This window comes from Teleopsis dalmanni, chromosome 2 (genome assembly GCF_002237135.1).
Source record: "Teleopsis dalmanni isolate 2A chromosome 2, ASM223713v2, whole genome shotgun sequence".
Taxonomy (NCBI): Eukaryota; Metazoa; Arthropoda; class Insecta; order Diptera; family Diopsidae; genus Teleopsis; species Teleopsis dalmanni.
The window spans coordinates 207,332,170-207,476,348 of record NC_051847.1 but is presented as its reverse complement, the minus strand read 5'-3'; the positions used below and the strand labels follow the sequence as shown (position 1 = coordinate 207,476,348).

General features: G+C 29.4%; 4 protein-coding genes across 4 annotated transcripts; 1 reads left to right on the top strand and 3 right to left on the bottom strand.

The window, feature by feature from the left end:
- Positions 1-15,015: 15,015 nt before the first annotated feature.
- On the top strand, positions 15,016-16,015 carry LOC119682542 (rRNA-processing protein UTP23 homolog). The gene is made up of 3 exons (XM_038096004.1): positions 15,016-15,225; positions 15,281-15,481; positions 15,542-16,015. Exons 1-3 carry the CDS (start codon positions 15,106-15,108, stop codon positions 15,992-15,994), a joined length of 774 nt encoding a protein of 257 aa, XP_037951932.1. The 5' UTR covers positions 15,016-15,105; the 3' UTR covers positions 15,995-16,015.
- Positions 16,016-22,806: 6,791 nt separating this feature from the next.
- LOC119676638 lies at positions 22,807-58,250 on the bottom strand. Its single transcript, XM_038087888.1, has 6 exons — positions 57,662-58,250; positions 56,165-57,562; positions 50,753-50,887; positions 25,461-25,619; positions 24,929-25,194; positions 22,807-23,698 (listed from the first exon to the last, which is right to left on the bottom strand). The coding sequence occupies exons 1-6, from the start codon at positions 58,248-58,250 to the stop codon at positions 22,991-22,993; spliced, it is 3,255 nt and encodes a 1,084-aa protein (XP_037943816.1). The 3' UTR covers positions 22,807-22,990.
- Positions 58,250-138,774, bottom strand: LOC119676637 (synaptogenesis protein syg-2-like). The gene is made up of 14 exons (XM_038087887.1): positions 138,639-138,774; positions 126,193-126,325; positions 98,989-99,127; positions 98,495-98,564; positions 98,078-98,188; positions 82,674-82,880; positions 81,591-81,736; positions 81,345-81,495; positions 72,453-72,583; positions 70,965-71,124; positions 61,850-62,092; positions 59,372-59,497; positions 58,327-58,699; positions 58,250-58,280 (listed from the first exon to the last, which is right to left on the bottom strand). The coding sequence occupies exons 1-14, from the start codon at positions 138,772-138,774 to the stop codon at positions 58,250-58,252; spliced, it is 2,157 nt and encodes a 718-aa protein (XP_037943815.1).
- A 551-nt stretch (positions 138,775-139,325) lies between these two features.
- On the bottom strand, positions 139,326-140,076 carry LOC119676635. Its single transcript, XM_038087884.1, has 4 exons — positions 140,011-140,076; positions 139,775-139,930; positions 139,545-139,709; positions 139,326-139,481 (listed from the first exon to the last, which is right to left on the bottom strand). The coding sequence occupies exons 1-4, from the start codon at positions 140,074-140,076 to the stop codon at positions 139,326-139,328; spliced, it is 543 nt and encodes a 180-aa protein (XP_037943812.1).
- Between the last annotated feature and the right edge of the window lie 4,103 nt (positions 140,077-144,179).

Genomic DNA, 144,179 nt, shown 5'->3' with positions numbered 1-144,179 from the left:
AAAATATTAATGTACGTATATAAAATTATTTGAAAAGAGGACCCATTCTTACCTATGAATATAAATTCGTAACACAAATAAATGTTGACATCGAGATTTTGCTCATATATGAATCATGATCATAAGAATATATTTATTACTATATAGAGGCTGATTTCGAATATAGAAATAGAAAATAATTGAGATCCTGTTTTAGACAGATAGTGAGAAGTGTTATCAATAGAGGAGCGAAACAAGCTTATACCAAAGGGAAGAAGAATTCGGCATCAAAACAAGATGATACTTTATTACTTACTTAGTTAGTTAACCATTATAGACATTCGCGACTGTGTTAAGTAACCTCTGCCAGCCAGCCCGATCAGTGGCTTGCTATCTCCAATTGGTAGTATTAAGTGCCTTCGTACCCTTGTTTACATAATCCTTTCCCTGAAAATGTAAATATCCTCTACCTCGTTTTTCGCCAGTTGGTACCTAATCAAACACCTTTATAGTTGTAGGATTTTCATCCATACGTAGGCCTTGGTCACTCCAGGAAAGTCGCAGAATTTTTATGCGCATATGTTCACTTACGTGTTGGAAACGAGTATCGAAATTGATGGAACGTTGACTATACTGCATCATTGTTGCAAAATTTAAAAAAAAATTAAGATTCCTCATCTGACGCGACTACACATTCTTGAGAAAACATAGACCAATGCATAGACCTGGGCTGTCACACAAAGACAAAGAGAAGGAGGTTTAGAAAAGATGTATTGTTAAATTCTGGTACAAAATTGGAAACTTGAAGGCTATAAAAATGATATAAAGACAATTATTGATTGAAGATATATCATGTTTAAGAAATCCAGAAGAATAAGTGTGTCAGTTTTCGTAACTAATTTCAGGGATCTATCCTTTATGTGTTTTTTGATGGGATTAATCGTGAGGTCTCTGAGGATGTCATTCGTCCTACTGTACCATGTTACTTGGGAAAGTCTTCTCAGAGCCTATATATTTATATATATATATATATATATATATACGTTAACTGTGGACATGACCAATGACTTGGAATCAATTTTGTGCTAAATATATCGTTATTAATACGAAGAATGGTCCTGGTATTTATAGGCGTAATATAAATGCACTAAATAATGATATATTAAATCGGTACAAATTGTTAAAAAGAAGGTAAATAAATAATTAAAGTACTTAAATTATTAAATTTCTCCCAATGTATCTAAAAACTAGAAAAATTGTAGCTTTTGTTTTTATAATTCCTTTTCAGCACAATTCCCAACAACATAAAAGAGTTTTTATGTTTTTCGCATTTTTTGCTTATTTTATTAACGTAATTTGCTGACTTGATTAACATTTTTTTTATTATTGCAGCCTTGCATATATAAAAATTATCTACCCAACTGTCGGACTGCGTTTGTGGGTTGTTGCTGCTAATGAATGTTTTGTTGTCCACAAGCAAATAAACTTGAGATTGGCCACAAATGGCCACTTGGCAACCCTTAACTTCCCTGTTTGCATAACTTATCGCATTTCAATGTTTCTTCTCGGATTGTTTTTAATACAAAAGAAATTCCTTAATGCAAGGATACTCGCACATACACCACCGAGCAAGCATAAATGTGAAAAAATTTGCCGAAAATGAATCTGATGTCCTTTCACCGAATGAGTGAGTATCCTGCGCACACAACACCCCGCATTCAAGTACCTTTTGTACCGCTTGTAAGATATACGCATTTCAATGTGTTGATAATGATGACTGGGCAAAACCTTAAGTAAACATATCACAAATACCATATGTGATCTTTGGTTATCTTTCCGAGTATCTCGAGGGTCAAATGATTTGTCTTCTTTTTCTGTGTGCCTTCGGAATTCTTACACGATTTTCCTAAATATGAAATGTAGTGTAAGCCACTTAAACATTTCCCAGCTTAGTCAGTGAGTTGATGAAAAATTACCATCATTGTGCATGCATTAAATATATGCGGTAGTATAGACTCTGGAGTATGGAGTATGGAGCGCAGGGTGTATGGCGTATGGTATATGGTGCATGGAATGTCGGGTATGTAGTGTGCAATAAATAAATACAGCACAGAAAAGTGTAACTTTTATTTAAAAGAAACCACAAGAATTTGACAAATTATCTTGTTTTTGGTTGGTTTAATGTGGAAGAAGAGAAGATGAGACGATGAGACGATGAGAACAATGCTAGAATTGAATACAGTTAAAGTTGACACTTGATTAAATGTCAGAAAAGGGCAAATAAATTTTATTACTAGATTATGCTTTTGGTGCGATATCTACAGAAAGACAACTTAATAAACTTTTTCGTTTTTAAAATTCTGTTCGGAAAGATACAAGCACATTTACGAGCTGATTTATTATTTTAAATGAAGTCATTTTAACTAGAAAAGAATATTAATGAAAAAGTAACATACATATATAATGGGTGCTTTTTTTAACGCCTTGATTAGCAATACTCTTTCTAGTCGCAATAATTTAGATAAATGTTAGTGGATCTATACTCATTGATTTTTGTCGTTATAAGGTGGGAAAATACTTTGATTGTAGGCTGGGCTATATTCAATGACTCATATGTTTTTAGAAATACTGCCGTTGCGGTGTATATAGGTCAATAGATTATCATTCACGGATCTATAATAAATTTTTCATTACGTAAATAAATGACGTCAGTATGCAACTGCTTTGATTTCAACTAAACTGCGCTATATGGCACTCTGTAACCCACACAATAAATTAATGAGAGTCAATCATGGATCTATACCATAATTAATGATTTTTCCGCAATTAAATGACATCAGTACACAATTGCTTTGGGTTCTATATGGCGGGGCAATATGCCATACAGCTATCAATCCAATGAAATTATTTCAGAAAACATTTAATACATCATGGTCTTCATGATCGTGTAATTACCCTTCTCTGAATTGGTTTGTATAGGGATATGTGCAGTCCTTAATCTATTCAGTAAAACCAGAGATCGTCTTTATTACTTTCTATCCAGATATGTGAAGTTGCTAGTCTACTCACTTGAACTTGAAACATCATAACACTCTGAAACCAATACTTCCAGAGTTTTTACCAATGCACGGCGTTAGGTTTTTGTAAATTAGATTTCTCAACCGCATATAATTCAAGCGTATTCCTTAAATCGCATTAACTCAAGAATAGCAACCAATTATCTTTTCAAAAAGTTCATTCCTATAAATTCGCGGTCCTTACTATAATTTTCGAAAGCAAGCGACAATTGTTGATAACAATTGAAAACGTCGTAGTAGTCAAAAGCTCTAGACATAAATGACACAAGTAAAAGACTGGTTTTTGATCCAGAAAACAGTGGCTCTGAGAGTATGCTCTGCATATCGGATGACTTCGGTAGTGTCAGTGTTGATGTTCAACAGCTTAAAACCCATAAACCTTTTGTTAATGGAATGCAAACATGTGTGGCATAGACATCAAATCAATGATGACAGTGACAGTGGAAACGCCAGAGTGTATATTATGCAACAGTAGCAGGATCGATAGAACAGTGAGAGCAGTAGAACATGCTAACACAGACAATTGGAGTTTAATCTGTGATTTGTGGGAGAGATATTCTTTACCTTCTCATTAATGTTGGCAGACCTTCAACTCAGTTAATGCACATTTGCAGCTGAAATGATAAGTACTCTGACTAATCTTGTCTCTTCCTTTAACATAACTAGTTAGTATATTTCTTAATAGAGTAACTTAAGCAATCACTTATAATATTCCTAAAAGTTTAATAGCTTCAATTTTAAATAAATTTTAAAATTATAAGGGGTGCGATCTCTAAACTTTTAACACATTATAAAAATCTTACAAAATTCATCTGTTTTTCGGGTTTCATTTTAAAATAAAATTTGTACTCGTGAATTCATCTGAAATAATTTTAAAATTTTACATTGTTATCTTCATTTTAAAGTAGGAAACATTTAATTAGAAATTCCTTAAAATTGTTCCCTGTAATTATTTCAAAATCACGATTTGATCCTAATTAAAAATTAAAACGAAGAAAAAATAAGGAAAACGAGTGAGTGTAGTCCTTGACACGCTGCATAGAAAACTGCACGTACCATCAAGTATAAATTATTACAGCAACAAAGAACCTCGTCAATCAGCCAAATGCCAAGAGCAACCAAAACAGCAAGATGCATTTGGTGCTGTGCTCCATGGGACGAGGTATGTGCACTTGAGATTGTTGACATGCCAACCAAGAGAGCGCAAGGTTGCAATAATCAGAAAACTAACAACAGAAAAATTACAAAGGAAAGCACACTCTTCCTTGCTGTTTAATAAGCTTTAAGTAAACTGCAGCATTGCAAAGTTGTTAAGGTCCTGCAAGAAATTTTACACTTTCACACTTTGAAGGTAAAATGAACTTTATAATTTTGAATAAATTTTTCTTGTTCAACAAAATTCTTGAGAAAATTCTGTATATAATTTTTTTTTAATATAAGACAGGGTAAAATATATTTTAAAATACACGGGAACTTATAGCACAAAACTTCTTTTACATTTTGAAGGGAGTTAAAATTTGAAGGTCGAATTCTTTGTCTTAAATAATTATTTTATCATTCACTAGAAGTTATTGTTCAGCAAATACTCATTAGGATATAATATACTGAATATATTATTATGTTGAAGCTGTTTGAGCCAATACACTTGAGCACTTTTACTCTTTCTTAACTCGAAGTATCTTCAAAACCCCTCTTTACGCATTGACTGGATTATTGTTTATCACTTCATCAGACTAAGCAATAATTGAGGTCAGATCTGCATTCCTCCCCGAGGAACCTGCAACCATTCTGAGATTTGATAACGCGGTGTTGGTGAGTCTGTCAGTTTTCGTAAATAATTTCAGGACTCTATTCTTTATGTATTTTTTGATGGGATCAATTTTGAGGTCCCTGAGGAGGATATTCATCCTAATGTACCATGGTACTTTGAAAAATCTTTTCAATGTCTATAATGTCAAACGAATAGTAGTGTTTGAAGTTTTGTTAAACGCTACACATTCATATAGAAGTGACGGACGAATTATTTGCTTATATATCAATTTCCTGTTCTTAGCATTTAGATTTTCATTTCTAACATATATAGCGGTTGGAGGTGATGAAGAATTTCCATCCTGAGTTTTTCCATCCTGAGTTTTTCCATCCTGGAATAAATGACTCAATACTGCAAGATTTCCACAACAATCTGTCAGCGATGTTCCCAGATCTTTTAAATGTTTCAATTGAGTACCTAAGACACTCCATAGGAGAAGCTAATCTGCTTTGCAATTGTCAACTATATTCCTATGACCAGGATATGAATAAATATTAAAAAACAAAAACGAATTTTAATTTTATTTTTAATATAGTCGGCTGGTTCCGTTTTTGGTTTCGTACTTCTCTGCTGATGCAAAATAGATGACTCGGTATTTGTGGGTACGCATCTCACTGTATTCTGCAATAATATGGTCTGTTGGTAGTCGATTTCTATGCGCCCAATGAACACTTCTCGTAAATGGTCTCGGCTCACTTTATCCTATTTTGCGCAAAGCTCTACGAAGTCATCAGCCTGTAGGGTTAATTCCTTTAAGCTCGTGAAGTCTCGACGTTTGATGAACATATAATACTCCATGCCCATGTTTCGGTATATTCGCTCCAATTTTTAATCTTGGTTCATGCCTGTGTGTCGCATTCAATTATTACTAACAATTATGCAAATAGAAGTGGTGCTGTGTTACTGAGTTTATGTCAATCAGCCACTTCCTGTGTCTCTGTCCAAGATCTCAGATAAGGCGACTTCAATGTCTTGGGGATCGCTTTTTCACTGGCTTGGAAGAGATACCGATTGTAAACTTATCGGATCTTCTCAATTTCATCTGGAAAACCAAATGGTTTAACAAGGATTACAAATGTTAGCAACTCGGCTCTCCCGGCAAAATTTTTGAGGGCATCACAATGGGCAATATGTGACTTAGTGTAGAAGTGTTGACAACTGTTAGCACGCGTCTTCCCAACCTAACCTAACCCATTGAGTTTATGTATATTGGAAATTGGCAAAAATTTTCATCCTTACATTTAGTACTTCTAACGCAAAAGCGAAAGTACAAGTTCGCTAAGATATATGGGATCTGACAATATCACACATCATTGAGTTCGCAAACAAAAGCAAACGTATGAAGTGAGTTTCTAGCATACTCACCTGTGATGTTGCCAGATCCCACATATTTACACAAACTTATACTTCCATTCTTGTGAAAGTCTTATAAATATTGAAAGTTGAAGTTATTATTATTACTATTATGACTTTATTAGTATTCAGAGCTCTTCGTTTAAACTGGAGTATATATTCAAATTCAGTCGTCTTCAATAAGAAAACTTCTTCGTCGATGCTTTTATGAAAGAAATTTAATGTGTTTTTGAATAAATGACATTCACTGCAAAATTATAGAAATCAATCACTCTCCTTTAGTGATTAAGGAGCTTCCTCTGCGAACTTAAGGTAGCGTCTCTCTATTTTAACTGCCTAACACATAGAACCCTTTTGTATATATATATCCTTAAGTTTGCTTGAACTCTACTTATCTTTCATCATATTCTACTCTTAATATCTTTTACCTGTGAATTAATTCCTTTTATCACTCAAACATACACAAACTCATCTACTATTTTTATTTCCTTTAGTGTTCATAATCATAGTATCTACTAACCCATTTCAAGTCTCAAATGTCAAAGCTGTAATTTAAGAGTTCCTTTCAAAGGACAACCACTCTAAAAACAAAATACTTCAAATCAAGGACTACGTTTAAATGTAACAATTATTCTTTGCCATATATGCACACCAGCAAAAAACCAACAGTTAAGTTAATATATCAAACAAATTTGCAAGAATTGAAAATGTTGTTGACTTATGAAAAATGAGAGTCCTTTACAAGGATGATTGGTTGTGGCGTATGACCGGTGTGTCAAGGGTACCTAAATTCCGTGCCACAAGCAAGCACACCAAAGACAGCCGAAACATAATTAATGTTTGCACTCAAATTTAAATTTGACAAATTTCGCAATGGCCAAATACACAAAATTCATCCGCCTCCGTCCGTAAAATCGTAGGCGACTTAAATTTCACCGCAAAATTTAGGTTTTAATCATTAAAACATTAAATTAAGTTTTATGGCATTTTTGTTGATTTGCCGTTCACCGTGGTGGAGCCATGCCCATTGTTGCTCCCTGGCATCAGAGCAAATCATAGCTAAAAAGTGAAATAATCTCAAATGCTCTGAACCCGGACGCTTGATAATATTTCCTATTTCCTGTGCATAGCAACATTATCAATGACAAATTTATCAAACACTTTGACTCAAATCTATTCATATCCTTGCGAAATGTAATAGATAATAAACCAAGAAGAAGAAGCATAGCACCAAAAAAGAAAAACAAAGAAACTAAATTTAATGTATCCTGATACAGTTGTACTGAGTGGGACAAAACAGAGTAGAGCAGGGCAGAACAGAGCAGAACAGAGCAGTGTAGAGTGGAATAGAGTGAAATATAGTGGAGTGGAGTTGAGTGCCATAAGTGCCAAAGGATATATCACAATTTGACTTTGATTTATGAGCAAAAACCTTAAAATAATGAAGTCAAAGTGTCAGTAGTGCATATTTCATAATGAAATTGAGTGTTGCAAATACAACAAAGCAACGTGATTTCATTCACAAAAAACCAAAAGCAAAAATCGTACAAATTTCTGATGTGTAATTCAGAAGTTCGAAGTCGAAGTATCTCATAATGAGAAAATGAACTCTGCTGTGCGCACATAAAGGCTTAAAAATGTGTTTATTTTGACATTTTAACATTTATGTTTTATGTAACTGTCAAGAAAATTGTAACATGTAAATTATTTAAAATAAAGGCACTAGGATATGTTGCAAATATCATAAGGATACATAGTGTTTCATGTTATCACGTTGAAGTGCAACGATTTGGGTAATTGTGAAACAAAAGAAGAATAAATTTGCTCACGAGTTTTGTTATGGGCATTATGATATTATGATATTATGAATAAGAGCATTATTTTAATTCTTCATCATTTAAATAAGTAATTTTTCTTAGTACTCATGGATCGTTCACTCACAAATCCTACAAAACTAGGACCTTACATAGTGACTTTATCATAAGAAAACAGCATTTCAAGATTGAGAAACACAACTTGAATATGTGCAATATTAAGAGAGGAAAAATATTATCCTCGCTTGACAACATAATCTATGTATAAGACATTGCAAAAGGATTATCATAATGCCTGGTGTAACCCACTCTTTGCCACAATCCTAGCTATACCATTGTTTGGTCCTATTTACTATAACTTGTGTGTTCAGTAGTAGTAGTTATTATCTCATAAGATGGAAACTATAATTCTCTTAAACATTAAATATTTTAAGCCATTTACGAGTTAGTGCATCTGGGCAGTTTTACTCTATGATTGCTAAGGGAATTCTGCAGATTCCCACCCATCACACTGACTAATTTGAGTATTCCTGATAATTTTCGTGATTATTCAATGATTGATCATTGATAGATTACTCTGAGATTAGATAGTACTAAGTAGGGCAGCCTGTCGGATTTCGCATATGGCTTCAGAGCTCTGTCCGCTATGTATTTTTTGACCGAATCTATTCTAAGATCTCTTAGCATATCATTAATAATATCTTTATTCTCAAAAAATAAGTATTATTATCGTTATTATATGGCAATTTCTTCATAGAAGTTCCTATGAATGTTTATTCGCACTTATTGGAGATATGGATTTACTCTTAATAGTCTTCTTATAAAAGAAATGATGGGCGGCTCTTCTTTCTAGACTTACTACTTTGGTTAGCTATCGAAACTGGATAACATATAACTGTTAGATATTTTCAATAAAAACAATTTCTTTGCCAAAACAATTCCGACAACAATTTAAACAATCTATGGTAATCAGTAATGTTTTATGCCGGGACTCCAGAGCAAAAACACTGCCAGAATATTTTTGTTAATATTAATATTAAATAAATATTAAATCTTCCCCTTAGCACAGACTAGTGTAATTAATTTATGCTAATTTAGACAAAACTGTGTTTATTTTTAATTTAAGTCGTCTTTTACAGCAACAGCAACAGCAATCCACTTTCTTTATGGTCAACATATTATCCCAATGTGTATATATTATCTTTAATATTATACTACAAGATAAGCTTGTTATCAATTGTTTAGTTATCACTATTGCTGTTGAATTGAAGCATTTTACTTTGCAATGTAGAGACCTATTGTGCCACCTTAACGGATTCAAAATACTTCTTCAAGTTTAATTTACTTGATATACTATAGAATTGACCCCACTTTACCAAGCCCCATTTTTTGATCCGATATAAGTTACCCTAAGTTACCTAAGTACTACTCTCGCATAATATCATATATTATTATTTATAATATCATAAAGAGATAGATATCGTTTTTATAAAGATTAAGAAATAGATTTTTGAATATATATGTAAGCTTTAAGTTGTAACCTTAATTGTTGAATCATATGTTCCCACTGCCTTCATTAAAGTGGCTTATTTGATTAAGGACGCTGATGAAATTTAGCAACTAAACATACAGCAACTCTTTTACATGCATAAATCAACTTATACCAATGGAAACGACCAAATCTTAATTTCGTCTTATTCTGTCATCTTCATCTCCCAGTGGAGCATAGGACTTCAAAAAATACAACTACTACAAGACGTAATCGCAACACTGCAAGAAATCGTCCTACTTTAACCGCTGGCACTAGGATTTTGGAGGAGCCAAATCCAAGCAAGAATGTCGCAATGAATGAGACCAAATCTTAATTTGATCAACTTGAATTGATTTAACTACAGTGAGAACATAGTAAAAGTCAATAGAAATTAAAACTTCATGATGCTATTATCATAAACCCTATGTTCATAAGATAATATTTATAGAAAAAATTGACTTTAAAATTACAAAAGAGAGTCATCAATATTACTTCGTATCAATGCCGCGTAAAATCACAATAATTATTTTAAGATCTCATTCGAGTACAGTTAAACAAAAATAAATTTATTTTGCAAACATTTGCTTGACAAATTGTGTATTGTGTATACTTTGCTTATTAAGATATTTGTTGAAATAAAACGTTCAATAAAAAATTAACTAGTAATCAACGTTCAGCTGTGAATTTTATATCCCTGATCAAATGTTTGCCTCATCATTGACTTCCTTGCTACTATGCACTTCCATTCCATTGACAACATAATACACCCATAACTTAGTTCAATCGATTTCAACTGCGCTTAACTGTAGTCAAGATAAAGTAAATCGACTTCTTATTAAGTCTGTTTAAACGTGCAGTTAAACAAAACTTGAAGTATTACTTCCTTCATATCAACTAGCATCTTCATCAGCTATCAGCCATAAACCATAAACCATCAGACAACGACTCATAAGGCTCATAATGCATACTCGTTTGAACAGAAGCGAACAGGAATGTATGCGAGTCCTGCCAAATGATCCTTTCGTTTGGTTACTTTGAGTGGCACGGCGTGGCATGGCGTTTATTTGATGAATTGATTGTGCTGGGAATTGTATTAATTACTTTAATCTTAATGGCTTCACCAGCGCATGTTTGCATTGCGAGATGAAAAGTAAACTATATCAGCGCCAGCGCCGATGTTACTGATGATAGCACGCAAAAATATAAAATACATTTTATAACATATTTAAGTATACATCAATAGAAGCTATGTGGAAGATATGAGGCTATATGGGAAGATGTAAGGATATGTAGGGATATGTGAGGATATATGAGAATATGTGAGTATATGTGAGGATATATGCTTTTTTAAACAATCAAGTCTCCTTGCTTTTTTTAACAAAATTTTTCTCTGTCTGTTGGCAAACAGAAATTACTCATCATCTGCAGGGCCTCAGTGAAATGTAATGGCTTGTGTAATGAGAAAATATTTCAGCTTATTAATAATATTGACACTAGTAGAAAGTAATTATGCCAAACAAACGATAACACAAGCCTCTGAATCCATATGCAGGCACATATGTTCGTTCGGAACAGCCTCAATGTACGCCCACATGTGAAATTATGAATTCATTACGTACGAAATCCTAACATAATGAGGATTTTATGTTAATTCGCACAAATAAATTATGGACCTCTTGGATTTGCTAAGTGACTGTGAGAAGAAAATATTTTTTAATACGAAGAACAGAGTACGGACATTACAAGGGTGGTGTAATTTGTTAATTTCTGGTCTGCTTTACAAAAAATGTGAAAGTAAACTTAATTTGATGAAGAGCAGCTGTAAGGAATAAATTAATTAAAATAAATAAAACTTTAATTTGCTTTTAATACTTCAATCTCTTTACCATTTATAATTAATATTATATACTTGCAGTAAAAAAAACTAATTAAAGGACAATTCAGCATATCCTTTAACATGGTGCGGCTACTTATCCCGAAAGTATTAATAGCTGCTTGTATGTTAAATCATATCTTAAAGCTTCTCAAGGAATATTAAGAAGTTCTTCTTCTTCTTTATTTTGTAGAAATATAATATCAAAAATCCCAAACAGTTGATCCCAATATAATCCAAATAATCTCAAGATGTTCCAATCCCAATAAATGTACCATAAAAAATATTTTTGGGGGTAACAGATAAGGACGATACGATACGAATTATTACACAATGGATTCTACAAAGTACGTTCACAGTGAAATTAATTATGGAATGCTAAATGTAAGGGTATGGAGACAAAAGAGAGTTAGTTTTATGTAACAGATATTTGCTGATGTAATTTTGTTCCTGTCTGAAGTCAAACTCTTTGTCATGTCAACACATAGATCAAACGTGATGGATCTTAATATTCCACAGTTTCTTAGCTAAACGATCTAAATCATTTTTCATCATTAACATTATGAAATTATCTATCGAATAAAATAAGTTTTGATATATTTGTTTAAACCTGAGTCTACAGTCTATGCTCTTTAAAGAATTGAAGAAACTGAGTACGATAATGATACCAAATTTTTCATAAAAAATCTCTCTATTATCAAAGAAAAAGTTTTTCTATTTACTATTACTATTTATTTCCATAACAAATATTTCTTAATTATAAGATTTCATATTTAAAATAATTACATTTACTTTACTTAAACAAAAGTTCTTTCGTTTCAAGAGCTCTAAGTGCTTCTCTGTAATTTTCTTGCACAAAAACTGCACACCACAGACCAGAAGTGTTCCTTAGTTCGCCCTAAAAATATGCTACGAAAAGAAGTAAAAATTCCAAACTGTTACGTTTTTGATTAGGATACCAGAACTGTCTGGCAGTGAAAATTTTGAATATTTACACAAAATATCTAACCAAAAACACAACACAAAACTTTAATTCCAGAAGAAGGGAAAAACCAGTGAATGAACGAACACTTGGTCTATAAATTTTTTGGCGTGAAGCATAAAATTTCGTCTCACGTGGCAAAAATTAACTTTTTCAACTAAAAGTGCCGCAAGTGCACAAGTAAACTCTGTTTTGTATAAAGAAAATAAAATACTACACACATTTTGGGTTCTCAACAAAATTCCGACATTTACACAAAGCGCATTTTTAGTTCACAGGAAATCATAATGTTCAGTAGGTTGAAGTGAAGCCTTTTTTCATCGATGAGGGGTTGCTGTTGATTTAAAAAGGCATTGCCATGAACACGGTAAAGCGCAATGTAGTCGTGATGACGTAGATACATGCCACCATGGTCTGTTTATTTTGAAAAATACTTATTCTATTCACATTTACTTGCTAAAATATTTATAATTGTTATTATATTAAATTAATTTTATATATTTGAATAAATTCTTAAAATGAACATTCTTAAGAAGTGAAATTTAGCTCAATAGTTGGTATGAATGACTTGGTTTCCGTTAAATACTTTTTAGTCATATTTTAAATTTTCAAATTTTACAAATAAGTTCACTGCAAATAATTTCCAATTTACATCGAAGTATTTGCATTAAAAAATATTTGATTACCTGAAGTTGCATACCAGCCTAAATAAACGCTGACGAGTATATAAAGACTTGTAGATAATCCCGAGCAAATCTATTGTAGCGTTTGGCAGCGAGAGGTAACACTAGGAATAGTCTGAAATACACTCAGGTTCAGATATATACTCAGTCAAGGTTCTAGTTTGCACTATTCATGCAGTAAATAAACAACTCTAGTGGTTGATAGCTCAAATAATTTAATATGACGAAGCAATTGCGTTATTGTGAATAAATATTTCAATACGTCAACTATTTCGCGTACAGATGGGGCTACACGAAATTGGTTGTGAAACAAACTATGTGGAATAAAGTCTATCATACTCATTCAAATACTTCTGCCATAGACAAATAATCTGTATAATTTCTATAAGCAGTACAATAATTTGTCTGCGTTAATACAAAAGAATTAATTAAGAATATTCGTATTACTTCTATTAAAATTCAATGCACGATACTAAAAATACCTTCAATCCTTCGCCACATGGTTCAAAACTTTGCTCATATATCAAATAAAGCAACCAGAACATTCGTGGCATTCACAATAACTAAATTAAGCACATTCTCCACCAAACACCAGTCATTGGTAATAAAGTGGGGAGTTTGTTAATGCCTCTTTATTTATACAATATTCTGTAATGGAATATACATTATATCTATACAAAAGTTATTACGATATTTGCTTTAATTATATTTTTACGATCCTTAAAAAATATTTTGGTTAATAACTTTCTTTTTATACAACAGTTTTTAATAAAACGTGGTGTAAAATGAAAGAGTAAACTTTGAGGAGTATTTTGAAAAAATTTATTAAAATTTCTGCTCTCGTTATTTTTTTACGATCTTTTAAAAATATTTTTCTATTGAAATAGTTCTGAAATAGTTTATATATAAATATTTTATAAAATTAAAAAATAATAATTTCTGAAATATATTTCTATCATAAATTATAAGTCAATAAGCCAATGTGAAATTTCTTTTACGGTTTAATGGTAATCTGTTAAATAATATAATATATCAAGAAAAAACCTTTTTGTATGGAATTCACACAGTAGTTAAAGTAAATCTTTTAGTTCATATATATGCAGGTTCTCGTAAACTAAAAATATTACATATTATATACAGTCATTTGATATACAAGTAATATTAAGGGGCATTATGTATTTCTTTATTTCATGAAAATATTTCTGTATGTCTATATGTTAAATTATAGGAAATTATTTTAGATTTGATTGTAAAGCAAGTAGTGTATAATAATCTACTGTGAATGCGCGAAACAGCTGGTCGCAAAGTGCTGCTATATAACAAAACACAATTTAATGTTTTTTTAGTTGAATTGTTTTTATATGTAATCCGAGTAATTTTAAAATAATTACTACGTTTGAATGACAATGATATAATTTTACAATATTTTGATATAAATTTGTATTATAGAAAGTCGTATAAGTATTAATAGATGCAATATTCTGTCCACCTTCCTTGCAAGTTAAATTAATTAAATTTTTATTATTTATTATTTATTGTTTAGAATATTAATACATGTTTATACAATGATATCATAACTGAAGAATTATGGTAATATTATTTTCAAATGCACACTACACTAAGATCGATATTATATATATACATAATATTAATATTGATTTAATGATTATTAATGATAGTAATGATTTTGTCAATGTTAATTTAGCATACTCTGTTTAGTAATTTGATAAATAACTAATAAAATATGAAATTTTATATGCATTTTATTAAATTTCCCTCTCAATGTATTATTAATATTCTCTGCATTAAAATATGAAACTGTGGTGAATTATCAAAAACTAAGAAATACTTTAAGTATTCCTTAAAACCTATTGTGACTTATATGATGAAACCTATTGTGAATTTACAAAACAGCTGTTTGCAATGCTCTGCTGAATGTTTAAAACATGATTTGACAACTTGAATAAAAACGTTTTACAAATCATTTAAAAAAGTATTTTAAAATGAAAATATCACGTTTGAAGAAAAGTCATAAAATCTTGCAATATTTTGCCACCAACTTTAATTATAGAGAACCATATCAAGTGTTAATAGACGCGACATTCTGTCAAGCTGCCTTACAGGTAAAATAAATACATTTATTTTCTTATATTTCTAAAAGATAATATATGTTTGCAGAATAAAATTATAATAGAAGAACAATTAAAGAAGTACTTTCAAACACAAATAAAGCTATTGACAACGCAATGCATTATATTGGAGGCTGAATCGCTTGGTGCGCCGCTGACAGGCGCTACCAAAATTGTTAAAAAATTTCATGTGCACAAATGCGGCCACGAAGGTAAGCCAGTTACCGCAGCCGAGTGCATAAAATCCATGGTAAGTCATTGAAGCGTAAATAGAGTATAATTATTATAACATTTAAATTAAAATCACTAGACCAAAGACAGTCGTTACATTGTAGCAACTCAAGATCGAACGCTACAGGATAGATTACGCAAAGTACCTGGACGTTGCTTACTTTACTTACATAAAGCCACGCCTGTGCTAGAGGAGCCATCAAATGCATCAAAAAAGTATGTTTCTAAGAAATCGAAAGACTTACTGCCAGCCAAAATTGGAGAAAAAATTGATCATATGAAACAAACGCAGGGCTTAAAGAGTTCCACTGGTAAAGAGGAGACTAGTAAAAAGAAGCATAAGGGTCCGAAAAATCCAAATCCTTTATCTTGTAAGAAAAGTAAAAAGCAAAAAGTACAGACAACGCAGTCTGTACATAAAAATGATAAAAATACAAAATTGAATTTAAGTGCTAAAAGCAAAACGCTTATGAAACCAAAACGTAAAAGAATTAAAATTCCAAATCATGTGAAGGAAATTGTAAAAAAATAACAAAGTGTCATGAAGAGAAACAAAGCAAAACATAGTAAATAAAATAAATATTTTTGTAATAAAATTTTGATGTCATCTGTTAAATTCTTGAGAGAACTTGTCTAAACACAACAGAGATTATATTGAAATGTTTGAAGTAATCTACAAGATAAAAGGGCAATTATAATATCTGGATCAATTATAAAATTACAAGGAATCGAAATTATAAGAACCTCACACAGTCTAATATCGTCGATTATATTTTCCAGCAAAGTTTCTATTTAATTTCGTAACTGAAGATTGTTCGTCAATGCTGACTCTTCAGTTTGGTAGAATAGTCAAAAGCGTAAGGAACTATTTCATTGCCAGAAAATAAATTCCATTATGGTACTTTCATAATTTCAAATCTCCGTAAATGCTTTACTCTTCCATACCTTGATTTATATACGGATTTTTACTGCAGTCAATTAGATTCTATCATCGATATATATGTGTAAATATAGTTAATCGATTCAAATTAGAGTAGACTTGAGCGTCTCATAGTAAGTGGCCACAGGAGCAGCAATTGGTCTATATATGAAGTTGCTGTCTTATTTGCAAAATGAATATTAAACTTTTGGTCACATAGGATAGAAATAGGTAAATATGTATTTAAAGTAATAATTTAATTTTCATATCTTTAAAGATGTTTTTTATATATATGTTATCGCACGTTGTCACTTTAGATCTTAAGGGAAAATTATCTTGTTAGAGTTTGAGCTTTAATTGTAAAATAGAATAAGAATATTCTCCATATAAAAGCAAGCGTACAAGCCTGATGAGATTAGAACGGAACAATATAATAGAACTGATTTAATTAGAGTTAATTTGACTTTATTTAATTTTTTAAAAAAATATTTCTAAGTGTAAGTGAAATTAATTTGTATCTATATAAGATATTTTCTATAATTGTCTATGTTTTGAACTTAGTCCTAAAAATTTCTAGTACCAGTACAGTTTTTTTTCAATATGGATACTCTTTTGGAATTTTTATTATAAGTATAAAAATTAATGTTACTGTAATAGATGTTGATCGTTGAACTAGAGTCCATATATCTGTCATGTGATATAGATATTCAACTGACTGTAATTGTAAATGCAACGAAGAATCATTTCTGACAACAGATGTTACTAGGGGCTAAGTAAGCAATTGTGAAATTAAGGCCTCTCTCGACAAATAAGAATCACAGTCTATAAGTCTCTTATCATACCCGTACTGCTGTATGGTGCAGAAGCTTGAACAATTAGTGATGAGAAGGCTTTAGTTGTATTCGAGAGAAAAATTCTTTGGAAGATCTAAGGTCCCTTACGCATTGGCAACAAGTATTTAATTAGATGGAACGATGAGCTGTATGAGCTATACCGCAACATTGTCATAGTTAAGCGCATAAAAATTCAGTGGCTTCGCTGGTTCCACCTAAAAAGGTGTTTGAAACTTTGTGAACTGTAGAATTTCAATGGGTGTTGTTAGCAACACGACTGCGTTTGATGCGTGATTCAGGGACATACACTCGACCGTTTCCATTGTAATTGTATGACAATGTAATTCTATTGCCGTTTTAAATGCAATTTATCTATCTTGAGGAAGAAAGTAATATCCATTAGTTTCATTGATTGCAAATTATAATAAGTTTTTATGGAATTGTTAATTAAAAAGCGATTCAAATAGACATAATTAAATATTTAATTATAGTAATCATTTTTATTATCTCATATTTTCATTGTATTGTGTTTCACAATTATATATATTTATATATATATATATATTTAATTTACATATTATAATTTATTAAATATTAATTTTTAATAATCTTCGCTTTCTTATCACAAATAAAATTAAGCTTTTTACAGAGAAATACTTTTTTACATAACCAATTAATTACATTTTAAATACTTAATTTACAATACTTAAGTTTCTAAACATTTAAACTGTAGTTAAATACTTTATGTCACTATGTAATATATATATATATATTATATATATATATTATTTTATAATTATATATTATAGGATATTTATGAACTCTGTATTTTCATTTTTACACATGTTTTTTGATATATTAGTTTTCAAACAAATTTTATTCTATCTTAACTTTTTGGTTATTTTATTAATTGTATTTAATTTAAGAATACTTTTTTTATTTTAATTACAAATAGCAATTATAGTTTTTTATTATACTAAGTTCCAGTAGAAAAGTTAGGAAATATTTTATATGAAATCTTGGTAAAGGTAAATGTAGTTGGTGAATTTAATAAAATCTATACCAATTACTAAGGAATCTGGGAAAGGATTACAAAATTAATATTTTTATCCTTAATAATGAAGAACAAACAAATTTTTTGTTTATGAACTTTTTGAGGAATATCAAGAGAACTTGATCCTCTACGGCCAACATTATGGCCTTCATTCGGTAGGCGGAATGTCTTCTGTTCGGTTAGGGTCTGTTGCAGCACAAAAGATCAATCTGGTCGCAGTTCCCCGCACCGTTGGGAACTAGTACCCCATTCATTTTTATTCTATTATATTCTATCAATGGAAGTTACATGAGGTTCTAAAGTTTGTAATTGTTTTCTTTTTCTTTCATCTTAACAACAGAAGTGACCTTATTTCGAGATAAATCAGTTCGCCATTGTAAGGTTATAATTTGCCTGCCTTTAAAGCAAATTAATTTGCCAAGGAATATTGAAGTCAATTAAAATATAGCAGACAAATTATATAACAGCAAACCAGTTCACCATTGGATGGTTGAACGGAACTAAAACTATAGTAGTTTATTATATATTAAATGCAGCACTTATTGCAAGATTTTATATTATTATACATATGATTTCCGAAAGGTTAAGGTCCGAAAGGTTCTGAAAGGTTAAATTGGTTGGGAAGAAGAAACTACTATATTGAGATAACCGAAATTGATAACCTAAGTCAAGTGGAAATGCAAGAAAGAAATATATATTTCTTCATCCAAACCCAAGTATAATTTTATAATCTTCACTAGACTTCTATGATGATTTATATAAAATATAAAATAACAATATTATGCAGTAATTATTCGATTAACTATAGCTATATCATATAGTACTGGGCTTAGTTGGTCATTTCATAAAATTTTATTTTCATGTGTAAATATAACAAGTGATATTGCCTGAAAGTGTCATGGAATACAGAACAGAACATGGAATACAGGTGTTTGTGACTCTATTGAAATAAAGCTTTGGCGACATGATAGTACCTATTAAGGTTATGAAATGAAAGAGTACCAAGATAAAACTTATTTTCCAATAAAGAATTATCTCATTACATGATGGACCGGTCATGATAGACCAAGTGTGCTTGTTATAACTTTCTTTCGATGGGAATATTTCAGTTGATCCAGATGAATTGATTGACATTTCATTGAGAAAAACGCCATGGTAAGGTATTTTTAAAAGAACTTTTTTTTGCTACGTACCTAACTCCAATATCCAAATTCCAAACTCCAAACACAAATGAAAGATGTAATATTAAAGTATGATATGCACAAGGATCCACTCAAAGGCTGGGAGTAAAGGTTCTGTAGACAAATAGTGCCAATTATCAATTTATTTAAAAATGATTTCTATTGCGAATAACAATAATCTATAATAGTCGGAACTTTTTAAAGAGAGTGAGGAAGTATTCCGTTCATTAACTTTTCTATTAATATTTCATTTTCCTACAATAGGAGTTTTTTCTTTTTTATTATAGGCAATATTTTCTACATATTTTCATTATTCTAAACAGTTTTGTTTTGTTTTTTTTTTCTTAATATATTACAAATTGTTTTGTTTCATTTAGAAAATTTTTTCTATTGTTTGCTACAATAATTGCCAGTGAATAAGATTTTACTATATATTTCACAATGTACACAGACGACAGATACAAATACAAAAATGTACATTAAAACCCGCATTTATCCGTACCAATTCATGTTAATCTACACACGTAAATACATACAATTTTATTTAAATGTTTAATAAGTTTTACATTTCATATTAACACGTCGTGTTTACTAAATGCATCTATAATATATAAACTAACACTAAAACTAAATACAACATTAAGTTATTACAAATAAATTATTTATGCTTTGTATTTATTGTATCCTTGCTTAAATATTTCTCTCCTTTAATTACTACAACAACGGCATTTAATATTAAAATTAAATTTTTAGTGAAATTTTTATCTATAGTTTTTAATAATAGAGTTTTTCCAAAAATACAGGAGTGGAAATGTTGAAAAAAAATAATGAGTTTTTATACAAAAAGGATATGTTTCATATTGTGTAAGGATATGTGTAGGTTGAAACTATTGCTATTCGAAGTATTTTGTTTTTAATTAATAAATTTTCAAGGAAGGATATATTTACTTATTCATATATATATATGAATACTCTACTCTAAAAATAAGTTAACAAAATTAAACTGAAAATAACATGTCCTTGTTAACCAAAAAAAAAAAAAATCGAAATTGTTAAATATAAAAACTTTAAACACACACCACAAATCGCTTTAAATCGTGTAAAAAAATGAGCTGTGTAAATCATTTTACACGCTCAATAAAAACTTTTTCATTTATTGTCGTAACTTTGTTATTTTGTCGCCCCCCTATGGGCTTCCTTGTTCAGATTTTTCAAACGCCACTGCAGAGGTTGCCAATTGCCTACGCTCCATGCCTCCACTAATTCTATGCTGCGGCGTTCTTTATTTTTATTGTAATTGTACTTTTGTAAAGTTTTCCATTTTTATTGTTCACTTGTTGGTTTTTGTGGAAAATATTGTTAACAATATTAACTGTTATTCTCTTATTTTTAGGACTATCTAGGGTCATAGTAAAAAACAAACGACACCTACTGACCGCACCCACGAAATTGTTGCTTCAAATTTCACTTGAAATGAGAAAACGCATAAAAGAATTTTAGAATTTAGTCAAAAGGACTAAAAAGTAAAAGTTTGCTCGTTGTCAATTTTTATTAGGCACCTCGGGACATATTGATCCGAGGTAGATAGCCCAACAAACATAAACAAAATATTAGTGAGTACTAAAATATATTGTTAGAAATTTTAACTTTAATAAAAAGTTAAAATTATATAAAAGTGTTTTCTTTAAATTAGACAAGCTTCACTTGGTATAAAGTCAATCTGTGTTGGTTTAGTAGGAAGGACTACTGTTGGTAGTAATAATGATGGGTTTGCAAAATTATGTTAAGTGAAATTAATTAAAGTTACTCCCAGCGCTTTGAACCAGAATTTTTTCGTTCCGGTTTTCGTTCTGGTTCAAAACAAAAAAAAAAATATATTTGTTTGGTTCTGGTTTTTGCTCCGACAAAAATTTCGGCTTTTCTCTGTTTTTGGTTCGGTTCCGGGTTGAAGTCCTAGTTTTTCCGCTGATGAATAACAATCTGATTTACTCTACTTGTTATGTATCAAGCCATTGACTATGCTTAAGTCAATGCTTAAGTCGCGAATGAGTTGGCTATGCTTAAGTATTACCCAAGTATACCTCAATTTGGGGGATATAGCTACACAGAACGCTGTCATGATTCTTAAGTTTGCAGAATATGCTAAAATATTCTGTCATTTGGTAAGAACTAAATGTCCGAATGTTGGGGTTATGGAAACTCATAAAAACCTAGCGATCTTTCCTGGAGAGCGCGCATGCAAATACATGCGTGGTGGTTACTTCACTCTAGCTGCTGTTCTAAAAAGATTGAATAACAGCGAATGTGACTCTCTTATTTAGTAAAAGCATATGAACTGCACACTCAGTATATATGTCGATTAGTATTCAATGGAATTCAACAAAGCTATATCTTTAACTGATCTCACTAGGAACCCGAAGGTTTATATAAGGCAATTTCGTTGCTAACCAGTTCAACCTATCTATCTATAAGGATTAAATTTTGAATAAAATGTTTCAAAGCACAATATTTCTTTAAAAAGATAAGGTAATCAATGTTTAATTAAAATTAAATTAATTATTTAAAAATATGATTAGTAAGGTTCATATATTATTATTTCTGTTACCTTATAACAACTTCATAAATAAAATTTAAGGACATAGAACGAAATATAATACAAATTTAAATAAAATATAAATAACTGCAGTATGAATATTAACCACAACTCCTTCAGGACATAAATAAAAGTACATTAAATTACATTAATATTATAAATTTGGTGTAAAAGTCAAAGGATATGTTTCAGTTGAAAGGATATGTAGGCTATACATAAAATATTCACACATTTACACTAACTGTAATATATTACTCGTAAACTAATATTTATCTTAAATTATGGAAAACTGACATTTACTTTTGATATTTAATATTCATGCTAGGTACCGCCTCCTTTTCCTGTACAAATAATATCGAAACATGCAACAACGACAATTCAATTTCGGATTCAAGGATTCATATCCTTGTTCCGTTCTCAAACTGTGTGCCACTCTAGCTCAGTTACAATTGTTAAATGTAAAATTATTATAATTATTAATTATTGCCTACTCGCAGATACAAATAAGCATTTACAATATAATTTACAATTCCAATTACAATTACAATTACAATTACAAATACAAATACAATTTCAATTACGTTTCTAGTTTAGTTTAGTGTTTAGTTTACTTAATTTATTTGTAGCTACTAACACACACAATCATGACTAATAAATTTCATCTAAAAATTATTAGTTAAACATAAATACTCACTAACAGTTAATTAATTTAAAAATCTTCAAGCCTGCATTTGCTTTACTATTCTTAAAATATATCTCCACCATTAAACACCCTTAAATATATGTATCTCATTATGCCATAATGCATAAATAGTTATTAACCTAAATTTACTTAGCTTTAATATTAGTTTTTTTCTTCTATATAAACAAGTATTTAATTTGTGCACCAGTCTTTAGTCAACATGCAGCCACGCCCCCACTTATAGTTTCAAAGCAAGAGCTTGGGATTTAGACACAACTCTCGGGACCCGGTAACGTATCTGTTATTATGTGATTGCGACTAGCGTTCGTTTTCTGTGTAATCGTTGCTGCTGAGCCTGAGCTCAAGTTGGTTGCATGTTGTTGACCCGCGCTTGTGCCAAGCGTGCCACCAATGTTATTGGCGTTATTGCTGTTAATGCCTAATATGGAACCCATACCTAAGGATTTAGGCAGTGTCATACCACCACCGATACAGTTGCCAGGCAACATGCCCGTCGTCGACTTACTCAGATTGTAGTCTATTAAGCTGCTTGCTGCTAAATAGTCGGCTATGCTTAGCTGTTCATTAGCTGCTGTTGATGGTGGTAAGTGCTGTAGTGTAGCATGTGCATGCTGCAGGGTTGTCGCTGGATGTGGTAGTGTATGATGATTTGTGTAATGACCGTTGACGAGACTATTTTGTAGTAATGAGGAAGCGGCATGATTTGTTAAGGAAGCATTACCAGCGCTACCACCCGAACTTAATGTGCTATTGCTGCCGGCATAGTTCATGTTTGAGTTGAGTGGATCATGGCGATTCATTGGCAGGGCATCGTAAAGTAAAGGCAGGTTTTGGAAATTCTTACGTGAATCATTGGTCAGCTTAAGTGTACTCGATTGCGATGGCGGACTGTTGAGTTGTTGTTGTAGTGGATCATTGGAAGGAGATACATTGTAATTGATTGTCGAGGAGTCCTAAGAGTATAAATATGAATTTATTCATTTTATGACAAAAGGAAATAGTTTTTTCATTTGATTATCTTGCATTTAATTTTTATTTATAATGTTTGTTTGTATAAATGCTTAAAAAAAATATATGTTTTGGCACCACCTAAAACTGTTTGAAGTATAAAATGTGAGTGTGACACTACGGTTATGACTCACAGTTTCGGTTGTTCTAAAGAATAGAGGTTGGCCGCTTTAATTGGAGTAACTTGGTGGTATCTTGGATTGACAATTATTCGGGAAAAATGATTACATTCATTTACTTTAATTCGATGGGGAGTTGTATTTTTCAACCAGGTGCTGTGACCCAAAGAGCAGCAAAGGTTTTTAGCCGGGCCTCTCTCTCTCTCTTTCTCTCTCTCAAAGAGGAAACTACATTCAAATGTATATATTATTGGTTTGGTTTATTATTAATTTATATTGTTTTGATGGCAAAAATAATTACAATTGACCAATATTTTTTTTATAAATATGTACACAATACACAAAGTATCCGGAATTAATAAAAGCAACACACAAGAAATGATCAATCAATGAGTATTTATTTTATCGTTTTTCAAGTACATAGTTCCAATCCATCGACCTAATCCGTCACATATTTTTCATATGATGTTTAAGGTATAACTCTCAACTTTCCTTTTTAAATTTTCTTTTGTGGTCGCAATTGGGTTAAAAAACTACTTTAAAATAGCCGTTTTAGCTTTGGGAACAGATATACGGAATTATTATACGGAATTACGATTGCTGAGTATTTGCATTGGTAGGTTTTTTTTTGGGAAAAGTTCTTAATAAAAGTTCGGATACTTTTTACATAGTATGTGTGTTCCATTTTAATATATCTACTTTCTTTTCGTACTTAATCAAAAGAAAACTTATCTGATTCTCAATGATGGTTTATCTAAGAGGCTTATCTAATAGTTAATTAAATCGATTTCTATAATATATATAAAATATTTCCCGCGTTTTGCATAAAATAGTAACATGTGCATGATAAATACTATATAATCACTGGCGGGTTGAAGGGAAAGAGCTTTTGAAAATGAATGATTTTGTAAAAAAATAAAATATAGTTTAAAATAATATTTCTTCCGCACACGTGTGCATTAAAAAATCTACAGTTGACTTAACATTAATGTTATCCAAAATAAAAATAAAAAAATAAACAAAAGAGAAAAAAAGAAATCAATACATTTAACTCACATAATCTGATGTTGATGCTCCAGAAAAGTTTAATTTATTGCCACCAATTCCAATATTATTGCCTACAGCAGGCGCACTGCTTGCAGCACAGTAAAGACCACTTGGCCGGCTGCCCATCGGAGATGATGTGGCGCTGCCGGTTGCACTCTTCTGTGCGCTCAATATATCCGGTTGTTTTTCAATGCCTTGCTTAAGTGTGTAGGCGACAACCAAACGCTGATGCCCAGCACCGGTTTCTAATGGAGCTGTAACAGTGACGTCCATGCCTAAATGTAAATGAAAAGGATATTTAAAAAAAGCAGAAAAGAGGAAACTTTTCGGCACACAAACTGAGGAGTTAAGACTTGCAACGCACACTTGCCACACAAATCAAACACATCAGAGATGCCTTTTTCAAAATTTCTTTTTTTTTTGTTTTTTTGCAGTTATTTTGCAATATTACAGCAAATTCATCACTTAAACTGTTCCCTGCACCATGTTGCAACAACAAACAAACGATTTTTCTTTCATTTTTGTTTGAATTTTTATTTACCCAAATGTTTATCCTTGTCATCACACATGCTGCGTCCACCTTGACAGCGTCGTTTGCGCACGGCTACAACAACAACGAAGAGCACAGCGATGCCAACCGTAAAAAGTGTGCCAGTTAACAGTGCTGCCAGTGGTAATATGGAAAGACCAATGCGTCCATCTGTAAAGCATATACAATAAAAAAGGATTGTTTTTTATTAAATGAAATTTGTATTCCTTGAAAAAGGATTTTAAAAAGGATTTTTGTGCACATATTTTTATTTTTCTCTTTTTTTATTTATAATTTTTTTATTATTTTTTTATTGTTTTTTATTTTTTTTGCCTCTTACAAAGAAGTTAAATTGAAGACATTTATTTATTGACCGAAAAATTGGAAAAATTTATTTAAATTTTAAAAAGTCATGCACAAGATCGGAAGAGTCATGATGATATGAAATAAAACAAATCGGCAAAGGGCAAAAAATATATTTAAAACACATTTTGAGCTCATAATAAATTTGTTAAGATTTTTATTGTAAAAGGTTAACAAGCATTTTCATTTATTTTGGAAGTCATTTCTGGTGGATAAAGGATATATTAACAACATCAGAAAAAAAGTACAAATTTTATTTCGAACAGATGTAATGTAAATGGATGGAAATTACTCGAATGGACTTTATATTTTTAGGTCAAGGAAGTATTTTTGTGCATTATGTTAAGAAGAACTTAAAAATGAATTTAACTATTTGTATTACAAGTATTCGAAGTTATTGGAAAAAATTTTTATATTAACAATGAAGTAATATTGTTAAATTAAATTTCTATTATTACTGGAATCATTTTAACATAATTAAGTATTTATCATTAAAACAAATTGTGGAACTGGACAAGATAACGACTTGGATCCATATTTACTATCAAAATACATAATATTCTTAAAGTCAACAGATAACCTGTTGTGAACAGTAATACATTATGGTAAGAACACTATGATGATATAGAACATAATGGTAAGAACACCATTATGTTTTTAACACACGTAACAGTATAATGCTTCAATAAACATCACCATTCAATTTCTAAGGAATAGCACCGATACCAACTGAAGCTATACCTTGGATATAATTTCGTACTTGGGAGTGAACGAGGTCTATTTAACACAGCTGCTGTTCTTCAGGTCACAGCATCCATTTCAAAATTTCTGCTCCACAGCGAATGAAAGCTTAATTAATAAATAATGCAGTTATTCATCTTGCTTAGCATTGGACTTTAACCAAACCCACCACTGCAGAAGCTTTGAGGAACTGTTATCTATTGGTGAGGATAGCTGACGCTATGAACACTGATGCCCATGGAACCAGATTTATATCTCCGATCAGGTTCCGTCAGGAAAACTCACTCACTACTATTTTTACATCAAACAGTATTGAGCAGTGCCTACTGGACTTTAGTCGTCTCCAACGACTTATATCAGAAGTATTCTAAACCCTTTTTCGCAGAGATTACCAATAAGACAGTATGTCATACTAACGACAGATAGTATGAAATTGTATTTGATGTTAGGGATTTATGAGCTACTTCTGGTTAGTTCATCGGCTGTACAGTTACCAGAAATGATTTATCTGATAACAATTGTGCATAGATGGCGGAAATCAAACACTTTTCTCCAAACGTACTAATATACATCTTGCTCCTTCGGTAGTCAAGCATAGACTAAACATTACAGCTGTCTGATAGTTCGCGCGTAAGTTAACAGTAGTACAACCAATACTGAAATGAGGATGGAACTCAATACATAGAAGACGGGTTTAACATTAAACTCTCGTTATTTTCTGATCAAACCTTATGTGAATTGTCATAGGTAGAAGGACAAATTCAAGAACAATGATAAATAATTTGTTCATTCCAATACTTCTTGCCGAATGTTTATTATATCTCATCAAATAATGAAAATTTATTACTATTTTTAATAAAAATATATTCAGGGAAAAAAAACATATTTATTTAATTAATTTATTGCATTTTTCTATTAAATTTTGATTGCTTCAAGCGTAACTATTTCAAGAACATAAATATTTATATTTTCATCTTTTCATAAATAAAACAATTTCATAAATTAAACAATTTCAATAGTTAACTTATATTTATAAATGAATAAAAATTATTCAATTCTCCTATGAAATTCATTAAAAAAAATATCTGATTCAACAAATTATTGAAATTCAAGCTAAAATTTATTAAATAAAATTTGTTCAATGAAATGTGAAAATGTAGCATTTTTAATTTTTGAAGAGGATTCGTTTTATGCTGAATTTATTCTAGTAGCTCTCAGATAGTAACCGAATTGAAATTTATTTCCTCACTTGTCAAATATTCATAATTCCAGTATTTCAGTATTAGGAGAACAAAAAAGTATATCAGCCCAGCCGTAGGCAAAACCAATAAATCATAACAAACTCAACTGAAACGGAATAAAATTTAACATTTATTAGCAGCAAATCAAATATAGGTAAATGCCCCCGGTTAGGCAATAAAGCAGCAGAAAAGCACAGGATCTAAAAATTGCCAATTTACAAATTTTGTAATTTGTAATCTGTAATTGTTACAGATACTGTAATGATGAAATTGAATATTCAAATGATGCGATATGAAATTTTTGAAAATATTTAATAATGCTCAAAGCAATATTTGCTACATTATTACGACTGAATTAGGCAAATATTTGGTGAGGATAGTTTGTTTCTATATTTTGGCTTTAAGATATGATTTTCTATAAAATAATTTGTTTCCCAAAAATTGTATTTTATTGAGTTTTATTAATTTAATTAATTTTAATTATGGAAATGTAATATTTTTCACACAAATGATTATTAGTCAATGAATATGACTGAGTTCAACATTTCTTTAACATAGATTCCCAGTCATAGAGATATTTTTATGCAATTGCAAGTCAAATGAACTGGACAAATGGAGTGCTATAGGTAATCATTCCGAATATCTTAAGGATTTGAGAATAACGCTGGCATCATGCAAACAGTTGTTGAAATTTTTCTGTGTTGTGTTGTGATGGGAAGCCTCAACTATATGCAGACTGTCTGTATGCATATTTGTACGCAAGTTGACTCAATTTTATTTAGAAAAACTCTAACAATCTTAAAGAATACTTCTGTCGTAGTTCTGGAGTGAACGAAGAAAGTGCCTCGCATTTGTTTTGTTACTGTCTAAAGCTTATGTGATAGTCGACGTCAACTAATTTTTTTAAAAGCCTACAAACGTTAAAGATCTGATTTCCTTCAAAGGAATATGTAAACTACTCATAATAAGCTCACAGTTTATATGCTTGAAGTTATACATTTCCAATTCTTACTCAACAAAATTTACTAATTAAATTGCTGACATAATTTATTTATTGGCAGGATTCAAGATCTGAATCTTGAATATTCCATGGAAAAGTTATTGGATGGAACTTACAGCATATAAGAATAACGATATAAGGATATGAAGAATGGAAAATATTACAAAAAAAAGTAATAATATTATAAGTGGTATGTCATAGCGAAAGAAAAGATTTCGTAAAGTCACTTAAAAATTCATACCAAAGATGTGGAAAGTTTTTATTATAATTTTCCATTTTAATTTTGCTTTGCCTTAACAGAAATAACAGAAATAAGAGGAAAAAAATTGAAATTTTCCCTACAATGAAATTTTAATAAATCGCCGTACATAATAAATGACAAGGCAATGAAAGAGTGCGGAGAAAATGCTTTTGTTTATTTTGTACGTTAATGTAAAAGCATTCATACGCAACGTGGCCCCACACTTGCTTCCTTTTCAATCAGAAACGTAAGTACATCCAACTCTTTGCACAGAAAGTACACAAAAAAGACACAATAACACACTTTTCGTTTATTTTGTTGTGCTTTTTGCGTTGTTATTCTTGTATCTTCAATTTTTGATAACAGAAGTGAAATGCACTTTTGCATTTATGCACCATGCCAGCCTGCAATATCCAATCAAATTTGGGAAACGGATGCAGTAGCAAAAAATGCATTCTTGAGTTATTAATTTTTAATTATTTGCGTGAAGATGAAGTGCATTGATAAATAAATTGAAATTGATTGAAAATAATGCGGTAAATAATTTATAACAACGAAATTTCTTCATTGAGACGTTGTGACAACTACAATTTGCATTTAAAGAATTTTCCAAGAAAAAGGAGAACATTTTAATTATGGCATAAATAATGTAAATAACAATTATACAAAAATACTACCATAAAGTTGGTATATCTGGTCAGTTTCTGAGATATATATGCAAACAATTTTAAACAAAAAACCAATTTATTTAAAATTAAAATTTAATTCGGTAGCTTAATAAGCTCATCCTCATCCTTTGGAGAGATAATGCTAAACATACCTTCATGCTTTATGTAAAAGCATTTTCAGTTATAATTATTTGCTTGAAGTAAAATATTTAAATATACATATATCTTCTCTTATTTATAAACATTTAACAGTCTTGTTGCTTTTACTTCTCCAATCATTGTTACCTTCACTTACATTGCATAGACAAAAAGCGCCTAAAATCCTGTTAAATGCTAAAGTTAAAACAGAGGCCCCTGCAGCTGTTTAAAACATTTTGCGCAAGAAAGTAACACAATTTCACTTTTCAAGGGAAAAACTTTAAGAACTTTGGCGTTTCTGCAGTGTGGGAAACTCGTTAGAAGAAATTTTTCATATCCTGCACGCTGGGTTGACAGCAGCATCGTCGCTGCTGACAAACATAAGGACATAAGTTAATAGAGACATTTACGTACGCTAATTTTGTTGAAGTATCTATCCTTGCACAAATCAAACTTACATTGCCTTGTGTATGTTGCCTTGTGTATGTTGCCTTGTGTGGGAACAGACAATAATTAAAAGCGTAATTATGCTAAATACGAGTATGCAAAGGCAAACACAAATGCATGTAAGTATATTTATTCGACTATTTAAATCTTTGCATGTGTTAACATTTATGCGAATATGTTAGATGTCTCCCTCTCTATACATGTATGTACATGTATGTAGATAGATGTTAAAGATGAGATATGAAAAAGCTTTGGAGCAATCAGCAACCGTCATGCTGATGTGTAAAATTAATTAATCATGATTAAATTCAACGTGTAATTAATCACTGAGATACATGCATTGCAAATACTTCTAAACATATTTGTTTTAATGTATTTGGTATTTGTACAATATGTTTTGTATATTCTTATAACATATGGAAATATAAACATATTTGTGATTATATTTATTCTGCTAAATATAGCGAAACGAAATGAATTATAATAATTAACTTTATATTATGCATTAGAAATATATTAAAACAAACAGAAGATTATTCCCACGGACAAGTATATTTTACATATAAAATGTGTGGAAATATGTTGTCTTACTCTTATTGTTACAGTAGTCATATAGATAATTATATACACTAAAAATGCTTACAGAATTTATTATTGTAAGTCTACTTACTTAATATACATAAGTAAAAATTTGAGAATTAAAATCAAGAATTTGATTTGAATAAAGGAAATAAAAATAAAGACTATCACATGTTTCGATACCACAAAAAATATAACTACAATATTTTCGTAATTTTCGTAATATAAGGAATCCATATATGTCAACAATAATAACATAGATAAAAATAATACCGGTATTTAACCTTATAGTCCACGTAGGTAACATTTTTCTATACATATTCTAATTTATATTAATTTGATGTAATTTCTTTTAATTTAATTCAACTTTATTTTATTTTATTTTATTTTTTTTTATTTCATATTATTTTATTTATTTTATTTTATTTTATTTTGTTTTACTTAATTTTTTATTATTATTTTATTTTATTTTTTTTTATTTTATTTTATTTTATTTTATTTTATTTTATTTCATTTTAATTAACTTTATATTAGTTTCTTTTATTTTCATTAATTTTATTTTAATATCCATCGGAAACACGGTTTGCCTTCACTACCGCTACCGACACGTTTTCATTTGACCATCGTCATATATTCTCACAATATGAGCAATTCAGCGACACCACCAGATGTTAATTCCCTGAATTATATCAATGTCGTGATAAAGCTCATACAGCTCGCAGTTCATTCTGATGTGATAATCGTCGCCAACTAAGAGTAGGACCTTAAACCCTGCTATTCTCTCGATAACTTTAAGTGCTGACTGATTAATCTGTGATAGCGTACATGCTCCTGTGATACAAACAAGCACGACCTATAAATCGTACGTTTTGTCTGTCAAGAGAGAGCTGTAGATCACAATTGTCTTCTGAGTCAATAGTAGCACCTGTCTAATATCCTTAATGCGATTCCTTATGAGGTAATCGAAAGGTGTTTTCTAATCGACAAAAAAAAATTATCGACGTTGAGTTCATAACTTTTTTAAAAATTTATCACAGTGGATATATCTAATTAATGGTGCCGAAAACAACACTAATAAGGCTCAATCAGTAAGTTGACATGTGGCTTAAATTTTTCACATACTACAGTTGAATAGACCTTATATGCGACAGGTATAAGGCTTATACCGCAATAGTTGGGACAAATCGTCGGTTCGCTTATTTTTCAAGACAGTACAGTGGGTTATGAGATTTCAATCGTTGTATATATTTTCGTACAATTCGGAACATTATTGAATATTTTTTAATATATTTTTTGAACTCTCCAATAATTGTGGAGTTATACTAACATTTTCTATTGAATGGCAATATATTGTCTTGGTTTAAAGCTATCAATACAAGTTCGTTTGGCTTTTAAGTTCTCAACCATTGGTAAAATGAATTCAAACATAGCTTAAACAGATTTAAAGCTATCACCCCAATTCGTCTGCTTTCAAGTTCTTAGTCGTTGGTGAAGGAGAGGTATTAATAGTTTGACTGTAGAAAGTTTTCACTCACCTATTTATCACTTTTCACTAGAGTTAATTATTATATAAAAATTTATCAAATTCATAATTTCAGTGGTATAAAGATCTGAGGTCAATTATTGCTTAGTCTGTTGAAGTGATACACAATAATCCAGTCAAAGTGTAAAGAGGGGTTTTAAAAACAATTCGAGTGAAGTAAGAGTAAAAGTGCTCATGTGCACTGGTTCAAATAGAAATAAATAAATAAATAGTGGTTCAATCTAATATACCCAGTGAACTTTCAAATGGTTTACTTATTGTTTTTCAAGTAAACAAAATAATTTACCGAATTTAGATAGCACATTATTATTCCAAACCTATCTATTCATATATTCACTTATATATCATGCATTGAAAATGTGCTTCTATGCTTTTGTGTTTTATTACAAATTTCTAAATCCTTTTTTTTTTTATATAGATAGTATTTTAAATAAATGTTTTTATATTTAAAACAAATTGAATTTTGCTTTGGCTATTTAGCTTCCTATTCTACACTGAATTATTATGTGAAATATTTTTGAGTTATTAAAAAACACAAAAATTTGGCTGATATCAGCACCAAAAATATATGTCAAATGCATATCCACATATACCATATACCATCCGCATGCAGTATTTGCAAAAACTGTACATTTCAGCAGGATATAGTGTAGTATGTCGGCTATGGAAAACATAAACCGCAAAATGAAGGAAGAAGTGGCAAAAAATGTGTACACCATGTCGTATGCGTGTGCATTTTATAGTGACACTTGTCAGAATAAATTTTTCACTTATTCAATTTTCCCTCACTTGACATACAATCACACAAGCCACAATCATACAATCTTACAATCATACAATATAATACATACCATATACAATATGATATATACAGATATGGGTATATGTGGGGCTAAAGGATATAAAGCGGGAGAAACAATTTAGCTGAGTGGCCAAAAATATTTTATGTTAAATTAGTGCAACATATGCGAACACAAGGATACAAACGAACGAGTGAATTTATGGTCATTGTATGAGTTTTATTGATTTGCGATAAGTTTATTAACTTCAATAAAAAGGAAGTCAAAAATGAAAGTGGGAACAAAGTGACACGAAAAAAAAAATATTGTATGAGAAAAGCTGGGAACAATTTTGCTGAGGATGACAATTGAAAAAGACTGATAACTTACGGGCGGTATATACAATGGCACGGCTAGCTATAGATACTTGTCTTGAGCAGTACGCGCATTTGTAATGCAGTACTGATAAAATTTAATGGACTTTTTTTCCGTATATTGATGGAAAGTGCCATAAGTGAGAGTAGTAATAAAATAAGGAAAAATTATCTTAGTCTATTACAATATCACAAAGTACGCAATGACTTTGCTGAATGTGTGCTGTTAACTGAAGTAATGTGTTAGTACGCCATTTGAAAGGGAATCTTTTATTAACGTCAAAATTAAGTGTCTGTCTGTTGGATAATTTGGTCATAACTTATAAAGATTTTCTATTAATGCCATTCACTGAAATTCACTGAATTGAAAGCAACGTTTTCCATTCTTTTGTCTCATAAATCGTTTACATTTTTTTTTATTTTTATTTTTAAATGAACTTAACAAAAAAAATGTATCTCTTGAGTTATGTGAGGATAGAATTTTTTGGCCTTGGCTTGCCATGGCATTGTTCTCGTAAAATGGAAATTCTTCTGTTGCAAATAAAATAAAAAAAATATTTGCAATCAAAAAATAGATCTATTTTAGTGTTGCAACAATTGTAATAAAATGTGAAAAATACAAATTTAACACAAAAGTACGCATCGGCACATGTAAATAAACAGCCAAATAAAATAATACGAGTAATATCATGTTCAATCACAAAAACAAAAAAAAATAAATAAATAAAATGAGTGTGAAATCATGTTGCCAGGAAGGATAGCGGGAAATTTAAAGTTTCCCTTTTAAGGATGGTGCTCCCAGTTACAATGGAGCACATTTTTCCACGCTGTTTGCCAAACAAAACGGCAATATTTTTTTCAATGTTCGAAGTGGGATTTTTTTATACATATCCTGCAGGATCTGCAATACACTGAAAAAAATTTATACCATTTGATCCGTAAATACTTAGGATTTGTTTTAATTTAATTAGAAAATGATCATTTTGATAATTTAAAAGAAGTTAATACTACAATATCTGTAATACACTGAATAATAATTATCCCATTTGATCCGTAAATAGGATTTATTTTAATAAATTTATTTTATTTTATTATTTATTTTATTTATTTTAATATATTTTAATAAATCCTATTAAGGATGTGTTTTAATTTAATTAGAAAATGAAAATGATCATTCCGATAAATTGAAAGAAGTTAATACTACAATATCTGTACTAAACTGAAAAATAATTATCCCATTTGATCCGTAAATAGGATTTATTTTAATATATTTATTTTATTATTTATTTTAATATATTTTAATAAATCCTAATAAGAATTTGTTTTAATTTAATTAAAAAATGAAAATGATCATTCCGATAAATTGAAAGAAGTTAATACTACAATATCTGTAATACACACGAACATAAAAAAAAAAAAATTTAAATAAAAAAAAGAAAAATTTAAATAATTTAATTTGTAATTAAATGAGAATTGCTTTTATTTAATTATTACTAAATTTTGAAATGTATAATTGAAGGTTATAAAATAATCATAAACTTTACAAAGATATGAAGATTTAAATTGTAATGTAGAAAGTGAGAGAATTTTAGTTAGAAGAATCAACTTCTTAAGGTCGTGCCTATTCCATATGACAAGGAAATTCAATATAAAATATAATTATTCACATTTATTTAAATAAATTCGTTTATTGCTTTTCCAGCAATATTTAAATATAATGACAAAAACTTTTTAATAATAATAACAAACTTCACGTTATAGAAAGTCTCTTTCGTATATAATTATAAGTGGTATTTATATATTTACATAGTATGTACGTAGTACTATTCTCATTGCAATATTCTGAAACTTTTTTTTTGTTTTTTACAAGAACGTTTTTAATGTATATGTCATGAACGAATTATTATATATTATATACGTATACTATATTAGTATTGTAATGCGTGTATTTCACTGCACATTGTTCTGGTGTTTCTGTTTTGGTCTATCAATTACAGTACGTTCAATGCGCTGTTCTGGTATTTGATGTGGTGGCTTTAACTTTTTGTGGGTATCAAGTTTTGCATGTTTAGTAGTTCATAATGTTATTCAGCAAGTTATTTTCAGATAATAATAAGTATTTACATATAAGTAGTACATTTTTTTACTAAATCTTTGTTTTATGTATATAAAGTTGAGTCCAAATTAGACAACTCGTTTTGTTATAATCTTTTCATCTAATTGAAAATATAGTATATTATTAATTTGACAGTAGTACGGTGGCAGTATATGTATAAATTTGATCGAAAGCTGATGGGAGGAAGTATAGAATTCACGTTTAAATTAAAACACTGTTTCTTTCATGTCACTGTCAATATTCCGTTCTTTCTTAATTACGATTCTAGTCACTCCCACGGTTTAACTGATTTGCTGTCAAAATTTTATAAAATTTAGTTAAAAATAAATGGAAATACTTTTTACTTTGGAATACAATTATTATGTAGAATCTGCCTAACACTTACAGTGCTTCAGTAACTGCTCGTGAATCAGCTGTTCCTTTTCCGTGCTTTGTTAAACAAGCTTTCTGGTCTAATTATCTTGAGTAGTTTCTTGAACTTCATATCCCATATCAAGAAATTCATGAGTTCTACTTCCGTTTGCACTATTAAGTCTTTCAGGGCTCACTTGACACTTTTCTTAATTAGCGTTCATCTTGATTTAGTCATCTAAGAAATTCATGAGTTCTATTTCCGATCGCACTATTAAGTCTTTCAGGACTGACTTAACAGTTTTCTTAATTAGTGTTAATTTTGATATAGTCATCTAAGCTTGATACTAAGCCATCTCTTCCCTCATTGCATATTAAAATTAATTAATTGATATTAAAGTAACACATATCATTTTTAAGTTATTCACATATGAAATTAGCAACTAATATGTATTTGTCACAAATGACACACATATCATTTCCTCATTACATTTTTTAAGTGTACAAAATGTACGTTTCATAAGAATTCAAAAAAAAAAATAAGGAAAACAAATTCTTATTTTTCTCACCTTTTCTATATGGAAATAAAAAAAGTGTTGATGCTCTTAAGGGAAATTGAAAATGTGAAAAAATTTTTGCTGTGAAATTATTTTCTCATTCGTAAACGAATAAAATTTCAGAAAAATTTCCTTTTCAGTTCCTGTCTTTGAAGAAGCTCCTTAAATGCAAAGCTACCTTTCCACTTCTTGCATGAGAGGTGCAAAAATGATATAAAAAAATATAAAATTTTGCACATTTCGCATATAAATATGCAAGATAAATAAATACAAGGTGAAAAGAGAAAGGTGGAAGGTGGAAGGAGGAAGGAGGAGGAAAAGTAAAAATATGTAGTCTTTTATTTTGGCAAACAAAGGTTGAAAGTGATGCCAGCACACACAGAGAAGAAGAAGAAACAAATTTAATTTAAATAAAAGTATAAGCCGTAATGAAATTTTCACACTTGTGCAAATATTTACCAACACAAACACATCAAAAAATATAAATACAGGAGTACAAAGCCACTCAGGAGTGTTGGAGACTCAACCTCATATGCACCTGCCGGATATACAGTACAAGTGCGCTGCTTACTTTGTGTGTGCATCTTATGAGCTTAACTCGATTTAAGGCTCCCGCTTGTGATATAAATGCTCGACGAAATAAGAAAAATGAGTTAAAAAAAGTATATTGGCAACATGTATTGGGAATATTGGGATACTTCGATGTTTTTTTTTTGGCTGCTTTTAACCTGCCATTACTTATATCTCCTAGTGCAACATAAATATACGGATACGTACACCGAAAAATTGTGTCTCTCTGGTTCGGAAAGTGTGTGGGAGGATTGTGTATAAACAAACTTGTGGCGGAGGACTGAGGACTCCTGCAAATAATATGTTCATTTTGATACTAAGAGTAGACATTTAATATTTTCTTTTTACTTGGCACTTTTTTGTTTCATTTCAACATCTATTCAAATATTTTATACAGTAGATAAGACATGTCTCTAGAATGTAATGTTATTTTTTATATGGTATCGAAAGCGTTTATATTTTCTTACATTTTATTTTTTTATTTTTTATTATTTTTTATTTTTGTATTTATCTTTATTTTTTGTTCAGCGCGCCACTAACAAAAGCGAATTTATAATGCTTCGTGGTATTTGTGTGCGTCGTGGAAGAAGAAATATTTGCTCGGTATTTATAAGGATAATGTGTCTCATTGGAATCGGTATCAGTTGAGCATAACAAGATAAACATAAAATTGATTGTATTTGCATGTATTTAACTTCAAAGTTAAAATACTTAAGTGCTCAAAAAATTTTTTTTTCCACAACAACAAAAGAATGAACAAATTCCTGGAAGATATTTTGTTATCGTTAAGTGTAAACAATTCGAAAATATTTAAGATTAATGCCAAACTCATGTAATTATTTGTGTATTGCAATATGTGTTTTTGAAGTATACTTTGGAAAAGAGTTGCTAAAACACTAGGTACAATAATTCAGTTGGGAATTTCGTATTGATATGAAGATATATTGCTTCGTACACACTAACCTAATAAAAAAACTTCTAATAACTCTTTCCGTTTTTTAAAGTGGAAGTGGAAGAACAATGTAAAAGAAAACTCAATGGAAAAAACATTTAAAGAGAGATAATCTCTCTTTATCTATAACCAGTTTACCATTTTCCTACTAAGAGGTTAATGCTCCAGGTTTAAAGACTTAAGTCAAGTGATTGACTTACGAGCATCATTCCTTTGCCTATATACCACGATTTCCTATCTCCTCATGCCCTTCTTGTTTAAGTTTTCGCGTTTATCATCTGAACTAGCAGATGAGATGGCCAGAAGAGGTTCTGAACTGCATATAAGGGAGACTGACCTCTCAGTATAAACACCGATATATGAACTGTATAGGAACATAGAGGAATTTACCAATGCGGTGACTAATAATTTATAGGCTAACGGCGAAGACTGTGACAAAAATATAATGAAAAACCTTTCGGGCTTCAGTAAATCTGTATTTCGTGGCAAACAATGGCACTGTGTCATTGCGCCTATGCTCCAATGGTAGCAAGTTCCAATAAGTGGATTATGCAGAAGTTGCCAAGATGAAGAGGTGATAGAATCCATCAAACTCTTTCTGTGTCTCTGTCCAGAACTTTAGACAAGGCAACTTCAATGTCTTGGGGATCGCTTTTTCACTGGCCTGGAAGAGAAAACGAACGCAAACTTATCGGATCTCCTTAACTTCATCTGTGAAACCAAATGGTTAAACAAGAATAGTAGATAAAGATAACAAAAGTTAGCAACGTGCCACTCCCGGAAAATATTTGGAAGGCATCACAATGGGTAATATATACCCCCGAGTGAAAATGTTGATAACTGTTGGCAAGCGCCTTCTCAACTTAACCTAACTTAGTTTCTGCATTTCTAGTTTCTTGAAGAGGCACCTCTCTTCCTTCCTAATTTCCTGATATTGTTTCCACATGTTTTGCGTAGATGCTGACTACAGGGTTTTTTTAGAGTTTCCATTTTTCACAGCAATAATTTGTTTCCTTGTTTCTTGAAGAGGCACCTCCTTTACTTCCTACTTTCCTGATATTGTTTCTATAAGACTCGCGTTACAGCTAACAGAGTTCTTTTATAGGTCACATTTTTCGCATTACAGGTCCAGCCACACTTGTCATCTTACCATTAGTTTCGTTGGAAACTATGGATAACTCCAGCAGTAGCGTATAGCAAGTGAGATAAATATCCTCATTTCCCTGTCGGCTTTGTGGGATGGTCTACGTACAAATGCCTATTTCTAAAATGTCTTGTTTACTTTGTAACTTTTCTGATATATGCATTTATATTACATTAAATAAATAAAATACCCCCTTTCACTTTTATTACTAGTCTCAAAGTATGTTTAACGTAATTATTGATTATATTCTAACAAAATACAAATAAAATTAAGTTTATTTATTTTTGCCTGCTTTATGTTTTATACTTATGCTTTATATTTGTAATTAATTACTGTTCTGTATTTCACCTACTTCTGATTAAATAAACACTAAGCATAATCAATATCTATTTTACCCGAATTCATTTAATTTTCTATATGAAAATAAGCTGAATTTTAATTGTTTGAGTTATCTTTAATCGTCAGCCATAATCGCGCTGCATAATAATGGCGATAATATTTCCCAGGGACCACGTAATAGAAAGATAAATAAATTAATCGATTGGGATTTGTTATTTATATGAGTCAATAGAAAAAATATTATGCACAAATATAGCTCCTTATACATATATATATATATATATAGTCGTATAGTGCCAGCAAAAATAAGTATACGTAGCATTATTGACTATAATTACAAATACTCGGATACACAGCCATACACACACTAAATCCATTAGCTGCAGGCTAACAACAAAGTATATTAGTAATGTGTTATTTAGTGTGGAACTTAAGACTGATTTATAGACACGCGCAATGCGTTTAATGAACAGTTACAGCAACAACAGTAATAACAACAACAATGAATTACAAATTTTGGTATATCTGCAAAAGGACTTCTTGCCTGGTAGGCCAGCCAAAATTTCTGCATGCTATTGCCAAAAAACACAAAGCAATATATAGTACTAGGCAAGCATATACGTGTGCTTGTGTGTGTGTATGTATGAATGAGTCCACAACATGTGCGTAAATATTTGGCAAGGATCTTAGATGTACAGGAAAAATATGTGACATCTGCATAAACATTAAAACGTACTAGTATATTGCTAACATATTAAAATACACAATACAGTAACTTTTAAGCATTTCTTTAATCTGAGCACAACATGTGGTATGAGTGACTTTTTATTAAGTGGAGCTAATGTTTGCAATATTGTATTAAATGAAACTCTGGTACGCTTGTAATAGACTTAAAGAATATAATTTAATGAATGTTTGTGCCATTAAAGCAAGTTATATGACATTATGTTTTAAATGTAAACTCGTATATTAAATTTTGAATGTGTCGAAAGAAGAAAGCATGGAAAAATTTTGTAGGAAATATTTTTTGAAATAATTTTATTAATTATAAATAAATAAAAAATTATCATTGAGAAAGCAGATTGTTTTGTAAGTCATCAAAACATACATTCCTTTAACATAATTACTTTTAAGAGCACTTCACGAAGTTGTATAAGACAATATATATAATAATTGTTTGTAATTATTTTAGTAAGTATATATGTAGCGCTAAAGCTGTTTAAAAATAATAAAATAAAAAAATTTTATATAGTTACTTTAAAAGTTAAGGAGAATCGAAAAAAAACTCTTTATAATTATTTTAGTAAATAAATGTGTAGTGACAAAACTGTTAAAAAATAATAAATTTAAAATAATTTTTTTAATTTAAATAAGTAAATTCAAGTAAATTTATTAATAAAACTTTCATAGCAAAATAACAAAACTCCAGAAAAATTAGCGAACATAAGAAGACAAGTACGGCTTTGAGTCACTTGGTTAAGGTGCGCTGATTCTGAGCTTCAATTTTTCAGGACACGAATTCGATTCCTGATACATTCAGTCTCAAAAATAATTATTTACGAATAATTAAATACAAGAATTATTTCGAAGTCCACTGATGATGAGTATTTGGGAATGCTCGAAGCAGCTGTATGGTCAGCCAAAAAATTCAATTAATGAAAATAATATAAAAAGAATTTTTGTTGTTGTACTTCATTACTGTTCGAAAAAGCCACTTAATTATTTTAGTAAATAAATATGTAGCACTAAAGCTATTAAAAAATATTAAAGAAAATCTTGGGTGGAGTAAATGATTTCATTTTTTTTTATTTTAAATTTAGTAAACGCAGAATGAGCATACAAAATATATGTTCCTATTATTTTCTATAATAACTAAATTGTATTTCTATTAAAGTTTCTATTCATTCTTGTCAGAGGTAAAAATACGACATCAATAAAACTTAGTTTAATCAGCTTATGACTTATATGCACACTTTTTAGATAAAGTAGCTTAAGAACACATATACGTGCCTTATATGTCAATGCGTATTTTTGGTCACGTGGTCAATAGAAAATTTATTTTCTTTTCATTTATTTATTTCACTATAATTTTATTTATATACTCGTATTTATTCAAGTTATTTATTGGTAAATTATGCTTTTCTTAACAGAAATATTGACTTCTACTTAAACGTTCACGTAAGCTTCTAATGAAAATAACATAAGCAACTGAGAGTATCTATGAGATACGTTTGCTGAATGAATTTGTCTCATTTCCTAAACTAAAAATAAATTTGTATGAAAATTTTGTTTAAATTGAAAATACATTAAATTAATAAATTTCTATAAAATATGAAAACAATTTGCTTATTTCAAATAAACGTTTTCAGTTATTGAATTGATGTATCCAACATTTGTCGAAACTTTGGTATATGTTCTGTGAATACATATATTAAGCAATACTGTTTAGTCCATTGTGTAACTTTCATTTAATATCATGAAATAATTTCCTTAAAATTTTAAGTCCTTATAAAACACAATGCACATTGTGAGTATTCTGCAAATAGTATTAAGTAAATAGTATTTTTGTTATTAAATTGAAATTATTTCTATTTATAAGCAGCTTATGCATTCTACCCATATAGTATTTACAGTTGTGTACAGATATAAATATTGCGTATTTGTAGATATATAAAAAATAATAAATAAATATTTAATAAAATTTTGTGTGGAAAAATTGAAAACAATTTTTTGAAATATTATTTTTCTCTAGCGATGAGATATTTTACTGAAGCAAATAAAGTTTGAACAGAGATAATTGCAATTCGATAGCACAACTGAAATCGAATTTTTATCGAATATTTGGAAAATGTTAGTCAAACTATATTTGTTTAAAAAGGAAAACACGTCAATTGCATTCTAATGGATTTTCTAATTTTTCAATCTACATTAATTGAAAACAATAAAATATTATTTTCACAGACTTATATGGTATTGGAAATCCGGCAAGGAGTTAGAAAGATTTATTATCCTTATATTCTAATGTTGAATATAATATCACTTGACTGGATGAAATCACATTTGCTATAAAGATATCGGCTTAAAGTTATATACTTGTCATGGAACTATAAATATTATTCTATAAAGATATAAAGCTATAAAGATATCGGCTTAAAGTTATATACTTGTCATGGAACTATAAATATTATTTTACGCTAAAGAAGCAATTATTATTTTGGCTGATCAGCTATAATAATATAAATAGATCTGCATGGTAAAATAATGCTAATTCCCTTTGATTTATCAATAGATTTTAATACTAATTAAAGCTATTAACTTAATTAAAGAAGAAAAAGTACGAGTAAGTATTATTATTATAATTATTCAAATTTTTGACGTAAAATCGCCCAATAGCCGATACTTTGCCCAGAGGATTCGTATTGTATCAATTTCACTATTGGTTACACAAAACCCTTTAAAGCTTTGTGAAGAAAGTTCGGAACTAAATCCAGAGAAAAGCTCTTAATCTGTTCTGGTGACAGAAATTTTATATGAAATAAGTTTCTTCTATGCGTTGTTAAAGCTGGACAGTCACAAAGGATATGCAAAGTAGTTTCCACATCTTCGAGGCATAATCTGCATTCCGATTTAGCAGATAATCAAAGTTTATCAAGATGATATTTCAGACCATAATAACCTGTAAAGAAACCCGTTATCAACTTTAAGTTACCCTTTGAGAATTTAGAATGGTTTTGTAGGAGTACGGTTTGATCAGTGCTTTGCTTTGTTTAAGTCCTAGGAGGTTTGCCCAGTACAACAGCTGCATATGATTCTCCCTCATCTTGAATAATGGTAATACAAAACCTAGGTCTAGTTTGACCCACAAAAGGGTTGAGGGCCTATAAAAGCAGTTTTTGATGCAGTACTGCTTCTTCATTTCCCAAAACTTTTCTGTTGCCCAGAGTCCAGTAAAGACGTACATAATTCCGAGTTGCAAGTGACTATAGAAGCTCATAACAATAAAGTAGCTGTTTCGACTTGAAAGTCCAAAATGATTAAGTAAATAATTTAGTATCTAACTTTTTTAAAGGAGGTGGCACAGATATTGGACTGCTCAAAGCACCATCATTGATAATTTCATCAAACGCTCTGTTACAGTTTTGGCATTTATTAAAATTTAAAAATTTTTATATATCCCATGTTATTTCATGTTTCCATAATATATATTATTTGTCAGCAAATTAGGCAATTGGATTGAAACCCTGTCATCTTAATTTGCTTCCCAAACGATGTGTATAATTTTCAAATGCAGTGGCGCAATTCAATATCGGAGACGTAAGATTTATTGTTGTATTATATATTAACATATATATAACTATATAGAAATTATTAAGTACTCTCAGTACATATTTTTGCTTTATGCATTTCGATTGTATATTTTATATATATTTTTTTATATTGTTTATAAAAAAATCGCAGAGGAGTATAAAATGACTGCTTAGATATTATTATATTTATTTTTGTGTTAATGCCAAAAACTAAAAAATAACTAAATTCTATATCAATAAAACATCAAATATGTCAACAATTGATTATGGACATTTTGAAAATAATTATAATTCTTCATCATTAATTTGAGTGGGAATTTTCACACAATTTCAATGTCGAAAGCGACGTCAATCATGTAAGTAGACTTTTGCCTGTTTAAATAAAATTTTTTACATCATTATTACAAACCTAATAATATTCTTATTTATATTTTTATTTTTATTTACACATGAAACAAATAGGAGAGAAAAAATGAATGGAAATATTTATTAACTTGTCAAACTAATAAAAAATGTATAAATTCTGGTGGCTATTAGATTGCATGACGTGGGCCTGAAGTAACAAAAAACTCAGTATTAATTAGTGTGGGTCAACGTGGAGGTACTCAATAAAAATTGTGTCTATATTCGTATACGTATTTGAATGAAACCAAAATTGATTTGAATTAAATTGATTTTATGTCAAAGCAGTTTTTTTTCTTAGATCTTTTGTTTTAGAGTAATTATTTAGAAATTATTGTTCAAGGAAATTGTGACAAAATTGTTATTACGAGCTAATTGTTACTTTTTTAACTCAATGTATTTCATTTAGACTAATTTTAAGTGATATTTCTTGATATAATTATATAAAAAAAAACTACAAAATTCCCATCTTTATAACAATTTATAACAGTTTTTATAACTATTATGAAATATTATTACTATTATGGCAGTACACGAGTTCGATACCTGGGACTTGCAGTCTTAAAAAAATTATTTACGAATAATTAAATACAAGAATTATTTCGAAGACCACTGATGATGGGTATTTGGCAATACTCGAATCAGCTGTATAGTCAGCCAAAAATTTAATTAATTAAAAAAATATAACATGAATTGTTGTTGTTGTAGTTCACTACAGTTCGAAATATCTCTATTATGAAATTATTAATATATTTATATTAAATAATAAAATTAATATATTATATTCATAATTTAATAAGTTATTTAAAATCCATAAAAATAATTCCTAAGGGTAAATTCCATATATATTAGCCTAATACATATTATACAGATGTAGAAGAAGCATTGCTTTGTAAAACAAAAGGATGATATAGTATAATAGGAATAGAGATGTAGAATGAATGGTGTTTAGTGAGAAACTTGGTTATAACAAATATAGAACGTGGAATATATGTTTAATATAGGTAGATAAAAGAATAAATGTGGACTTAATATAGAACTGACATAAATATGGAATTTTTTTTGAGAATTGATAAAGAAGTTTCAGTAGTAGATAAATTATATAATAAATAAAATAGTTTATTTTATATAGTGAATTTACAACAGAGAGAATATAGTAATTTTACCAATGAATCACTAAATGGAAAAATAGAAAGTTTAGAATTAAATTAACACTGTTTTCATTAATAACATACTAAATGTTGTTCTAAAATTGAATGGAATTTTGATTCTTAGTATAAAAATTAGATTGAATATATTATGATATAAAAATTTAAAATAAAATGATTATATGCAATGATATTCTTTTGAAAGGGGTTGTTTCGATCAGTAGTGAATTACAACAACAAAAATTTTATTTTTTATATTATTTTAATTAAGTGAATTTTTGGCTGACCATACAGCTGATACGAATATTGCCAAATACCCATCATCAGTGGTCTTTGAAATAATTCTTGTATTTAATTATTCGTAAATAATTATTTTTGAGACTGCAAGTACCAGGAATCGAACTCGGGTCTTTCCAAATGTGAAGCTCAGAATCAGCGTACCGTAACCAATTGATCCAGAGCTGTACTTGACTTTTTATATTCGCATATATTTCTGGAGTTTTGTTACTTTTCTATGAAAGTTTTTATTAACAATTTCACATGCTGTGTTTATATTACAATGAAATCATAAACCAGCTGTAGAATAATTCGATTAACTAATTAATTATATTTTTTTATTTTTAATTATTAAATTAAATTTCAATACTATTCTGTTCGATGAGGCATTATTTGTGATTATTATGATTTTCTTTTAAAATTTGTAAATTCCACAAAAGCATTAATTCATCAATTAAATTATTCTCCGCCAACGCTATTCCTCATTTGACAACATAACGCCCTGCGTAACTATATTTTACTAAAACCATTCTTTATTATTTAATCTCATCTATGATTCTAAGTCTAAGTTTTATTGTATTAGCACAATTTCTTAAAATGTGATCCTAGCTACCTTTTACAATCTTGCTTAGATGTACTTGAATTTGTAAATGTTAAGCATACTGTCCTTTAAATTAGATTGCACCGGCGATTCAAAGGTTCCACTTAGGCCTATAGGCGCATTTTGTTTCCATACAGACCTTTACTTTTGTCTTTGATGATTAGCTTAGGAAGAACCCTACACTTTAATTTTAATTATAAACTAACTGCAGTCTTCATTGTATCTTTGTATGCAATTTTAACTCGATTCAATGGAATTACTATGAAAAATGTTGTAAAAGGAATCTTCTTTCTTCGTATCTTCGACTAGAGACGGTATTCTAAGCTATACGATAGCATTTACGATATATATAATGTAAAAAGGTGGATAATAAGTTATCCGAAATTGCATTAATAAACCTATTGAAAGCGATATTTAAATTTGACTTTCAAAAGAAACTAAAGCGCCGAAAAGTATACTCTCTTGAATTAATACAAATCAGGACTTCTTTACAGCTTTTGTGTAACTTATAAAGCAGAGATTTTTAAATAATTAAACATCAAAATAAAACATAAATAAGTTAATTTTTTATAAAGAATAAATTATAAGTAGGTTTCCTATTAAAAGCAAAATTGTTTTTGTTTTGTTTTGTTTTATTGTTGTGTATAATTTATACATAACCTTTTTAATTTAAGGTACAAAAACAAAGTTCCATCGAAAACAAAAGGAAAACAGAACTTTCCCAACCGAGTTTTTTGTTTTTCTTTACTATTTTTATTTTTCTTCTAAGTACTTTGGTTTAAATCTCATGCTTTTGTTTCTTGTCATACGAAAGGAAAATAAAATACTTAGGAATATGCAAACGACTTTTTAAAGGTAAAATGGACCTTAAAAAGGACACGCGTCGGCAGGTTATTTTGTATAAAAAAAAAAAAAATCTTTTCAAAGTGAACAATAATATGCAAAATAAAAGAAGTTTGTAGCAATAGAGCGTGAAAACTTCTCAAACAAACTTCTTCTGCCATTTTCCAATAATCATTGCAAAAAAAATAAAAAATAAAAAAATGAAAAATAAAAGTGGAATAAATTTCGAAAAAAAGCAAGAAAAATGCTAAAATCTTGGCTTATTTATGTCTGAATGTGTATCTTTGAGTTAATATGCAAAATTCTAGTACAGGTTGCTGAGGTTACTATTCCTCGGCTCCGGCATAACAACCATTGTTCAGTGATTTTTGTTGTTGTTTATTTACATTTTAAAATGCAAATAAAGTTGAAAGAAGGTGGTGAGCAGGGCTTTTGTTGGCCAATGAGTGTATTATTTTGCAGAGCTCGAAGCATGAATTTCTAAGAGGAAGCATACATTTCGTAATTTTTCAACATTAAGCAGCCATTCTGCTGCTATATTTACATTTCAAAAAGCTACGGAAGATTGCAAATAAAGCGCTTGTTTTGCTCTTGTTTACAACTGAAAGTGGTAAACTGCGTTGATTCAAAAAGTCAATAAAATATACACACCAACCGATTTAAATTTATGCAGTTTATGGCATAAAAAATCGCTCAAAAATAAAAGAAAAAATAAAAATCATTTATATCCCTTTAGCAATTAAATGTTTCCTGCTGTTAAATCGCAATTTTCACGCAGATTTCTTAAGGCTAACAGTGAAGGTCTTTAAATTATGGACAAACAAAGAAAAGCGATCTTTAAATTGGTTATATACTGCAAGGACATGCAAAGAAGTTTTTCAGTTAAAAAGACTAAAAAAATTAAGATACATATCTTTTTAAAATATTAAAAATTATGACTTGCTACAATAAAATATTAAAAAAAATATTTCTAAATTTTTGGTTTAACTATACCATTAAAAGCGTTTAAATTAAGAAATTTACAAAAAATTTTCTTTTCTATATTAGTTATATACTTCTCCTCAGTGTCCGTTTCTCGTAGTGGGGCATAAGGCCACAATATATACTCCAAGAATATATGTATAAACAAATATTTTTTTCTTTTCGAATTGAAAAATTAGCATATATGTATGTGTTTTTGAGATTTATAAAATTATGATTTGCTATAATGAAATTATTAAATTAATAAAATTAAAATACCTTACTTCTTTATAACAGTAAATGTAATTTACTAATGATAAAGGAGTGTCCTCTTCAAAGAAAACTAAGACTTTTAAATACTTATTCTAGGTTAGGTTGAGTTGTGTTATACTGACAACCCAAACGATCCACTTAGACCCATTGTGTTACTATATAAAGAGTTTTCCGAAGCTTAAAAAGCACCTTTGGAAAACCTTGAAAGCAGAGCTTTGGCAAATGCTTTTATCCCGTGAGCAAACCTACCACAAGCTTTGTCTCTCCGGGGCATATCAATGATTAGAATGATTGGAGCAACAGTAACAGTATTTCTTCTTAGCAGAAATTGGTGAATTTGCTTACATACACTATAATTAAGTCTTTCCATATTTTATTAAAAAGCCTTTCCATATTTTGGCACTGAAAGAATTAATGATGGCACTGAAAGAATTCAGCAAAAATTTTTATGATGTCAACGATATGCCCGACTTTTTTTTAGGTGTAACAAGTGTTTAGCTGAAGCACCCCGTTTGTCTACCTTCTCCTTTAGAGATGTGTAGCAGTCAAAAATTCTTCAGGATGTAGATTCGACTGAGCTCAAGGACCTTAAAGCATCTGATCTGTCTCATAGTATGTATTACATAAACATATACATATTCCTGTTAAATATATTATCCACTTTCAGACAAGTTATAACTATGTAATCTTAGTTAGATATATATATTCTTAGAATAACAAGATTTTAAGCCATTTAAGTAAGGACAATAAACAGAAAAGTAATCTTATTGAAAAAAACCTAAATCATTAGATAAGAAATAAGAAATTATAGTCTAGTATATATAATAATAATATTAATAAAATAATATTAAAAGTTATTGATTTCGCTAAAATGTGAAGTCTATTTTTATCTATTTTTCTATTTTTTTCTTCTTTTTTTTTTCTCTACTCTTTAATTCATTTCTCTTTACGAAGTGTAGGATTTGAGCGCTTTATGAAAGTAACTTATTTAAATATTTGTTTGTAAAATTTTTATAATTTTATTATAATTTAAATAAAAAAAATAAAATATATATAAACAGAAAAGTAATCTCATTAAGGAAAACTAAATAATGAGATAAAATAAAAGAAATTATAGTCTAGTATGTATAATAATAATATTAATAAAATAATATAAACGAGTTATTAACTTCGCTAAAATGTGAAGTCTATTTTTTTATATATTTTCTTTATTTTTTCTCTATTCTTATTTCTCTATTCTTGCACTTTACATGTTTGTTTGTAAAATTTTTATAATTTTATTATAATTGAAATCAAAAAAATAGAATATATATATGCTTTTCTTTACAAATATTTTTTTTTCCAATTTTTTCTTAAGTTCCTTTAATCCTGCATATTTTTTTTGCTTTTTAAATTTTTTAACTTTTTAGACGCCATTTTGTGCTCTTGTTTTGTTTCCTACTGAAAACTTAAAACATTTCTTTGTTTTTTTCTCTAACTTCATACAAAATGTTAAATTGGCAGGAAATTACGAAAAAATTGCAAAATTAAAAGAAGAAAGCGCAAAAATTCACAGAATACGGAAGTATAATGGCAACAAAGAAAACAAAAATGTCAGTTCAGGAAGTATTATTATGCGGGAATACAGTAGACGATTGCGACTATGGCGACAAAAGCGGCGCTGACGATGTTGCCGACATGGCCGACGTTGACAACGGAAAAGGATAAGAGAAAGGTGCGCTAAAATTATTATAAGGTAGAAGGAAAACGTATAAATATAAAAGTTTAATTTAGAAAGTAAACAATAAAATGGCGATTAAGTAAACTATGCGATTTTAAGCTTTTCCATAATTTTTTCTTTTATTTTTTTTGCAAAATTGAATGAAAAATTGGGTTTACCGGTTTTTAGTTGCATACTAATTGAGGTTAAAGTATTAAACTTTAAAATTATAGTAATCATAAGTCTGATATAATTAAGAAAAGTAAAAGAAATTAGAAAAAAAAATATTTTTTAATATATGTTATACGTATTGAAGATAGTTTAATTAGTTTTCCGCACGCTTATAGCCTTTTCCTTCCATTATTTAAAGTTAGAGTACTCACAGAACTCTCTCATTTATTGCTCTATTCAACATAGCATTATTTCTGTTTGCTTTAGTTAAACACATTTAAACAACATATAAAACTATATTTAAGCACAGTCCTTATCCTAAGGAACTATTTATGTGAGTACACCGTAGTGTTCGGGTTAAGTGTTTGTTCGCAATTTAATGTTGAGTTGAGCATAAATTTTACTTATTGCAATGAAGCGATAAATTTCCGCGTACTTTTCGCTTTCTTGGGTGTTTGGTGAAAGTCTATTTTGTGCTTACCTGTGCGCTTTTCCGCCTCATTAATTGGTATGTTCTCAAGCACAATTGGCTCTGAGCGCCCTTTTTGATTAACACTGTAGACAACGAGATGCAGTGCTGGATTGGGATCAGGATAGTAATCCATTGATGTTAGGTCTATTAATTAAAAGAATAAGTAGTAAATAATAAGAAATAAATTGATACTTAAATGAAATGATTGTGGTAACAAATTCACTTGAGTAATAAATGACTTAAATTGAATATTCGTAACAAACGTCATTAAAGTGATGATATTTTAGTATTATATGTTAATTAGTTTCAACATTAGAGAAAAATCTAAAGATAAAGAGATTTATTTAAGAGAAGTTTGGTAACATTCATTCATTACCACTCCCCCGAATTTTATAGCCTTATATACGTTTTAGCACCACTTTTAAACAATATTTAACGTAATTTCATACCCGCTCTTTGTTCTATTTATTTATTTTTTTACCGATGTATACCCAGTGGCACAATATAAAATACCAGCTCACAGCAAATTACATTAGTACTGTTGTTGAAATCTTGGCAGTAAGTACAATAGATAAAGTGCACACCATTTATCTATTATTACTCAATCATAGAAGTCACTGCACTAAAATTGTTTATGGAACCAGTCTCATCTGACAAATTGTATTAAAAATATACTTTTGACTTAAGCATCTCAGATGTCATAGATGTCGCTGCACTAAAATTGTTTATGGAACCAGTCTCAACTGACAAATTGTATTAAAAATATACTTTTAACTTAAGTATCTTCGGAGTCGGTAAGTTACTACCAATTTACTACCAATGCAATTGTAAGTGTATGAAAAATTCTATGGAATATACTTAGTACGATTTTCATTAAGGTAAATGTGCTTTAAAACTGCAAATTTTTCACAGAAAGTTGAGTCTAGGCTATGGTTTTATATTTGACTCAAAACCATCACTTTACAGTAAACGTACCTAAGGGACCTTTATGTCATAACCCATTTACATAAACTGTATAGCCAAAAATTTTGATGTGTTAAGAGTGATATTTAGTGAAGATGAAAATAGAGAAATTATATCTAGAATAGTTATTTCCGTATGAAAAAATCTTCATATCAAAAAACTTTTAATTAATTTAATATTATATTTATGCAACTAGTTCTTAAGAACTAGTCAGCAAATTCTTATAAGTCAGCAAATTCTTAAGACGACTATAGAGCTGGTGCGGATCGAAACCATCAAAAATCACATCAGTGATTTTTAAAATTATTTCTTTACAAACAATTCTGTTTATACTTTAAAAAGTTACAATTTAAAAATATGCAGTTAATTTATATAACTGTATAGCTGTGATTTATGCGTTTATTTTATTATTCAATACAGTAAGTGCACGGCATGTTTAGGGATAACTGTTTAGTCCTCCTAAGAATTGATTTCGAAACTAAAAAATTTTTTGATTTAAAAAATCTACTTACTGTTCTCTGGAACAATTAACATGAATAAAATTCTGACTTTTTATACAAACTTAAGATACCATATTCAATGATATGTAGTTGTATTAAAGTTAAGCAAATAATACCTTTGCTTTAGTTACAACGATACTATTTTCTATTAGATAAATGCATATGTCTTCTCTAAGTTCATTTACATTAAGACCGAAAGGTTTTCGGATATTCTCATTTAAAATTCGCGCGCTGTATATTTTTCGATATTTTAAGTTTATGTAGTTTGGCAGCACTGTCCTTAATTACTATGCCAAAAATGAGCGCGATCTGTCAGACAGTTCGTTTACGGCAGCTGTTGAAACCAGTTCACCTCAGTAGTGCGTTGCGAAAAAAACAATGGAAAAAAATATTGAACAAAGAGTTTGCATCAAATTTTGTTTTTCGAACGAAATTTCGTGTGCAGAATCGTTGCGAATGCTACAAAAGGCTTATGGGGAATCAGTTTTATCGAAAACTCAAGTTTATGAGTGGTACAAAGCCTTTCAGGACTGTCGTACGACCGTCGAAGACATGCCGCGTTCTGGACGACCTTCGACCTCTACCACCGACGAAAACATTGAAAAGGCAAAGGAAATCGTGTTCAAAAATCCTCATGTGAGTGTTAGAGAGATAGCACGAGAGCTAGGCATCGGTCGTGAGATGGCTCGTTTGATTTTGGTGGACAATTTGTGTATGCGACGTGTCAACGCCCGGCTTGTTCCGATTCACCTCAATTTGTTCAACATTATCAACGATTTTAAGGCCAAACATTCAATAAATACCATCGAACAGCCACCGTATTCACCTGATCTTGCACCGTGTGACTTTTTCCTGTTTCCCAACCTCAAATTACCACTCAGAGGAACGCGTTTTGAATCCATAGAAGACGTAAAACAGAATTCGCAGAGGGAACTCAAAGCCATACCGGAAAGCGCCTATAAAAAATGTTTTGATGATTGGAAGAAACGTTGGCATTTGTGTATCGCTTCTAATGGAGCATATTTTGAAGGAGATAAAATAAATATTGATGAAGGTTAAGAATTTTGCGTTTTATTTAAAATTTCCCGAAAACTTTTCGGTCACAATGTACTTTTGAATAAAACAACTAGTATATCGAGAAAGCTAGATATATGTGTACTATCATAAGTTAGACAAATGCTCTATTTGATGTTTACTTTTAAGTTCCAAATGAACTAAATAATGCAGTGCATGGATAATTAGACGAAAGGCCAACAAAGTTCATGGCTGATTTGGTCATAAGTCGAAGAGCAGAATAACTCAATACATTTGGAAAATTTTTAATTAATGCCCACACATGATTTATTGAGAGTGAAGGCATGTTTCAAGAGCTTTCCTTTGTGCGAGTACGTTTCTTGCATTTTACTTAACTAATCCTTTAGGAAGAAACTATTTTGTTTACAAACTTTGACTTCACTTTTGCTTTATTAAATAAGAGCAGCAGTAGAGAAAATTGTGTAAAAAGTTGCTGTTTTAATAGCAGCAACCAAAAGTAACCAATGAAGCAACTCCGGCTTTTGCTGTATGAATTTAGCGCATTTGTCTAACTAATCGTGACTTCACGCTTCGTTAGCCTTTGCAAATAAAGCACAGTTGCATACGTACATTGCTGTCCCTATATAACATATAGACACACACACATATATACTTGCTTTTATATAAATTTGTATCTAAATATGCTTACTTAAGCAAACACTGAAATAAGCTCTTCTATAAATCCAAAAAGTATTTGTTAACTTCATCGATAGATTTCTGCCAAAATACGGTGGATACGGTATACGGTGGAGAGGTTACTTAGATAAATGGGGGAAAAAATATGCAAAATAAAATTGCTGGAAATGTAAAAATCCAGCCAACCACAAAAACTTCAATAATCAAAGTTTGGCTCATTACCTCGCAAGTGCGATGATTTTGCAGCTAACTTCAGCGCTGCGTTAAGCGACTAAGCCGCCACAAACTTTTATGCCATGTTTTTGTAATTCCGTTTTTGCGCTCCGTGCTTTTTTGCATAAAATTAAATCTTATAAATACAAATCTATGCTGCTCGTTATTCATTCCGGAATCTGTGGAATTTAGAGATAAATTTTATTTTTCGACAACTTCATTTGAATATTTCACTTTTCTGTCTATTTTTTCGCGTTCTGTTTTTCTTTTTCACTTTCTCTTCCTTTTTGTTTTTACTCTGTGTTTGTTGGAAAATCTTTTTCCCCTCCATTTTCCTCTCACAATTTCTGTTGATTCTGCTAAACCTGGTTTTACTAATAAACTACAAAGTTAAATTCACTGGAGTACGTACACTGTTACTCTGGTATTCGGAGGTGGAAGAATTCAAGCCAAAGCGTGAAGGTGTTGTTGGCGTAAAAGTTTTGCTGACAATATCAAATCCATTAAAACAAAAATATATTTTGTTGAAAAACAAAATACAAAATCCAAAACAAAAGCAAAAAAAGGAAGAACAACCAACGAATTTCAAACAACTTGGAACTAATTAAACGTCGTTAGATAAAACTTTACCCACAATTACCACTCACATTCACATCACGAATTTGTGGCCTATAACTTTTGTTTTTGTCTGCATTGAAATTATTTGATTTATTCGCAGGTAACTCGGAAGCGTACAGTAAGTTTGAGGCTAATATGAAGTATGGAAGTTTTTCGAGTAATAAAGATATGTGATAATTTTGCTAATTTAATGATAATTTATTTATCATCATGATAAATTCCAACAAATCATAAACCCTACTTGGTTGAGAAGTTTTGTTGCATCCACTATATAGACTGGAACTGAAGCTATCTGACTACTATCTTTCCTAAACTCCCTTTATGGTAAAAATTGTACGACCGCAGAGCTGCTCAAAATCACTTGATCAAGGTCTGTTGCGGATAAACTACTGAAGTTTCACGATGATGCAATATATGAAGCAACACGGAAAAAGGTAAAAGCCCCTATAGATATAATAATGGTAAATATATGGGTATCGTTAATAAACATTAAATCTTAATAAAGAAAATTCTGCTTAAGAACGGCGTTAACGTTTTATGTCACCCAATATTAGAAACTAATATTTATAAATTTAATTTTTGAAAATCATGCAGTACGGTATTCGAGTGAATAAAATTGTTGAAAACCTAAAGTAGGCTGATTATCGAATCAAGAGAATCAATCAAGAAAAGGCAAATATTCGTCAATTGATCCTAAGCCTCTCAGCGGATTCAGCAGAAGTCATGACGCCATCAGGAAGTAAGAGGCAAAGAACTTGCGGACTACTAGTGGTAATCGTGTAGATCAATGTCAAGTAAAACGATTTCTTGTCCCATCGAAGGGATTCCTGAACGAAATATAATACTTTTGCTAAGGAGAGTGGATTTGGGAACTCATCTGGTTGTTTTCTAAGTTAGTGTTACCTTTTCACAAGTTATAGGGCTCTCCGAAACTGTGTGTCTGTAATTTTTGTGAAATGAACATTGAAAGCTCAGGATATATTTCTAGTAAATGTCCAGCTCTTAGCAGACAAAGCCTTCATCACTTAGTTGGTATTGTTGTGCCTCCATATAAATTACTAAACAACAAATCCCAAACTGTAGTAAATTTCATGAAAAACCTACATATATAATATTAACGATCAATGGTCTACTGAATTGGCAGTGCTCAGTGCTCAGTAGTAGAATAATATTTTTATGATAATTCTTTAATGTTGAATTTATAAGTCAATTTGCATATATCATACATTTATCACGCAACGTTTTAAGTAATTAAAATTTACCAATACTGAAACTTTCAGGAATGCCTAACTGTTGTATTTTCTAATCATTTAATACACCCTTCATATCAATCACTTTATGACTTCAATAACTACATGTTGAGTAGTTCTTCTTAAATTGATGAATCTTTGAATGCACTTTCAATGTATCTACTTACCACTTAAATCAATGCGGAATATGGGCACATCCGAGTACGTGCTTGTCGTATTTAAGCGTAATTTCTTTGTTTTCGAATCATATGCCTCTAAAAAGAATTGCTGCTGCAAGCCACCATCATAACCGGGCATACATTCCAATTCCATGGTTGAATAAACGATATTATCGTTATTTTCCATATTGATGCTGCCGCCTTCACCCATATCAACACTATTGCCACCGATTAGACTATGTGTGGCTACACCATTACTAAAGCTGTATTCCATGCGTGAATAATCAAAATGCGGTTCTTGAACATATTGCTCTTGTTGCTGCTGTTGTAATAGTAGTTGTTGTTGCTGCTGATGTTGCACTTGGTGTGACTGCATTGTTGCAGCATCATCCAAAGCATTTAATAATGCAACATCATCTTCAATTTCTTCATCCTCCATACCATTATCATCATCATCATCATCATCAGTTTCTGTGTCAGCATCTAAATCAGCTTCTACTTCATTTTCAACTTCCATGTCAGTTTCAGTTTCAGCTACTGCTTCAGCTTCAGCGTCAGCTTCTGCATCAGCATCAGCATCAACATCAATATCAGCATCAATATCCTCATCATTATTGGTAAAATTGCTATCGAATATGTCGTTGACGGATTCAGAATCAACAATATTGCTAGCAACAATATCTTCTATTTGATTAAGATCATTTATTGTTTGCTGCATATTGTTGACAATGGCACTATTAATATTAGCAACATTCAATTCGTTGGATTTTGTATTTCGTTGTTTGTGTTCCTGTTGACTTTCTTGTCCTTTCATATTGCTATTGTTATTGTTGTTGCTTATTAAAGGTGCATTCGGTATTTTTATATTGCTTGCAACATTATTGTTATTGCTATTGCTGCCATTTTTGTTTTTGCTGGCAATGGTATGCCGTTCCATATTATTTTGCATTGTCAATGATTTACGTATGCGTATTTTTTCTAAATTGTCCTTTTTGGCATTGTCTGCATTTCGTTGCTTTCGTAATTCGTTGTCCTTGTTCTTGTTCTTGTTCTTGTTCTTGTTGCTAAAGTCATTAAATTCTCGCTGAGTTGTAAGTTGCTGCTGCAATGTTTCTTCATGTTGTCCTGGTTTACTGTACTGCTGATGTTGTTGGTGTTGTTGGTGTTGCTGTTGTTGACTTTCATATTGTGCAGCTATTATTGATGTTTTTGCATTTGCAAGATGTTTACTTGTTCTTTTTGTTGCATTTGTGTGCTTAACGACAACTGCTGCAGTTGCAGTTTCTCTTTTTGCGATTCTAGCTGCATCAACTTCCGTTTCCGTTTCTCTTTCATAATGATGGATTACCCTTGTCGGACTTACCTCACGTTTATGCGTGTTTTTACGACGGTTATTATGATATTTTTCTACTATATTACTTCTGCTTCTATTGCTAATACTGTTACTAGTGTTGTTGCTAGTGTTGTTGCTGTTGCTGCTGCTGTTGTTATTATTGTTGTTGTTACTTTCACCATTACCAATAAGAATGTTCTCAGCAGTTGCCATATTTTTATTTTTCTGCCATTTCCTATCGCTCGACAGTGATAAATTTGATTTTTGTTTCTTAGTTGTATGTTTTAACTTATTCTTCTTCTCTGCTCTTATTGTTGTTGATGTTGTTGCTGTTGCTGTAGATATTCTTACCGATTTCTTTGTGTTATTGTATGTTGTCTTTTGTGCCTCATCAGTAGCACGTTTCACTCTGCGCTTATTGTCCACTCGTGCCTTAGTTGATGATCCATCAGTTTTGTTATTGATATATGACATTGTTGTTGAAGCTGACAATGTCGCTTCTACCGATGATGATGATGATGCTACTATTGATGCTGCTGCTGCTCCTGCTCCTGCTACTGATGCTGATGATGCTGCTGATGAGGATGGTGCTACGACAGCTATATTGTAGTTGCTCACATCGACAATCATTTGGTTGTTGTTTAGCTTATTATGTTGTTTTTGTTGTTGTTTACGTAGTTGCTGCCTCTTGATTGCTGCTAGTGTTTGCGATGGCGTAAATGATGTGCGTTTTTTAAGGCGTTGCAATTGTTGCTTATTCATTAATGGTTGTTGTAGATATGTTTGTTGTCGCTGTTGTTGATAGTCTTTTGTGTTTGTTGTTGTTGTTGTTGTCGCTGCAGATTTTTTATGTTGTTGATTAGCATTGTTGATTTTATTATTAGTTTTTCTGTTGTTATTTATGCTGGTGCCATGCCTAACATTATTACCGGAGCTGTTGCTATCATTCTTAATATTTCCGTTGTCGTTGCTGTTGCTGTTGCCGTTGCTGTTGCTGTTGCTATTGCTATTGCTTTTGCTGTTATTGATGCTATTGTTGTTTGGATGTCGCTCACGTACATATTCCATATGTGGAAAATTTGATTCATGATGTCCATATTGCGTTGGTAATATTTGATTGCTGTGCATTGTTGTCTGATTCGATGAATTGAGCGATGCTGACGTTACCACGTATGGACGCAATGTACAATTGCGTAGAGCACCAGGTTTGGCTTGAATTTTAAGTAAAAAGTAATTTATTTTATTTGGTTATAATTATTATATATTGTTTAAATTGAGAAAATTCAATGCATAAATATGTGTATTTAAGTAAAATCATATATAAAAGTTAGTTTTCATACCATATAAAAATATGATTTCATATCAATTTTCAAATAAAAGAGAGTTATTTTAATTTAAAAGTCATTTTGCATTAAAAAAGTAAAATAAAATTCTTAAATGAATTATTTATATTGAAATATTTTGCAAAATATTTATAATCTTTAATGCAAATTTGTTTGTATTTATGCTTCAAATCATTTCAGCATAAATCGCTTTAATCTGCTTAAGAAAAATCTATACAATTCGTTATGTATTGATAGTGAAAAGAAATTTACCTCGACAAAGGCTTTCCTTTTCAAGCTGAGTTCTGAGTTCTGAGTTCTGAGTTTTTCAATTTTCAACAAATTTGTATAGAAAACTTTTTAATTGCATGCAAAACTTTTAAATAAGCTCTTGTCAACTTTTAGGTTCGAGTAGCCACTATTGTCTACCTAACTTGTGAATTTTATGCTTAATCGCATACAAACAGACATTGATATCCGTAAATCTGTTATACCCGGATCTATGTTTATGCTAAAGTATCTGTGCAGCTTCTTTGGAAGTGAAAAGTAAAGTAAACTTACCTGCTGGTACAACCTGAAACAGGCACGGCTCCGATTGTTTGCCAATTGAGTTTCGGCCCCAACACGCCAATGTACCGTAATCCCTTTCACCCTTTGGCGTATATATCAGCTCACTTACAGTCTCAACTGAAATAAAACAAACACAAAAAGAATTTATTATATATATAAATCTATCTACAGTTTGCAAGTTTTACAAATACACACATTCACTGGTATATACACATGAAGGATATTAAATCCTTATGCATCTATCAACACACACACACATATATAATTTGTTCTGCACAATACTATAGCTTATAAATATGAATTTAAATTAAATTTAATTCCCATTTAGATTACACCATGATATTGTGTGCGGAATCAAATAAAATATTGTTGTTGGTAATATATTTTCATATAGGAATATTGTAAATATTGTACTTGAATTGCACATGTTCGGCTAACATCAACAGACAAACTACATTGTAGTCACAATACCAGAAGTAACCAACTGAGAGTATAGATAATTTAATACTGATATAAGATATTGATAAAACTCAACTAACCATGAATTCACAGAATGCATTTTTAATTCCTTAGAATCAACACAAATGCCTGAGTTATTACTCCAAGAGTTGTTGCACATGTGCTACACAGGATTTACACAAAAAAGCTGTTATATTGTGTGAGATTGTAAGTATGAATAGCAATAAATGTGGTTTTTCTAATAATTCCTGAGAAATTATTTAGAAAAATATTTTTAATATTATTAGCTAAAATAATTGGTATTTACATGAAAAAGATATTTCACAGATTGTATCTCAAAATAAGCAGAACATAAATTGCAGACAAAACTCAAATAAAATATATTATCACATTATCCTTTGCACTTGAATATGTAATGCTTAGTAAGAAATTTTTTGAATTTAATTTAATTTAATTTAAATTCAGAAGAATCTCTATACCTTCAGATCTCTTTTAAAATCTTAAATTAAACTAAAAAAACATACATTTATGCCCACAAATTTTTTTTTGTGATTTCTTATTTTCTTCAAGTATTGAAGACATTTCTAATACTTTTTGTTTATAGGTTTTATTTAATAATAAATTTAAAGTTTAAAGCTTATCTACTTTCAAAAAATAAATTGCATACAATGAGTTAAAGCTTTGTTTAATTTGAATACTCCCAGAAAAGAGTTTAACTGAATTAAACAATTTATACGAAATTAAATATATGTTTCAAAAATAATATTTAAATATATCCAAAATGACTTGTTTTTAAAAAATACTGAAGACTAATATAAGCTTAAAAAAATGACATTTTGAACTCATATAGAAGCAGTAGTATATATTTACAGTTCTATGCAACTAAGAAGAACGAATTTACTGACAATTTAATTCAAATTATTTTGAGTTGAATGAAATCGTTGGTACCTTTTGTACTTCAGTATTAAACGTTTAAGTAATATCTCATCTCTCAGTCCAATGAAGCCATATATCTGTGCATGTTAAGAAAAAACGAGTTGAGCTTGATTTAAAACTAAGCCAATTTTACCACCTCATCTGCAGGAACTTTAAACTGTCAGTCTATAACAAACTAATGATTTATAAACAAATACTGAAGCCGGTTTGAAATTATGGTATTCAATTCTCTTAAAATAAAGTGCTACAATACATCGTAAATGCTGCATTCTACATCAGAAACAGTGATCTCCACCATGACCTTGTCATGCCACCAGTTGTGGCTAAAAAGTGTGCCGTTGCTCACAAACGTTTCTCATAAAATATGAAATATATCAACCTTCCTGATATAACAGGCTTTGTTTTGAGTTCAATTAATAATACATTATAATTTTTGGCTTTGTTGCTAAATGAAAAGATCATGCTAAACTCCTCTTTACGCCTTGACTGGATTATTGTTTTTCATTTCATCAGACTAAGCAATAATTGACCTCAGATCTGCACACCTTCCCGAGGAGCCTGTAACGATTCTAAGATTCGATAACGCGGTGTTGGTAAGTCTGTCAGTTTTTGCAAATAATTTAAAGGCTCTATCGTTTATGTATTTTTTGATCGGATCAAACTTGAGGTCCCTGAGGATGTCATTTGCCCTAATGTAACATGGTACCTTGAAAAGTCTTCTCAGAGCTTGGCTTTGTGCAATTTCTAGCTGGCGAATAGTAGTGCTTGAAGCTTTGCTAAACGCTACACATACATATATTGTTGGTATCAAATCTTACATTACTATAAGTAAGATTTTTTAAATTTTTTCCATTACTTCATAACATATTTTAGTGCTATTAACACTTGATGCGCTGAGTGAAGTGAAACGTGCAAACAAAAACTACTTCACAATAACTTAATCCCTTAACTTTGAGTTTTATTTTATAAAAAATATAATTTAAAATATATAATATTATTTTCACCCACTTCTAACAACATACCACATCTTAATACACTATGGGCAGAAGTATTGATATGCTTTTTTGAACTTACCGTATGTCTCGAAGTGTGTGTCATTTGCCTCGACAATGGTTCGATGTATATCGCCTGTTGTGGTTGCCTCCTGTATAGTGGCATAATGTCCTGACGGCACTTCAAAATGTTCACCACTACTTGAAAATGTCCATTCGAAATCAATTTCTGGTGGATCTGAGTTAACACGACATGGTATAGGAACAGCTTCTTCAAGTGATGCACCAATAACAACAACTGCATTTGTGCCACAAACAGGAGCATCTGCAAAAGATAAAGTACAAAAAAAAAAAAGAAAAATGAGAATTTATGAAAATTGACTGTTCTCCTTTCAACCCGCTATAGGAATAAGTGATGTAAGGAAAGTTGTGTAAAGGCTATAATTTAATAAGGAGCTCAAGGATGAAAAATGGCGTAGGAATAAAAATTGACAGTAAATTTCACAAAGTAGTCGAGTTGAAAATAAAGTGTTGATGCTGTGCGAAGTTTCCACTTATAATGTCTTAAGCACTAAATGACATGGCAAAAGTGCTTCATAATTTACGTCGCACAACAGCACATATATCTTTGTTTTCTTCCCTTTTTTTCTTGGTTTATAAGCATATATATATTTATTTATTGCGAAACATATTTTTATATCAATTAGTGCTTGTTAAGAGTCATTTTCCCATATGCGCTTATAATTGTGTAAACATTATTTTTCCTTACGCTTTTTTTACAATATTCACATTAAAACAAGGCATCCTTCACGTCGATATTCATCAGCTCACGTCTATCGCCAACTTCCACGTACAAAACTTTTCGTTAGTAATTTAAGCATTATAACTTGGAGTACGTAGTACGCGAATGTGTCATTATGTACACATGACAGGACAAGCGTATTTAGCATATATGCGGGATACGCACACTGTATTGTGCTCCGCCAGTATGGAAGTTCGTTTCCATAAATGGCACCGATCAGACGCACGTATGTCATACCATTCGTTTGTTCTGTGTGTTGTTTATGCAGTTTATGTAAATATTCCAATAATGAGAAAAGTAAAAAAGTACCTTTTTGCTCCGAGTTACATTTTCAATATAATTCATTCATTTCCTTCCGAACGATTGAACTCAAAACTTTATTATACGCATAAAAGTACTTGGAGCTGAGTTATTTACATGTACGTACACTTTTTCATGTCCTTACACGGAAAACCAACAGAATTGTTGATAACAACCTTTGAGCAAAATTTGCAAAATATTCACAACTGTTTTGTTCGTATCTTGTTCTGGGTTATGTAGGATAGACATATTGTTATGAAATTTATTAAAAATTATTTGAAAAGTTTTCTTCATTCAAAATAAGAGAAGAACTTAACCCAGTATTAGTATGAGTACTTTTTGTTTAAAGTAAAATTACCATATAAACAAATATTATTTACTGGAAATAATTGAATAAAATAAATAAAATCAGTTGATTTTTATTCTCTAATGTTTTGCAATTAATTTAAAATTATTTAAAACATAATTTGGTTTTGCTCATAAATCGATTTTAAGGTTCATAAGTTCAAAACTCTAACAATATTAATAGAAACAGATGCTTATGAATTTTATAACTTGAGATACAACGACATGAAGTCTTGTTTTATATTGAAAATGTTTATATATATATTCAAAGATTTTTCACAAAAAAAATATATAATGTAGTAGTATTCTTCTACCGTTTTAGTGCTGTTTAGTGGCACTCTTTCTGATTTTTTAAATGCTCATGCTTTTTATAATTATTTTTAGTACTATTATGTGACACAATAATTTTTTATTTTTATGTATACAATTGAAAAAAGTTGAGCACTGACTGTATGCTTAATTAAAGTGGGTAGGTAAAATTTGTAATTAACAACAAATGAGTTAAGTTAATGATATTTTGGTATTATGCATAGGCGTCACGTAGAACACCTTTAGATACGTTGCATTACCTACAGGATTTTATATTAAGATATCCGGTTTTAGTGATTTGGTTTTTTTCAAGAGTTTTTATGACACGTTCTTGCTTTTTAAAGAATACTTCTATCATATCGAAAATTAAATTAAATTAAAATTTCTGATAGTTGTTTAGGACTTCCAAAAACGTTTATTTTAAGAATTGTATCGCGCTTTCTTGCTAATACTGGACATGAGATAGAGTTTGGTAATTCGTTTTCTTCCTTTTAGTAAAACCCACACAGATCATCATGTCTAAGTATCTGAACATGCATGTCTATTAAGCACTTGCTTACTGCCTCTTTAAAATAGGGCCATCAGAATCAATCTAAATCGTGTTCTATTCAACTTACATCCGTTATGAGCAATTTCTTTACTAGCAGAGCGATGACATATTAAGGACCTGTGTTCTATTCTACGGGTTTCACCACTAAGCTAGTTATTATTATTATGGATAGGTTGTGCATGCACTGCGACCTGAAAGATCTTTTGTGCAGCCCTTCGCCCAACTAGTCCAATTCCAAATTTTTCAAGAATTTTGTCATAATTGTGGGGTGTGTTTAGCAAGTGTTCAGGGCTCAAAACTCCACTGCGTCTTGCCACGGGAGACGCATAGAACGTATTCTGCTGTTTCCAGTTTCTGCTAGCCAGTTATATAGATAGATGGTTACTTATGTTGTTGGCAGCTGCTCAAACTCTACAAGAACTCATTGGAAAATTTTACAAGATGGCCTATTTTAAGAATGCCTCGCAAAAAACTTGTTCATGAATGTTTATGTAGACTGTTGTTTCCATTGCTTGAGGTTTCTAACAATAATCTATTACAAATGATATAATATAATCATTTTCAGTTCTACTCAAATTGATTAATTCCATAGTTCTAAATGGTTCAATAGATAACCAGATTTGTTTAGTTTCATCATTAGTCATTGCATATTTCTAGCTGATTTGTTCATTTTTGAGGTAAGAAGAGTGTTTTATGGATGAACAGATATTAATGAGTATATAACATATATACCTGGTCACAACTGATTTAGTTCATTGCTTTATATTTATATGCAAGAAGCTTAGAAAATATCTTAACAGTTATCTCTTTGAATATATTTTTAAGATCCTAGGCAAATGGACGACGCCCAAAAACCGGAATGATGCTCTTATTATAAGACTTATACAATATGAATGCCTTAAATAATTCCACAATAATAGGTAACAGTATTCTTTAACAAATTTAATAAAAATTATCTCACACGAATATATTTGAACCTCAAAATTTTTAGTTGAACTTAAATATGTAAAAATTATTAAATACTATAATATGAGAAAATTATGAGCTATGAGAAAATTAATACTGAAATTAAATCAGTTCGATAAATTAGCGAAGAATAATAAAAATTAATTACGTGTTTTCATTTACCGGCGATGAATATTGAAGTCCTGTGGATTGCTTCCACGTTCGTACCGGTTTACGCACATTTGTGCCTGATTGTGCACAAAAATTACACACTCGGGGAAAATGTGTAATTAAATTAATTCACAATTCAATTTGAGTTGACAATATTTGCATTTTGATCGTTTTGTTGCATTAAAGAATCATAAGGATAATCGCATTGATATACATGTTGCAATTATTTATGGTTTATTAATGTTAATTTTCATAAAAAATGATAGTGCCTATAAATTAATAATATATTTAATACGTTTATTTGCGGACCAAAAAAGAAATTGCCAATATTTATTTTTTTATATATTAAGTTAAACATATGTATTTTATACATAAATATTAATATCCTTAATTATTCACTATGAAATAAAAACATTAATATGATTTACTATGGCAAATTCAGTTTATGCAAAATATCTTTTTATAGGTAAAACAGCAATTGTGTAAACGATAAGTACTTTACATTAAGACTGAAAAGTTTTCGGAAATTCTCATTTAAAATTCGCGCGCTGTATATTTTTCGATATTTTAAGTTTATGTAGTTTGGCAGCACTGTCCTTAATTACTATGCCAAAAATGAGCGCGATCTGTCAGACAGTTCGTTTACGGCAGCTGTTGAAACCAGTTCACCTCAGTAGTGCGTTGCGAAATGTCTTCGACGGTCGTACGACCGTCCTGAAAGGCTTTGTACCACTCATAAACTTGAGTTTTCGATAAAACTGATTCCCCATAAGCCTTTTGTAGCATTCGCAACGATTCTGCACACGAAATTTCGTTCGAAACACAAAATTTGATGCAAACTCTTTGTTCAATATTTTTTTCCATTGTTTTTTTCGCAACGCACTACTGAGGTGAACTGGTTTCAACAGCTGCCGTAAACGAACTGTCTGACAGATCGCGCTCATTTTTGGCATAGTAATTGTCCCTAATTGCTGCCAAACTACATAAACTTAAAATATCGAAAAATATACAGCGCGCGAATTTTAAATGAGAATTTCCGAAAACTTTTCGGTCTTAATGTATGTGTATTATTAAAAGTGATGAGACGATAAGGGAGCTCAAACAATTAAAATAGGATTGATATAAACAATTTCGGTATTCAGTTTCACCTGCTTTGAACCTGATATGGTTCCACAATTGATTTTCATTTGTGAATCTTTAAATCGATTGCATGTGTATTAACTCTGCTTATTACAGTTTCCTTATCTTATGTGTCTTGCTATACAATGGATCATTGAAGTAGCTTTAAGTTAATTCATTCCATTAAAATTCTTATCAAAAATAAAGAAAAAGTCCTTACTTAACAATTTATTAGCAATTAAACTAGGTAATTAGAGCTGTCAGTAATCAATTTAATAGATTGACGGTACAAAACAGCACTAAACTTTCTTTCCGGTAGATGTTGATATATATTATGTTTGACAAAATATACGAATATAGCTACAATATACTATATACTGGTACAATTGCTGATACTGATTTTTAACACATATATGACAGAAGTCAAAAAATAAAGACTAAAGTGTACCTTCAGCATAGTCCGTATAGAAAAAAATTAAAATTCTTATCCAATTCAAAAACATAACTAAACTAAGTTTACAATTCACCTATATTGTAGAAATTAGGTTAATAAGTGTGGTGGCTTGATTTTGATCTAAGCTAGAAGATGAATATAGAGGTCAGACATAAGAAGAGCCTGTAAAAACAATTTGGTGAACAACGCGACATGTCACTGCATGTATGTAGTATATGGTATATAAACAATAATCACTATTCATCATTACGTATGGATACCTAAACAGGTGAAAGTCATTAGATAATAAATTCAATCAGTCTCGCTTAGAGACTGGCTAGCCCGGATACTTTTATATAGCTAGCTATAGTTAGTGCACTGCAGGATAATTTATATGTGATATGTCACTTGTATCGGTAAGTGATATATCATTTAGGGCTGTACTGCTAAAAGAATTCTCCGTAATAGACGTTAACCCAATAACCAATGTATAATGGTAGTACAATCTACTAATCGGACTTTGTAGAAGGGGCCATGACAAAAGAAGTGGAATCTGTTAATTAACTTTTATAATTTATCCAAGATCTAGGAGCTAGTGAAAGTATACACTAGGGGACCCCTTAACTATATCTAGAGAATCCAATAGTTTGGAAGAAGAGCTTTCAAGGATGTTTATTTCGAAGAATTTTATATTGTTATGCTAATATATATATATCTCAGAAATATTGATAATCCATATTATTTTGTTAAAAGCCGAGAGATAAAAGTTTTGAAAAAGTTGACATTGATAAATAGCTTTTAATTATTAAGAGGGGATGTGGCACTGCTATTACTTTATTATAACTGTCATAGCTAATACAATTAGAATTATCGGATATCCCTAGCAGAAAACCAAATGGTTTAACACGAATAATATCTAGAGTTATTTTCTAAGCAATAGTTTGTAGAGCTCGATTCCTCCTCCGTCCAATTTCAGAGATCGCAATGGCCAATAGTTGGTGCTTGCTCTTTTCAAATCTGACCTAACATAATTATTAGTATATTAGTACACTAAGTATTAGTATCTAGCGTTTTATAATAGATGCAATTATTATTGTATTAAAGACATATTTTATTGCGTTTTTAGTATAATTATTAAGAAAATCTTTTTAATACCTATGGTTTTTCTCATCTTGTCTATTTGTGGTAGAGTAAGATACTACTCATTCGATGAATGAAATGGATGAGGCGCAACATACTGAACCTAACGTATATGAAAAGCATTCAATAATTTTTTAAATATTTTGTTTATAATATAAATAACATTTTAAGTTTTGTAATCGAATTATAGTTAAAATTTTGATAAGTCACGAAGAAAAACTATTCAACAGGCTCTTTTTTTTTGCCCTTTTCAATAGTTTGAATATAATATTAATACTGCTTTTAGATTTATTATGGAATTATAGTTAATTTCTGATTCGACATGAATCATTATTATTTAACAGGTTTCTTTTTAGCATTTTTACAGAATAGTATCCTTTTATTATAGTAAATTATAACTGCCAACTTGTGTGTCAATAATTTTCCTAATTAAAACACATCCATGATTTTTCTTTGCCGAAGGAGTTTTACCTAAAAGACTGTGAAACCAATTATGATAATTTATTCCTGTTTCTTATGCATATAGATGTAAAGGCTTTGCACGGTGCTAAGCTCAACTTTGATGTATTTTATCGGCAAACAGACCAGCATTGACTTGCGGTATTATTAAGGAACACCTAACACATAAGCTTGATGTGTGAGCAATCATTAACAGGATGTTAAATGAAGACAGGATAAAAAAATGTGTGGCCAATGTAATGACAGGAGATAAATTATGTAGCCCAGCATCATAATACAGTTTAAGCATGCCACGTAAACATATAAAATAAATATAAATAAAAATAAATGAGTGATAAAAAAGTAAATAAATAAATAACGAGAAATAAAAAATATATACAAAAATAACAAAAAAAAAGAAAAAAAAATTGAGAATAAAGGCTCATTATATGAAACTGTAACTTTTTGTCCGTTAACCCAATTCATGGCGTAAAATGCAATTATGCCATATATAAATATAAATTAAAATGTGTAAATATGATCGCCCGAGTATACAGCAATTAATTTCTTAATTAACCTACTGAAATGACTTTAATTATAAAATGAAATAATAAAAATTGAAAAGCAACACAATTGTACGCATATAAAATAATATTATTTACATAAATATTACTGACACATTTGTGATTAATAGTGCACATGACAAGTTTCGGTTTATGTGCTGATAAAAAATAATATCCTTTGTCAGGGTTTCATTGTACAATATTTTCACCAGGCTACAGACTACTAGTACATTTTCGTAGTTTAATGAATGAGTATCTTAAAGTGTAGTTAAAGTGCATTGAGTAGTTTTGTAGATAATTAATCAATATAAGCGCGCATTACATTGGCCTAATTAACGTAATTGAAAGTAAACAAGTCATTGTGATATATTTTCGTTTCCATTCGTTCCATTGCAACGTTTCTCGTTTCTCGTTTCTCATTTATTGTTTGGACTGTTTTCTTACTTATTTGCTGTTGATTATCGGTAAGGCCCAGATGTGCAACCCATATGTGCTGTGATGTGGCACACATTGATTTGTGCATGAATTCGCGGTGCACTCAGTTTTTGTTTGTTTTATGTATGATTGATATGTATGTACTTTAGTATCTGTATCTGTACCGATATCTACAAATGTTGGCATGTGTTTAGCCAATTTTCACCAATGATTTTGACCACCACATAGCAGTTACAAATGAACAATGCATACTAATATTTAAGTTGATATATATTTATGTTGAAATAATGTGCGTAAAACGCACTTAAACCAAATCTCTTTAAAATGTTTGGAAATTTCAAATGGAAATTTTAAATTTTTGGTTGGTCAGATTGTCTTTATTAGATTAGAGTCGCTAAATGCAGTGAATGACCACGCACTGTGGTTAAGACATATGTGTTAATGGCACATTTTAGGTTAAAGTTCAATATCAAAGACTAAGTTGAGTCCCTCAAAACTGGTAACTACAAAATTGGTAATTTTATTTGAGTTTTCGAGTGAACTAAACAGAAACAGAAGAGATTATCAAGGGTTGTCGTGATGCCCACTTTGGTAAATTTCTTGTAATCGTCACTGCTGAAGACATGGTACCTATAAGAATTTTTTTTTGGCTTTTTTTGTGTAAATTTTCTACAATCGTGTTTGTTGAAGATATCTGCACATGTGATACAACCATACAGGTCTTGATAGTATATTAACCAGTGTTCTACAGTTCATTCGATAGAGTGACAACTAGGATTGTATATACTTTTTATCGAATATGTGTAACTTTAATATACCGGCAACATGGTATGTATTTAAGTAACGCAAACCGTTTAATCGAAGAACGATAATATATTATAATTAAAGTTTTTATTCTCTATAACAAGAATTTTATTTTAGATAGTAAAAACTTAAATAGTAGGAAATTTCAAATTCCAAAACTTGACTAATTCATATATATTATAGATTGTAGATATTATTATTAATTATTTTTTATTTATAAAATAGAATTATTGAAACGTGACTATCTTATATATGAATCAGTTTTAACTATTAATATTAATATTATTAACTACTTTTCATTTATAATATAGAATTATTGATACGTGACTATATTATATATGAATTAGTTTTCAATATTAATATCACATGTTTATTTTTAATTTGACATAAATTATATTAGATACTATCACAATAATAAGATCGTTATTTCGTTGATTAAGTGTTGGAGTTATAAAATTAAAATGAGTTTGATAAAATGTGTTTCAGTAATGACGTTTGCTTTATCTCAGATAGATTTGTAATTAAAGTAAATTAAAACGAAACTGGTCTAGTGATTCAAAACTGTGTTAATTCAAATATTTATATATATAGATCGAGGTATTTCATTGAGTTTTTAGATTGCGATTGCTGTTGAGATTCTTGTTATTTACAAGTATTTCGTTATATCGAGTATTTCTTAAATCGACCCTCTACTGTATCTCTAAAATATAAATTTTGTGTTGAATTTTTGAAAAAAAAAATTTTTTTTTCTCTTATTGATTTACAAAATTAGTTGCGTTGATATATCATTTATACTAAAATTAATATATAAATTATACTTCCACAAATCTCATTTTTACTTACATCTTATTCTTAAGTTGACCAAAGCACTTTGGGTTTCCCCACGATCATTCGCTGCAGAACAAGCATAGAATCCCGCATGTACTCGTCCAACGCGTTGCAACACAAGTGAGCGTGTCGATATAATAACGCCCCACGATACATTTTGTGATACTGGTACGCCCTAGGGAATAATAGAAACCGTTTTTGTTATTAATAAAATAAATTTTAATAATGTTAAGAGTAAAAAATCCTAACATTTCTACTCTAATATTGTAATTTCCTGATTCAATTGAAGGAAGATAAAGTGTGTTTAATACTTTTAAAGGAGTTGACCATCGTCTGATTTGTCTTTGAATAGAAACTCACTTTGTGATTTTGATCATAATTTCGACAGGTGACTACTAAATTAATTAACTAATTAATGCATAATATTTGTACTGCAACTACACTTAAATCCACACTTTAATAACTGCATGGATGATTCCTTAAGGACATCTACTTAAATATTCAGCGATGTGTATAAGAAGCTTAGTTCATATTTGCATTAATTAAATTAGTATAATTTATACTAAAAATGTATTTAAAACAAAATTATAATATTATGTTTTAAAGAAATTAATACAAACAAATTAAAGTCAATTATTTCTAACAAAATTTTCAATCAATTTTTTGACAAATTACTTAATTTGCTAATGCAGTTTTGATTAGATATAATCACATATGAAATTTATTTTAAATAATTTAATTCATTTCATTCATTTACAAATTAAAAATTTGTAAACTTTTTAATATTCTAAGCATGAGTCGACAGTTATTGAACTTTTAATATGTAAAAAGTTTAATGAAAAGGGTCTTTAATGTGTCATGAATTTTAAAATTTTATTTTTTTTCAGTGTTTTAGTTTATCACTTCATTAATTAGAATTCTGCAAAAATAAATTTCGGGTTTATTTTTAAACTGTTAACTGTCGTTATTTTTAAAAATCAAAAATAGTATCACAAAATTTCGCAACCCTTTTACTTTTAGTATTAAAAATAAAAATCACTGTGAGGGTGAGATGAAAAATGTATTTTTGATATAAAATCTAATAAAAATAGATATAAAGATATTAAGTTAAATAAGGGAAATACATTAGTCATTGTTTTGTTTTGAAGTTTTATATAAAATATTAAGGGTTTTTACCACCAATTTTTTTATACAATATTTCATTAATTTCTGAATTTCACTACCTTTAAAAACAAATTATAAATTAAATTAGTATATAAAATTATCTATTATTTTTATCTATTATCTATCTATCTATTACTTACCGCAAATGTTTATTTTTGATAGATTTTATTTATTTTTTAATTTTTCCTACTACTTTAACAAATTCACTCTTGTATAACAAATTTTTAGGAGAGGGGACAGAGCTCCTTTCAAATTATTTTCTATTGCTTTAGTTATATTTTATATTTGATAAACATTTATTATGCCATTGTCATTGTTTGTTTGTAATTATGTACTTACATCATGTGACCATGTAATGCGATGTTCCTTTGGATTCGCTTTAATATGACACTCAAAGTAAACATCATCGCCTTCCTTTATGTCGTCAGGTTTCAATGTTGAGCCTAATGATAATGTCACTTGTGGTGGATCTGTTGTCATATTATATATTCGTGTACAGGACATTTTTTATTTGTAGATAATAGAAAATGTAGTTGTAAGATGTTGTAGTAGTAGCAGCAGATTATGTAAAAGAATATGGAAAAATAATTCAATTAAAATTAATTACAAGTATATACAAACTGACGAAAAAGAATATATTGTGTGTTAAAAATATCTTTAATAAATACTTATTTTGTGTGTTAGCAGTTCTATTCAAAATTATTTTCAATTTATTTTCTATTTTATGTTAAAACTGATGATTAATTTTTTTACTAAATCAGATAAAGGTGAAATGGTTAATGAGCTGTAACAAATTATTAAAAATAGAAATTAATTTCGGAATATTAAAATTTAAAAAAATGAAAATTAAAATATACATACAAATTTTTTACTTATGAAAAAAAAATAATAAATAATTACATTTGTTAATGTGAGTAGATGAATAAAAGATACCCAACTCTATTATAAATTTGTGCAGCATACTAAAGTAATATCTATTCATCGCACTCATGGAACATTAGTTGCACAGTGCAGGCGATGAAAATATCATAATTTAAATACTCATGGTTCTTTAAGTGTAGTCTACAATGCATTTGCAACACTGTTAATTACCACTGTTAATTACATCAAAAGTGTAAGCAAATACTGTTACGAGCAGCAGCAGCAGCGAACTCATTAAAGGAGTAAATCTGAATATTTCAGTTGGTTGTATGTGAAAGTATTGAAATGCGAGAACTGTGTGCTTAATTACAATATAATAAGTATGAGTTTGTAACTTGTACAAATCTTTTCAAATGCATTATACAAAGTTAACCGAAGCTGAAGCTGTGAGAATGCAATACCGGAAAACAACTGCAATAACATTGGCACGAGAAGCATGAGTGATCTCGTTTTGCAGTAGCAGAGTATCTGCGACTTACTCTGCAAAATGACAAAATTTCCTAACAAATACTGTCTTTTTTTTTTGACTGTTTAAAATTTTTTGTAATTTCATTTTTTGGTTTTTTATTTTTTAGTAAGTTTTCGACTGTTTTGTGGAAATTAAATGCTGCCGCTTGTGCTGTTGCTGAGTAGTTTTATGCAAGCTTAATGACAACAAAATGATTTCTGACATCTTATACCCCAGAGGACTTCAGCAAATGTACGAGCATGTTTTATGCATTGTGACTTTTCAGTTATAATTTGCTAGCAGAAATTTTATCCGATTATAGATAATACAATAGTATAGCAATACATAATATATAACAAGCACGTACCCTTATACATAGTAGATATATATCGTCAAAGGATACTGTTGATACTTTAAGCTTGCTTATACTTAAAGTAGCAGTATAAGCGAAGCAATGACAGCGTTTCTAATGCTTCAGCAACTTTTGCTGACATTCATTAAAATATGTCGTATTATCTTCGTTTCATATTTATAAAAATTTTAATTAGCTTAATGACTAAAATTTATTTTTTGTATACATATATAATAGATTTTGAATTGTAGTTGCAGTACTTGATGTTGAAAGTTTTAATGTCAAAAAGTTTCTTAAAGCAAAAGTTGAAAACTAAAATTCTATAAACTTTCTTCTTTTTAATATTTAAATGAAAAAGCCAAAGTTTTTGTTAGCAAAGAAATTAATATAGCATTGAAATTGAAAAATCTAATTTAAAGAAAATTTTATAAAACAATTATTACAAAAAAAAAATTTCTTTTTAATTATGTGATACTTTAAATAATAAGTATAGGAAATCAAATTTTTTTCAATTTCCTCTAAAAAAAATGCATAAATAAAATTTCCTTTAAGTTAAAGTAAAATTGACTTTATATATAAAGAACACGTATATCTTTTTTAAAAAAATTACTTTTAAAAAACTAATAACACATTACTTATGTAAACAGAGCTTTTATCTAAATAGCGATTGTTCTGGTGTAATATCATTTGTTATATAGGCTCTGTTCAAAGACAGAGTTAATATCTAAAAATGATTTTGTAAACATTTCTTAATACATTAACTTAAACACTTATACTAATCACTATCTTAGTCATACATAAAGTAAATAACAAATTCATAGTTGCTATATTAAATATAAATAAGCCAATTTATGTTAAGTTGAAACATGACTATATATGAGTGATTGAATACTCAATGATTAAAGTGAGTTTATCATTTACCAACTGTAATATAATAGCTGAATCAAATAAAACATATAAATTCAAAAAAATTAATAGTCCAATATCATTATTTCTACTTTGTAAAATTTGAACAAATTTATTTATTATAAATCATATAAATCATATATATATCGATATTCTGGTTTGCCTCCTCTTCAACGTCGCGTTGAAGAAAGTAAGTAAAGCCTTTGGTGCTTTAACAAGATACAATTGACATCGAGTCCATACAGATAATTTTCTATATAGTCGATACGTATATCCTTAGTACAGCCGGAACAATTGTACAAGAAACCTTAGTGAAACTACAATTAATAAAAAATAAAATTCATGGTAGCTTGTAATAACTGAAATATGGATTCGATACTTGTCATGACAACCATGCTAGAGATGTGTAATATAATAGTCTCTTCAGTACACACAAATGGGTTTGGATTCATTAGCTTGGTGCTTAGCAAAAAGTACTTACTGTACCTTTTATTCGTATTTAATAAAAAAGGTGGGCAAGGAATTTTTTGCCCCATATGTGAAGAATGGTGATTCCGGAAACAATACTGTAAATATTGCTATGAAGAACTTCATAATATCTAAACAGCAAACAAAAGTTTATACCCTTTATGTTATCAAATCTAAAATCTTGCTAATAAGTCTTGTTTAAACGAGGCCAGTTGATGTAAAAACGTATTCGTAATCTTGATATCAGAAAATATTACAACTTAAGGGAAGTAAATGAAACCGTTCATATTTGTCCAGTGGTAAGCTATTATATTTCTGTTATTTTTTCAGTACTCATGTAAGAATAAGTATCTGCTCTTATCTGAAGACCACATAATTAGGTGATGAAATAGAAAAACTCAAAAAAGTATGATCTAGGTGACAAAATGGTTCAACCAGGAAACTAATTAACTAAAGTTGTGTTATAAGTAATAATATTACCAATGCAATCAGCCTTAGTCTAATGAGTTTATATGTACAGAGACTTTCGTTAGTAACTGACGAATTTTTCGGAATCTACTAGAAGAAAGTGAAAACATTATCAAATTCCCACCTATATGTGGATGTCTAGCTCAAGTTAAGAGCAAAGCGACAATTCTTGTAGAACATTTCATCGAGAACTCGGAACAACAATCAGAAATTAATGCTGGAACCCTCACCATAATGATAAAGGTAGCTCTTGAATATACATGCATCACAAAAATGTTCTTGACATAACAATAAACACGACGAGGTAGGCCATCTGAAAATAAAAGTACCAGTTTTGACCTCTGGGTTGCTTAGTGAAGTCTGACATACAGACTAACCGTTATATATAATTTAATATAATAGAAAAAAAATTGAAATAATTAATTCAATGTAACTAATCATAATTTATGGTTTCTATACTTTTTGAATCTATTTTGATACTCTGTATTTTACAATACAAAATTTTTAATTATAAATATTATTGCAAGCAAAAATCACATCTGAATTAATCAGATTAAGTATACCTCAACAAATTTTTATTTAATTGAACGTGTATCGCTCATATATATTATATATAAACAAAAAAAATATTAATGAAAATCATTCTTCAAACAGAATTTGAGTTGATTAAATTATTTTTTTTTTGTTTTAATAAATTTTATATATTCAACTTGTTACGTTCTTGTGATGTACTTTTTGTAATCATCCATCTGTATTGTATAATTAAGACGTATTACATATACTAGATGTATTTATGTATATATGCTCTTATACTTTATATGCTTTTTGAAATTTTGTACTTTTATGAGTATTGCAATACCGCAAAGGTTTATTGAAAATGATTTTAAATCGTAAAATCAACATTTTGCTCATAAACTCATAAAATAAAAATATTGGATAATAAATTTGAAAGCCATTATTGTGTTCGGTAGAAAAAAATTATACACATGTATTCATATATATGCAGGAATAAGGATTCTTGTTCTGTTGAAATGTTAAAAGTATTGTAAAATATGAAAAACAGACATAAAAAGTTTTATACTTTCCATATGCGAATTAAGCTTTCATGTGATTGAAACGTAACGTGTCAATCGTAAAAATATTTTAAAGCAAAACTGTTGATTTTATTAAAATATGTAAATAATTTTTATATTTTTATTTATTACGAAGTCAGCGAAATTGGATTTATATATGATACTGATATCAATTTTTATATGTAAATACTTGAACGGTATCGCTACTATCAAGGATTATAAAACTTGGACTCAAAAAAACAGTTTTCATTACTTTTGCTGAAGTACAATAAAGTTTTCATTCCAAAAAAAGGCTTGTAAATATTGAACGACATAATATCTACTAAATGTAATGTCTTTACGATACACTAAAACTGTAGGGATTGCTAAAAGAAACTAAATATAGGCTTGAGTATGTGTAACGCAAAAACAATATACAATCAAAAACTTGCCTTCCATACCTAAGGTGACTATATGTTGACTTTTAAATAGAACTGTCGTGTTTTTAAGCTTTCGAATGCAATAGATATCGAAGTACTTATCTCCAATACTTATCTTCATACGTTGGCATTCAAATACAACTGTCGTATTTTTAAAGTTTAGAATGCAAAAGATATTAAAATACTTGTCTCCCATACTTAAGATGAACATACGTTCAATTTTAAATAGAAACGTCATATTTTTAAGCTTTCAAATGCAATAGATATCGAAATACTTATCTCCAATACTTATTTCCAATACTTATCTCCAATATTTATCTTCAATACTTATCTCCAATACTTATCTCCATACGTTGGCATTTAAATAGAACTGCCGTATTTTTAAGCTTTCGAATGCAATAGATATCAAAATACTTATCTCCAATACTTATTTCCATACGTTGGCATTTAAATACAACTGTCGTATTTTTAAGCTTTCGAATGCAATAGACATCGAAATACTTATCTCCAATACTTATCTCCATACGTTCTCATTTAAATAGAACTTTCGTTTTTTTAATCTTTAGAATGCAAAAGATATTAAAATAGTTGTCTCTCATATTTAATGTGACCATACGTTGACTTTTAAATAGAATTGTCGTGTTTTTAAGCTTTCGAATGCTGTAGATATACTTATTATCCTATAATTAAAGTAACCGTACAACCTATTTCAAACAAAAGCCTTCCATTTTCATGCTAAGCTTTCTAATTTGTTAGTACTAGTGCAGAAATTTTGATGTTAATTAATTAATTAAGTGTTCCTGGCATTCTCAAATATTTATTAAGGTATTCGTTTTTTTTTTTTGTACAAAAATATGGTTTGAAGGTAACAGGGTTAAAAACTAGATAAGATTTGGAAGTTTCCGCTTTTGAGGTAATAAATCACATACGTTCACATTACTCATACTATAAGGTTGTTTAGGGAGTGCTTAAAGGATCATATATAGTTGAACTACAACTTCAACGTAATTTCAATATTTGTCATCGTTGGAATATATGGAAATATATGGAAATTTTATTTTGATCTGACAAGCCATTTGAAGTTCATCTATGATTATTATTAATTTTTTAAATTGATAATTATATTAATTAATCTTCACATAATACATAATACACCCATCCGATTCATTATGGAGATGGCTTCAGTAGCTCAAGAATGGCTTCAGTAACTCAATATTGTCGTTCTTCTGGCTATACGACTGTTCTTAATATAACTTTTAGAAAAAAAAGAGTATTCATATATAAAGCGGTATCGAACAGTAGTGCATTGCAACAACAAATTGTTTTTTTTTTGCACGGATGTCATAATTGACGTCAAAATCAAATATCAAATATATTTTATCATTTTATCATAGGTATGAAAATCAAACAGAACAACACTATAGAGATCTTCTATTGTAAAAAATAACATTTAATGGATGAAAATAAAACTGAGAGCGACAAATAATCTTTACTGGTGTATAAAAAAAGTTATATGCCATTTATTTTTTATTAAAGAATACTGAGGAAATAAATGAGTTTATAAAACTTCAATACCAAAATTAGAACGACGCTTACCAACCAGAAGCTATTTATTTTCGATTTCATTTTAGTTTTAACAGTTTTTCCAAAAATATCTTAAAAATACAAGTTCGCAAACAAACTAAGCATGATATTTGATGAATTATTAATTTCGAGCAACAAAGTAAATTCAGATACATATTTCAAAATTGCGAAAAAATGAAATATATAATAAATTTAAAAACGTATGCAAAACTTTTCAGTTTTCAGTTTTCAGTTTTTGTTTGGTAGCAAAACACTTTTCCAGAGCAATTGTGAATGTTTATGAATGCGTGTTGCTGATTATGTCAGTATTTGAGAAATTGTTAAAATATATTGCGAAAAGTTTTCGCAAAGTCTTTTAAATTTGTAGCTACTTCCTGATATTTTACAACAGGGTTGGCATATTCTCCCGAAGAACACTGCTCGGCAAATAAAATGATAGAACTTATTGTTTGAGTAGGTGAAAGTGTGGGTAGTGTTTGGGTGAGAGCAGAAATTCGTTGCCATTAACTTCGCCGCCCTTCCAGGGAACTGCAACGCGTCCATGTAACTCACATGAAATTATTCAAACTGTGCCCTCGGGGAGAACAACAGCAATAATAATATGAATGAAGAATAAGTGAATGAAATTTAAAAAGTTTTGCATTATTTTTTCTCTCAATTATAAAAAATAAACAAAATTGTGCTCTGTACGTATGTAATTTCGTGTGTAGTATAAAGTTTTCATATAATATATGAGCACTTTTCAGCACTGTTGCATTAGAGTGCAAAAGTTGGCAGGCAAAAGAAAAACTGAATAATAATAAATAAATAAAATTCATAGATAATTTAAGCATTTATGTTTGTTATCAGTTTTGTTGAAAATTTCAAATTTGCGGCATAAAGCACATAATTTATTATATAAAAATATTTTTTGGAAATATGGCTTAGGTAGGTGAATTGTGTTAGAAGTAACTGCCGCTGCAAATGAAAAGTTCATATTTTTTACATAACATAGATACATGAGAATCTTATCATAAATTTATGATATTAGTTAAATTCATGAGATATCTTTTGTATTCGTATATCTTTATACTAGAACCTTCTTTCCAAAAAGAAAATGTAAAATCGTACTGTTATATTAAGGATAACTATTTGCCATAAATACTCCAATTGAGAATGTCTAAAGAAAAACACAAATAGAGCAACAATCACCATAATGTATGAGAGTCATGTAGCCTTACTAATTCTAAATGCTATTAAAATTTTTTATTCGGTAGCCTGTCAGCAACTTCAGCTATTATCTCATATCTAAGCTAAATGTTTATAATAAAATCGGCTTTTTTGCTCTCAAGTAGAGTCGATTTTCTGTCACCTGAGACTATCCTGTTTTGTACAGATCATAACGCTCATTAGAAAGTCTTTTGAGATAGCTCACCAGGATATGTTAAGACAAAATTAATTCAATTTTAGGATTAATTCAATTATTCTACAGCAGATTTATGATTTCGTTCTAATATAAACACTACAAGTAAATTCCTTAATAAAATTTTCACAACAAAGTAACAAAACTCCAGAGAAATTTGCGAACATAAAAAGTCAAGTACGGCTTTGGGTCAGTTGGTTAAGGTGCGCTGACTCTGAGCTTCAAATTTTGCAGGACACGAGTTCAATTCCTGATACTTGTAGTCTCAAAAAATTCTTTTTGAATAATTAAATACAATAATTATTTCTAAGACCACTGATGATGGGTATTTGGTAATACTCGAAACAGCTGCAAGGTCAGCCAAAAATTCAATTAATTAAAATAATATAAAAATAAATTTTTGTTGCTGTAGTTCATTACAGTACGAAAAACCTCTTTAAAAAATTTTTAGGTAAAATAAAACAAAAAAAAAAAACTATACAAAATAAATTAAATTAAAACTAAATAAAATAAAATAAATTAAAATAAAATAAAATGAAATTGAGTATCATATAGCAACTCTATTCACATTTTGCGGTTTTGACAAATAAACAGACATCGTTTTCATTTTTCAAGAAGTTGAAAGTACAAACATAATAACTCATGTACGCTATAATTTTACGCATTTAAGGTTTTACTCGTAAATTTTTCAATATAAGAGAAGGATGGCGTTGGGGTGTGAAATACGTTCAGTAGAAATTGAAGAGGACGAGTTTATGTTAAAGTTTGCATTTCAATAAATTTATGATTGTGCCGAAATAAGCACTGCTGACAACTTTATTGAATATGACATGCATAACTTTTTTTACTGCAGTTGTAATATTCATTGTTGTTGCTTTTATTGTGGCTTCAAAATTGTGTTTTCGTATTTTTGTCGAAATTTTTATTTACAAATAAATAAGCGTAGATACTTTTTTTTCAAAGATAATCGAAACACGAAATTTATTGCGGCATTATTATGTCAGCAGGTAAAGCAAATTTTAAAATACATTTCCTTTACGTTTTTGTGCAATTTTATGAGTGATTCAAAATTATTGGCAAACTTTTGAGAAGAATTTTGTTTTCGTGGCACAGTATTTTGTGTTTATTAAATATATATGAAATATTTTTAAGTTCCTTAACTGTATATATTGAAAATTTTATGTACTTACACATTACGTTGAGCATTACAGCGTCCTGTAATGCAGAGTTTTGTAATCTAGGATTTGAACCTTCACATCTAAGCATGGTGCCATCATCTTCAGGTTGTGGTTTAAAGGATAACGTTGATTGCACTCGGTTGCCATTGTGTGAGGTTGAAAGCTTAAAGTATATGTAAATGCATTTTTTAGAATATCGACCTTACACATACTTAAGTGTTAAATTTTTAAAAAAAAATATAATTTTGCTCTACTTACAGTTCCTCGTTTAAATGGTCTATTATTTTGTGTCCATCGAATTTCTGTATCTGGCACTGAACCGGTTACAATACATGTGAGATTATAAAGTGTTCCGGATGAAAAAACTTTTTGTTTGTTGGTCAAATTGACTGACGTTGGCTTAACTGAAAAGTTAGAACAAATTTCATGTTTATCTAATTTTTTAAATTTCATAAATTTTTTTTTCTATTACTGCATTCAACTTTATACTTAAGCAGTGACTTTTTTGTTCATAACTAGCACTTGTGGTATTAGGATCAATTTTTTAAAGTTCAAAATTCTTTGAGAAGTCAGTACATTTCACTCAGTAAGAGCATATAATGATATGATGATAATTCCATTTTGGCTTCACAAAGCTATAAAGTTGTGACAATTCATATATAACTCGTAAGTAATGTAAAATTTAATTATTTACGGATTGGGGATATATTCTTAAAATATTGAAAATTGTCTTAGCTTAATGTCACCATTTCTTAAATACTAAATACTAATTTTAATTTTATAATTATAGGTGTTCTGCAGAAAATTTCTGTATTGAAAAATTGGCTCAAAAGGAATATTAAACATTTTATTTCGTCAAATTTGAGTGAAAAAGTCCATTTCGTTTTAATTTTATGAGACTCAAAAAACTAAATATATTTTTTGGATTTTAATATATTTGAATTCTATTTTAAATCCATCATTTCCCGTATATATAAACATTTATTTAATAATAAACATTTATTTTATAATACTTTCTAACATAGTGTATTTTTTTTGCATTTTTGGATTTGGACTTAGCATCTTTAAATCGTATATAATATAATATATTCTATAATATATTTTTATGAATCAATGTAAACATTTGCAAATTTTGAGTTCGATATTCGGAGAACTAAACTATTTCGGCATAGAGCATTGTAAACGATTTAACCGAAATTTGTTATAATATCAAGGTACTTAGGCAACTGTTATCTCGCTAATTATGTTATAAATTTGAAACAGGAAATAGTGTTAGGTAATTCTACCCATGAAACCCCATATTGCATTTACTTAAATTATCTACTCTGATTGATCACTTACGTAGCATTTCGATGCGTATATTGCGTTCCACTGGTGGTACCAATTTTGTATTGGAAGCTTGACAACGATATGTATTATTTAATGCTGATCGTGTTATATTGGGTACCTCCAGACGATTGACTGTTACATGTCTTCCCATAGAAACACCACTACCCGACTCCAAAAGCTGTGTGCCGTTGAGCCAGGTAACCACTGGTTCCGGACGACCTGAAATATAAATAAATTTTAAATAAGATAAGTAATTTAAAATTTAAGTCCATGAAAAAATATATAGCATTTAGTGTGCTATAGATAATTAATTAATACTTAATTAGTTAGTCATGTTAACTTAAAGTCAATTCATCACAACACTATAAATATCTTTCCGCTTTATATAAAATTTTTTCAGTTATTTAAACGAATGTAGAGTCCGAGCTCATACAACCTTCTTAACAACGATATGTATAACGATATGTATATATAACATACATTTTATGATATTCCTTTTGTTGAATTACATCAAAACTTATGGTATGTATCTTTTCTGCACATGTTTTCAAATCTGGTCTTAATCAAGCAATTAAATTTATGAGCACATGTGAAATTCCATACCCTGAACTAAGTAAATTTTCGTGAATTTTGGTCATTCGCAATTCAAGGCAACAGATTTCACTGGTTCAGATTCCACTCCTTCATCCTTTAACGAACAAACAGAATTGCATTTCGACACAAAGCAAGCAAAGCAAGCGAAAAAACCAATTTGCGAAGTTTGGTGCCATTTGCCTGGGTGCCGAAATTAATATCGCGTCCTTGCAGCAAAATGCAACATAACTTGATTATTATTTTCCATTATATACATACATAAATACGTTGTATTTGTGTCTCCATGGGTGCTAAAAATTTTAGGCGAAATTTTCTTTTTTTTCGTTTCTCATTCTTTTGGCATTAAATTTCCAAACTACACCCGATGAAAGTACACATCTTCCGAAAATCTAATATTCCTTTTTCTTGTTACTACTTTTGGGTCACTAAGGAAATGGAAACCACTGAAATATTATTATTTTAAGTAACATTCCGGCGAAGTAGCAAAGTATCCGACTTGGTATCACTTTGCAGAGTCACCGCAAGTTTCTCTGATTACTTTTACTTCGTTTAGGAAATTGTTAGTTTCGGGAGCATGGCGAAGGAAAGTGTGGTTTAAATGTCATAAATGTAATTGTGTTCTGAGATCAAATTCTAGAAATATTTTCAAGCACTTTGTGAGAGTGCATGTGGAAAATTAATGAAATTTTGGCTAAAAATTAAAGTAAAAAGATAAAAGATTTTATCTTTTTGCTGTTAAAAGTTGATACTAGGAGAAAAAGATACTTTCAACAGTTTTGACGATGTTGAACATTTATGGTTTGTTGAGCCAAGTGGGCGGTTGACACTTTAGAACTTTACATAATTTTGGTTGGAACTTCAAAGATATTATGAAATTATTTTTATATATTTCAAAATAATACTGGTATCTTAATGAAAAAGTATTAAAATATTTTGTTATATTAGTTTGAGGTACTAAAATTAAGTATATAAAAAAATAATAAATGTAAGAAATTCGTTTTAAGAATGTTGAACAGGGCTCATTGAAGATAACATCTTTGATATTAATGACTCAAATGAAATGTTATGTTGAACAATTTTCCATCATAACAAACATTATTTATCTTTACATAAAGGTGAAAACTTTGAGGAAATGCTAACTGAAGTAGTGAATTATTTTTAAAATATCTTGTAAAAATGGTTTTTAAATTGACTCTTTGATTATTTGAAAAACATATCTCATATTTAATGTTATAGGCCAGGGCTGTTCAAATCAGATCGCGGGCCAATACAAATCACTACATAGATTGGGGGCCGCAGAAACAAATACATACGGTAATAGTTGTTTTCGGCAATAATAAACATACGGATGTAATGTTAAATTTAGTTTTATTAATTTATCAATTTAAATTAATTTGTTTAGTATACCATAATAATAAAGTAATGTTGTTTTACGAGTACACAAAAAGAAAATTGACGTAATGGTAGTAGATTAAAAACATATCGCGGGCCGCATAAACATTAGCCGCGAGCCGTACTTTGGACAACCCTGCTATAGGCGATTGATAATGATAAGTTTAATAATAATAATAAAGTTTATTATAGTAATAATAATAAGTTAATCATTTTTATAATAATAATAATATAATAAGTATATAGGTCATTCTTTTACAAACCGGACGGATTTTGGCAAAAAATGACCTCATGTTCTCCGATTTGGCTGAAATTTTTTTTATGAGCTCCTTTTATAAAATAAGAAGACACGTATCTCGGGAAAAAATTTTTTGATTTTTTTCCTAGGAGATATGGACCCACGGGGTTTTGAGAATTGGCATAGTAGACACATTTTCAAATGGCTATATCTCAAGTTCTATAAAAGGTAGAAACTTGAAATTTAGCGCGTTTCAAAGATAATTGATTGAACTTTTACAAAATTGTTTAAACAATTAAAATTTTTTAAATTTTTGAAGTACTAATATTAACTATTGAATTTCAAAAAAAAAAACATTTTTTTAAAATATATCCCCTGGGATTCCATTTTTTATATTTTATTTAGATTCAGTTTTAAATTTTACTACGAAATAAAAATTTTTATGATGCTATTATTTTTTGAGATATTTTTTGAGCAAGAACAACTTTTAATTGGATGTAAATTGTTTGCATATACTTCGAAGTATATACAATATACTTCAATATATATAAATACACATATTATTTTCATAAGCTGTTTCCAAAACAATGTAAAAATTTTTATTAATTTTTAATTTACGAAGATTTTTGAATATTTTGAGCACATATTAAAAACTTTAAACTATTTTATTTTGATTAAAATATATTTTATAATAAACTAAAAAAGTGAATTATGCACTTTCGAAGTTATTTTGAATATTCGATATGTTTACAGAGGTTAGATACTTGATGTTTCGTGTTAACAAGGACATTTTAGTTAAAGTGCTCAGTGCTTAAGGAATGTAATGTTAAACTTTTTTAACAGAGATGAGAAGTAAATGCATGCTACGAAATTCAAATACAAAGCAGTATATCAGTAACAGAAAATACGTATCTACAAGTATGTAAATAAAATTTATATAAAAGTAGAAACTCTATTTTACTTTATTTTTTACCTCTTGACAACAATTGAATAACTAACAAAAGGATTAAATAACAGTTTTCATCTATGGAAGTACAAATGTTTGAATAAAAATTGAGCAACATTCATTTAATTTATTTTTATATCCTTTTGAATTTTGAACTAAACTGTAACGAGGACATTTTACACCTCGTCCTGTTACGGACTTCATTTTGATTTATTTTTGTATAGAAAATTAATATGCAAAGTACGACTAGAATATAAAAATAGAAAGTGATAGGAAGAATAATTATATCTTAAAAAATGGCAATGTCAATATGAACAATATTTTTGTTATATATTACAGATTATTGTACTTACTTTACTGCGACGCTAATATGTTTTATGATAGAACTTCTTAAATAAATCACAAACCAAATTGCACTTTCCTTTATTCCTTCATCTATTTCATGCACTTTCTACTATTGCTTTGTCACTGTTGCTAACGTGCTATTAATACTCTTTGATATTCATGAACTGAATTGAGCACTGACTGTTTGCATACGTCGAGTGATGTGAAGGAGTTTTTTTCGTTATTATTGTCAATTTTTGTAACTCAATTCGTATAAAATTTTCATATTCCTATGTTATTTTAAGAACAAATCGACAATATGCTGTTATGACGAATATGTAGTCTCTTGTCATTGCGGTTTTATTGACAGTTTGCTTATGCAAAATAATGTATATATTAAAGTTAGTTTGAGGTTGGAGTTAGGTTACGTACTGTACAACTAACATAACTTCTACTCAGACACATCTATTATCGATTGTGATACTCATAAAGTTGCCTGGGAAAGGTTAGTTATCTTAAGTGTTATCATTTTCGGATATTGTACTTGTTAAAATATTTGATTTTACAGATACAGTTGAGGAGATTCAACAAGTCTACTTTTGTTATCTCTGTCAGGCTGTTTACTTTGGAAAATAATCAAACAAAATGATTTAGTTAAATTGTTGAACGTGGTTTTGATGTAAGAATACGTGTATTAGGTAAATCCTCTGTACGTAGATTTACTATATCAATAGGAGTGGAACACCTAATAACAAAAGCTCTAGGGCAACACAATGGATCCATCGGCAATGCACGTGAAGCTCGTCAAAGTCTGTTAAGGACTCGATTTTTAACTAGACCTAACCTAGGCTCATTATTTTAGTAAACGAGCTTACATTCTTTTTTCGAATCTATAAAACTTCTGAATGTTTATTCTAAAAAAGCGTCAACCACAAATAGGTATGTGCTTGCGAATCCATTTCTGTATTCACAATACCGTAATATGTTATTTATCCTTAATATCTGTTTAGTTGCTAAATAAATTCCAATCATTTTCATATAAAACAAAATTTTTTAAAGTGAAATTTGAATTTGAAACTTTGCCTCAAACTCAACAAAAAATTTAAATCTAAGTTGGAATACCTCCGCTAAGCTTAATTCAATATTCTTAAAGCAATTTCTCTTCTCCACAACTAATGCCACAATTTGTTAACATTTTCGTACAAATTTCTGAAACTACTCAAGTTGTCAGCAAAAGTTTATCTTAAAATGCTCGGCACAAATTAAATTAGTAAATTTAATTTATTAAAAGGCATAACAAGAATTTTCAACCAAAAATGCAGAAGACTTGCTTTCTTCTACTTTCTTTTGCACTACTTTAATATTGCAAATAAATCCTTGCGAAATAGCAGAGCAAAAAACTGTTGGCAGCAGAAAGGAAAACTATCTGAGAGAAGAGAAGTGAAATTTATCCCAAAAGCTTTTAATTTGTTTTCCCACAATTCGTCATTGAATTTTATTATGCGTTTTTTTTTGTGTCCAAACGAACTTTGTGCCTGCCAACCAACCAACGAACCAACCAACCAACGAACCAAACAACCAACCATCTGAAGTACCGAACAGTCTTTTTGGCAACACTTTTTTGGATGAACGAATTTTTGTTGTCAGATACATTGTCACTACGAATTCATATGCATAAAACCAGCACTGAGCCGAATTATTGTGTGAACAGCAAAAGCAAATAACGAAATGACATCCTTAAGCATATCAGCTGTTTCTCAACTCACGTACAAACGCACAGGCAAAGGATTCATTTATGCTTGCATACTTAAGCAGAGTATGCGTACGGAAAGAAAAAATGACGAAAATTCCATATAGGACACCAGTCAGTGAAGACCAAAGAGGAACTTAAATTTCGTTTGCTGCAATTGATACTTTTTTCGTAGTTGTTGTTGTCATCATTGTTGTTGTTTTAATCTGTTGGCGCTTATGAAATTTTCACAGATATCGTTGCGTTTATATAAAGGACGAGGCCAACATTTTAAGGATAACACGAATAAAGCATTAATGTCAAGCATATCTGTAGAATATCTTTGATTGTATGCTCAAGTGGAGGCAGCTGCTGTTTGCAATTGCCATCTCTGTAACTGCACTGCTGCGGCAAATATTGTTAGCATCCTTACAATTGCTGCAACTGCACTTGCCATTACCTTTAATTGCTTGCTGTTTTGCTTTGTTGCTTCGTTGCGTTGCTGCGTTGCTACGTTGCTACGTTGCTGCTCTGCAGAATTTTCTTTTCACTTGCAACATTGTTGCTGCCAACCTAGTATAATAACAGTATTACACTCGTATTTCATACTTTTTACGAGATGCTAACAACTCAATACTTGCAGCCTGCATACATAAACTTTCAAGCACATGCCGTCATGTTGTTATTTTTTTATTCTTGCTCCAGTTTGCACTTGTGGATGTTTAATATTTTGTGTAGATAAATAAGTTGGTACTGGACAGCATTTGCTTCAAAATTTAGCTAAAAGTGTTTTCGTTACTTAGACGTACTTAACAATGGTGAACTACTCACCATTTGTGGAAACTGCATTTGTTAGAATTTTGATTCTACCTTGCACTTTCTGTGGTAGTTAGCAGGAAAATTATTCATATTAAGTTACGAGTTTCTACTTTTACTGACCCTCTTACTTAGTTTAGTGATAACAGTGCGTAATACTGGTAAAACTACCCTGTTTACCTTGAACTGCAATGGAATTTTGTTATGTTTTGAGTTTTTTGGATCCAGTTAGAATATTATACACGTGTAAATATTTTAAGAATATGTATAAGTTATCTATAAATAGATTACTAAGCTGTGGAAGTTAATTATAAATATTTCAAGATCAAAAATAAAGATAGTGTGAGAAGATAGAGAAAAAAATTTTTGGTGTTAAAATGGAAATCAATAAAGAATACAAATATGCAGAAGTCATTGTATCCCCTTATATATTCTTTACTGAATACGTGACCCAAATATTAAGAGCCTCAACAATTTCCGAATTGATAATACTTGGAATAAGCTTTTGGAGGAAAATAAGTGAATTTGAACACAAGAAAAAAGTTGTTCAAGTTATCTCTACAACTATTATATGTTACTCTCTGAAGATTTGGTGTCACTCCAGGTATGAGTAGGTTGAAGAACTATTATATTTTTTCATAAAAAATAACGTTTTTCTGTCATATTGTATACCAAAATATTCCATTTAAGAATTTTCTTTATGTCAACAATTGAAAGCTTTGTTATAAAAGAACAAAATGAAATGGACTTCAACAAATTGTTGCCAGCTTGAGTAATTTTCTAGAAAAGCTGTTATGCGTAATCAAATACAGAAGCCCAATATAAGTTTTACCTAATATATTAGTTATCAATTAACAATTTCTCGATAGCAGTTAACACTGATCGTAGATATACTGTTGAGTTCCAATTGACAATAATTCATACAATGGCGAGCTCAGCCATATGAATGCAAAATGAAAGTACATCTTAACAGCTTGTCAGCTGTACTAAATTTCAAGAGAAGCTGTTATGCGTAATCTCTAACAAAACATCGGACTTCTATATAAGTCGAGTCATATAAGTGATGGCAACTACTGCTCATAGTAAAAATACCCAAAGGGTATTTGGAATACTTTTTTAACAATAACACAACATAAATGAAAGGTTGCAATGAAATGCAAAACAAGTAAACTAACTTGACTAAACATAAATTGATCGAATAGAAGATCATACTGAGGAGGTTCAATTTCGAAATAGAAAAACTCGTAAAAGTAACGACGATCACAATATCTTGTATAGTATTGTCTCTTTTATTAAACGTGCAGTTTAGCTTTGAAGAAATCGAGTTCCATCATTTCATGTCCGATTGTGAGTAAAGTAAATGACTCTTACTCGCAACGAAGACGAATGAGAATGCTCTTTCGATATGGAAACCAACTAACTAATTCTTAAACAAATTTTGAAACTATAATATAAAAGTTATATATTATAAAACTGGAAACCATAATTGATTTGGTATGGACATATTTGTGTATAATTTTTTATATACATAAGGTTTAAATCCACCAATATAGTTTATATATTCACATATCATCTGCTAAAAAAACTATGTTTAGAGTTATAAAAAAATTATCTGCATTTCAGAAATAATAAAAGTTAATTTTAAGTATAGTTTCTTTTTATGTCTTTTAATTTGTATTTAAAATAAATTTTAAACATAAATATTTTGTTAAAGGTCTTTGTTATTGTTTTTGCTCACTTTATTAGAGTAACTCCACATGAACACTATCAAATTTTAAAATCACTTGCTGAGCTCATGAGGAAAAGGTTTATTAGTTTAAGCAAAATATTTTATAAAACAATTTTCAAAACTTTTAATGCGAAATATTTGGTGTAGAAGGTACGTAAGCACAGCAGGACACAATGCAATTATGAATTTTTAGGACCATGGTTACAAATTTTCCTCTAATATACAATATTAGGCAATGAAATTTTACAATTCTTTGGCTTGAAATTAAAAAATTAATTACTCTTATATATCATGCTGATTCCATTAAGCTGAACTTAAAATAACTTTCAGTGTTTATTATTAATGGAAGTAAGAAACAATGGACAGTACGCTTTTAAAAATGGATAGGAATATACGGAATGCAAAACTTTCTCTACAATGAATAAACAATTTCTCCGTATTAGTATTTAGTAAAGAAATATTTAATGCCATATTTCTGCTTAATATAAGAGGAAATTTTCTTGTTTCATAAATGATATTTTCATTTAAACAGGAAATATGGTTTAAAAATAAAAAAAGATGGTACATGTAAAATGGAATTGATAGATCATATGCCGAAAATGTGTTCAGCAATTAAAAAGAGATTTATTTAAACTATTTCTACTATCTATAATATTTTATTACAATTAGCAATTAATTCAGTCGCAAAGGTTACAATGGGCTACTCATGTGAGGTCGGAGAGAAAGCCGAACAGCATATTCAACGTAAAGCCGATGACAACAAGATGGGATGAGAACGTGTATGGTGATGCAAGAACGTTTGAAGTACTGAACTGGAAGGGAGTAGCAGAAGATACGGACAGATGCAGGCAGATCGTGAGGGAGTCCAAGGTTCATACTGGACTGTAGTGCCAAATAAGAAGAAGAAGCAATTAATTTATATAGCTAAGACTGCTTAGATATCCATTAGACCGTTTTTTTCTTTTTCCTTCTAATTGCTTCTGAATAAAAATATCAATAAAGTATTTTTTCATGCTTTAAACAACTGAAGCACTTACATTTTAAGCACTTCTATAACAACTTTCCATTCATAAGCATGCTTCATTGCACTTTGTACTCTGCAAGCTATGGCAATATCCTTTCCAATCAGTAAATTAAATTGCAATTAAACAATCGGAATCCGATAGAAGTACACAATTGATATTTTTTGCGCTTTTCATTATTTCGAACTTTCGCATGACATGAGTGCACTTTAAAATAGAAAACCACAACAACAACAGAAACAAAGGAGCAGCAAAATAAAAGAGGACATTCCCGTTTTGAAAAAAGGAACAAAAAATTGGCGGCACGGACTTAAAAAAAATAATTCTGAAACAAACAACTTCACGTAAACATTTTAATCTGTGGAGTGCGTTCATCCGACTACGTTTTGTATCGAAGCAAACATGCCAAGGGAGGAAGCTACCAGTGGTACTGCATCATATATGCTGCATCGATACAGCAATGAGGCAATGAATGAAGTGGACATAAACGTATAAGGGCACGTGCTCATGTAGTGCAGCCAGTAGCTCAACTGTGATTGTGCAACGCCGGAGTGTGGGCTTTTCCGTTTAGCGCTGGTCATAAAACAAAAAACGGATTTAAAGGATTTCTAAACTGAAGCTCCTGCACTCGAACTTGTACATGTTAATATCGCTGTGATTGGTTATAAAAGTAAATGGGTTTACTGATTTTTCTCCATTTATTTAATTAAAATTGTTCAATTGATACTAAACATAAATAAATGACTTCCAATTACATTAATTAAGAACGTGTATAAATAACAATAACAAATTGAATAGGGGATTTAAAAGTTAATGTGTATAAAGTTGTATTAATTAAAAAACTAAAGATTTTTATTTCGAAAATTTCGAATAAAATACTACATTACTTGTTAAAATATTGTTTCACATATTTGAAAATTAATAAATCAAATTAATAGAAATTCAATTAGTTAAGCCAATCAATTCACTTACATTCAACGAACACAACTTCTTCTGTTTATTCTTCCATAAATATTACTATCATTAAAATTAGAAATGGCAATGCTATATTGCAACCTATGATATAATTTTCCACAACCAACCACATTCATTAAGAACTACTTTTTGGCTTTATTCTTCCAAACTATTTAATGTACTTTCTGACATTTCATTACTTCTGTTGTCTTTTTTAGCCTTCAAATATGCCTAAATTTCAATTATGATCCTTTTATCGGAGGCGAATGTCTTTCCTTGGAGCATATTTTTTTTGGGGTCTACGATCAGGTGGTTAATGCCAAACCTAATGAATTTGGTGGGTACGGAAGCATTTGTATATGTGATTTATATAATTTGGTTGTTGTCGCCAATGTTTCGGACAGAGATCTGGTAAAAGAAGACTTTTTCTTCTTCATATAGGGTTTTTGTTTCTCGATTTCCTTGTTTAAACGTTACAGGTAGCCCATGAAGCTTTTTCATGAGAGTCGGTGAAAAATATTTCATGCATAGCACTAGAAAAATATTGTATATTTTGTTTGTGTTATATATGGGAAACTTTTTTGTCAGTAACGAAAAAATTTGAATTAAGCATCCTGTCTAAAAGAAATACTTTTTTTAAATAGCCAAATTTCCTTAATTTCGTAAAAATGAAATTAAGTTAATTTCGAAAGTATTCATTTTGCCTCAAATTAAGGAAATCTTATGTTTTTTGTTTACAAATCGCATGGAAAATTTTAAAAGTTGATTATCATAACTACAAAAGATGGCATTCAGTAGTTTTATTAGCTTTAGTGAATTTTAGGTATGTAAATTATTATTTTTTAATTTATTTTAAATTAATAACAGTTACAGTTCGTTCTCTATATTCAAATGGAAAAACTTTGCACTACTTTCAAACTATATCCAGATTTTATTAAAGTTAAATGTCACTGACATTTATTTTTAAAAAATTTCCTTTTTTCGTTATCTCAACTTTATCTTTTGTTTTAAGTTTATTTTACGCATAGCCTTCGTTTCAAGAAAATTAAGGCTATTTTCCTTAATTTCATTTTAACCTCAAAACTGAATTTTGTATGAAAAAAATTACTTAATTTCGCTGAAACGAAGTTTCAATGAAATTAAGATTTTTGCGAAATTAAGATTTGTCTGAACATAGTATAATTGGTATTTCTATACATTTGTGGTCTGTATTTACTAATTGATATTTGCTATTAATTTCTTATACATAATTTTATGTAATTTTCTTAACAGGATATTTCATAAGTTTATTAAAAAAAAAGTAAAATCATTTCAGCTTATCAGCATATAAAGACTCGACTTATAAAAAACAAATCCGAAACCAATTTATGTTGCACAATACATCAACCATACAGAGTAAAGGAAAAAATCCGTCTTTCATGTCCTACAAAAATGGACTTGGCCTCACTAATTCGAACCGTAAACACTCACACACACATTCGTTTAGATTTGTTTTCAATTTTACATACATGAGAAAATCGAATTGTAACATTTTGGATAACAAATGAAATTCCTTTGAAGTGCTTGATTGAAGATTGATTGATCGAGATTGTGCGATTTGACGTTCAAATATTGTTTTGTCGTTTCTGATATTTCGTTGTGTCCCTCATTCCTGCTGCCAACTTGAGTGTGAGTGTGAGTGAGAGTGCAAGTGTGAGTGCCATTGCAATTGCCTTTGTAGTCATTCCTACTCGTTGTCATTGCGTTGCGGTTGTTGTTGGTATTATGTTGTACTGTACTATGCTGTACTGTGCTGTGCTGTGCTGCTCTGTTGTCATTACGTTGCTGTGGTATATGTGTGTGCTGGTTAGTACTGTTAACAGGCACGTAAGACAAGTAATTGACTTAGGAATTTTCGTTACTTCGACTAAGTCGGCTTAAAAAACTGAGTTTTCTGTGTTAGGTCAGAAGGCAAATTGACAATTAAAGTTGTTGCCATTGACATTTTTATGCTGAACCTGCTGCACTTTCCTCTCGCTACTTCACAGTGCAAGCAAATAGACAAAATTTAGCAAAATTTTAGCCAAAAAAAAATGTACAAAAATATTTATTGTGAAATGAACTTTTTAATAACTTTTTAAATTATGTTTTAAACAAAAAATTTTAACTACTGATTTTGACTGCAACTTTATTAAAAATTATAAAAAATTAAAAACAAAATGTTTTATACACTTTTTACACAATTTATTATTATTTGTTTTTGTGTGCTTCGTAGATATTCCGTAAAAAATCTGTGCATGGGAGTATATGTACATGGGACTATCTGTACATGGGAGTATCTGTACGTACGTATCTATGATTAATAAAATTGCATTAAACTGCAAACAAAATTTTGAAAAAAAACGGAAGTTGAAAAAATATGTTTTAACTTTATTTTCGAAATTTTTAGTGAATTTTTGGTGCCCTATTTTGTTTTTATTTTTTTGAAGTTTAACTGCACTAAAGGCCAATTATTTAATTTTTATTTTAGAAAAGTTTACAAAAATATGTTTACTTTTGGTAAATAAATGGTTTTAAGTAATTCCATTCGAAGCTTTGCCGCAATTCAACTTTACAAACACTAACTGCATGCAGCTAACAGTGTTAGTAAGCGTACTAAAATTATACAACAAAATTAGCGCTTAATGAATGTTGAAATATTAAATTTCTGTAGGATTTTATATTAAAATATTACGAGGTTAAACGGCTAAAAAAAAATTTAATATGCACAGTTTAGAGAGAAAAACGCTATGAATATTCTCATACATAACTTTTGTATAGTTAAAAATTTTAGAATTTGGATAGTGTTTCAATTTCATAGTAGAAAACAAAATTAATTTAATGATATTGTAAGTTTTTGGCACTTATAACATTTTTAAAACTAATCATATTATTTATAAATAACTTCTACTGAACAACTACAAATCAAAATTAAAAAAAAAAGAATAGCATTTAGTAAAACAATTCATTTACTATTATATGCCAGAGAACATTCCACTGATTTTGCCGGCTGGCGAAGAATACTTGGGACGGCATACATCTGGATAAAATTAGTAATTAAAGAAGTAGTTATAGATGTACTCGTTTGAGACGCGTTCGCTTTTTAAACAATAAGTATCTTTTAAATCACTTTCTTATATTATCTCTACATAAAATCACATCTCCACAAAATCTCTAATTAGTTACATTAAAGAATTAATAAGATTTTTAATAAGATTTTGATACTTCTAAATATAATATAAAATAATTTTAAAACCCTGACTAAATCCATTGGAATATGTTGGAAGTATTGAAAAGAATATTGGTTCTCACAGGCCATCGAACTGTAGGTGATATTAGTCTAAACTCATCTATATTGACTGCTGTACTGGAGCACGAAATACTGTTATATCTGTTGTGTCACTATTCAAATTTATATGCCATAACCTTGGCTTAAACCTATGAGCAGCGCATTGTTGAACTTACTTAATAATATATAGCATAGCAATTGAGCAAATATTGACAGTCATTAATGTAACCGTCTTGCTTTAAACTTGCTTGCTTGCTTAAAGGGATTGTTAAGTTTTTTGAACCTTTCTGCAATCAAATTATCTTCTGCATATATATTATTATTTAAAAATAATATAAAAGACATTGTAAAAAAACATTTTATATCTACTTCCCTAAAATTGCATTTAGATTACAATAATATTAATAAATACTATAACCTTAAATAGACCTTATTGATGAAATTAATTCAGAATCTTTACATAAGAATTAACTCTCAATATTTTGATTAAGTACTAAACAAAGGCTTTTAATCATAAATTAAAAGTGTTCAAAAACAAATAAATTAAATTTTGTGCTAAACCTCAAATAAAGACAGAGAATGTCTAGAGAATTACCCGATGTATTTTAACAACCGATAATACGAAACTATAAATTATTCAATTTAACTGAAAGCACTGTCGTCTGGAAAATTTGTTGAAAAATTTTATAATGTAATTAATATTAATGGCAACCAGGGGAAAAACTTCAAAAAGAATTTATATAAATTTACTTGCTTAACGTAAAATACTCAACATTAAACAAACCGTCGAAGAGGCGAAAAACACTAAGATGCAGGCTTATAATGTAATAATTTATCTGCTGCTGACTTTAAAACTTTAAAAGCTTTGCTTTCATATGCTTTCATTTAGGAAATGTTAGATTTTTATCAAAATTTGCCTCGTGATTATCATCAGCAAAATAAAGTATATGTAATATATTGCCATACGCACGCATGCTAAGCTTTTCAATTTTAGTGAATGTCATTGTTGTACTAAATATGCCCAGGAGGCTGGTCAAACTGTGCTAGTTCTCCAGCATATCCTTTTAGTTTTTCTTCAACACTTTCACATAAGCTCATAGATACTATATATTGTAGTTATGGATGCTCGTACGCGTAAGTACGCATATGTTTGTTTTACACTTGAGTATTAGTTTTGTGTTTTTGTGTTGTATATGTGGTAAATGTGTAAGTGTAGGTGTGCTTTAGTTGAAATGGGTGTGTTGGTCTATATGATAACGCCCCTGCTGTGAGAAAGCCATACAATAGCAGCAATAAAATATGTGTAATAAGCAAAGAAGTGTCCTTGCTTGAATACACTTTGGAATACTCCTTTTTTATGCTTCCTTAAGGACATGTATCTGGTTTTCCTTTTATCTAGAAAAATTTTTTACTGCCTGCTACTTTAGCAAAACCATCGATTTAATTAATTTGCTCATAAATTATGGAGCTATTGTTTTCGGCACATTAAATAAATGGAAAATTTTTTTTCTCCTATTTTTTATTTAACCACTTGTAGGACTTCAGGTTTGAGGTAAACAGTTTTTTTTACTTTTTGAAGCACTTAGGTTTTTGGAAGAAATAGTTTGATAAATTAACATAAGTTTTATGTGATTGCCTTTTACGAGGTAGGTAAAATGCTTTGAAAATCTTAAGGACAATTTTCTATCTCTAATAAAATCTCTTTTTAATTCGACTGTCACTTCTTTCCATATCTTCATGTGCTTAAAGTGATGAAAAGTTTTTTTTAAGAAAAATTAAGAGAAGTATTTCTGAAAACTATGATTATTGGATTCCCTGAAGATGAAATTGCTGATCAATACAATAATTAAATGCTCATTTTTATGATTTATGGATATAACTGACAAAGATCAGATTTTGCTCTAAATCTAACATTGCAAAATAAGACTGCTCAGATTAAGAATAAAATAAGAAATGATAAATAAAGTCATGCTAGAAGTCATATTAGTGTTCAAAATTTTACAGCTATCTGCAGAACGTCTATCTTCAGCTACGTTATACTATTCTATTCTTTCACATTTTTATATAAAAGTTTTAAGTATTTGTGGTGATTCTGTAGATATGAGTCAATATTATGTTGAGTTTAATTTTAATTGCATTTTTTTTCAGTTATACATTGTTAATAGTTATTATAACATATTCAAATATTTCTAGATTTATTTATTAAATTTTATTGTAATTAATTTACTAAGGACATTCATACTTTCATGTTCATAATATACAATATTTGCTTTGTTTTTTATAAATTGACTTTTAAAAAGGTATATCGACCTTGGCTGTGTTCAATATCTTACTATTATAATAAAATTTAAAGACTTGTACTCACCTCCACGCACTTCACAAGTTAACACAATATTATCGCCTTCAACTAATGGACCTACTGCACCAGCGACATCACGCCCGGAAGCATCATAAACAAGTATTTGATGTGGAGGAACTTAAATTTTAGAAGAAAAATTTACAAATTATTTAATTAAATGTATTTTGTTTAAATATATAAATAAAAAGCTTTTCTGTTATAACTTTTATTAATTATATCTACAACATATGTATTTAATGCATAACTGAAATTTTTTTATATATATGAATATAAATATAAGGACAGGAAGTTCAGTTTGTAGATGTATGTTCTATATAATAGGATTTAATTTTTTTTAAGTATGCTTCTTTATATAAAAAAACACATATCTGACAATAAGGATTCTAACCATTCCTATCGTTAGTATATGACAAAGGTACTTACCAATAACCGTTAAATTGATTCTATGATTTCTTGTTGGAGAGTTTTGGAAGTCAACTCGGCATCTGTAAACCTGAAAAAAGAAAATTCAAAACACATTTTTATATATGATTTCAATATTTCTGAACTTTTTGATAAAGTGTGTGTAAAAGCAAACAAAATTAATTTTATTGGAAAAAAATAAACCAAGAATACCTATCAGCTTACGATAAGTATTATATTTTATCATTTCTATATTTTTTAAATTTAATTTGATGAGAAAAAAGTAAGAAAATATATTATACGTGGAAAAAAAAAATTAGAAATATGAGCCTATGATAAGTATTTTATTATTTACTTATATATTTTCAAATTAAATTTGATATAAAATAAGTAAAAAACTAAATGTACGTGGTATAAAAAAAAATAAAATTAGAAATATAAGCTTATGATAAGTATTATAAGTAATACAATATAGAATACAACACAATTTTATGCGTGTTCTTTAATGTACTTACACCTTCGTCATCCAATTGTATATTGTCGACAGTTAGTTTTGCAGGTTCCTTACTCGTAATGAAAGAAGCGCGCGGTCCAAATGAATTGGTGTCTGACCAATATAAAGCTTTCTCAAACGCTCTCCCCCTGACATCAAAGCTTAAAAATTAGAAAAAAATGAAACTTTAATTCACAGTTGAAAAGATTAAAATTGACTAAGAAAATTATTGTTATAAGTTGAATAATTTGAATTTCAAAGGAATATACTTAATTCAATGCTCAGGAAAAAAGTTTCTTAGGTTGACGGAGAAGTTCAAGTTTAAGGACATACTTATTACACTCGACTATAAGTACGACTCGTTACATTTAGAGTGCCATTGTATCGACTGCGATTGTTTATGACAGAATCTGACAGTTCACTCAGCATTCATGTTACACTTCGGCGCGTTCAGTCTGCCGGTTAGTCAGAATCTGTTTACTCAATGAAAAACAGCACATCCTCATCAGAATATAATAAAAATATCTATAGTATTTGAAGTGTGTGAAAAACACTTGATGTGTCTGGGTGGCGCATTAAACAATCACAATGTGAAATGTTAATTATCACTGCATATGTATATGGTACAGCATTTAAAAATCAAGTATTTTTTCACTTGTAATTAACGTTCAAACTATGAATCAAAATTCACTGCTATATATTTACTCTTACTCCACTATATATGAGCGCCATCCTCCTAACACTCATATCCTTATTAACAACAAAAAGTTGGTGTGAATATGTGAAAACTGATAAAAGGATTTACATATTAAAAAGTTATGTGCGTGTAGGTGCATCAGAAGGTCTTCGCTTGAGCCTCATGCATTTAGTCATTGCAGAAAAGCTATTTTCATTCCGCAGCAAAGTTTGCCGCTAATGTCCAGTGCATTGCTGAGAATGGCGAAATAAAATTATGTGGCAACTTTGCTGAGCTGGTGGGTAAGTGGTTGCCATTTTTCAATTTAATACGACAGTTGAAATATACATGCATTTTATTGTTACTAAAATAAATGTTGGAAATCCGTACTTTATAGTTTTGCTTGCCTGTCATCGGAGAGCAAAAATAATAAAAATGAACGAATAAAATTGTTAATATGACAAATTTGCTTGTTGTATTTAAGCAGAAAAACTATATTTAAAAAATATTCATATTTATCTTTACTGGTATATTTTTTACAATTTATGTAATTTAATGACTAGCAAAAATATCAATAACTTTTTAAAATAAATATTCGAATTTATTTTTTATTTATATTTATTTATTTTTTTATGAATAAGCACTCATGAACTGAAATTTGTGTAATTGATCACTCTATGTAATATAATTTTTCATGTTATCAAAAAAACTTGAAAAATAATTATTATTAATCAAATATATATAAAATTGTATTCATTTAAAATATTCGATATACGTACATATTAATATAGTTAAATTATAAATACTTTAAGTATTTCATTCAAAAGTTGTGCTTAATAATAAAACAATTTTTAAATATTAATATGATTTGAATTAGCCGAGGAAGCACTATGTTATAAATTAAATCAAAATCTGTTCTTAATGCAGTGCATAATAATATATGGATTTACATAGTATATGCTTTAGTAACGTCAATAATGTTCGGATATGAATCCCTGGTCTAAGCGAAGGGCAAAATTGCATGGGTGTATATTTGGATTCTGTATTAATAAAGAGCGGTATTCTAATTAGTTCAATTCTGAAAGATGCCACTAGATTTACAATCAAATAATAAAAATATGTCAGGAAAATCGTGGAACAATTTGTCTTTTTAAATTATATATGTCATCAGACATAGAAAGCATCAGCTTTCGTACAAAACCCCAATGGCAGTTATGATGCTGTGAGTCCTAATACGATATCCCTATTAAATAGATTAGATACCTTAATATTTGCTGTGACAACATTTTGTATTAACTTAATTACTTATAAGTACAATTTTTATGCTCTATGACCAAAAATATTATACTCACAATTTATTCATAACTTGAATCTATTATTAAGGGGATTCTTGGCTGAACATACCGTTGTTTCGAATACTGGCAGAGTATCCACCATTAGTGAGTCATGTTTGGAAACATCTATATCATATTATATAGATATTTTATAGACATATGTTATTATAATTTTGAATTGAACCCATCGTAAACATTGCGTTATTTTTGTTGCTTAGTCGGGCTGTACTTTGCTTATAACTAACGCATAAACGCTTTGCTTAGAACGCATAAATTGCAGCTATATAAATTAACTTTGTTATTGTTGCTTATTTTAACTTCGATACTATTTAATAAAAAATTTCTATACATTTCCACTAGACCGTTTTTTGATTCAGTAGTTTTTATTATTCAATAGTTTTATCTATCCAAGTCAATAATTCTTTGGTTTTGATTTATTTAATATCACATACTTATTTATGTACGATAATAACTTTTAAAAAATGTTGAAAAAATATAAGAAATTAATTTACCAAAATTATTTGTGGTAAATAAAAACATCGTTTATAATAAAAACTCGAAGGATATTTGAGTGATTGCTGTGACGTCCTGCCACAAAAGTGAAATATTTCGTTAGGTAGGAAAGAGCTCCATTGAAAAATATGAACTATTTCCAATACTTTCATTTATTATTATTTTTAATATAGTGGGTATATTTTCTCATTTGCATTTAACCCATTTTATGTTGTTTGTTAACCAATTTCGGTTTGACTCTGATTGGCATAGTTTTGCAAATGATTGCGTTGTGTACTTGATGGGTGACGCTTTTGCATTCTGCGCGCATTTCAGCAAATTTCCGAGAACGGGGAAAATCAAAATAGCTGCATCCTTTGTTGCTGTTGCTTCTGTTGACGTTGTTGTTGTTCTTGTTGTTGTCGTTATTTATATTGAATGTTGTTGATATAAAAGTAGTTTGGAGTTTTATTTGATTTTTTGGCATTTGCGACAAGTGGTTTTTTAATTAAAATTTATGCAATAAAATTGCTGACAATAATTTGCAAAATAAAAGAGAAAAAAAAAAAGAAAATAAATAATGAAAAGTTTACTTTAAAAATTTTTAAAATAGAAATAGTATAATTGAAATGTGTTTAAATGAATGAAATACCATAAAAAGTATTTTATACAGATGCAAAATTATTTTTTTGTCAAGTTTTTGCTTAATTTTAAACCTTTTCGAGGCAAATGAATTTAAATTTGATAAAGGCGCCACATGCCAATGAAATTAATTTTGATTTACATATTCGCATAAAATCGCATAAAATTCGCATATCAAAATACCATAAATTGCCTTTGGTAAAGGCTCAGCTCAAATATCTAAATTGCTACATTTTTGCTTTGATTATGCAAACTGTAATTATATCTTATCAAATTGGTAATAAATTTTCATGGCATTCCTTTTCTCTTTTTTTTGTTTTTTTTTGATTTGTGTTTTTAAGCGTTTATTATGTGATATATTCAATATTATGAGCGCGATAAATTTCAGTCTTGATTTTTTATGGCAAGAATTTACTCATTTTTGCTTCAAAAATTGCTTCAACAATTGTTTCCGCCATCGTAAATGTTATCATTGAGGCAATAATATTGTTTTTATTGTTTGCATTGTTGTTGTATTGTGTCGGTTGTTGTTTCTAATGTTGCTGCTGTTGCTGATATTGCTGATATTATTGTTGTTGTAGCTGTAGCTGTTGCTATTGCTCAGTAAAATTCAAGTATCTATTTCAAATGACAATTCATGACAATTAAATATTCATTTTAAGCATTTTGATGAGCATTGAATGAAATTTAATTTGCTCACTGGCACAGTGGTAAGAATTTTATTATATATTTAGAGTATTAGTAAAAGTTCGTAAAAGGATATAATACATAATGTTTACTTATATTTTATATGAAATAATCATAACTCGCGAAATAATAAAAATGAAGTAAAATTATTGAATTTTTAGAGCAACAAATGGTGTCGGATGTGAGAAGTGAAATACATCAGCTATGTAAGTCATTAGAAATCTTCTGTCGTAGTTGGATGGAATGTATAATTGATATGTTGTATAAAAATTTTTGCATGATTTATTTGGGATACATTTTTAATACTTATTATTTTGATCATCTTTATTTATGAAAAATATGTTTGTTTCACTTATTTTAACTCAATTTTTCGTTTGATTATACACAGACTAATGTTTCCTTTTCTTCTCTTTTGCACAATACATTATAATATACTAATGTTAATAATTTCTTAGTTTCTTACAGAAATTTCTAGAAAACGTTACAATATGCTATATATTCCAACCATTCCAAAAGAAAATAGAAATATTTACACGAAATAATACTTCAAAAAGTGATTTTTGCTTTGACATTCGTTAAAATACTATTGAACTTGTTTTAATGAAAGAAGTACATAAAACATATCATAATATAAGAAAAAAATTACATACAACACAAACTTTAAAGCTCTATTTTATTATGGCCATAAGATCTGGAATTTAACTACCAGCAGTGCCCAATTATCATAAGACTTCAGCAACTGCAAAATTAAGACACGAAAATTTTAGTGAATTTTTGATCTTTCATGTTGATCTCCAGAAAACAACAAACAAATTTCTGATTACAATCCCTGAGGTAGTAGAAGATCCGTGTATGTAAGGGTCCCACACACCGAATTGGAGCCATCATGTTTTATCAAGAAAATTGAGATACGAATATTTTAGTGAATTTTTGATATTTTACGTTGATCTGCAGAAAACAACCAAAAAATTTCTGATTATAATACCTAAGGTAGTAAAAGATCCAGATGTCTGCCGGTAACATATGATAGAAACACATAAAGGCGAAAAAAGGAGTTATTTTCAGAGTTAAATCAAGATTAATTTACTTTTGTTCCCTAAAGGTAATTTAAGGTTCAAATATGTACAATATAAGTATTAACTAATAAATGTTACTGCACCAATGCATTCTATATTGAATATACAAGTAATTCATTTATGAATTTAAAAGAACTACAACTTTGTTTTAACTTATCAGCGCTACTTTATATTTCAAGTCAAGTAAATTCTTATCTTAATTAAATTAAAATTTAATTTAATTTAATTTTTGGAAAAAAAAATTTTTTTTTAAAGTGTTAAAGTCATAATTATTTTTATAATGAGAATGAAAATATATGCATTAAGACAATTCAAATTAGCTGTATGTATATATGATATATATCTATAATTTAATACGATTTAATTTAATTTCAAATACTAACCACTGTACTGTTTAAATTTTACGGTAGAATGAATATAATTTGACAGATTTTACAAGAAACTGCCTACTAAAAATGCCACTAAAAGATAAAACGCCCGTCAATTGCCCAAAGAAAAAAGTGAAAAGGAAGTCCAAAGAAAAGGACACACGTTTCGTATTGTTGAATAAGCAGTGGTTTGGTTTTCTTTTATTATTTAAAAAACAAAAAAAAAGAATTCGATATAAACTAAATGCGACGTTCCTGTCAAACCGCAGCTGACAGGCAAATTTTTTATGTGCGGTTTCCGTGCAGCGATTCTCATTATGTGCGACACATACAGACCTGCCTTATGTTTTAAGTATTAAATTTGCCAGCCTTAATTTCAATAAACTAGGATGCATACGTTTTTTGGTTTGAATCACTTCTTCGCTTCTCCCCTTTTTCCCTTCTTTTCTTCATTTTCCTTCATTTCTGTTTTTTAATGTTTATTTTGCATAGATGAACATTTTTCAATTGCTGGCCTTCACGTTGAAGAAATAATGGCACATTAGGGCGGCAATTTTTATTTACATTGTCTGCCTTTGCGACAAAAAGAATTTAAGAGTAGACGTCACCGGAAATAAAACGGAGCACTCGTATTTGCTGAAATTCGCGTTTAACTTTGTAAAAAAGATCGTAGCTGTGATGTCGTTGAGTGTGGAAATCTAAAAAAATGTTTAAAATTATTAATTTTTTTTTTGGTGGATGCAGCATTGTCCTTTGTGCCTTTCATATCCTCGTTTACACGCTCCTATTGTTCAGAGCGCCAAGTCTTCTGATAAGAATTATTAATGAGCATATAATGGCAGTAATCGCACTCCAACGAACTTTACGGAAAGGGCAAAGCAGAAACAAAAAAAAAATAGAATAAACTAGAGAGGATTTGGATATTTTTTTGCGGTTTAATGTATTGAAATTAATAGTAATAGGGAAGTTAATAGAGAATTTCAATAGAGGACTTAAAACTGTTCCTTGAAATTTAGTATATGAATGTATGAATATGAATATGTATATGGTCATATGTATTATGCATTTATTATGCATTTATTGAAAGATATTTATTTATTTACTTAAAATCAAATATAGCACAGAAGTTATAATATAATAAAATAATTAGAAATTAGTGTTTGGGATTTTAATTTTTTTTTCTTATTTTCAGTAAAAAGAGATTCCATTTTATTTAAAGCCTAATAGTGATCATCAGTGGTAGTATCATTCGTTTATAAATAAAAATTCAAAATTTTGAATGAGTCTTGTATTTATATTCTCGGAAGGGGCTTATGAACAATTTCTTCCACCGAAACCTCATCATTACTTTCCGTTTCGCTTAGAGTCGGATCGACTGAGGTATAATGCTCAATAATATCGTCATCTATAGGAAAGCTTGATGTACAAATTTCATTGTCAAGCTCAATATAATCGTTAAGAGAAGGATTGGAAGTTATCACGCTGCTGCCACGTTGCCAGCGACTGGCATTTCCACAAAGAAGCAACTTAAGAAAGAAAAAATTAAACCTTTGGTTTGGAAAAAGGGACTTTTCCTAACAGAAAAATATATTTATACTAAAAATAATAATTCGACTAATAGAATGTACTTTCCCATATTCTTATCGGCATGGAAGAATATTTTTGTTCGTGTTATAGAGAAATTCGAGTAAGAGAAGCTCGAGTTATGGAAACAAAATTGTATGGTGCTCTATTTTTGGTTCGGGTTATAGAAAATTCGAGTTATAGATGTTGTGCACATTTTTTCTCCCTGCTAAGTTTTTATTGAGAATTATTTTCTGGAACTACACTGCGTATGAGTTATGCCACTTTATTAAAAATCAATAAATAAAACTGTGTACGTGTTGCTACTTAATAAGCATTGTTTACATCTAAATAAAATTGTTATAATTTTTATTTAATTAATAGTACATTTTTTTTTCTTTTTAGATAAGTGATTCAATTTTTAAAACAATTTTTTCCTAATATTTTTTCTTTGAAATTTTTTGAAAAAGATTTCATTGTCCTTTTTGGCATATGCTTATATTTGTATGACTGTTTGTCCGTTAGTTCCTTCCTTTTGTCGCTTTTATATTTGCAAAAGCAAACTTGATATTGCTGGCAAATATCTTTAGTTTCTTATTTTCCCATCTACTATATGTACTTTTCATACATACGTATCTATATACATATATATATACATATATATATATATATATATATATATATATATAGAAAATTGTGTACATATTGTTTACCACTGCGTGCCATTGTTTGCACTTTAAAATGGTTTTTTATCATTTTGCCGCTGACACAATTTATATCCTGTGCTCATATTTCTTATGCTTATCACGCTGCAAAGATGTCGTCATTTGTGGTATGTTTGCGTTTGTGTTCCTTCACTGCTGTTGCTCCGTTTGCTATTCATTTCTTTTCTTTAAAAAAGTTAAAGTTAAGTGATAAATTAAAGCAATTATCTTCTATATAAATAAAAGAAAGCAGTGTCATGCCTCACATTTGAAGCCGGAATTCCTTTCGCGTAATTTTTGCACGTCTTCAGATGTTTTTCTTAGTGGAATGGAACACTTAAATCCTAATGTTTTAATGCTAAGTATTTTAAATCTTAAATAAAATTTAAATTTAAAGTTTTTAAAGATTACGAAAATATAAGAAAATACACTTCAAAGAGATTTTTAATTAAACGAATATTACTTATATTATAAAAGATTTGTAAAAGGAGTATGTATATGCTACATAATAGCACTTTTTATAATTGTATGCAAGTTTTTTAGTTATAAAGCTGAAAATATGTGTATGAGCAATATTTTTAATATAATCTATTTATAAGATGTAGTCATTCGTTTCATCGACTAGTGAATCTCCTAATCTGATCTGATCTAACTTTTACAGTTTTTTAAAACTGTGTTCTATGGGTACACTTAAAGTAATACAAAGAATACAAAGAAGAGAAGAATGAATAAGTCAGAGACTAGCATGCTTTTGCTTTTTTACAAAAAAAAAAAACTTTCTGGAGCTCTCTTAAATTAGTTTACAATACATAATGTAAAACTTATAATAGTTTTGTACATCAAAGTGTTTTCTAATAATTGCACTAATGGTTATATCTAAAATATAGTTTTTCAAAATTCTAGTTATGTTGCTGGATTGGTAGATAGCAGGATTCAAGTCAGAGATATACTACGAGTATATATGGTAAGTACATGTAAATAAACATACATATATTTGATATATATATATATGTAAAAAAATCAAGAATTAATAAACATGCATCGTACTTCACCAAAATATCAAAAAACAATATATAAACCGTCAGGAAAGAAGTCATATATTATTTAATATTCACTATTTAATAGATGTATGATTAGTTTTATGAAAATTAAGTTAACAATATTCCAACTGGTCATCTCCGTTTTAATCAAAATACTCTTTATACATTAAATAAATTTTTAAACATTGTTTAAGTGAATGCTATGTGTCAGTAGTTAACGTATTTTCCAAAGTTTTATATGTGGAATGTCAGATAAAGACACGTCATTTTTTTAATTTTTTTGCAGAAATATTCACAAGTATTATATTTCTCTGTCATAGCGATACCTTATTCTTTAAACGTATCTATATTTTTGTGTATAGTGGCACATAATTAAGCAAGAGTTGTATCTGTATTACTTTTCAAAAAATCCTGCAAAATAATCTTGGAAATTATTGAAGATATAAGAAACTATATAAATGAAACCCACAAGTTACAAGGGCTGAAACAATACTGTGGCTCACTCGCTTCAGTTCAGTAGCCAAGTGAGTCTATACTATTATCATAGCAGATTTTTTAAGTACCGTCTTTGACGTAAGTTGTGTTTTTTATTTTGTTAAACCTGATTTGTAATTATAAAGTACTTTTGAATAAATACTTTAATTAGTTAATTAACTTGATTAAGTCAGTTAATCAATCTTTTTTTGCATAAGCAAGCGCTTTTCACTTGATTTATACAATCATTAAAAAATTTTTTAAAACAATATATAATTATATTATTATCCTTTGCTACACTAAATCTAAAAAATAATATTATTATGAATGTAATATTTATATAACTTATACCTACATGACTATAAAATTCTTTTGCTATATTAAATCAAAAAAATAATATATTATAAGTATATTATATACCTAATAAATTTCTTTAGTACTGCTAATAAATATATATTATATTATTTTAAAACATAAGCTGCATTATTCTACTTTAATTAGTGCTCTAGGAGTATATAATAATTCCATAATTAAATCATTACTTCCACATTTATTATAATATTCTTATTTTTAAATGGTTAAGTTCATAATGCCGCAATCTTTTGATACCAATTTAAAAAAATGTAATTTATGGTTAAGTAGGAGACAAAAGCTTTAAGTCATTTTTTACAATTTTGCATGGAAATTTGTTGCCCTCAAGCAATAAATTGCGTTGTTAACCCCACTTAATCATGGTCATACAATGTAATAAAATAACCAAAAAATAAAACAAAAAAATAAAATATATATAAAAAAGAAATAAATTTTTTTTGTTAAAAAAAATATATAGTCGGTCGACCCAGCAGATTCAACCAAGGAAAAAATATGTATAAAGCACGTATTTTAATTAGCTTAATTAAATAAACGCAAAGAAATGATGAACATACAAAAACACTGAAAAAAATATATGAGTGAAAAAAATATGTTCAAATGCTATGAATAGCAAAATGTGAGGAAAAGTCTGCTGGAAAAATGAAAAGCGAAAAAAAAGCCGAAAACAAGAAATTTGATAACAAAGATAACAGATAAAGAAAACCAAACAAGGCGTTTTATATGCAAATTTTGAAAATCTTTTACTTAAAACTGTGCACAGCATTTGAATTTTAAAATTCTTTGTTTTTGTAAGCTCGATAGACGATAGTCCCGCATATGAAGGAGAGTAGATTACTGACTGTGGAACGGTGCACGTAGCTCTCAGTTAAAGAGCAGTCGACTAAAGTCAAGAGGAAAGGATATTGTTTGCCTGCTCTGCTGCTGACGCACTGTTTTTATGTTTTCCTAGCCCAAGGAAACAATAATGCAAAGTTACACAATACCAAAGGAGTAAACAAAAGCTATAAAAAAAATTGTTGAAAGTACGGAAAATTTTCAAAGAAAACTTAAGAATTTATTGAGAAACAAAACAGTCTAGAAAATTTTATACAAAGAATGAAACGATGTTTAAAGAGTTTTTCCCGGCAATTAGTTGCACTTTATTCAGTTTTATTTCGGTAATTGTAAATATATATTATATAGTGTTGTACCATATTGTAAAAAGTGCAAAAGGATTTTTTCTTATACTTCACCTGTCGCATCTCAAAGTACTAAGCAATTCATTTGTTTTCTTTTTCACCACAAGTGAAATGTGAAAACTAACCTGAATTAAATCAACTGATTATTTGAATACCTTTAAGTTGCAAATCTCGCACTTAATGTAATTGAATAAAGATTATATATAGATTTCAGATATATATAGCATATAAAGTAAAGGCTGACCAATAAACTTGAGTCTTCTAAAAAATATATAGTTCTTTTTACAAACAAAAATAAATATCAAATGAATACCAGTATTTACGACTTCATACCGTCATTAATTTATAATAATATATAGCACCGATTTCTTTATTATTTTTATATTGCATATATAATCCTTATCGTATATTTAATACAATAACTTCCCAATATCATAGCTGACTTATAGTAGAATTTTGAGACCGTGTTTAGCGGTTTATGTTAGCCTTGGATAGATGCATTTGCAAATTCATTTTTTGCCTAACCAGGCTTTGTGTTTTAATATAATATGTATTATATGAAAGACATTAATAGGTTTTCCAATCAAAGACGCTCTCGCAACCACTTCAGGAACATGAAGAAGTTTTGTTATTTAAGACAACTATCTTTTAAAAAAAGTTTAGTGCTGATTGTTTTATGTGAGTTTCAATCGAGTGTTCTGGGGTATACTTATGATCAGTAGTTTGTGGTGACTGCAATTCATTCGATGTGGATTTGGGTGGTTGACAAAAAACTACAAATTCTCTAAATTGGTAGGGAAAGTATATTAGTAGGAAAGTTCTTCTTTCTAGAACAGCGCGTTATTTTTGATGCTTAATTTAATCTTTTTAAAATGTAATCTCAGTTTTTTTAAAGTTGCTAAGCAATGAGTTATTTTGCTTCTACAGAAAGGCATCTACATAACCAGGTTATGAAAAGTTCTAGACAGATTTTGTAACTTATATGAGTGTGATAATATGAAAGTGACGCCAACTTTTAAAAATCTTAATATAAACTTATGAAAACAAGTTTTATTTTTAATATAAGTAAAAAATTGAACTTTGTTACTGCCCAGTAAATACGCACAGCTGATTAACTCTTCTGGGAGATTTCTTTTTAGAGGGTATTGGCCAACCGTAAGACCTCTCTCTAAAGAGCATTATAATCAATGCCACGGGTTCTAGAAGCTCGTAAACTGTAAGTTTTTATACGAAAACATACTGGTTTAATTCACCGAAGAGTAGGCAATATAACCTAATCTGACCTAACCTACATCAAAAAACTAGGTAGAAAACGAACCACTTAAGTTTATTTACTTACCATATAATAATACACACAATAATGTTTGCTTACAAAAAGATATTTAGCTATAACTTCTTTTATTTTTATAAATTTATTAATCTTGACAGCTTTATTTAATGTTAACTTAACTGCATTCCAAATAACTTCAAAATTGTAATAAATTTTTTTTAAATTATTAACGAAAATTGTAATATATTATAAGGCTAACCAGACTAAGGTACCTTAGTTACTTTACCTAAAATACCGTAGAAAATTTTTTATCATTTGAACTACTTTTACATGCAATGCTTTATATAAATCTTAAATATATAACCTTAATAGTAAACTTATTTGAAATGCGATAAGAATTATACTGAAGTACTTTTTAAGAAAATAATTTATTAAAATGCAAACCATGAAAAATAAATATTTGTAAAATGTTAAGTAAACTACAAATTGCATGCCACAAGTCAATTTGACTTCAAAGAAAAATATCACATAACCTGGAGCAACCCAAAGCCCTCCAGTCCTGTGAACTCTAAGCGACAAAAGCAAAAAAATCAGATCTATGAAAAATGAAACACGTTTCAATGCGATTATGTTTCCGTCTGCAATGTAGCAGTTGAGAAATTGAGACGGTTAACCTCCCAGAATTTTCTACAATAAAATACTACAGAGTAATACGATATAAAATAAAAAAAAAATAGAATACACTAAAATAAAAAAAACTAAAATAAAATAAAATAAAAGAAAACATTATGAAATAAAATTATATATAATACAAGCAAGTAATATATAAGAAACAAATAAGAATTAAAATAAAATAAAAAAAAAATAAGTAAAATAATATAATATAAAATAAAATAGAATAGAATAAAGCAGAATTGAAATATAACATGAGTATCACTAGGACTTTGCCATGTAAATAGTTTTACGCCCATGACTATAAAGGCATTTTAAGCGTACAAGCAATTGTGAAAGAGATATTTGTTAATATTATTTTTATACCTTCTAGTATTATTATATTTAATATGTGATATGTTTTGTGTGCTTGCATACATTTGCATAAATATTGATCTGGTCATTTATAAAGAATATAAAACTATTTCCATCAACACGGCGAGGTACAAAAAGGATCTTTAACATGAACATAGTTTAATTCAATGTTTCCATCTCGCTCTGATTCCAAAATTTATTATTTAAATCCTGACTATCTTCGAAAGTCATTTAATTATAGCAGGTGTACAATCTCAAACCATCACTACAGTTCCAAGCATTATATTTGATACACAGAAGCGTAAATTCTTTTATTCAAATAAAAATTAAGCTAACGAAAACCATACCGAAATCTTTTCATTTATACTACTTTTAAATAGTAAATAGTTGTAGAACCAAGACTACTCCCCTATAAAAAGTTATACCTAACACGATTTCTTTGCGATGTGTAGTTTTTGACTTTTATGCCAACCTAAATTTAATTTAATCACTGCAAAATTATACTAGATAAATTATTAAATAGATGTAGTCGTCAGTTGTAGAAAAAAAATATTTTAAATTACAGTAAAAACAAAATATTATAATAAATATTATAAAAATAAAATAAAAATATTAAACTAATATTTAATGCAAATTTTTTAATTAAAATAAAGTACATGAACACAAAGTTATTATGAAAAGTCAATGCATTTTATGAATTTAAATAAAATATAAAAATAAATAAATAATATTTAGTTTCATAATAAAGATTTAAGAAATATGAATTATATTTACATAAACAAACAAAAAGTAAAAACTAAATTTAAATTAAAAAAAAATGATTAAGTTGTTATAACAAAAAAAAAAATAAATATTTAAAAACAAATTGCAGATAAAATAATCACATAAAATAAGATAAAATATCATAAAAATATAATAATCACATGAATAAAGTTAAATACAATATAAACTTGAATAAAATATAGAATAAATTAAACTAAATTCAAAAGTAAAATACTATGGCATTAAAAAAATGAAATAAATAAATATTTAAAAATAAAATAAAATAAAAAAATAGAAAAAAACAATAAGAAAAAAAACCAAATATACAACACAAGAGTAAAATATAGGTTTAGTATATACCTATATATAAGCAAGTGAATTGCACGACAAAATCGAAAGCAATGAATCTGTATTGCACAATTCTCGAATTTATTTTGTACAATTACTCAAAATAATATTTTATTACTTTAATAAAAATGTATAAATTTCAGCAATTTGAACAAATTCAACAACTCGATATATTTTTTTATACGTTATTTATCGTTTGAGAAATGGCACTGCACAAACTTTTTTCCTTCCAAGTATCGTACATCGGAGCGTATGAGTAACATTTGAAATTTGCTACAAATTTATACTAGCACTCATACAATAAATTTGACTACAAATATATACGTAAACTGGCCAATAAAAATGGGGAAAAAATGGAAAGTATGAAGAAAATAATACAAAATTTTACCCACAAAGCAAAATTATTACAAAAATATAAAATATACAAATATAAACAAGGGAAATTTATTTTTGAGATACGTAAACCATTGTCTGGTTTTTATTTTTATACTCAACATTTATACTTGCACAATTCAGAATGATTTCCCCTGTAGTTGCCATATGTCCAGTAACTAAATGTGAACCCTTTTTATTATTTGTGTACGTTTACGTACAAATTACACACCAAACCGTCTAGCGTAGGTGTATTGTGTCCCACTTAACGTATCCCCGGAACATGGACTTTTGTACCTTTTGTGTATTCGCATAATTGAAGTCAACACTTTTTTGTCATGCCCTTCTTTTACCATCCAATTTTTCGAGGGAAATATTTAAACTGTCAAAGTGTTACATTACAAACATACTGACACATATTGTCATAAAACTCGAAATCAGCAAATATTGGAATATATATATCTTGCATTATTTAATTTTTTCTCTCCTTTTTCATCTATGTGCTTCCCTTCAGGGATTTAAATATTTATGATATAAAACATATTTAAAATCGTATTTTTTTTGTTTTGTAAAAATAATCTTTAAACTTTTGTATTCTTAAGTGAAATAATTTAATAGGTGTGGAGAAAATTGTGTGTAAAAAAGGTGTCAATGTTTATAAAGCAATTATGTGACAAGTATTCGAGAGATGTAGTTATTTGTTGATATAGTATGAGCAAGACATACATAGGAATATGTTTAAATAGCCACAAAATTAAGCCACAACAGATTTTTATGAACCTTCAAATTTGTTACATTTTAACTGTATATAATAAATATTACATTAGGTAAATTTACGTTCGTTTAGGTTGAAATTATGTACGAGAAGATATAACGCATTGAACTTGTGGGCCTTGGCATTACCAGTAATTGGGAAAGTTGTGATTCTTTTGACTGCCTACAGTCTTTGAACGTAAAGTCACCATTCATCACCGGAACTCTGTAACCACGACACTAACACTTGGAGAGTTTGAGGTCAACCGAAATAAGTCAAACGACTGTGTTGATATTTGTATATATTCATTATTAATGCATTATAACCGCTTAATTAGATACGGTTTTATTTCACTCATATGCAAAGGCCGTGTTTTCCCGTACCGCAATTAAATTTCTGCCGACGGATCACATAATCACAATGCTTTATTTCTGTTAAGGGTTTTTCTTGATTCTCCATTTCTGGGTCAACAATTTTTAGGACTCTTACGAATTTAAAAACTGTGGCCTATTCCGCTCTCTAGTAATACCAGATTATTATGAACATGATTAATAGAGTTGTAATTCTATTACGACCTGCGTATCTAGTTCGTAGACGAGTTTGCTTATTTTTAAAGGAGTACTATTATCTTATGCCGTGCATTAGCATACAATTTTATTGTCGTCTTTGTCTATGTCCATGAAGTTGTAGCAATGTATCTAAAAGTTTGTACCCAATTCATAAAAGATGCATTACATTTTTTATAAACTTAAATGTGTTGAACCTAACACATTAACTTCAAGTTCACTTGAAAAGCATTGACTTATAAATAAGTTCATTGAAGCGAAATTTTAAAACAAAAATAAATAAACCGAAAAGAATTGAACTGAAGTCAATATTAAACAAAATAACTGAAGATGAAAAAATAAATAATTTTTTCTTTTAAAAATGTTTCCCTTGCACTCTTGTATCTCACGTTGTAACTAATTTAAAGTTTATTTAACGTCAACTTAATAGAAAATCAAAGCAGCTCGAGCCTGGAGCTATAGAAAGGAAAATTGCGCAAGGAATAAGTGACTGAAAAAAGGAGGTAGTGAAAAAAATCCACAATCGCCGAAATTAGCAATTCTCATCACAATTTTACATGGGAAAAACCTGTTAAAAACGTGTTTTATCTTGACGCTGGCAAAGCATACAAAAGCTCAAGGATCTTGTGTAAGTTACAGAAGAAGGTACCCAACTATGCCGACTACGACTTAAGTTGGCGTAATGCGATACACTAGGAAAAAACTAACCGTACAGCTGCTAAACGCTATAAGCTGATATATAAAATATTTAATAAATTTATGTAGGTATTCATTAATAATAAATTTATGCATAAACATATCCTTTTGAATATAAAACTTTATAATGAATACTATTAAACTGTTGAGTTCGAATCAAAAAAATATTGACTCAATTTTTTTTTACAACATTTGAGTGTAAACTTAGTCACTGCTGTGCACATTAAAAAATTTATGAAAAAAGGATCAAAATATTGGAGAAAAAAATTATTCTATAATTTTGAAGTCGGAAAATTTTCTTCTTTGCTATGTGAAGGCCAAAAACAAAATCAGTGCTCTACTGGTTTTTATTTGATTTTCCCTTTGTGTACCTTCCACAAGGACAACTTTTCAAATTAACCTTTTTTGTGTCGGTGCTTATCTGTTTACGATTTTTTCCAACTTCCTTGTTGCTTTCACTTTGGTTTTATGCGATACATTGTATGAACTTCAAATTGGATTTGTTGCTGAGCATGAAATGACACAACAAAACATATAAACAAGTAACCGAGATTAACTAGATTGGCTGAGAAATCAGTTGAAATGTCGTTTTGTACTTTTGAATTAGCGGATTTGTTGTATTTAAGTAAATAAAATATATAAAATAAACGCTTAAATAATTGTTTTTATTTTTATTAGTCTAGAAATTTTAAAATGCTACTGTCTGGTCCTGGAAACTTATCTGCAACCATTCAAATGCAGCTGGTATGCAAGTGTTCACTTAAAACTATTGCAATTCGATACCAAAGTAGCGCTGACTTTGCAAGCTTATCTCGTTAAGAATTTTACCTCAAAATGAATGAAAGAGTAAAATGATACTAAATTCTTTTGGAACTTTTAAATGGACCATGTCTTTCCAATGTGAGTTCCAACATAAAGGCATGTGTGTGCTCAGCAAAATCACTTGGGTACGAAAGTGAGTGACAAGTTATTCACTCTTGTTTCAGTTATTTAGAATTTTGTTGGTAAATAGTAAATAATGTTTGAAAATCTCACATGAATCTATCTTTGTACATTTAACAATAAAATGTAATTATTATAAAAACTTATTTTTTAGAAAATATTTAATAATAATTCATTTAAAACTATTTATAAATAATAATTAAAATAATCGTTTCTATACCATGTTAATGTATGAAATGATTGAAAAGGGTATACAAAGTTTGTTAGGATTTTTGTAATGCATTATAGCAAATGTCATAGAATAAATATTTTCTTGTTCAGTTTGTTGAGTAAAATTTATTTAATCCTCAATCCGAACTATTTCCACAATTTTTGAACTATTCAAATGGAACTTTACAAAAAGTGAAAAGTGCATAATCAGGTTATACGTTGCATTCGCAGAAATCGGACCACATTGTCTTATAACTGACATCTACTTGGAACAATCAGGTATGAATATTTTTTTAATAAAGAAATTTTAATAAAACTCGGTGATGTATGTACTTATTTCCATATAAAAGAATCTACAAACTTTTATTTACAAACGTGGAGACTAAGATATATCTGCCTTATAAACTGCCAAGTCAGTTAAATATATTTGTAAGGTGAATTTTTTAATTTTCTAATACATATACTTGAATTTACACTAGATTTGGAAAAAGTTATCTTATAAATCGAAGTATAGAAGATACATCTTATTCTATGTTACACATACTGCCTTATTCTATGTTACACATACTGCCTTCGACACCAAGTACAAACTACCGATTAAACAGACTCGTCTTACTGGCAGTAGTAAGATAGATACTACTTATACTAGTAAAAAGTATCTTCAAACTCAATTGCAAAGAATCTCTTTCTGAACCAATTTTTTTGTTTTTAAGTTTTTAAGAAGATTAATATTATAGTCACAAACAAAAGCATAAGAGATTATAAGACAGCAGTATAAGTCAGTGGTAATAAACAAGATGTCCAGAAAGTAAAGAAAGAAATTGTGTTAACTAATATTAATCCCAATAAATCAAAGATATAATAATTTTAATTAATAGAGTTTGATAAGAATATTTCATTCTCATCTCGTCTTATTTTATCTTAAGGGAGTAATGGTGTTACCTAACATTAAATCCAACAAATCAAAGATATAGACGAATTCGTTTTGGAAGAGAATTTGATAAGTTTTATTTAAAATTTAAAACATTAGCCATTAATTTGAATTCTTTATATTTTCATTTTTGAATTGTGTATAATTTTAAGCTAGAAGACAAATTTATATAAATCCAACACCTTCGACAGACGACTATCAAGTCAGTATCGTATTACTTATTTTTCAATATATTTAAATAACACTAACCAATATTTTCAGATTTAAGGCATAATACTTATGTTGAAAAATTTTGAAATTGAATAATAAAGAAGTATCTATCTATAAGAATTTTGATTAACAGAACTCGACAAGAATATTTTAAGGATATATATATATATATATATATGTATATAGGTATATATATAAATTTATATATAAATTTATATTTATTTATAGGTATATATATAAATTTATAATATATATAAATTCATGATAACCATCCTTCGTTACCATTCTAGAACCATTCTAGATTCTAGAATCAATAAGATATAATATTATTATATATGATATTAAATAGAAGTTTCCGCTGGATTATTGTTAACTGCTTTAAAATCAATTCCTGACTAAATGAAGAAATAAAATTATTTCGTGATTAAATTTTTAAGTCTTTTTTGTTACTTGTTGTTAGCTTAGTTTTTCATTCGCTGCTTTAACAACTCTAAATAAAATTTTCAATTGGCAACAGCAACAACAGGGTAAGTTTTTGTAAGTATTGGGGACGATATTGAAACCAAGGTATTCGAGTAAGTCATAGTTAGCCCATTTTAAGTTTTAATTACTGACATTCAATCATTCGAAATGTAACATTCTTTACTTGAACTTGCAATTAGTACTTTTTGATTACCAGCTGCAACGTTTATTTAGTATTTTTCCAACTTCATCCATTTTCAAGCTTTGTTGATATTTTGATGATTTTTTCTTTCTTTTTGATTTTTGTCTTTATTCTTGGTCTTATGGCAACCTAACAACCTGAATTGCTTTAGTCTCATTGGCTTGATTTGATTTTTGTAATCAACAACATTTTTATTTTTGCACCTGACAACAGCCAAAAAGCAATGCTGCATGTAAACTTTGCCCTGCAATGGAAACCCAAAACAAACCGAAAGCATTTTCGACTTGTAATTTGTTGTAATTTTGCTGTAATTTCAATTGCGGTTTAAGACAACATTTTCGTACGTTCTCGCATCCTTGCAGCTCATACGGAACCTTGCCGGCTTCCTTATTGACACTCGCAAAGGAGAATGTAATGAAAATGTTATTTCATTCGCTGCGAACACTTTTAATTGCTTGTGCATTTTCTTGTTTTGACTTTTTTCGAGTTTTTCGAGGTTTTTCGAGGTTCTTCCCAATGGCGGTTTTGTGCAATTGTAGTTGTGCAATCCTTAATGTGGGTTACCGCGCGCGTTTAATGAGACATGAATTGAATTTATTGGCTCCTTTTTTTCTGTTGCTAATACAAGTCGTCCTTTGCGTTGGTGTATTTGTTTGCATTTGAGTCTCGAATTTCGATTTTTTTCTCGTTTTTTCCTCAGCTGAAATGTTAGCAGCAATAACTTTATTGCGCATTTAACGATGTAATATTTTCTTAATTTAAATCTTACCCACGAGAACAAGTGCCAGAAAATGGAGTGCATAAAAAATTGTTGCGAAAAACTTTGATTGCAAAACTTATTTGCTTGTGGGATTTTGGTTACTGTGTATTTGAGTATTTCAATGCCTCTGAGTGTGTGTGTGTGTGTGTGTGTGTGTGAGAGTGTGTGCGTGTGAGGTTGTTCATGTAAAAGTAGGTGAAACAGGATGCGGATATGGATGGGTGTGTGTTTCGATTGCTTTCAAAAGTGTTGCCATGTGACTTTTCCACAAAGTTTTCCTGCTGTGTTGTATTTCATTACACTTTTTTTCAAGAGTTTGCAATTTGCTTCGTATTTGATTATGCATTTCGAAAATTGCAATATTAAGTGAAGTGTATAAATTAGCAAAAAGAGGGTTCTATATTGATTTTCAGATGTGCTTCTCTAATGAAAGCACAACAAATTTAATTACAACACATTTTTTATTCAACTGTTTTTATGTAAATAATTCAAAGTACTTGCTATAAGTTTTCAATGTTGCAAATGTTAAGAATAATTAAATATATAAATGAAGTTTAATACAAGGTGTTAACCCTGCAAATAAAACTCCCGTCCATTAACGTAAAATCATACATAATTAGTAAGAATAGCGATAAGCTATCTAACTGATAACAGAGATTTACGAAGGAGGTGAGGTATATATACCATATATTACACCAGCGCTTTCTAAAAATAGGCATGTATCACTACCTTCAGGTTGTAAAAGTTTACTAAATCGACAGGGAATGGAACAATTTGCAACTAAATAAGCCATTATTGTTACTGAAAATATTCAAGTACACGGAAACAAATGCAATAATATTTAATAAACTAAATTGAATATAATAGTGTTGAAAATTTCTTAAGATATTAACTATTTTAACATTTTTCTGAATTTCATTTTAGGATGTCTTATTTCGACGAATATAGTTTCCAGAAGTTGTCACACTTCAGAAGATATAGTACTCATTAAACACTTTCAATTTCTTTGTTCACAACTTCAGGCAGGGAGACTTTACAGTCTTAGAGACCATTTCTTTACTAAACTGTTAAAATCTATAGAGGTGGGCTTATCGAATTTTCTTGGGTTCATCTCTTAAATCATATACTACAACAAACATAATGCATGGAAATACAGAAAAAGCACCGTTCGAATGTCCTCGACCTAACTGGAAAGCCAAATAGTTTTACCAGTAAATCACAGACGTGTATCAATGTCAACTCATATTTTTTAAGCAACTTTGGGAGCAACACAATTAAAAATAGATGACTTTTAGTAGAGGTGCTGAGTTGTTTCAGCAAGAACCCTGTGTTCTAACCTAAAAACTTAAAAATTGGCATTAGTATGTATTCAACTATTTTGAGTAAACAGTTTAGGAGGCAATGGAAGTTGGCTTTCAGTGGGCAACTGATTTATCAGTCTATTCTAACCTAACAGCCTGAAACTTGTATATGTATCAAATTGGTGTCTAAATTATGAAAACTATTTAAACAGTCCGGTTGGTTTTGAGTTTATATTCCTTTAGATAAATTTTTTTGCATGCATTGGATTTCGGTGCATATTACAACAGACATCTCTTTTTTTTTGTATGATATTTGTGACTTTTTAAATCAATGAACCATCTATGAAGTTTATAGAATGTTCCTAAGCAACAGCCTATATACTACATAAAGTATAATAAACAAATATATCTAATATATAATATATCTCAATTTTGTTATTTTTATTTTTGAAAATACTTTAATTTTTTTAAAAAATTTTCTAAATTCTTCAAATTTATTTTTTTTTAAATTCATATAATTTATGATTTCCTACTTGCGCGCTTTGAATACGTTTGCTTGAACCGAAGCTTTAGTCCCTATATTTCTTACAACGTTAATCATATTTAAAGGTAATATATTTTCGTGGCAGCGAAATTCGCATTAAGTGCTATGCGGTCGCATAAGTAAGGAATCCTGCAGTTTTGGGCATAATGTTCAATTACCATAAAAATTTAATATAAAAATACCAATTTTTACACTTTAAAGCCACATAAAATTCAGCATTGAATATTTATGTTAGCAAAATGGAATGAAAAATATGTTTTTAGTGGCCTGTAAAAATTTTTCCATTAATTTTTTAACGGCCAACCGAAGGCTGCAAAGATTAAACAATACATCTATCACGCGTTTTCTAAAACAAAAAATCACACCGTAACGAAAAAAAATTGTAAGAGAAAACGTGCATTTAATATTTGAAGTATTTGGAATTTGTTAAATTTAATATTTAAAAAATCAACAAAAAATCATCCAAAAATTAGAAAAAAATATTGGAAAAAAATTGTCAAAAAATGAAATCAGAAAAAAGCTCAAAGCAACAAAATCCCCTAGGAAAAAAGTTCCTCTCAGTGAAATGAAAAAGTGGCATAACAAATTCAGCTGACAAACTAACAGTTGCCTTAAAAATCAATTAACCTTGATTGTTGTACGTGTTTATCGGTCTATGCTGCGCTATTCGAAGGTACAGTACGTGGGCCGACATAGGCTGTCACTCTAGCACCTGCTGTGGAGTGTACGAGTACCACCAATGAATGTTGTTTTTTTTTTTCAAGTTTTTGGCTTTAAGGCATTTTTCTAAATATTTTGTATATATATGCAGCTACACATATATACACATACACACATATAGATATACATATATATATATATATATAATATAAATACAAAAATATGTAATAGATGTATGTATTTTTCTGATTTTGGTAAATTTTGGGCTTTTGTGTTGATGTTGATGGGATTATTGAAAAAACGACAGGTTTCAATATTGAACGTGACGGATGGCTTAGGTGGGTTGTTCGTGGGCTTACTTTTTCATTTTATTTCCAATTTCTGGTCTAGTTTCGGTGCGTACTTCTAATGAAGCAACAATTTTGTTTTCGACGCTTGGTGAATTAATGTACACGTAAAGGCATTTTGTTGCAGATTATGTGGCTTGAACTGCTGTTCCATTTCATTTCATTTTATTTACTTTTTACTCAAAACATATTTTTAAAGTTCTCATTAAATGTTCAGGAAAGTTACCTTAATTAGCTCCTCAAGTATTTTTTCAAATGAAGATAAGCGACTTTAGGTAGAGTTCTTAACTCTCTAATTAATTAAAACTTTTTAGTAAAATTTAGTTTTTTTAGCAGAAGTGGAAAATGAGCTGTAAAATGCATATTTGGAACTGTTAAGGTAAATATTTAATTTTATTAAAATTTCTGAAGTTTTGAAGTAATTTGTTATCAAGTTTATTTAACTCTGAAAATAAATCTCAACACTAATGATATTAAATGAAGTGGTGAAGGAAGGAGCTTAGGTTTCTAAAACAAGTTTTAAGGTTAAAATGAGCTCTTTATTTCAATAACATTAAAAGGAAAATAGTTTTATATAGAGAACTTGATAGGAAGTGGATCATGGCTTCGATTTCAACAAGCTCTACAAATATTTTAATCGAAAAAGTACTAAAGAATGTTCTGTAAACTTATTAGTTTCAATATGTATGGGATAGGTATGTAAGGTAATTAAATTAATAAAATTAATTGTTAATGCAGTTATTATTTTCAATTATATGCTTTACCTTTTTCGCAAAATTTTTAATTTAAGGGTAATTTTTTGTATCAAATCATTTTAGCACAATAAATCTTTTAGGTCATAATGCACTATACCTTTTCTCAATCGAATCATTTAGATCTGCTTGAATGTAATCGAGTAATTGTGAAGATTCAAATATATACAATATTTTTTAAGGCTTAATATTGCATTATTTTGATAATATATAGCAAATTTATATTTAGAAATTCTTAGTGTTCCAGGGTAAATAGTTTCAGCCTAAAAACAAGCATTCTATTTTTGTAGATAAAATCTCTTCAGTTATGAGATATAAGTTAGCAGTTGCAGCAATCTTATAGAGCAGATCATAGAATTTACATACTTTAAAGCATAAATTTACCTTAAAAAAGATGGAGAACAAGAGAAGAATCAGAGGAGGTGTGCATAGGAAATAAAACTGAAAAAAATGATAATAAGAATATACAAGGTTGATATTAAGGCAATTCGACTTACGCAATATAAATCGTAAAGATATTTCTACAAGAAAACAACGTTGCACCGTTGTGGAAGCCTAAACCCTATGCAACATACCTAAATTCATAAAAAATAATCTTCTATTCTTTACGAAATTGCGTTCGAGATGAAAATTCTATGTAGCAAAATAGAAATTCTATGCTGGACATATAAGAAATACGCTTTTTTGTAGTAAACCATCGATAGTGTCGATAGTGCCAGAGATAGTTCTCCACCTCTATTACTAAAATACGATCATAGTCTAAAGGATGGTAAAAATGGTCGACACCATGAATAAGGCACAAGTTATTTTATTTATAAAAAACTTAACTATTATTATAAAAATAATTTGAAATTTTTGCTTAAAAGGAAAAGTGTTTTTGTCTATTAATCTGAACAAAGACGAACCCATAGAGTAATAAATATACATATTAAATTGATAAATAGCTGAAGTGAAAGGAATGATCGTATTGTTCATTTGGTTTGAAGTTCAAATCAAATTTATAATTAAAATCATAAAAGACCACATTTTTGTATGGGTTTTGTATTGATTATGTATGAAAAATGTACCTCTCTATTATTGCTGCACAATTGCCAAGTTAATTTTAACAAAATAAATGAACAAAAACTTTAATTAACGTATTGATATAATTTTCGGATATTGCATCCTGCAAATCGAGCAAGATATCTACACTTACAATAATACAATTTCATTATCGCATTTTTGTATGTATAGTAGGAGAGTTTTCTATATAAAAGAACAGTTGTTACTGCATATTTACTAAGTTAAAAAAGTGTACCTACTTAAAAAAAAATTAACAAGTTTTAAATATTATTTTAAATATCAAATTTTATTGTCATAAATTTCTGATTCATTATTATTGTCCTTATAATAGTCCTTGAACAATTCAAACGTCACATTCCTACCAATTTCTCTTATTACATATACGTCTAATTATTTATAAAATTTTTGAATATTCACACATTACTTCCAAGTAACAAGAATCTTAATTAAAGAATTTCTCACCAGATGTAGCTTAATATGATTGAGTGAATCTTAAAACTTTCTTTCATCTACAAACCTATACCTCTTTACATACGCACTCATTCACACATATTCAACCCCAATCATTCCTTCAATACTTCCAACACATCTCAGCGGTTTTTATTTTGTCAAGCTTTAGTACACTTAGTAGGATTTCTTAGCTCTGTTCATGATTTTCCCATACGATTGCCAATATTTTAGCAATTTTATTTGTATTCTGTTTTCGATTTGATTTTATTTTATTTTATGTGTGAAGTTCTTTTTGTTTTCATTGCTTATACAAAACATTTCCTTTACCTTATTTGCTCCCTCCATCCAAACTTCCGCCTTCTTTGTGGCAGCAGCTTGTACATTGTATTTATTTTTTCTTAGCGATTTCCGTGGAAATAACTCAAAAGGAAATCGAATTCGAATCACTTTCGGATATTTTGGTTAGGAAGTCGGAAATTTTTTCAACATTATTGTTTTGAACGTCGTGTCAGGATGTCTTTTGTGCCCCAACTCACTAAAATCCTGCGACATATTGGTTTTCATATACTCACACACACACATACACGCACATGTTATGATGTGCGAATGTGTGCTTGTGTAAAAGTGAAATTTATTGTTTTCAATTGAGTGCACACATACACATGTATGTGTGCTCATGTATAATAAATGTGTGCGTCTGTTTATAGATATTTCATTCAAACTACATAAAGCACACATAAGGAAAAGGTAGAAGAAATAATAAACAGAATATTGAAAGGAAGTTAATGTAAGGAAAATTGATAAGGCTAAAGGATATCGATGTCTGTTTATAATGTGCAACATATTAAACCTCAGAACCTGAGCTATAAATAACAAGGACATGCTTGATATATTTCCTGATGGCAAGGTACAAAAAATGCTTTTGCAAAATAAACTTTAAGCAAATCTTTTTTTTTTACAGTGTGGGCTTTGTGTTGAAGAACTAATGCTATTTCTGCTAGTTAATATATTACTAATTATTTTAGTTAGTACATTAGAGTTCAGGTAATGAAGTCAATATAAAATTTGGTAATGAAATTAATTACTCTTTTTATCGAGAAACGTTTAGAAAGAACATTTTTATTTGTTTACTTTACAAAATTATTTGTTTAAAGTATTTTGGTTTTATAAATGATTTAAAATTAATATATGAAAATTCTTTTCTACTAAAAAACCAACCATAAACTATTGACATTGCATCTTGAGTACTAACTAAATTTAAGTACTGAAATTTACTGAGAGTTGATTTTTACCTCGAAAAATGGATTGCAAAAGTTCATAAATGAAACTACAAACCCACATAACCAAAAACAAATTAACTTATGGCCAACAGAACAGCAAAAGTTTATAAAAAATTTACGGCACTCGAAGTAAAACTGCTCAATTACAGTTCTCATTTATGTAAAGTGGTCGAAAAAACGTATATGTTTGTGGCAGCAATGCAGCAATGCAGCGCTACTGCAAGTGAAGTGTTGCATATTTACATATGGAAAAAGTAGGATTTCTAAACTGGAGGAAGGACTGAAAAAAATTGCTTCTATTCGTCCAAATTTTTCAATTAAAAATGTGCTAAAAGCTTTTGACTGGCACAAGGATAGGATTTAAAAAAATGAACTTGTATGTTTTTACACATATGTATATATAGCTCTATATAAATATATATATTTATATGGACAATTTGTAAAAAGAAATTATTTTGTTTTTTGTTACTTGGTATTTAGATATAATTGTTATTGCAAACGTTTATATATATTTCGCCCTTCCTCTGTTTTCATTTAGTGTGTGACTTATTCACAATAGAGGAACTAAAAACCACTTTCAATTAAGTACAATTAAGATTACGGTCATGTGTTTTTATACCGCTTCTTTGAGATTTACGCCATTCAAATTAATTTTACTTTTTATTACAGCGATTTGTACAAATTTTTTTTTTTCTAAAATGAATTGAACTTACCTATAAAGTGGCTTGCCAGCACTTTCGCGAAACCATAAAACCATGTAAACTCTGTCATCCTTGGCTTCAGGTTCGATGTCGCATGGTAAAGTGGCCGTACGGCCAAGTACAGCCTCAACAGAAACAGTGGACACTGGAAAAAGAGGAAATAAATTAGTTTGGAAATAAAGAATAATTGTGAATAATTGTTATAAATGTTAATTTAAATTATTAAAATTATTTAAGTCAACTAATTTTTTATAAACTCTCTGTGTGTGATATATGAATTGCATAAACTTTAAGTAATTTAAAGAATTTTAAATAATATTAAATGATTTAATGGAACACCGAAAAAATCAACATTGGAACAAAACTTATTTGTCAAATGCTTAGGTATGACCTTAATTCTCTTCAGGGAAGAGATATTATCAAAGTGGTAATATATACCAATTTCTCACATAGTTTACAAGTAGTTTGGAGAAAGTAAAGTGTGCTTAATGTCCGATATGGTAATTTTGGTTTCGGAAGCAGAATAAAATCAACCATGCCATACCTGTTGCGTACAATACTTGATCAAATATATACTTGGAGCTCCAAACCAGACATATGTCTAGTAATTTTCGACAAATGCACTCGCATAAATGCCCTATAATGTTTTCAGCTTTAATCTTTTTGTATGGAATTTAAAAAATAAACTCTATAATTCTATAAGTTATTTATTAATACAATAGAAATTAATATTCAGTATTATGTTTATAATAATTTATTTTATAAATTACATAAACTAAAGTAGAGAGAATGAACGCCGCCCACCATTTGCTACCAGACTTTCTCAACTGTGAATTTAAAAACAGAGTTGTTAACCGAATTTTCAAATTTTTTGAGTTACAAATCGCTATACATCTTCAGCAATAGTACACTCTAGTGCCGATTACTGAATCCAACAAATTAAAGTCAACACTGGATTAGAACAACCAATTATGAAATTGTGCTTTTATCGACGTATAAATTTAAGAAATCACATCGGACGCGTCTTTTGTAACAGCACATTCTAGTGCTAAATATCTAATCCGATAAGTTCAATAAGAAATTTGATTGTTGGAACTAATAAGTACAAAATAATATGTAAAGTACATGCGTTTGAATACTTAAACGTAAGTATTCACAGGAAGAGGAAATTAATTCATAACTTAATAATTAACTCAATGAGGAATCTGATCTCGTTACTACACCCACGGGCTTTATGGTTTCATGCTTTGGAGCCATTTTCGATTGACATAGCCTCCTTTATATGCTTCACACCTACACAAATTCAAAACTTCCTTTAACTAATGAAAGGGGAACCATCTGCTTTATAACAAAATTCGATTCACTTCCGTTACCTTAGTCGTGAGAGCATATTCAGAGTCCCATTTTCTCTTCATTAACTGAGATCCTACTGCTACAGCTACTTTACTTTCTCTCATGCTGACTTTCTAACCGGAATGAATAAAGTTTCTAAATACTGAATATCTAAACTAACTATTCATTCCTTTGTTTGAATGGTTGAAGTGATTTATGCGCTCAAGCAGCAGAATTAATTTAAATATATATTTTTTCTATACAGTTGGATTTAGTGGACTTACGTCTCACAGTATGGTTGATAATTCCTTTCATCAAGTTCAAGTATCAAGTACGTTTAAGGTAATGTATAATATAAATGATGAGCTGAGAATATGAATACCACAAGCAGCTTTAGAGTCTAGAAAAAAAAATATATATATGTAGCATTTGGCTACAAAGCTAAAGATGAGTTTTAAGCAATTAATCAAGTCTTTAGGTCTGATATGATAACTTCTAATTTAAGCTTACAACAAATTTTATATATCAAAACACACTTAGACCTTGTACTAGGTTAGAAACGATTTAAGGAAAAGCATTATTTATTTACCCTTTAGAGTTATTTTCCCTTTTTTTCACGACCGTTATATGCCTCCATTGGCTCCGTTAAGACTTATTTATTTTTCTCTTAAATGTATTTTTTTTTTTGATTAATTTTTTTTTTTGATTTTTATTTTGCTTACCTTTATCAAATTAATCTGGTATCAAAGACTTCTCTTTTTTTAACATTTATCTTTTTATTTGCTTTTCTTATTTTCTGTCTTTAGTGTTTCTGGTACGTAAATACATAACCACACTTGCATAATCACAGTCAAGTACGTGAGCGGGAATGTTAATAGGGAATTGACGATTTTTGTTGGCGTCTTTGCATTTAAATTGCCAATTGACGTCGTCGGAAGTAGTACATAGAGTGTAAAATAAACAGAACTGAGAAATACGGGCACAGCTACCGCCACAGCTACCGCCACAGACACAGACTTCAAACCAAATAAACAAGTAAACAAAATACGAGTACTCGTAACTATAGTAGGTACGTACCGAGTATAAATAAACCAACAACGAATTCATGACTAAACGAATGAGTACGAATAACCAAAAGCAGGACCCATTCGAGTAGTACGAAGGTTACCAGTGTGGGTTAACAGTTGCTTAACAGTGTTGTATTGCAATGGCAGTTCATTTGCTAACACTGATTGGTGTTGCTGTGTGGGAGTTGGCTTTATTTTTATGGATTTGTGCAAAAATTCAAGATTGCTGCAGTTGCGATTTGCAAATTGCTGGTAGCAGACGTAAATTGCATTCACAGTTATACGTTTATTGCTGTTGGGAGTATTATTAGAGCAGACATTTTGTGGCTGCAACTTATGCTTAAGTGCAAAATACGCTGAACTAATGGAATGTCAAGATGTTAATGCAAAATTGCGGGAGATTTGAATTTATTAAATGTTCACACAGTGTATCGTTCTGCGAAATGAGTTTTATTCTTTGTTTGTTTTTCTTTTTTCAATTTTTCCTATTCATGCTGTTTCCTTATCAGTTTTCCCAGGTAACTCTGTTTTTCTACCAATGTTTTTTTGTGGGTGTATTTATTGTGGCAAACTAATATTTAACTACTATTTTAGTGTGAAGTGGTTGAAAGCGGGGAAAAAAATTACTGACTGCAATTTAAATTTTATTTATTTATTTTTATTATTGCAATAAAATTGCTTGTTGAATTACTGAGCAGGAAAATTAATAAAACACTTAACGTCACACTTTTTTGATCAAATTTTTACAAATAAAGAAATACTAAAGTTATGAATGCATGACTTATGAAAATGTTATAATAATAAAGAGTTGTAGAAATGCAACTATAAACATCTTCAGAAAAGTATGAATAGATGTTGATAATGTACCAAAAACACAAAAAGTATTAAAGCATTAATGATAAGAAACGGAACTCGGATTCATATACAGTGTATAATTGATAGTAGAGCAAAGTACCTGAACCATAATATATTTCTTATGCCTTCTCTATTCCGATAGCATACCAAAATGTTCTACTTTGTGAAGCTACTAATACATGACAGATATCATGTTTTATCATCTGTACCTTGATGCTGGCGCAGAATATTTATGTTCATAGAATGTAATCAGAAGTTTTATTTTCTATCAAATAGAACTAACACTCTGCTACCTGAGGTGACTTTTACAATTAGGAGAATCGTGTAGCTGGTAAGAATGAAGGTAAACCTGTTTGGAAAACCTTTTATAGCAAATTTTACGTTAAATGGTAGCGAGGTAGCCCAAGTCACCATTGGAGCGATAGCATAGATCAGGAAATTCAAATGTATCTTAAATGAATCCAATTGGTTGACATCAGCTCGAAATGTGGATTGATGAAGTAACTGATTGAAGTGGTTTTAGTCTGGTCACAGATTATAGTGTCGATGATAATTTCTCACAAGAAATTTAACATCAAAGCCATTTATACAAAATAATACACTCACGTATAATACAATTATACTTCCTTATTACAGTAATATATGCTTACAAATGTTGGAATGTCTATGTAGAAATGTCTAATTTTATTGCCATAATTTGGACATCTTCACTGAACATTTCATTTCTATATAGTGAACCTTTGAAATAGCTCAGAAACCCAAAAATGGAAAAAAAATTGGAAACATTCTACCTTAAAGTTGTTGTTGATTTATTTTTACTCTTAAAACTATTAGTATCAAACATCATTCTCTGAACTAAGTCTACTACATCTTTGTTTCGTCAAATTTTTCCCGCACATATAATAACTTGAGTAAGAGTACTTAATACTTGTCTGTTTGCATTCCTTTTCTCTATTCAAGAGAATCAGATATCTTATCCGATTTAAAGTTTTATAAACTCATTTTTAAATAAAATACTAAGGACTCCTTGCCTTTAAGACAAGGTTGTTTATTTTGTTCCAAAAAGCTATAAAAATCGAACGTATATCTATGTTACAAAAGGCCACGTGCTGCTTGTCTTACCATTGAAAATTTATTACCCTTTACACTCGACTGAAATATTATCGTCTGCCAGTTTATAAACTTACACGTTGCCTATAAGAAAAATTAACATAATTTGTGATGTGTACAGGCGTAAAAATTGAGTGATTTGCTTTAAGGACAGTCAAGGGAATCAACAAAATGTTTAGAAGATTTTATCTCCAAAATACACAAACTCAAAATCAATGCAAATAATGTGCTCTTGAGATGCAAAACATTTGTACAAATGTCGGTTGAATGCGTAATGCCACATAAATTTCATGTTTTCAGAAACCAAAAAAAAAAAGAAGATATACACCCAGAAGAAAAAAAATTCTTACAAGGATAACAGAACATTTTATGGTCGAATACATGATATAAACTAAATTTAAGCTGTTGTGGTTGAATGAAAATGGTTCAGTGGAAAAAAATTAAGACACAGCCTGCACGCAAGATTAATGAAGAAAACTCACAAACTCACACAGCGCCTAAAATCATGCTTCAAAATATTTAACTTTGCGTGTCTGCACAAACGGTTTATGCGTATGTGAAAGGAAACAGGATATAAACGTTTTTATTAAGTTTTAAGTGAAGTGTATTAGGGCTTAAAGTTTTTGTGTTGCAATTAAGTTGAAAATTTTTATAAAGCACATCATTCTCTGAACTGAGTGGAATGAAAATACGAAACAGCACGTTCGAGTGCAGTAAATAGAAAAATACACAAAAATACAGAGAAATATACAGAAAAACACAAAAACACAAAATTACGTGATGTAGAAATAAAAAATATTTCAAAATTGTGAAAATAAAAAAGAAAACAATCAGAATGATGCAATGCAATGCATTGCAACTTATGCAATTTGCATATTAAGTCAAAGTCTTCACGAAAGCACAGATACTTATAGCTTTTATGTGTATGTGGAGGTAGGAACTGCATTGCATGTACACGTGTATATACAAAACCAAATAAAAAATAATAATAAAAAAAATTATTAGAAAAAAAGAAAATAGTGCTAAATAAAAATTACAGAGGAAAAATGTATATTCACGAAAAAAATTAGAAAACACAAGCGACCTCGACAGGAATACCAAAACCGGGTCACGTGTGCAGCAAACGTGCAATGCTTTGTTGCAGCCTGCAATTCGTACTATGAAAATTACTATTGGAGCCATTGCAAGTGCTGGAATTGCAGCAATTGTAAAACTTTTTTTCATTCGCCTGCATTAGAAATGCGAAAAAATGTAAATGCCAAGAGAATGCAAAGAGTGGAAATAATAATAATAAAATATAAGCAGTACACACCACAGTTCCCAAACATTCATGCATTTATCATGACTTAGGCTTACTTTAAGTCTTAAACAGTCTCAGAAAATTTACAAAAGTAAAACTTCTTAAAAAATTATTTGAAACATTAGTGTTAGATAGGAAAAGGATTTGTATTGTTCGTAATCAACAATTAATTCTAACCATGGAACTAATAGAAAGTCTATAACTAATAAGAACTCTTAATAATATTTGATAGAATCAGCGAAATATTCATTATGTTAGAGAAGTTCTTTGACGTTAGCACTTTGCCACAACCATACACTTATAATTAGTATAAACAAGTACATAAGGTCGAGAACATATTCAGATGACTACAGTCGTGAAAGCTATAAACGAATTTTACTTATTGAAAGAAACCACTCCGAATCATTTTACACCAAACAAGGTTTCACAAAATTCAATAGATAGCTTTAATCTAATGTCGGAAACGATTAACAAAAAAATATATATTTTTCATACATACATACCTAGAAAATATTTTTACTCGACGCCTCATGTAGGTTCAATCATATCACATGCTGGTTTTCATATCTTCTTTAGCATATCAGCTAAAATTCCTCTAACAAAATGATCAAGCCAACTTAACTAGTATGTGATTAGAACATATTTTTCTGAGTGTGAAGATGCAACCAAGAATCACTCTTGTCAATAGACGTTACTTTACTTAGTAGGGAATTGAAAACTAAAGTCCTCCCTTCTTGAACAAAACTCACGGTTTACAAGTTACTAGTTGTAACTTGTAAGATGTACCCAGTTTGAGTAAGAAAATTTAAAGAATGTACTCCAAACTTTGATAGCAATATTCGTGGAAATTATACTATAATAATATATCGGTGCAAACTGCGTTGCTTTTTCAATAGTTCTATGTGAACCATTACTGCAATTCTGCAGCAACCTTACTCGTCGTATATATCACTTCCGACTTCATTATATTCATTAAACTCAAAAAGGCAGTAAATGGATAATGTTTTCCGTTAAGAGATAAGATAAAGCTGAAAGTGAAAGTATAAAGCGAGCTCAAGCTGTGCAAATAATGCAAAAAAAAATCAAGAAAGCGACAAAATCAAGAACTTACAAAGGACTTTCGGATCACTAGGCGTTGCAGAGTCATGCTAATTATTTAAAAGAAATTATGTTAATTAATTAATTAGGTCTAAGAAAATTTATTCAAAAATGTAGTAGGTAATGACAACGACGTAGATATAAAAAATTCAGTAGTCTTTGTACTGGATTTGAAAAATAGAACAAATTAATTATAGATGCAATATTTAAGTGCTTTTCAGCTCAAAACCCATCATTAGATTAACAAGTACCGGTAAAATATTCAATGTAACTGGCAAAGATCGATACTAGGCTTATTTTAAGAAATGGTATAGTTTAAGCTGAGAAGAAAAAGGTGTTGCTAACGATAAACGGCTGAGAAACTTCGCAAGAACAACATCAAGAACTCTATCGCTAAAACGGATGATAAGATCAAACTCGAGAAAATAAATCCAAAAGTTTCCAGTTTATGCGTCTATCAGAAAATGTGCTATAAATAGTTACTGAAATGTCAAATTATGTGCAAAAAATATATATAAATATTTATACATTTATTAAATTTATTTTTAGCCAAAATACTTATTAAAAAATAAAACCATAGATAAAGTGGAACACTAACCTTTTTTATTTACATTGACAACAAAAGTGAACAATTTTGTTGTTGGAGTGTTATGACTTTGTTATTTTGGCCAATGTTATAGTATTTTTTGTTTTTATAACATTTTTACGTGCCAAACATTTGTATGACAACAACGTCAACAAGACGCTAAAATAAGCTACAGCAACATCCAATACCATCAACAGCAACAGCTAGAACCAACAACACCAAAAATGGACTTGAACTCATAGCTGGAGTCGCATTGCAGCACTGCCAGAAATACTTGTACTCGTGCTTCTACCACAAACAACCTCACAGATACATATACTTTTCGGAAGACATTATCATAAGCAAACATACCAAAGTAAACAATTTGTAAGAAATAAATGAAAGAAATTTTGGCATAACAAATGAAGTATTGCGCCATCAATAAACAAAGGATGGACGGACGTAAATTTTTGGTACAAAATTCATGGAATATTTTTGTTGACCTTCAATTTATGTAGAATTTTCGAACCTTCTCTCTAACACTTATGCTCCGTACTCACCCTTGCTAAGGTTTGATATGTAATAGATTTAATGTGTCATTTTAAGTCTTATAGGTCGATGTGAATATATCAAGAAAATGACAGCTGACTTCACTTCATGCAGAAATTGTACTTGATATGACACATATTTAAACGTATGGAAAACTACTCATATTATTAGAGTAAACTTATGAATTATTTTGTTTCTGAAATGCAGGCATTTTTGTTTATAGTTTCTTGGTATTCCATTTCAAAGATTTCAATTTTTCACTTAAATGTGTATGGAGTATGATGAACGTATTAATTTTTGATATTTGTGTCAGAACTAAATTGATTACTTTCGACATAAGTGACATAATGGATATCAAAATTTTTCAGTTCTTATTGAACAACGATACACAGTTGGAATTTGTGTACTCAGAACAACCAGATTATGGTTGACTTAACCAGATTTTAGCAAGAACTCAGGCCAAAATATTGTTACCATATACCATATATAAATACCATATATTGGTTTTTATTTCGTCTCACCACATGAGCTTAAATTTCACTAACTTAATAGCTCAGTTTAATTTAATTGGTATATGGTTAGAGCATATATTTCTGAGTGTGATCGAATTTACTTTTGTACGCCCGAAGCTAATATTCTGTGATTACTTTAATCTCAGAATGGAGTACCTAGATAAAGACTGTTTAGATTCTAAAAGAAAGCGATGATTACATGAAAATTGTGTTTCGTTTTATATTCTCTCTTTACATCATAATATATAAATCATGTTTATTTAATCAAAGTAATAAACTATTATTTTGTAATACATAATTTTTACATTAATAGCACAAACGTCAAGTAGCAGCAATCCGCCATGAGCCATCTGGCGTAGTTTTCCATTGAAAGTTTACGACCTTAAGGCCTGATATCTCCCAAACTTCGCTATTTTGACTTAAAGCATATATATATATATTATGAAAACTGTCGCTTAAAATACTTCTCGCGAATTAGACCTACATTGCAATCGGCGTGCCGAGAAAATAGGAGTAGTTTTGCATATACTGCCACTAAAGTTCTTTCATCGTTTTATATCTTTTAGCCGTAGTCTCTTTTTAAGTGTATGTATATATATCACTTCCGACTAAAAATAATGGAGTATCACCAATCATAAAAAAGATGCTTCTTCTATTTACAGTGTGAAGAACTATAGGTAAAAGTAGACAAATAAATCCTTATTCTGTACCGTAATGTCACGAATAGTTGAAAAATTGATCATAATTATAAAAACCATTGATTTTCTTCGATAATTGGCTTACAGAAAACTTTCGTATTGATTTTCTATCATTACTGTATTAACACCAAGAGCTTTATATATAAGGTTTTTAGTTAACTTTCAAATTCCTATACGTTCATATATCTGAAAGCGTTTTGACAAAATATACAAAAATCACACCCAAATCAGTAGTTATTGTAGTATTTTTATTAATACTTAAAATTGATCTCAATTAAAATTGATAAATTTTGGCAGACAGACTTAATCATTTAAGCGCGCTACATTCAGATTTTATCTATATGTTTTTAGATAAACAATGAAAAACCTCAATTCAATTTGTTCTCAAAAGCGCGACAGAAATGACATCATTGATTTGTTTTGGTTCAATTAATAGGAACGGATATATATCAATGCTTTTAAAAAGCATTTAGTGTCAATTACTTTTAATAGCAATTAATTTAGTGTAAAATATTGGCACAGAATTTTTTTATAAAATGAAATATGAGTTGGAGTCATAAGCCATTACAGTCACTATTAGAATTGTCAACAGTGAATATTAAGAAAGAATTATAGGAAGTGCATGGCAACGTCTGAGAAGATAACAATTATCACCATTGCCAATAGCTTCTATTATTTGTGTAGAATCAATAGAGTTACTAGACTGCGTAGACATAAAGATGCTCTGTGTCGTTGAAAACAATTTTGGTCAGGCAGTAGCTAAATAATCTATTCATTAGCAAGCCTTTGTATTAGTGTCACTAAATTAATTCGTTTCGTTAACTTTTTGATAAACGCTCCTGTCGTAGCTCCTGGCCTATCTATTTTTGTACACTGCTTTAAAATCGTCTCAACTGATTCTCTATTCATATTATTGTGAATAATTTCATTTAATATCAAATATATTTTAACATATTTTTTATTTAAAGAATTAATATTATTCATTTATTACGTTAGTATGTTTCCTTTGAAGACAACGCTATTATTTTCAAAGATATAATGCAAAAGAGTTTTTAACTGTCATTAATACATACTTGTAATATATACTATTGAATTCCTAATAGTATTTTAAAATTCTAATTTCATGAAGATGTTCTTATACCACTTCAAGTGACATGTTCATTTCAAACTAAAATCAAATCTTTTGGGCACTCAAATATTTGTCAGAGACGCCTAAAAGCATGCAATACCTGAATTGTCATAGCAAAAATTAAGTGTTCGATTATCATTACAAACAAATGACAAATGAAGCACTGCAAAATGCGAAGGTGTAATATTGACTACCAATTAGCAGACTCAATATTATTGACGAATATTCGTGCAAAAGTGTAGAATTTAGCAAATGTAACTGAAAAGCCTTACGGACATAGCGTGCTCTGCAAATTGCTCGACAACGAAATGAAGTTAGCAGTTATAATGACTGCCGCTGCCAGTATAGCACTAATAGCAGCTGCGTGACTATGTGATCCATAACGTACAAATCTTTTACAATTGCAAAAGGTGACACATAGACATATAGATTTTCATATAGCAATATGAATTTGCAACTGTGCAGAGGGATTGTGTGTCACTGGTGTTAATTTAGCAGTCGACATGATTGCGACCGTGCACTGCAGATGTTGAACTTTTTGAACTTTTCCATATGACATTTACCAAAACGTTCTGAAAGTGTAAAATAATAGAAATGCCAGACATACTAGCAATAGAACAAAAAATATGCAGCACATCTCTAATGCAGTAACTACGAAAAATAATTGCTAACCTCAGTGTGCACACCTGATGGCGACTAAATTCAAAAGTTCAAATGGCAAGCACAAAATATGCTCGTCCTCCGTTGAGGTGCTAAGTTCATATGTATGCACGCCCAATATTAGTGCCCAGCAAATACCTAGAGAGGAAGTGCTGCAGGTGAATGCCGCAAACCTTAACGAAACCTAAGCAACGTAAGTGTTACAAACGTGTTTCACTCGTTCAGTTCTTTTTGGCGAATATTTACTCCTCGTATTCCTTAAATTTTCTACGAATTTTAAAGTTCCTACTTTTGAGCACAGTTTTCCTATGTCCTATGTTTTTCCTATGTTAAATATTTTTTTGTTTGATTTTTTAGAAGTTATTATGGTTTTCTTTTCATCCATTCTCTCCCTGTTTTAACACTTATAACAATTACATTCACAAACACCTATTTAAGTTTATTTTTTTTGTCGAGTATTTTGTTGTTGCTTGCACCATTCTTGGTAGCCTTCGTTACAGAATCCTTCCTATTTGCTCTACAGTATTTGTATGTGCCTTTTCCAGGCTTATGCTGGTCCTTTGCAGCACATATCTGTGAATGTGATTATTTGCGGTGCAGTTCAAATAGCTTACCGAGATATTATCTCTTTTGTGGTGCTCAACTTTTGTTCTTATTTTTAATGTTTCTCTTCGTTTTTCATTCCTTACTCAACTTTTCCTTTTGTTGGCAAGTGTCAAAGTATGAAATTGCAATTGTCTTTATTTGCTATTGACCTGCAAGCTAAAACAAAATGTCATCAAAATTGGTATTTAAAGGAAGGACTTGGTAACGATTTCTTCTGATACTTTTTTCTTCCTATTCTGTAAGCAGGATAATGAGACTTAAAGACAAAAGAAGTCATTTTCCGAACATTTTGTTTTCGTTTTCGGTTTAAGTGCATCAGCAGGAAACATTTTAATTAATTCAAAAGACTTAAAATTTTAATTTTTGCTTGAAAATTAATATGTGTGCTGTTGTGGATTGAGTTGAGATGAAAGGTAAAATTTTATTATGGAACCTTCAGCGTAACAAAAAATATTTTATATAAAAACTATTTCTTATCTGAGGTGTTAATGTTAAAACCAGATATATTATGACCAAGTTTTGTACAAGCTGGACCTTTTTTTGAAATATTATTAAATAGATTGAATACAGCTGTAAAAATCTATACTAGTTTCAATTACGAATGATAACTATTTAAAAATTAACTTCTTGCTTATTGCGAAGAAAGCTAAATTTTCGACCTAAAGCAAATAAATCAAAACTTATGCTAACTAAGTATATCTAAACTTGTTTTAACTTAGAATAGAAATATTGTTTTCGATCATCTGCAAAATGGAAGCGCAGAAAGAAAATATATATGTAGTAGTGCACTAGCTTTTTCACTACCTTATTTAAGATATAATAACAATATAATGCAGATTTGATAAACTGAAGATAATTGATCATCATTGCTTTGGCTTTTCATATATAACTTGTGAGCCCTTATGCTCTATCGTCACATTTGCCTTATTTAAAAGCAGCAAACCTCTGTGTGCAAAAGAGATCGAGTTGTAATTTACCAGATAATGGCGAAAAGTTGTACCCCTGCTTTACTGTCGCACTATTTTTAGCCATACGTTTTTTATTTTTAGCAGCATTTGAGCCGACTTGACTTCTGGTTATATCTGCTAGTACCAAGTCATTGTGACGACTCATGGCTGCTGACAGATCGCATCATTTTCTGTATTATTTGTAGCATTAATTATGTATAAAAAATTAAGTAATGTAATCAGTGGGAACATCTTTGTTAATTAAAAACTTTTACTACTACTGCTTGGTTTTAGTAAAGGCAAAGCTTTTTCTACTGCCAAAGTGGCATATAGTCTCCTCTTTGTTAGACTCTAAATTTCAAAGAAAAAATCAGTAGTTTATATGAAAGTGATATCAAACTCTTTTATAAGAAATATTTAGTTTTCTGCTATTCTCTCCTGAAGTATGCTTTGGCTGCGAGCCTTATGATATGTGCAATAACTAATTAAAATTCATTTTAAATATCTTAAATTATTAATATAAATAATACTGCAAAACGAAAGAGAAAAATTATTAACTGCATATAATACTGCATTGGGTCCTTTTTGTAAACGTCACTGCCAAGTTTGGTCATGTTTGATATAATATTTGCATTCATTTATAATATAAATTTATTTTCATAATTCATAGATATATTCACATATCATAATTCATATTCATATTGATAAATAAATATTTTAGTCAGCTATCTTCAAGTAAACATTCACATCAGCTCGTGGGATGTCATAAGCAAACCAAGTCGTATACAGTGCATACTCACCAACCGGAAATGGTAACATTAGAAATTTTTTAGTGACATGATTTATATCCAGTTTTTCTACAAGTAAATCGTGCTAAAATGTATAAATTAATTTTTTTTCAATACTTCTTGTAAATACTATTTATTTAGCACCTACATTATATGGGCAGGTGTGATTCATATTAGTATATTCTTCAAACAAACTGTAAATAAATTTGGTAACAGGATGTTTACGTGATTTTTGAAATTTGCACCCATCCAATGTTATATTATATAGAAAAGGCTTGTAACCATTTTCTTTCTTCATTAAAGTATATCGCATCTAAATGGACAAATGAATAAATGGACATAATTCTCAATAAATCGAAATATTAATATAAAACCTACCTTAACACTTGTTATTGGTATTTTGAAGAGTTTTACTTTTAATGACATGTACTTATATGAGCGATTAACCGATTTTAAGTAGCAATATTCGAAATCGCAAAATTCTTTATCAAGAGTTTTACACACAAGATTTGTGAACTCAAGTTTCGGTAGAGCCTTTAGATAAGTTATTTGAATGAAATATGTATGTATACATATGTTAAGTATATTTAAGAACAGTTAACGCTTTATTATACCTGTACTGTGATTATAAACAAGATACATATTAACACAAATTTAAATACAAATTGTGATGATGTCATTGTTTGCTAAATTTAAATTTTAGTTTGATTTTTTTGTAACAATCGTAGAGATTGACTATATTCTATTACTAAAGACCACTTTAAACTGAAATTTACATTCAAAGAGCACAGAGGAACATAATTTATTGCCGCAATTTTTATAATTGGTTTTGAAAAAAAATAATAATTAATGGCTGAGTAATTATCATGTTTTGTCATACTTATGGATTTTTAAAATATAATTGTCTGATATATAGTTTTAAATATAACACTCAAAAAACAATTTTGGTTTCAATATATTGCAGTTTTAATAAAGCAAGATAAACATATTTAAAAATTTGATGAATTTAATTGTAGTATCAGAAAAAAGAACAAAAATTTTTTGAGATAAACATTTTATTTTTGTAGTATTATTTATTGTAATTAAAATTTTTAACCTAATAGTTTTAAACAAGCAATTCACACAATTTCAGTACAATGTTCAGATTGCAACTATAGTTCTTGGTCGTGTGATTTTTTTTTTAAATACGAGCTCAAGATATTCTTACTAGACCATTTGATGTCATCTTCTGCCTAATGCTTAAAGTAATAGGCTAAGTCATATTTTTCTCACAACGATGGGATCGATTTCCACAATGGTAATCTCTCTGGCAAGTACGCACGATGCTAATAAGAGAATTGGTTGATATTTGTATCATCTTCTTCTACGTTCTGTTAAGTCAATGCGACATATATAATTGAAATCCATATACTTAATGATTCGAAGTTCTTCTTTTAAATATTTACAAACATTAATATAGGTCCATAAACTTCTTAAGTAACTTCTTATTATTGTAATATTTTATAATTCTATAAATTATTCTATATATTATCTAGTGTCATAGTTATTCTTCTTCATAAACTTATTTATCCGTCTGTGATGTTTTATTTTGACGAAATGAATGATATTTTTTTTTTGTTGTGAACACAAAGCAACATTAATAATAATATTGTTTTCATTACTTAAGGCACATTTGTTTTGTAGTTCAAGGATTCTGATATCCTTTTTTGTTTGACTGCTAACAACTAGGTTAACATAAATATTGAACTCCTTTAAATCAAATACTCGAGTGTGTTTGTTTAGAGCAAGCTGCTTTACTGGTATAATTTCAACCTCTAGGGTGTAATGGGTATATTTGACGTCTAGACATTAAAGTATGAAAATAATTTTAAAACAATTCCTTTCGCATTTTATTAGTAAATTTATTATTACAATATTTAAAATATCAAGAATTTTTTTTATCTATTTTTACAAACTTTAGATATTTTTGAAATACACACTATTGAAATATTGAAAGTATTAAATATCTTTTACGTAATTTATTTACAATGGGTTAATAGTTGTTTACTAAAGGGCTATGTATATTTCATTGTACAAAAGCGTTTACGCATATATATAAAAAATATATATATATATATATATATATATATTTAAATTTAGTTTCAGAACGTAGGAAAAAACTGGAAACGTTGTAATTATCAGTTCACGAAAACAAAATATCTATGAAATTCAAAGGTTTAGAAAGTTAAGACTAGAGTTTTCAGTTCTTGTAGAGTAAACATGGTGGCGTCAACGAACTCTTCAAATTTTTTGTCCCAATGAACTGCATCCAATTTTTCTATATTTTCTCTACAAAAATTATTAATTTTGTTTAGTATTCTGAATATGCTTACTCACAAGATATTTACTCCTAAAGTCCTGCATCAGTGCTTTTTTAAATACTTTCTATCTAACTTCCAGTTATTCACGCTACTGACATTCTAAGATAGTATGGCAGAGCAAATGTCATAGTTCTTTTGAATAAGACAAGCCAACACTCACCATTTCTTTTAAGTATTATTTCAATAATGATTGAATCATTCACATTTCACAAATTATTTTTTATTTATGCTATACAATTTTTATATGTAGTGAAGCTATGGTAATATTACTTTACAGGTGGCTTTAAAAAATGTTATGTTATGTTATATTATGTTATGTTATGACTTCTCCATCAAAAATAACACTTTTCACTCTTTTCCATACAAATAAATTTCTTCAGTTTGAGTTTAATTTTTTTTTTTATTTCCATTTAATTTTTTTTTTAAACAATATATATATATAGTATTATAAAAACAATTGTTTGTGTTTTGAATTTTTCTCGAAACTAAAAAATATTTTCAAGTCGATGAACTTATTATTTCTAAAATAAATAACCCGCATACGAGTATATTTCTGCACTTTAAGCACTTTTTATAAAATTTATTTGCCATCGTTTATCAATGTTTGCCTGGAAGTAGTTGAAAAATGGGCAAATATCTTTAAATACAAAAAGTTTCCAGAACAAAAATCACTTTCGGGTAACGCCATTCGCATACATTTTACAGGTTTTCACCTTTCATCTTATGATTTCACTATTTTTTCAGTTTATTTTTATTAACGTTATTCCATCTATAAAAATGCCCCGAAGCTTTCGATTTCCACTTTTCCTCGCTACTTTCCTGATTGCAATATATTTTACATTTTCAATTTTTTATTTAAGTCTGTTGCTTCCTATTTTTATTACAACATTTAAATCCTGGCAAAACAGAAAATAAGGATTACAAAAAAACAAAAAAAAAAGGAAAATATTACAAATAAAAAAACTCACAAATAAAATTTTGATAGCAAAAATGTGAAAGCGAAACATTATCCAAATGAAAAATAATCAAAAAAAAATTGAAGGTAAAACGAGATGAAATCCAATTGAAAAAATAAAAATAAAATAAGAAAATAAACATTACACACAGAATGGAAAACAACAACAAAACGTTCGGTTGACGTTATTTTCGAAGTTATTTTTCGATTTCCATAAATTTTTCAATGATTTCGATTGGTTCCACAACCAAAAGCCACCAACAACTTTTCATGTTTAGTGTGAAAAACGACTACATTTCCTTCAATTTATGTTGATTTATGCATGATTTTTTTTTGTGTAGCTGTACAGCTTTGAAAAGTTGGTAGTTTAATATATTGTGTAATTACACAATCCGAAACTCTATTTATAGTGTTAATAGTAATAGAAGTGCGTGTCTTTAATTCTTATGAAGAGCATATAGGCAATTAGAGGTCAGACTGATTAGCTCGAATGTGAAAGAAAAATTTCTTTATAGTCCCTGTGAACTAGTCTCAACTAGTCTACTAGATTGGCAAAGACTTTGAAAGCTATTTTTAGCTTAAACTTAAAAGCAGTTCTACTAAGTTCTTAAAAATCTAATGTGGAGTACAATAAATGGCAAGGCTAATCAACCTAAAAGTAGTCTTACTGAGTTCCAAGTACCCCAAAGGTGAGTACGGTAAACGGGAAAGTTAAATAACACTGATCGACAACGGAAACTGTAGCCTTTTCTTTATGAGTAGAAATATACAAAAATTTACACCAAACTAACAAAACATCACCTAAACACCCGCTGTGTCCGGGTCTAGAACCTTTTATCTAAAGCCCGAGATTTTAAATCTCGCATACGTAATTATAATCAACCATTAGCTAGCTGATTTTGAGGATAAAGCCAGTCTTACTGACTTCCTTTTTATGTTTTTTTAACAGTTCTTGAAATATAGAGAGAAATAGTTTTAATATTGCTTCTAGTACAATTAACAAATAAGAGGTACTAATAAGCAATTTGATTGGAATATTTAAGGTAAAAATAAACCTTTTTTAGTACTCGTTGTCTATTAGGTCTGTCCTTTTTAGCCGTTTAGGTAGTACAAACGCCTGAAGAAGACTGGATGCTATAACGATGATATATATTTTCAAACGCTGTTTGTGAGCAATGGCACGACTTTCAGCCACATCATCAACTGTTGATATGCCAAAGTCCCGACGCTGTTGACTTCTGAAAAGCCTAATAGCAAACCATCTACATATATTATAATAAATATAATATAAGAATGAATAAATGTTTAGGTAAAGTGAATCAACGCTGAACGAATTAAGGTGTGAAGAGTAGTACCTTAATTCTCAGAAGAAAATATATAAAAATTTGCAAGAAACTAAAGCAAGGTAAGCTTAAATATCTAAAAATAAATCAGTTAAGAAGGCGACTATTTATCTTTTTGTATTAGG

Coding starts and splice junctions, on each gene's coding strand:
- LOC119682542 (XM_038096004.1), top strand. CDS start 15,106: ATGAAAATATCACGTTTGAAGAAAAGTCATAAAATCTTGCAATATTTT. Junction 15,226..15,280: donor TCTGTCAAGCTGCCTTACAG/GTAAAATAAATA, acceptor ATATGTTTGCAG/AATAAAATTATAATAGAAGA. Junction 15,482..15,541: donor CCGAGTGCATAAAATCCATG/GTAAGTCATTGA, acceptor TAAAATCACTAG/ACCAAAGACAGTCGTTACAT.
- LOC119676638 (XM_038087888.1), bottom strand. CDS start 58,250: ATGAATAAGCAACAATTGCAACGCCTTAAAAAACGCACATCATTTACG. Junction 25,195..25,460: donor TGACAAGGATAAACATTTGG/GTAAATAAAAAT, acceptor ATTTACATTTAG/GCATGGACGTCACTGTTACA. Junction 23,699..24,928: donor GAGCATCAACATCAGATTAT/GTGAGTTAAATG, acceptor TTATACTCTTAG/GACTCCTCGACAATCAATTA.
- LOC119676637 (XM_038087887.1), bottom strand. CDS start 138,774: ATGAGTCGTCACAATGACTTGGTACTAGCAGATATAACCAGAAGTCAA. Junction 62,093..70,964: donor GGTCAACTTAAGAATAAGAT/GTAAGTAAAAAT, acceptor TATCTTTTGCAG/ATGCTCCTGTTTGTGGCACA. Junction 59,498..61,849: donor CACACACTTCGAGACATACG/GTAAGTTCAAAA, acceptor GTTTTATTTCAG/TTGAGACTGTAAGTGAGCTG.
- LOC119676635 (XM_038087884.1), bottom strand. CDS start 140,076: ATGACATCATCACAATTTGTATTTAAATTTGTGTTAATATGTATCTTG. Junction 139,931..140,010: donor TGTTTATAATCACAGTACAG/GTATAATAAAGC, acceptor ACTTATCTAAAG/GCTCTACCGAAACTTGAGTT. Junction 139,710..139,774: donor TACCAATAACAAGTGTTAAG/GTAGGTTTTATA, acceptor TTGTCCATTTAG/ATGCGATATACTTTAATGAA.